The sequence below is a fragment of the Mustelus asterias genome, chromosome 3 (assembly GCF_964213995.1).
Source record: "Mustelus asterias chromosome 3, sMusAst1.hap1.1, whole genome shotgun sequence".
In the NCBI taxonomy this organism is placed as follows: Eukaryota; Metazoa; Chordata; class Chondrichthyes; order Carcharhiniformes; family Triakidae; genus Mustelus; species Mustelus asterias.
In genome coordinates this window covers 126,808,199-126,922,747 of record NC_135803.1, presented here as the reverse complement: position 1 = coordinate 126,922,747, position 114,549 = coordinate 126,808,199, and the positions used below count along the sequence as shown (strand labels likewise).

At 41.3% G+C, this 114,549-nt stretch overlaps 4 protein-coding genes across 6 annotated transcripts; 3 read left to right on the top strand and 1 right to left on the bottom strand.

Moving 5' to 3' along the window:
• Positions 1 to 10,601: 10,601 nt before the first annotated feature.
• On the top strand, positions 10,602 to 23,954 carry rpp14 (ribonuclease P/MRP 14 subunit). The gene is made up of 5 exons (XM_078209552.1): positions 10,602 to 10,767; positions 10,868 to 10,958; positions 16,618 to 16,694; positions 20,874 to 20,952; positions 23,104 to 23,954. Exons 1-5 carry the CDS (start codon positions 10,685 to 10,687, stop codon positions 23,158 to 23,160), a joined length of 387 nt encoding a protein of 128 aa, XP_078065678.1. The 5' UTR covers positions 10,602 to 10,684; the 3' UTR covers positions 23,161 to 23,954.
• LOC144491568 (hydroxyacyl-thioester dehydratase type 2, mitochondrial-like) lies at positions 23,236 to 23,954 on the top strand. The gene has a single exon (XM_078209551.1). It carries the CDS (start codon positions 23,236 to 23,238, stop codon positions 23,752 to 23,754), a length of 519 nt encoding a protein of 172 aa, XP_078065677.1. The 3' UTR covers positions 23,755 to 23,954.
• A 15,998-nt stretch (positions 23,955 to 39,952) lies between these two features.
• pxk (PX domain containing serine/threonine kinase) lies at positions 39,953 to 100,383 on the top strand. 3 transcript variants are annotated; one of them, XR_013497470.1, is made up of 19 exons: positions 39,953 to 40,323; positions 49,662 to 49,712; positions 51,972 to 52,019; positions 54,341 to 54,527; positions 55,540 to 55,617; positions 57,306 to 57,379; positions 59,797 to 59,871; positions 62,112 to 62,216; positions 63,352 to 63,453; positions 63,591 to 63,752; positions 64,899 to 65,016; positions 66,440 to 66,518; positions 74,805 to 74,853; positions 78,036 to 78,113; positions 80,646 to 80,732; positions 81,262 to 81,337; positions 84,620 to 84,676; positions 93,124 to 93,208; positions 99,632 to 100,383. XR_013497470.1 is itself a non-coding variant. In XM_078209549.1 (19 exons), exons 1-18 carry the CDS (start codon positions 40,222 to 40,224, stop codon positions 93,138 to 93,140), a joined length of 1,545 nt encoding a protein of 514 aa, XP_078065675.1. In that variant the 5' UTR covers positions 39,953 to 40,221; the 3' UTR covers positions 93,141 to 93,153; positions 99,632 to 100,383. The 3 variants fall into 3 exon arrangements, 2 of the variants coding, with proteins under 2 accessions (XP_078065675.1, XP_078065674.1); XM_078209549.1 differs by having other exon boundaries at positions 93,124 to 93,153; XM_078209548.1 differs by lacking the exon at positions 93,124 to 93,208.
• On the bottom strand, positions 100,350 to 113,061 carry pdhb (pyruvate dehydrogenase E1 subunit beta). Its single transcript, XM_078209550.1, has 10 exons — positions 112,939 to 113,061; positions 112,783 to 112,842; positions 110,684 to 110,791; positions 109,712 to 109,774; positions 109,594 to 109,629; positions 108,962 to 109,247; positions 108,069 to 108,179; positions 104,231 to 104,322; positions 102,989 to 103,130; positions 100,350 to 102,813 (listed from the first exon to the last, which is right to left on the bottom strand). Exons 1-10 carry the CDS (start codon positions 112,972 to 112,974, stop codon positions 102,668 to 102,670), a joined length of 1,080 nt encoding a protein of 359 aa, XP_078065676.1. The 5' UTR covers positions 112,975 to 113,061; the 3' UTR covers positions 100,350 to 102,667.
• Between the last annotated feature and the right edge of the window lie 1,488 nt (positions 113,062 to 114,549).

Sequence of the window (114,549 nt, the reverse complement as noted above, 5' to 3'; positions counted from 1 at the left end):
TCTCTCCAATGCTTCCACATCCTTCTTATAGTGAGGTGACCAGAACTGCACACAATATTCCAAATGTGGTCTCACCAAGGTCCTGTACAGTTGCAGCATAACCCCACGGCACTTAAACTCAAACCCCCTGTTAATAAACGCTAACACACTATAGGCCTTCTTCACGGCTCTATCCACTTGAGTGGCAACCTTCAGAGATCTGTGGATATGAACCCCAAGATCTCGCTGTTCCTCCACATTCCTCAGAACCCTGCCATTGACCCTGTAATCCACATTCAAATTTGTCCTACCAAAATGAATCACCTCGCACTGATCAGTGTTAAACTCCATCTGCCATTTTTCGTCCCAGCTCTGCATCCTATCAATGTCTCTTTGCAGCCTACAACAGCCCTCCACCTCATCCACTACTCCCCCAATCTTGGTGTCATCAGCAAATTTACTGACCCATCCCTTCAGCCCCCTCCTCCAAGTCATTGATAAAAATCACAAATAGCAGAGGACCCAGCACCGATCCCTGTGGTACACCGCTGGTAACTGGTCTCCAGTCTGAAAATTTTCCATCCACCACCACCACCCTCTGTCTTCTATGAGATACAGTAAGAAGTTTAACAACACCAGGTTAAAGTCCAACAGGTTTATTTGGTAGCAAAAGCCACACAAGCTTTCGGAGCTGCAAGCCCCTTCTTCAGGTGAGTGGGAATTCTGTTCACAAACAGAGCATATAAAGACACAAACTCAATTTACATGAATAATGGTTGGAATGCGAATACTTACAACTAATCAAGTCTTTAAGAAACAAAACAATGTGAGTGGAGAGAGCATCAAGACAGGCTAAAAAGATGTGTATTGTCTCCAGACAAGACAGCCAGTGAAACTCTGTGGGGGTTACAAATAGTGCCATGATGAATTCCTCTGTGTCTGCTGCGAGACTGATGGGATCTATTTTGGTGGTGGGGCAAAAATTAAGTCCTCGGCTGAGAACTTCGATTTCATCTGGTTGAAGTGTGTAGTCCGATAAGTTGACAATGGACTTCCCTGCAGTGGTACTGTTTTCTACTGTGGTACCAGGGGAGGCTTGGTTGCTGCTGGTGGTGATGCCGAGTTTCTCAAGTTTCCTGTTCTTGGTGTGCATGTAGATGGTGTAGTTCCTTTGTCTCGTCTATGAGATAGCCAGTTACTTATCCAATCGGCCAAATTTCCCTCTATCCCACACCTCCTTACTTTCTTCATGAGCCTACCATGGGGAACCTTGTCAAACGCCTTACTAAAATCCATGTATACGACATCAACTGCTCTACCTTCATCTACACACTTAGTTACCTCCTCAAAGAATTCAATCAAATTTGTGAGACAAGACTTACCCTTCACAAATCCGTGCTGACTATCATGGATTAAGCTGCATCTTTCCAAATGGTCATAAATCCTATCCCTCAGGACCTTTTCCATTAACTTACCGACCACCGAAGTAAGACTAACTGGCCTATAATTACCAGGGTCATTCCTATTTCCTTTCTTGAACAGAGGAACAACATTCACCACTCTCCAGTCCTCTGGCACTATCCCCGTGGACAGTGAGGACCCAAAGATCAAAGCCAAAGGCTCTGCAATCTCATCCCTTGCCTCCCAAAGAGTCCTAGGAGATATCCCATCTGGCCCAGGGGACTTATCGACCCTCAGGTTTTTCAAAATTGCTAATACACCTTCCCTCAGAACATCTACCTCCTCCAGCCTATCAGCCTGTATCCCATTCTTACCCTCAAAAACATGGTCCCTCTCCTTGGTGAACACTGAAGAAAAGTATTCATTCATCGCCTCTCCTATCTCTTCTGACTCCATGCACAAGTTCCCATTACTATCCTTGACCGGACCTAACCTCACCCTGGTCATTCTTTTATTTCTTATATAAGAGTAAAAAGCCTTGGGGTTTTCCTTGATCCGACCCACCAAGGACTTCTCATGCCCCCTCCTAGCTCTCCTAAGCCCTTTTTTTAGCTCATTCCTTGCTACCTTGTAACCCTCAAGCGACCCAACTGAACCTTGTTTTCTCACCCTTACATATGCTTCCTTTTTCCTCTTGACAAGACATTCAACCTCTTTTGTGAACCATGGTTCCCTCACTCGGCCATTTCCTCCCTGCCTGACAGGGACATACCTATCAAGGACACTCAGTATTTGTTCCTTGAACAAGCTCCACTTTTCATTTGTGCCTTTCCCTGACAGTTTCTGTTCCCATCTTATGCTCCCTAATTCTTGCCTAATCGCATCATAATTACCCCTCCCCCAATTATAAACCTTGCCCTGCCGTAAGGCCCTATCCCTCTCCATTGCAATAATGAAAGACACCGAATTATGGTCACTATCTCCAAAGCACTCTCCCACAACCAAATCTAACACTTGGCCTGGTTCATTACCCAGTACCAAGTCCAATGTGGCCTCACCTCTTGTCGGCCTATCCACATATTGTGTCAGGAAACCCTCCTGCACACACTGTACAAAAACTGCCCCATCCAAACTATTCGACCTATAAAGGTTCCAATCAATGTTTGGAAAGTTAAAGTCACCCATGACAACTACCCTGTGACCTCCACACCTATCCATAATCTGCTTTGCAATTTCTTCCTCCACATCTCTATTACTATTTGGGGGCCTATAGAAAACCCCCAACAATGTGACCGCTCCTTTCCTATTTCTAACTTCAGCCCATATTACCTCAGTAGGCAGATCCCCCTCGAACTGCCTTTCAGCAGCCGTTAAACTATCCTTGATTAACAATGCTACTCCTCCACCTCTTTTACCACCTTCCCTACTCTTACTGAAACATCTATACTCCGGAACTTCCAACAACCATTCCTGTCCCTGTTCTAACCATGTCTCCGTAATGGCCACAACATCGTAGTCCCAAGTACCAATCCACGCTCCAAGTTCACCTACCTTATTCCGGATGCTCCTTGCATTGAAGTAGACACACTTCAACCCACCTTCCTGTCTGCTGGTACACTCCTGCGACCTTGATATCCTCCTCAGTACCTCACTACACTAGACTACAGCTCGTTTTCCCAACCCCCTGACAAATTAGTTTAAACCCCCCCGAAGAGCCGAAGCAAATTTCCCTCCCAGGATATTGGTGCCCCTCTGGTTCAGGTGCAAACCGTCCAGTTTGTACAGGTCCCACCTTCCCCAGAATGTGCTCCAATTATCCATGAAACTGAAACCCTCCCTCCTACACCATCCCTGCAGCCACGTGTTTATCTGCACTCTCTCCCTGTTCCTCAACTCGCAAGCACGTGGCACCGGCAACAAACCAGAGATGACAGCATGGTTTGTCCTGGCTCTCAGCTTCCACTCTAGCTCCTTAAATTCCTGTTTTAAATCCCCGTCCCTTCTCTTACCTATGTCATTGGTACCGATGTGTACCACGACTTGTGACTGTTCCCCCTCCCCCTTAAGGATCCTGAAAACACGGTCCGAGACGTCACGGACCCTGGCACCCGGGAGGCAACATACCATCCGTGAGTCTCTTTCGCTGCCACAGAACCTCCTATCTGTCCCTCTAACTGTCGAGTCCCCAATGACTATTGCTCTCCTGTTCTCCCCCTTCCCTTCTGAGCCACAGGGACGGACTCAGTGCTGGAGATCCAGTCACCGTGGCTTACCACTGGTAGGTCCCCCCCCCCCAACAGTATCCAAAGCGGTATATTTGTTGCCGAGTGGAACGAACACAGGGGATCCCTGCACTGACTGCTTCCTCCCAGCCCCTCTCACCGTCACCCATCTATCTTCATTCTTCGGAGTAACAACATCCCTGAAGCTTCTATCTATGACCACCTCTGCCTCCCGAATGATCCGAAGTTCATCCAGCTCCAGATCCCTAACACGGTCTTCAAGGAGCTGGAATTGGATGCACTTCCTGCAGGTGTACTCAGCTGGGACACTACTGGTGTCCCTCACCTCAAACATCCCACAGGAGGAACATTGCACTGCTTGCACTGACATCCCTGCTAACTTCCCTTAATAAGAAACGAAAGAGAGAAAAAAAAAGCTTACCTGCTTTAATTGCAGGTAACAATCTGAATGTTTGTTTTCTCCAGGCATATAAATAATAAAAAGGGGGGGGAAGGTAGGTACATAGTGACCAAAAAGGAGAATGCACTAAGGAAGAAGATGCTGTCGAAGGCTTAGTGAAAGAGGTGTTAGTTGAGATATGGCATGGGTTAATTTATGAAGAGAAGGTTTTGGAAAGGTTGGCTGTATTTAAATTCGGTAAGTACGAGGACCAGATCAGATGTATCCCAGGAGACAGAGGGAAGTGGGAGAGGAAATTGCTGAGGCACGGGCCATAATCTTTCAATCCTTAGAGGTGGTGCCAGAGAACCTCAGAGTTGCAAATGTTACTCTTATTCCAAAAAGGATGCAAGGTGACTACAGGGCAGTCAATTTAATCTTAGAAGTGGTAATGTTTTGTAAACAATAATCCGGGACAAAATTAACAGTCGCTTGGACAAATGTTGATTGATTTAAGGAAACCCAACACAGATTTGTTAAGGGTAAATTTTGTTTAACTAATTTGGTTGAGTTTTTTGTTGATGAGGTTACAGAGAAGGTTGACGAGGGTAATGCTGTTGATGTGATATGCATGGACTTCCAAAAGGCATTTGACAAAGTGACACATAGTAGGCTTGTGAGAAAAGTTATAGCTCAAGGAATAAAAGGGACAGTAGCAGCATGGATATGAAATAAAAACAGAAAATGCTAGAAATATTCGGATCAAGAGGCGATTGTGGAGAGACACGATAACATTACCCAGAAATAACCACTTCTGGGAACTGCACCTAAGGAAGAATGTGAAGACGTTGGAGAGGGTGTGGAAAAGATTTATGAAAATGGTTCTGGGGATATTTGACTTTAATTCTGTGAATTAATTGAGTTTATTCTCCTTAGAGAACAGAAAATTAAGGGGTTTGGTAGAGGTGTTCAAAATCATGAGGAGTCTAGAAGTATATAGGGAGAAACTTCCCATTGGTGGAATGGTCATGAACAAGATGACATGGATTTAAAATGATTGACAAATAAAAACAGGTGATATGATGAAAAACCTTTTTACAGAGTGGTTAGAATCTGGAATGGATTGCCTAATGGAGGCAGATTCAATCATGAGCTTTCAAAAGGAAATCAGATAATTATCTGAAGAAAAAATATTAGCAGGTCCAGTGGGAAATGGCAGGGGAGTGCGACTGAGTTGCTCTCTCAGAGCAACCTCTCTGCTGTGAATTTCACCTTTCCCAACTTTAGTTTAATTCTGGTGCCAAAGTGATGTCATCAAGTAGGACAACCCGTCAATTACATTAAAAACTTTTCACAGACACCAAACCAAGTACAAAACATTGATTATGCTTCACTTTTTGATCATTTTGCAGAGTAAAATCTAGATTGGGACACATGAGTTAAGGTAGAAGTTGAAATATAAACTATTAAAATGTTTTAATTATTTTAAAAATATCTGGAATTTTAATAATGGAGAAATCTGATATTCCACCATATAAAATTAATTTTTCAGGACCAGAGAAGTTATTCGAAGATAATTGTAACTTAGTACATTGCTTATGACCCACTTTAACCTCATACAATACTGCGTAACCATTTCAAGGGTTTTTACAGAGACCTATAGCATATGCAGAGGGGAGGTTAATGACAATTTAAGCGATTTCCACCTGTGAAGACTTGAACTGCACACTCTGCAAGAACCAAAAAAAGTGATGATAGCAACTCCTGGATTTCTGTGTTTACCTGTGCATATGCAGATGTCAGAATTTGTCAAGTTTCATGATGTAATGATAGTGAATGTGGAGTTTTTTGAACTTTGTTTTTATTTTCTCAGCATACAGATATAAATGAGTTAGAATTGGACATCACATTAATCGTCAGTGCTGTTGACAGCAATATAAAAGACAATATGACAAGGGCAATTTTAGTTTAGAGAATCAAGTTATGTGTACAGACAAGTATTGATATAGTAGATAAACAAGAATTTGATTATGATAACTGGTCTAAGTTTCTTCCTTACATAGGGTACCAGTGGAAAAATATAGAAAATATATGAGAAAGATATGTTGGTAAAAAAATTGATATTGAATAAATAAATACAAATGAAAGATAACAGTAAACAAGCATAGTAAAGAGATGAAGAAAAAAGAACAAATAAAATGAGTGGTGTTGGGTTGGAGCACTGTCTTTGGTTTAGTTCATGTGAACAATATTCCCATTAATGGGATCCACCTTTGAAATAATTTTTCGTTCTGCAAGTGTAATGCTTGCATGATTCTTTCCATCTCAAATTGCTCTCTTGACTTTAGATAACCAAGATTCATAGGTTGGGTGTGTGGGTTTCAGCCAGTTAAGGGTGGTGCCTTTAATGGCAGCTTTTTAAAAATTGTAAAAGATAATTATGTGAGCATGGAGTTTTGACTGAATTACAACCACAAAGTCCAGGCCACTATGTTTCTGAATAAAAATAAATACAAGCTTTAGCCTTTTCTCAGCTTGTTTTTATCCTCTTTATTGTCGATAGCTAAATTTGATTTGCTTCAGGTCTTTTTGTTTTAAAGACCACAAACAAAAGGTACTCAAGAAATAGGAGATGAAAGTATTTGCTTTTTCTTTCACATGTATAATTCCTCCTTTTTTGATCTTTCCACACAACAATGGTATTACTGTTTCAAACATTAGGGGGTGCCCAGAGTAACCCAATTACTTACTGTGTTCCCCATTTCAATGTGAAGCATCTTGTCCATTGTCACTCAATACCTTCCCCAATAGTGTAGTGAGATCTTGGTATTGTTAGGGCCTTGGACCAGAATCCCAAATTACATTATGAAGCTAGACTAGACCCCAACATTTTTTTTAAAATGCTGGTATAAATTTGAGGATAGGATGCTTCACTCCAGGAGTAATTACACTGACAAATCAGGGATCTTTTATGGTAAATCAAACTTTACTTAATACCACAGTTTAACTACAATGCTAACAAATGAAGCAGCTTAACTATTACCCTTTGAATGATATTTAAACATTAAAACAAACAACTCCAATTTCTAACTTAGCATGATTTCAGTTCCAAATAAGCAACATTATTCACACACACTCAAAAACCACTCTCAATGCAGTTAGCAACCATAAATATACTTGCTATGCTGAGTGCAAACAGCCTTAAAGCTTCCTGAGATTTTGTGTTTCAGAGCAGCCTGTTTTTCAGACCTGCCTTTAAACAAACCTCAGCTAGAATTGAAAGCTGTTTTGCCTCTCCTACATACCTAGCTCCTCCCATTAACCAGATTATCACATGACCCTGCACAGCTAAACCCACCTTCCATTCCTTTAATCAAAACCCCAGGGGCCCTTTTCTCTTTGTAAACAAAAGTTCATTAGCTCTCACCTAAGTAAACACCACTAAAATGAGTAATTAACCTGCTCTCCCAGAATCTGCGCTGTATTCCTACCATACTGACTGCCTAAAGAAAAAACTGAACTTTAAAACTGCTCCCTTAAACATAATCACAGTATGAAGAGAATTACAGGTGTGAAGAGGCATGCTGTATTACCTTACACGAGCTAATATTGGATCATTCATCCCATATTTTAAAGTTCATTTAAATTTGCATTCTATTACATCTTTGAAGGACCACCTGTTGTGCATTATTTCAGAAGTCTGTTATGCTAAGCATCCTTGTATATGTTGTTTGCGCTGAAACTTGATGAATGAGGCAGGTTCCTGGTTTGAGAAGGCGGGGTGGTATTCTATTTTGACTAAGTTCTTCAACTAAAGTCTTTCTAAAACAGATGTGCTTTTGCTAGTTCAATAATTCCCTTCTCAAAATAGATTCAATAATGACTTCCAGTCTACACTTCATGTGGCTCTATTCCCACACTACAGATTTAACTCTTAATGACTTCAGGACAACTAAGTATGGGGAATAAATAATGTCAAAGTAATTTAGTAAAGCTGCAGATATGAATTGTAAAGGCAAAACAGATGAGAAAGTTCAGTAGGAAGGAATGCTTTGACCTGTAGCCTCTCATTGCTCAGACCCAGAATCGTACTTTTCTGAAATGTATTTATGGGATATCGGTGTTCCTGGCAAAGCCAGTATTCATTGCCCATCCCTAGTTGCCCTACAGAAGGTGGTGGTCAGCATCCTTCTTGAACTGCTGCAGTGATGTAGGTACACCCACAGTACTGTTAGGAAGGGAGTTCCAGAATTTTGACTCAGTGACAGTGAAGGAACAGTGATATATTTCCAAGTCAGGATGACTTGGAGGGGAACCTTCAGGTAGTGTGTTGCCTGGTATTTGCTGCTCTTGTCCTTGTAGATGGTAATGGTCATGGATTTGGAAGGTGCTGCTTAAGGAAGCTTGGCGAGTTCCTGTAGCGCATCTTGTAAATGGTGCACATGGCTGCCACTGTTCATCGGTGGTGGAGGAATTGAATTGTTTGTGGAAGGGGTCGCAATCAAGTGGGCTGCTTTGTCCTAGATGGTGTCGAACGTCTTGGGTGTTCTTGGAGCCTCACTCATCCAGGCAAGTATTCCATTATACTCCCGATTTGTGCCTTATGGATGGTGGAGAGGCTACAACAACTATCTTCCTTTGTGCCAGGTATGACTCCAACCAATGGAGGGTTTTCCCCAATACTAATATTTCCTAAATATTCTTGGCCAGTTTCTCTGACAGAATACATGTTAAACATTAGATATTACCAACAATGTATTTTGTTATTTATATTTCAGATATTCAAAGGATTTAACAAATGTCAGAAAATGCCTAAAGTTCTATATATTTAATCATTGGCCCTTGTCATTTTTAATCACAGAATCCCTACAGTGCAGAATGCAGCCATTTGGCCCATCAAGCCTGCACCAACAAAACTCCCACCCAGACCCTATCCCTGTAACCCCCACCCCCCATATTTACCTTGATAATCTCCTGACACTAAGGGTCAATTTAACATGGCCAATCAACCTAACCTGCACATCTTTGGACTGTGGGAGGAAACCTTAGCACCCAGAGAAAACCCACGCAGACACGGGGAGAATGTGCAAACTCCACAAAGTCACCTGAGATCGGAATTGAACCCGTGTCCCTGGCGCTATGAGACAACAGTGCTAACCACTGTCCAACCGTGCTGCCCCAGTTGGAACTGGTTAGGTTGAATGGCCATTGCCCATTAGTGTCCCAAGATATATAGGTATGGGGGATTAGCAGGGTAAATCCGTGGAGTTATAAGGTAAGCCTGGGTAAGAGTCAGTGCAGACTACATGGGCCAAATGGCTTCCCTCTGCAGTGTAGGGACTCTATATTTAGTTTATTAGTGTCACAAGTAGGCTTACATTAACACTGCAATGAAGTTACTGTGAAAATCCCCGAGTTGTCACACTCTGGCGCCTGTTCAGGTACATTGAGGGAGAATTTAGTATGGCCATTACAGCTAACCAGCACGTCTTTCAGACTGTGGGAGGAAACCAGAGCACCCGGAGAAAACTCATGCAGACACATGGAGAACGTGCAAACTCCACACAATGACCCAAGTTGGGAATCAAACCCGGGTCCCTAGCGCTGTGCTAACCACTGTGCCGCCCATTTGGAACTGGTTAGGTTGATTGGCCATTGCCCATTGGTGGTCACGTTTGTCGCACCCTAACCCAAGTAACTCTCAGCAAAACATCTGCTCATCACTTGCTTTTTCCGTTCTGATGTTAGAAGCTGCTGGTTTAACCGGTTGAAACCAGCCACCCCCCCCCCCCCCAAAGTGGCAGATTAACTACCACCCGGACACCAAGGCTGAGCTTTAGTAAGGCCCCCTGACCCACCCTTCGATGAATAGAATAAAGTGACGTTAGATAACATATTGTTGTACTATGTATAATGTACTACATGTATAATATAAAGTTATATGAATCAATTACAGCCCTTTTATTCATTTATTTTTCATTTTCTTTACATTTGTACTTTAAAAAGCTTGTGCTTTTTGGTTTACAAAAGTGTCGATAACAGCATGTAAATCAACAGATCGAAGCGTGTCTGATTCAATGTGCATGAGTGCCAGATGACTAAGTTTCTCATCGCTCATTGTTGAGCGCAAATAGATTTTGATCCTCTTCAGTGCCGAAAATGAACGCTCACCTGAACAGTTAGTGATTTTTTTGCTCTCAGGGCCCCCCTCCTGTCCGGGCCCCTAGGCCTAAGCCTACTCAGCCTAATGGTTAATCCGCCACTACACCGACACCGCCATCATACACCTGCCCCTGGGCCCCCTCGTGGCACTCCACTTTCAACTATCCCCCCCCCCCCCAATCCCATCCAGAGTGCTGCCCCTCTGTAAAACATTCGGTTAATAAATGAAGGTGATTACATCCAGCAACGTTGATACTAGAATCATTTCCGCTTCACACCCCCCACTCACACCGGAAACAAATACTTCCCATGCGCTTGGCCATCAGCGTTTCCCAAGAGGACAACCCCGCAGAGGGACAGCGCATGCGCCGTTGACGCCGGGCTGCGCATGTGACGGCCAACGGGGGTCGGAAGTGATGGTCACATGGCCTGCGGTTGCCTGGTGACGGTGACCGGAAGTGAGCCGCCCGCCGTTGGTCGAGGCCTCGAGCTGCCTGTCAGCGAGTCGCCGCTTACCGGCATGATCCACCCGGGCGAGGACGCGGCCTATGAACGGCTCGTTTCCAGAAACCCCTGCGACTATCACTACCTGAAGGTCGGCCTGTGAGTGTAAAGCAGATTCCCGGTGCCGAGCGGTTCTGTCGAGTCCCTCCTGCTCCGCTCACTCACTCACTCCAGGCTCTCTTTTCTCTTTTTTAAACAGTGAATTTGAGGAAAGGAGGCCTGGGCTCAGGCTGAACGCCGCCCACTTTAAACAGCTGATCGTTTCGGCGCTGAAGGATCTGCACGGAGAGGTAAGAGTGCAGTAACTCGGGGTGGCGCTGACAGGTGCTGCCGCTTCCCTTCCAGGCCGTTCCCGCTATCCGAGCACCGTGCTCTCGGCAGCTGATACTGTAAGGGGGGAACTTGCACAGCGCGCAGAATGCAGCAGCCGTTTAACAACAAGAGGGATAAATTATTCCATTTAAAATTCGAATGGGAAAGATGATTTTGAAGTGACACAAAAAATGAACTCACTGAAAACTTGATTTGCTGAACACATGACAACACTGGCATTGTGGTTGGATTAGTTAGGAATTTCTCCTTGATGGTAAAACGGGGCAGGCACCCAAACGTTTTCAATAAGTTAACTCGGAGTTAGTGAAATGCTATATATATCCCCAGTTTTGTCCAAATGCATGCAATCTAGCAATTTACACCAATATTCCTTGGGAACATTATTAGCCCTGATGTGGAGATGCCGGCGTTGGACTGGGGTAAACACAGTAAGAAGTCTCACAACACCAGGGTTCAACAACGCAGAGTCGCTGAGCAGAGACTGATAGCCACGTTCTGCACACATGAGGACAGCCTCAACCGGGATCTTGGGTTCATGTCACACTATCTGTAAGCCCCACGACTTGCCTGGGCTTGCAAAATCTCACTAACTGTCCTGTCTGGAGACAATACACATCTCTTTAACCTGTGCTTAACGTGCACTCCACTCACATTGTCTGTACCTTTAAGACTTGATTACCTATAAAGACTCGCATTCCAACCATTATTTTGTAAATTGAGTTTGTCTTTATATACCCTGTCTGTGAACAGAACTCCCACGTACCTGACGAAGGAGCAGCGCTCCAGAAGCTAGTGGCTTTTGCTACCGAATAAACCTGTTGGACTTTAACCTGGTGTTGTGAGATTTCTTACAATATTATTAGCCTCATTTGGATTATTGTGCCCAATTCTGGACTCCAAACTTCAAGAGTAATGTGAAAGCTTGAGAGATGGTGCAGAAAAGATCTATGAGAAAAAGTCGCCATAGTCTCCCAGATGACCATAGGCTGTTCTCCCCTTTTGAGGGGGAGAGCTGACTGGTGGTATTTAACCTGAGCATCAGCACACCTCAGGTGAGAGGCAAGGTTGAGAAGGTGGGCCTTCATGAAAACCTCAGCTGGTACGGGAATTGAACCGGCACTGATGGCGTTGCTCTGTGGCAATGGCTGAGAATGGCTCTAGTGGTGAAGGACTTCATTTATACAGATGTATTTGAGAACTAGGAGTTATTTTCCTTCGAGAAGAGTTAGTTGAAGTGTTCAAAATTATGAGACATTTGGACAAAGTAGATAGAAACTACATTGACAGAAGAATAATCAACCAGGGGATCCTAAATTTAAAATGATTGGCAAAAGAACCAATATTGAGTGACATAAGGAGAATCTGTTTTACACAGCAAATAGTAGGATCTGGAATACAGTGCCTGTGGCAGAGGCAGATTCAATCAACTTTCAAAAGAAAATTGGATAAGGCTCAGTAGGGGAAAAAATACAGCTTGATGGGAAAAGGCAGAGGAGTAAGGCTAACTGAGTTGCTCTTGCAGAGAACTGAAAGGGCATTTTGGGCCAAATGATCTGCACCATGACTATTCTATGATTCAATGGTATGTTAGGATGTAAAAACCAATGGAAACGAGTGCAAATCAGCATAAATAATCAAGAGGAGAACATTGTGATCTGTTCATAATTTCCATACATACAAAGTGACTGAAAGTTTGAACAATTAAGCACAGCAGGTGAAGAAAATGCAGTAGCAGAAGCTTTTTCATTTTTAATGTCACTCTGTATTCTCATACATGAGATACAGTGGTCATAGTGAAGAGAACTTAAGTGACTGGCGAAAGGAGGGGTAGAAATCACCAAGATACTAAGAATTATGAGGCTTTGAGTCAGTCTGCATCAAAAGCCTGTTAAGAAATTGCATGAATGTGTTTTCTGTTTTTTGAATTGTAGGAGTGGCCTCGAAGCCACTCCCAAGACTTTAAGTCTCTGCTTCATTGCTGTCATTATGGCCTCAGAGCTCATAACCTCCTAAGGGGTGTGACCCACAGTTTGGGTACCCCTGTTCTAGAGGTCTTCAGTGAAATTAACACGAAAGGTGGTGTGTTGAATGCCCATAAGGCATGGCCAGTCTTTAACAAATTTCAGAAACTGGAAGCAAAATACTGCGGATGCTGGAATCTGAAACAAAAACCAAGTGCTGGAAAAACTCAGCAGATCTGACAGCTTCTGTGGTGAGAGAATAGAGCCAGTGTTTCAAATCAGGACGATCCTTCGTCAGAGCTAAAGACAAATACTGAGGGTGCGAGGAGGGGGTCTGTAATTGGACAAAAGGATGTAAATAGTGATGATAAAGGCTGAGAAAGATGCGACGAGTGTCCATTAAGAGATGGGGGGCCCTATTTTATCATTTTGATTCGAAGTGCTGGGCGGACTTGAAACTGGGAGTGTTTCAGATCCGACTTTTAGACCCGTTCTCAAGTGCCCCCATACACACTCTGTCTACAAAAATATCAGCGATTCCGAATCGTGCTGCACAAGCCTGTGAGTGGGGCTTAACGCGCCTGTAACCCTGCAGCTCCAATTGGCGCCTCCAACTGCACATGCGAAGAAAGAAAAATGATAGTTATTCCCCTGCCACATCTCTCTCGGGCCTATAATGCCTCCCCCTGGTCCCCACAGACATTTCTCCACCCAACAACATTACTTTATCCCCCCACGTCCCTGCCAGCCAGACCAATCACGGGCCCCTCCCCAGATTGGCAGCGGAGCCCACCCTTCCCCTCCACCGACCGCGGGCAGAGTGGCAGCGGAGCCCACCCTCCCCCCTCCACCGACCGTGGGCAGAGTGGCAGCGGAGCCCCCCTCCCCCTCCACCGACCGTGGGCAGAGTGGCAGCGGAGCCCCCCTCCCCCTCCACCGACCGTGGGCAGAGTGGCAGCGGAGCCCCCCTCCCCCTCCACCGACCGTGGGCAGAGTGGCAGCGGAGCCCCCCTCCCCCTCCACCGACCGTGGGCAGAGTGGCAGCGGAGCCCCCCTCCCCCTCCACCGACCGTGGGCAGAGTGGCAGCGGAGCCCCCCTCCCCCTCCACCGACCGTGGGCAGAGTGGCAGCGGAGCCCCCCTCCCCCTCCACCGACCGTGGGCAGAGTGGCAGCGGAGCCCCCCTCCCCCTCCACCGACCGTGGGCAGAGTGGCAGCGGAGCCCCCCTCCCCCTCCACCGACCGTGGGCAGAGTGGCAGCGGAGCCCCCCTCCCCCTCCACCGACCGTGGGCAGAGTGGCAGCGGAGCCCCCCTCCACCGACCGTGGGCAGAGTGGCAGCGGAGCCCCCCTCCACCGACCGTGGGCAGAGTGGCAGCGGAGCCCCCCTCCACCGACCGTGGGCAGAGTGGCAGCGGAGCCCCCCTCCACCGACCGTGGGCAGAGTGGCAGCGGAGCCCCCCTCCACCGACCGTGGGCAGAGTGGCAGCGGAGCCCCCCTCCACCGACCGTGGGCAGAGTGGCAGCGGAGCCCCCCTCCCCCTCCACCGACCGTGGGCAGAGTGGCAGCGGAGCCCCCCTCCACCGACCGCGGGCAGAGTGGCAGCGGAGCCCCCCTCTCCCTCCACCCCCCCCCCCCAAACCAATCTCAAGCAGAGTGGCAGTGGACCCCCCCCCCTAAAAAAGGTACGGTTGGGCGTGCAGGCCATTAAGTCAATTTAAATGCATGACGTCGCGCCTGTTTCGGACACAGTCCCTAACCCATCCATTTTCGTGCCTTGATAAAGGGGGAACCAGCGCAGAGGCAATGTGGATCGTGCTACTCGCTTCATATCCGACTTTACCAAGTTTTCGTGGCCGAAAACCTGAGGAATGTGGCAGTTGGCCCTGGAGGGGGAGTTGGGAAGGCAAGATGGAAGCGAGATTTCAGAAGTGGAGAAATAAAAATAAGAATATAAAGTAATAAAAATGGAAGAATAAGATGAGAAGAAATAAAATAAAAATGGGGTGAAGGTGTAGTTCATGCTCTGAAGTTGAAGTCAGAAACTTAAGGTCATTCTATGAAGAGTTATATCATAGACTTCAACAGATTATATAAAAGATGACAATTTAATTTGAGAATCCCTGGATTAACGTTTAAATTGCTGCATTGTGCCAATATGTTTCATTTTGGTCAGGTTCCTGGTTCTAACTGGTATTTCCTTCTCTGAGAAGGAGAGCCAGTTGATTAAAAATCCTGCTAAAAGATACAGCTGGCTGACGATTAATATGTACGCCGAATGGAAGAGATTAGTGCGAAGTGTGAAATGTGTAAAATTAATTGGAAAATGCCACCAGGTTTGATAGTAAACCTTCCATTAACACATGGCTTTAATGAAGTAGTTGCCATGGCTCTAAAGGGACAATGACAATTATTTTCATTCTATATTTTGTAGACTTGGCAGCCAGGTAAAGCTTTCCTCAGTAATACGCAGCAAGGACAAAAGGTTTATCATAGACAAAATCATGGAGCAATGTATAAGAGCTTGGGGCACCAGCAAATGTTTGACTAATAATAGAAGGGAATTAGCCAATATTGAGTTCAGAGACGTATGAAAAGATGAACGCTGTGTTCATACCGCAGTTGAAAGTCCTTTCAGCAGTGGGCTTTGTGAAGGAATCGTGGTAATCCACGAAATAGTGCATAAAACTATAGCTGATAAAACAGACTGCAAGTTGATAACCACACTGACATGGGCATTTCTTTCAAATTGTGCTTTACAAGCAGGGAGATAGACTTTCATCAAAGCTAAGGCCATGGAGAAAACTTAGAAACTCTGTCTCAGTCCATCAGAGACAAAAATTTAATTGAACCAATGGCAAGATAAAGAAGTTTAGTTTGTCTGCACCACCATAGGATAAGCACAGGATTTCTTAGACCCGGAATAACTAACAAAAAACAAAGAAAAGCACAACACCGATGGTCCCAATGGGGGCTTTCCTCACCTAACATGCGGAAATAAGGCCATAGCAATCACCTCTACATCTATCCATCCACGCTACTGTGGTACTACTCATAAAATCCCTACAGTGCTGAAGGAGGCCATTTGGCCCATTAAGCCTGCACCAACAAGAATCTCACTCAGGCCCTATCCCCATATTTACCCTGTTAGTCCCCCTGACACTAAGGAGCAATTTAACATAGTCAGTCAACCTAACCCGCACATCTTTGGAGTGTGGGAGGAAACTGGAGGAAACCCACACAGACACGGGGAGAACATGCAAACTCCACACAGACAGTCACCCGAGGCAGGAATTCAACCCGGGTCCCTGGAGCTGTCCGACAGCAGCATTAGCCACTGTGTCACTGTGCAAGCGGTGGTAATTTGCCTGCTGTTTCAAAAAATGCAAGCAAAAGTCAAATTGTATGTTTTAAAACGTCTTGAGGTTGGAGGACGAACAATCAACCTCTATTTGTACTATATCATCTGTCCAGTGCTTATTTATTGCATTTTCAGTACATAGCACAAAGAAGTCTAATGTGGAATTTATCAATCACTTTGAGGGCAAGTAGCCATTTTTACTCTTTCACCTTTGGAAAATGTGTTTGAATATACCTTTGAAATTCCAACCTGACATACTCTAAAGGTTAACGTTCTGACAATGTTGATTTTGCAGATTGGAGCTGCCTTGCCTGTTGATGTATTGAAATTTGAAGAAGAAACATTGACAGCGATACTGAGAATACAAAGCAGGTGAGTGCATCGTAACCATTTGAAAGCACTTTATAATACAGTATGGTGATTTAAACAATTAAAAAACAATGGCAGTACCTTTTAGAACATAGAACAGTACAGCACAGAACAGGCCCTTCAGCCCACGATGTTGTGCCGAGCTTTATCTGAAACCAAGATCAAGCTATCCCACTCCCAATCATCCTGGTGTGCTCCATGTGCCTATCCAATAACCGCTTAAATGTTCCTAAAGTGTCTGACTCCACTATCACTGCAGGCAGTCCATTCCACACCCCAACCACTCTCTGCGTAAAGAACCTACCTCTGATATCCTTCCTATATCTCCCACCATGAACCCTATAGTTATGCCCCCTTGTAATAGCTCCATCCACCCGAGGAAATAGTCTTTGAACGTTCACTCTATCTATCCCCTTCATCATTTTATAAACCTCTATTAAGTCTCCCCTCAGCCTCCTCTGCTCCAGAGAGAACAGCCCTAGCTCCCTCAACCTTTCCTCATAAGACCTACCCTCCAAACCAGGCAGCATCCTGGTAAATCTCCTCTGCACTCTTTCCAGCGCTTCCACATCCTTCTTATAGTGAGATGACCAGAACTGCACACAATATTCCAAATGTGGTCTCACCAAGGTCCTGTACAGTTGCAGCATAACCCCACGGCTCTTAAACTCCAACCCCCTGTTAATAAAAGCTAACGCACTATAGGCCGCCTTCACAGATCTATCCACTTGAGTGGCAACCTTTAGAGATCTGTGCATATGGACCCCAAGATCTCTCTGTTCCTCCACAGTCTTCAGAACCCTACCTTTGACCCTGTAATTCACATTTAAATTAGTCCTACCAAAATGAATCACCTCACATTTATCAGGGTTAAACTCCATTTGCCATTTTTCAGCCCAGCTTTGCATCCGATCTATGTCTCTTTGCAGCCTACAACAGCCCTCCACCTCATCCACTACTCCACCAATCTTGGTGTCATCAGCAAATTTACTGATCCACCCTTCAGCCCCCTCCTCTAAGTCATTAATAAAAATCACAAAGAGCAGAGGACCAAGCACTGATCCCTGTGGCACTCCGCTAGCAACCTGCCTCCAGTCCAAAAATTTTCCATCCACCACCACCCTCTGTATTCGATCAGATAGCCAGTTACCTATCCAATCGGCCAACTTTCCTTCTATCCCACACCTCCTTACTTTCATCATAAGCCGACCATGGGGGACCTTGCCTTACTAAAATCCATGTATATGACATCAACTGCCCTACCTTCATCAACACACGTAGTTACCTCCTCAAAAAATTCAATCAAATTTGTGAGGCACGACTTGTCCTTCACGAATCCGTGCTGACTATCCTGGATTAATCCGCATCTTTCTAAATGGTCGTAAATCCCATCCCTAAGGACCTTTTCCATCAATTTACCAACCACCAAAGTAAGACTAACCGGTCTATAATTACCAGGGTCATTTCTATTCCCTTTCTTAAACAGAGGAACAACATTCGCCACTCTCCAGTCCTCTGACACCATCCCCGTGGACAGTGAGGACCCAAAGATCAAAGCCAAAGGCTCTGCAATCTCATCCCTTGCCTCCCAAAGAATCCTAGGATACATTTCATCAGGCCCAGGGGACTTATCGACCTTCAGTTTATTCAAAACTGCCAGGACATCCTCCCTCCAAACATCTATTTCCTCCAGCCTATTAGCCTGTAACACCTCCTCTTCCTCAAAAACATGGCCCCTCTCCTTGGTGAACACTGAAGAAAAGTATTCATTCATCACCTCGCCTATCTCTACTGACTCCATACACAAGTTCCCACTACTGTCCTTGACCGGCCCTAACCTCACCCTGGTCATTCTTTTATTCCTCACATAAGAGTAAAATGCCTTGGGGGTTTTCCTTGATCCGACCCGCCAAGGACTTCTCATGCCCCCTCCTAGCTCTCCTAAGCCCCTTTTTCCGCTCATTCCTTGCTAACTTGTAACCCTCAATCGAGCCATCTGAACCTTGTTTCCTCATCCCTACATAAGCTTCCCTCTTCCTTTTCACAAGACATTCCACCTCTTTCGTGAACCATGGTTCCCTCACTCGGCCATTTCCTCCCTGCCTGACAGGGACATACCTATCAAGGACACGCAGTATTTGTTCCTTGAAAAAGTTCCACTTTTCATTAGTGCCTTTCCCTGACAGTTTCTGTTCCCATCTTATGCCCCCTAATTCTTGCCTAATCGCATCATAATTACCTCTTCCCCCAATTGTAAACCTTGCCCTGCCGTACGGCCCTATCCCTCTCCATTGCAATAACAAAAGACACCGAATTGTGGTCACTATCTCCAAAGTGCTCTCCCACAACCAAATCTAACACTTGGTCTGGTTCATTCCCCAGTACGAAATCCAATGTGGCCTCACCTCTTGTCGGCCTATCCACATATTGTGTCAGGAAACCCTCCTGCACACACTGCACAAAAACTGCCCCATCCGAACTGTTTGACCTACAAAGGTTCCAATCAATATTTGGAAAGTTAAAGTCCCCCATGACAACTACCCTGTGACCCCCACACATATCCATAATCTGCTTAGCAATTTCTTCCTCCACATCTCTATTACTATTTGGGGGCCTATAGTAAACTCCTAACAACGTGACCGCTCCTTTCCTATTTCTCACTTCAGCCCATATTACCTTTTACTTTTTATAATGTATTTATCAAAAATATAAACCATATATTAAAAAAAAAGAGCCATTTAAATATTACAGGGCCATAATACAGAAAGTAAGTTCCTGGAGCTAAACTGCATCAACATCCCTGGGGCCCGCTGCGGCCTGGCCCTCTTCATTGGCACCCCATCCTGCACCTTAAACATTTACCCCCTCCACCATTGATGTACAATGGCAGCAGTGTGTACCATCTATAAGATACATTGCAGCAACTTACCAAGGCCCCTCAACAGCACCTTCCAAACCCACAACATCTGCCACCTAGAAGGATAAGGGCAGTGGATGCATGCAAGCACCACCACCTACAAATCCCCTCCAAACCACACACTACCCTGACTTGGAACTATATTGATGTTCCTTCGCTGTTGCTGGGTCAAAATCTTGGAACTCCCTTCCTAACAGCACGGTGGTTGTACCGACACCATATTGCCCGCTGCAGTTTAAGAAGGCAGCTCATCATCACCTTCTCAAAGGCAATTAAGTATCGGTATAAATGCTGGCCTAGCCAGTGACAACCCCATCCCATGAGCGAAGAAAAATGGTGTCTCCATCATAAAAACCAACTAATCTCTCTCTCTGCTGCCTCCCACTTCTGTCCCCGTCTCAACTCATCTGCTGATTTTTTTTGAAATATAATCTTGGGTTGTGGATGTTGCTGGCAAGGCTAGCATTCAATGCCCATCCCTAATTGCCCTTGAGAAGTTGGTAGTGATCTGTCATCTTGTACAGTTGTAGTCCATGTGGTTAATGTTGACCAGGACAAGGAATAGCTCCCTTCCTCCTCTTCAACATAGTATCATGGAATCTTTTGCACCCACGTGAGCAGGCGGATGAGGTCTTGATTTAATGTCTAATCCAAAAGACAAAAGCCTTGATCTATCCCTTTGTCACCTCCAGCCTCAATTATTCCAATGCTCCATTCTCTATCCACAGCAAAGTTCAGCTCAGCCAAAACTGCCGCCAGTATCCTTTCCAGCACCCAGCTGTGCTCAAACATATTCCATGTCTTCCACAACCTAAATTGACTCCTGGTCACCAAACGTCCCAAAATTTAAAATTATTATCCTTCTGTTTAAATTCTGTTGTGACTTTTCCCTTCTCTGTAACTTTCTTTAGCCTTTTGTCCAGACTGCATGAACTGTCTGATCCTATGACTCCTGCCTCTTTTGCATTCTCCACCCACCCCAATCCTGGCCTATGCTCTAGAATTCCCTTGCTAAATCTCCCAACTTTACACCTCCCTCTCTTTAAGTCCTTTGTTAAAACTCAACTCTTTAGCAAAATTTCAGGTCGTTGCTGAAAATAGCTCCTGTTTTGCATTTTTGCTTGATTCTGTCTCTGAAGTACTTGGGAATAATGTTCTGTTTTTAAAGTTGCTACGTATATTCAAGATGTTATAAACTAGCAACACTAACATAAATGTCAAAGCATAACTCTTAAAAGGTTTGTTGACAATATTTCTGTTTACAGTGGCCTTGTGAAGCTGTGGAGTGCATTGACCCTTCTGGGATCATATCAAAATCAGAAGTGTGCTTTCAGAGTGACACAGGTATTGTATGTGTTTGCTATAAAATGATAGTTCATCTTTTCAAGTTACTCTTCAATCACAAAGTTGAAGACTGCAGTATTTCTTGTTATCTAATGGTTGAGCGACCTCATTAGAGTGTGAGTTTGGTGAGCTGATATATTTCTAAAAGTCTTAAACTGTTTTTAACATTTAACTGCAAGTACTAAGTCTCATCCTGGGGCCTAAGCAGGGAGATGGAAGTTATCCATTGGGAGCTGAGGGCTGGAGGGGGAGGATCCAGTCCATGTATGTCTGCATGATATTGGCATGAAAAGACTGGTGTTGGAGAGGTAGGTTCGGTTTCATGGGGCACTGGCAGGAATATTGGGGAAAGTAGAATCTGTACCATTGGGACGGTCTATAGCTGAGCCATGCTGGGGCTGGTGATATAGTGAGTCGCATAACTAGGGAAGTAGAGAGGGTTTGAACAAAATGGTGGGGGAAAGGGATCAAATTCGGGAAGATGTGGTAAACCAAAGTGTAGAGACAAGATGAGAGAATTGTACTAATATGGGAAATGATTAACAGACCATGAGAGGAAGTGACAGAGTTCAAATCTAAGATTAAATCAACAGATAAGGCCAGATAGTACAAAAATAATAAAAGGAGAAAATTTGAGACTTTGTATCTAAATGCACGTAGCGTTCAAAACAAAAGAAATTAACTGATTGCGCAAATAGAAATTAATAAGTACGATCTGACGCCCATTAGAGACATGGCTACAGGGTGACAGAGATTGGGGACCTGAATATTGAAGTGTGCATTACATTTAGGAAGGACAGGAAGTTGGAAAAGGTGGAGTGGTGGCTCTGTTAATTGATAGTATTAGCGCGTTCGAGAGGAATTCGGAAACCAGGATGCAGAAGCAGTTTGAGTTGAGATGAGGAATAATCAAGGCAAGAAGTCACTTGGGGAAGTGGTGTATGTGATTCCTAATTGTAACTACACAGTAGGACAGAATATAAAGAATAATTGGAGCTTGTCAAAAAGGTGGGGCGATAATCATGAGGGATTTTAATCTATATGTAGACTGGAAAAATCAGATGGGGAAAGTTAGCGTTGGTGATTTCAAACAATGTTTTTGTGATAGTTTCTTAGAATAGCACATTCTGGAGCCAAGCAGAGAGCAGACTGTATTAGACCTGGTATTGTGCAATGAGATCGGATTAATTGATGATCTCATAATGAAGGCATCCCTAGATAAAGCAAGCTCGAAGGGGCACGTGGCCTACTCCTAATTCATATGTTCATATTTGTATGATAGTTTGTCTTTAGTGATTACTGAAACAGAACCTTATTGAGCACTACAGAATCATTTCACTAAACAAAACAAGAACCCAACTTTTTCAGCATTTCAAACAATCATGAATTAAAATATCCAATGTCTCTCATTTTTATTTCAAAGTCGTCATGGGAAGTAATTTTTAGTAGGTGTAAAATCTGAAATATATCTGGGCTCCTTGGATTGTTTTTTCACTTGTTCTATGGCTTCTGTCTCTTCATTCATTTCATTTGTTTGCCGCCATCCTGGACCCTCGGATTCTTCCATTTGAAATTTAATTCATCTACCTATAATTTTCCCTGTTCTATGATAGTTGATATTATTTGCTTTAGCTCTCTCATCTCCATGTCTCTCTCTCTCTGACCAGGCCTACCTCGACAAATCGATCTTATTGCTCTCAAAGCAATGACCTAGACTTTCCCCGCTGCTCTTCTTAGTACATTGTACTGTAGAGAATAAACTGGTTTCTAGGTTGAGGTAAGATTGTGACAGCCCACCCAGCAGCATCCTGTGATTCACAGATAACAGGACCAAGCACCATGTCTGTGAACTGAACAGGAGGAAATTGAGGGAACACTTTTGTTGGGAGGTACATCTGTTTGGATCAAACACTGGTGCAGTTCTGGCAGAAAGGTGCATTAATATGGAAGCCCTTAGATGTTGATTTTAACTTTGTGCCTCCCAGTTCTGTAATTTGGGTCAAAACCCATTAAACTGTAATCCTAGATGGGAACAAGGAAGCTAATTTTTGGCTGTATTCTTGATCTTCAAATGTGTCAAACTGATTCTGAAGTAGCCAGCTTGCTTGTTTCATTAGTAAAATTAATTACATTTTTATCTCTATTGTATAGGTCTCCCCATTTCTTCTTGCACTATCGGGCAACAGTAGAGAACTTGTGTTGAACTGAGATATCTGACAATTCAGGTGTTTGAAGTGACATAATCTACTCTTCTTGGAAAACTGGACTGTAAAATTTGAGGAAATGCCTTTTGGTGCTCAAAGCGTTATTCTTCGTGTCTTTCAAAACCCATTAAAAATGAGACAGCGGCGCACAGGCAGCATCATGATGCTACAAAATGCCTTTCTTCGGTCTGTCCATCTTCAGGTTGGCGAGAGAGCTGAACTTACCAAAGCTTTTACCCAAGGTGATGTATTTGCCTTTTCAGAGTTAACAGGTGATACGAACCCACTACATCTCAGTGAAGATTTTGCCAAAGCCAGCAAGTTTGGAAAGCCGATTGTGCACGGTGTACTGGTTTGTGGATTAATGTCTGCTGTTCTGGGAACCAAAATGCCTGGATGTGCTCTTCTGTCTCAGGAACTCCATTTTCTAGCACCTTTGTATATTGGAGAGCAGGTTTCAGCAATTGCGGATGTTATTAAAATAAGGAGGTCCATAGCTTGGATTGCTGTTTCATGTGTTGTCAAAGAAACTACGAAGGTTATAATGAAAGGGGAAGTGAAGGTCATGCTGCCAGACGATAGAGATCAAAATGTATGACTCTTAACATTGAAACTGGAAAATAACTTGGAAACCGTTTTCATTGGATACTTATGTTCTTAAATGTGAGTTTTATGGAAACTACTGAAAACTCTCAAAATAATTTGAAAATGAATGCTATATTTTCAAACCACATTGTTTGGCTAGTATATTTGCAATAACAGATGTCAGTGATTATAAAGTCTGTCTTGTAACTATGATGATGCAGAATTTTATTTGATAACCTTTTGTTTCAAAGGATTGCTGCTGCTTTTGTTATTCAAAAATATTTTTCTTTTACTTGTTGCTCATCAAGATTAATGATGGGTTATGAAACATTTCCCACTTTTACCATCCAGTTGTTATGGGAAAATTGCCACTTCGGAGTCAGACTTGAAGGTTTCAACAATACAGTTTTATTTAACGAAGCTTCGTGAAGAAAAGGCACTGGCACTCCTCAGTACACTAGGCAGCTCCCTTCTCTCAATGATACAATAGGAGTGGCTCATTTTTATACTTTTCAGACAATGGATAGCCCGGACATTAGCCATTTAACACATTGTTATAACTGAGTAGGATTGATAGTTTAACACATCGTTACAGCCAGACATATACAGACATTGGCTTTTAACATCGCATTGTTTCATGGAATGGGTACATTTTCCCTATCAATTACTTAGTTTCGGTCTATTCATACAGTAATTGGTTTTCCTGCATTTATGTATTCCCGTTCCCGTTTGTGGCTAACCTCTATCAGTCCTTATTGTCCTAGATCGGTCCTTATCCTAAAAACTGCCTCAAGCCCTGGCTGGCCTCCTGCAGGATCTGATTCCTGCATCTTTAACTTTAAATAACTGTCCTTCATGTTTTAATGTCACGTAGCTGTCTGCACTAAAAGTCAGTGCCTGTTTAATGTCTCTTTCCTAGGTGACTGTTTATGTGCCAGGCAGCCATTTTATGTGTTATGTACCCATCTTTATGTTTTTCCCACTTCACAGTGTACTGGAAAGGACCTTGCATTTGTATCATACCTTTCATAGCCTCAGGATGTCCAAAAGTTCTTTACTGCCAATGAAATACTGAAATAGAAGTGCAGTCACTGTTGGAATATAGGAATGTATTGTAGCTCATTTGCACCAATTAAAGCTCCTTGCAAACATTAGTAATCAGATTATCTGTTTTTAGTTTTGCAGGTTGTGGGATATATATATATATATAGTCCAGAATATCAGGAGAACTCCCCTGCCAATTCTTAAAGAATGCAATGGGGTCTGTTGTGTCATTTGAGAGAACCTTAGTTTTAACACCTTATCCAGAAGACAGAACCCTTAATGGTGCATCACAGTGATCACATTGCTGGAATGGTACTTGAACCTTTGACTCTGAGGCAAGAAAAATGAGGTATAGCATTGTGAGATACAATGATATTTCATGTACTTTTGCTGAAGAAAGTTCCTCCATGCCATCCTTAAGGGAGCCCCTCCAACTATAAAGTTTAAAGTTTATTTATTAGTGTCACAAGTAGGCTTACATTAACACCGTGTGAAATTACTGTGAAAATCCCCGAGTCGTCACAGTCCGGCACCTGTTCAGATACACTGAGGGAGAATTTAGCATGGCCAATGCACCTAACCAGCACGTCTTTCAGACTCAGAAAACTGGAGCACCTGGAGGAAACCTGGGGACAACATGCAGACTCCACACAGACAGTGACCTAAGCTGGGAATCAAACCCAGGTCCCTGGCGCTATGAGGCAGCAGTACTAAAGACTGTGCTACCGTGCCGCCACTTGTGACATTTTTCTATTTTCCACATCAGCTATTTTGTGACTGGTATCGGGATATCTTAATAGGGGGGCATTTCTTGTATTCTCCTTTGCATACTAAAAGTTTGAGTGAGATGGCCCAATTTATTTAACAAAATACCTTTTCAGAAATACTTCTTAGAAATCGGAAGTGATTTTGAACCGAGTTCCCAGAGTTGTAAATCCAAAATACATTATACTACACTTTCCACATTAATTTCAACTTTTCGGAGTTGAAATTATTTAGTGAAATTTTGTTCCAAATGCTTTTTACAGTCTATCAAGAGTTCTTATGAAATTTGATTCTGCTCTTTTTTTAGGTTTCAGTACTCCTAGTCTATAATGTGAAATGGAAAAGTATAAAAGAGGCAATAATAGCATTATTTTCAATGGCTTTTAAATAGAAAATGTACATTTTGGTCATTGTAATACATCAACAGTACACATGATGGCACTAAGGATCACTGAAGTTTCAGATTACGTATGTTATAAATGGAACAAACTGCTGGCTAGGTTTCAAATGAAACGTAGCCTACATTGCAAGAATTCAAATGATTTTTTTGCCCTTGTAATTTGGAGTGTATATATGAAAGACGGGTTGGACTTCACAGAAGCTTTCAACACTAGATCATCACTTCAAAATGTTTAGCTTGACAATAAAGAACTGCATTTTCTCATTAAATTTCAATTGTTTAACATTTCACAAATCCATTATCATCAATATCAAAGAAGGTTCACAACCAGAAATTGAAAATAGAAATCCTAATTAACTGCAGAGGGAGAGTTGTGTATTGTTCGTGTGCACCTGGATGCTGATTCCGTATCTACTGATGGTTGGGATGTTCTGACTAAGATTAGACAGCTAAATGAGGCCAATTCCACTGAGCTGTAAACCAAAGGAAATGCATTGGAGACTGATCTTGTGTGTCAAAGACTGGAGAGGGAAAGAGGAGAAGGGATAATACATTACTGTCAAGCTACAGAAAATGTTTGTGATTTTGATTTGCTGTGGCACAGAAGAAACCTGATTGGAAAGACGAAACATTGAAGTGTGGGAAAAATCGACACAGATAGGGGAAGTGACAACCTTCAAAAACTATAAAGAGTGCCAGAAGGGTCCGTGTTTGGGCCTCAACTATTTGTAATCTGTACCAGTAACTTGGATAAAGGGGCCGAACATAAGGTACTAAGTTTGCCAATGATACCAAAATAGGTAGGAAGGTTGTCAAGAAGAGGTTAAAACTTACAAAGGGATATTAATAGGTTTAGTGAGTGGTCAAAAATTGGCAACTGTAGTATAATGTGGAAAAATATGAACTTGTCCACTTCGGCAGGAAGAATAGAAAAGCAATATACTATAATGTCGAGAGATTGCAAAACCTGCAAGTACAAAGGGACCTCAGTGCCCTGGTACGTGAATCTCAAAAATTTAATGAGCAGTTATTACAAATGGATTTGGTATTTATTACAAGGGGAATGGAATATAACAGGGAAGTTCTGCTGCAGCTGTACAGGGCCTTGGTGAGACTACATCTGGAGTACTATGTACTCATTTGGTCTCCTTATTTGACAAAGGATATAACTGTTAGAAGCAGTTTGGTCAAGGTTCATGTGCCTCATTCCTGGGATGAAGGCCTTCTGAAGAAAGGTTAAACAGTTTGGAACTATATCCATTGGAGTTTAGAAAAATGAGAGATGATATTGAAACATAACATCCCGAGGGGACTTAACAGAATAGATGTTGAGAGGACATCCCTCTTGTGTGGGGAGTCTAGAACTAGGGGCTACAGTTTAAAAATAAGAGGTCTCCCTTTTAAGTTGGAGATGAGAAGAAATCTTTTCTGAGAGTCATTAGGCTGTGGAATTATCTTACCCAGAAAGCAGAGCGGGCTGGGTCATCGAATTTATTCAAGCCTGAGTTAGATTTTTGATAAGTGAGTTGTGTTATAGGGGAATACAGGAAAGTGGAGTTCAGAGCATAGTCTTGTCAAACGGTAGAGCAGGTTTGAAGGACCGAATATCCTGCTCCTCAGTCCTTTGTTCTAATGCTGGTATTGAATGGGTGAATGTTTAGGCTGGTTAATGAAATACCCAGCAGTTGGAGAGCTATGGCTGAATGACATTTAGTTTCTTGACTGTTGTTGCAGCTGCACCCATTCAGGGAGGTGAAAAGTAATGCATCACAGACCAGGTTTGTTGCTCCTAGGTGATGACTGAGGAATCAGCTAGTTAAACATTCACCAAAGAAAGAATACAGGCCTTTGACCTGCTCTAGTACCTAAGCATTTATGTTGCTAAAAGCAGTTGAATTTTCGATTAGGAATGTTCCATGTATGCTGCAAATAGCTAGGGACCCATGTGAATGTCCATAGCAACGCCTTTTATTTGAAGAAAGTGAGTGGGCTTGAAGGAGTAGTTATTCAATGCAAGAACAAATCCAGCCAGGTGGAGGAGTGTGGTAGTGAATGGAGACTGTTTGGATCTCTGTTCAAGGGTGGCACGTTGGCACTACTACCTCACAGCGCCAGGGACCTGGGTTTGATTCCGGCTTGAGTCACTGTCTGAGGACTTTGCACATTCTCTCTGTGTCTGTGTGTGTTTCCCGTGGGTGCTCTGATTTCCTCCCACAGTCCAAAGATGTGCAAGTTAGATGGATTGGCCATGCTAAATTGCCTCTAGTTACAGTAAATGCATGGGGTTATGGGGATAGGGCCTGGGTGGGATTGTGGTTGGTGCAGACTTGATGGGCTGAATGGCCTCCTTCTGCACTGTAGGATTCTGTGATTCTAAGAAGAAGAGAGCCTCCAGCCTGTCCCCATAGGGGATGGAGGTGTAGAGAGCTTGGTCATGCACTGTGCAGAGGAGATGATCCTCAGGTTAAATCACCACCAGTCAGTATTCCCCCTCAAAGGGGAGAGCCCAGTCTATGGTCATCTGGGACTACGGCGAACTCTCAGATAGATGACATTCAAGTTCTGCTGGGATATATGGCACCCAGGCCAACACTGAAAGGGTGGCGTCTGCAGTGGAAAGCCTGGGGCTTGAGGTCAGATCCATGGTAGTGGGTCGGATCTCAAACAATGACGAGGCAGAGTACAGGAATGAGAAAGAGAATCTGGTGAACTGGTGCGGTGGCAATAATCTCTCAATGTCAACAAAACAAAGGAGATTTTCATCGACTTCAGGAAGCGTAGAGGAGAACATGCCCCTGTGTACATCAATGGGGATGAAGTGGAAAGGGTTGAGAGCTTCAAGTTTTTAGGTGTCCAGATCACCAACCACCTGTCCTGGTCCTCCCATGCTGACACTCCCAAAGCCCACCAACGTCTCTACTGTCTCAGAAGACTAAGGAAATTTAGCATGTCAGTTACAACTCTCACCAACATTTACAGATGCATTATAGAAAGCATTCTTTCTGGTTGTATCACAGCTTGGTATGGCTCCTGCTCTGCCCAAGACCGCAAGGAACTACAAAAGGTTGTGAATGTAGCCCAATCCATCATGCAAACCAGCCTCCCATCCATTGACTCTGTCTACACTTCCCACTGCCTCGGCAAAGCATCCAGCATAATTAAAGAGCCCACGCACCCCGGACATTTTCTCTTCCACCTTCCGTCGGGAAAAAGATACTAAAGTCTAAGGTCACATACCAACCGCCTCAAGAACAGCTTCTTCCCTGCTGCCGTCAGACTTTTGAATGGACCTACCTTGCATTAAGTTGATCTTCCTCTACACCCTCGCTATGACTGTAACACTACATTCTGCACTCTTTCGTTTCCTTCTCTATGAGCGGTATGCTCTGTATAGCGCACAAGAAATAATACTTTTCACTGTATGCTAATACATGTGACAATAATAAATCAAATCAAAATGGTGGGAGAACTCCACCTCCAGATGCATGGCACAGTCCCTGAGGACCATGGTTGAGGGCTTCAACTGCAGTTTTCAGACAATGGAGGGCATCTAGGACTGGCAGTGCAAGATAAAACTGAAGCTTGTGGAACTCACTCCAGCTGCCCCTCCATTCCAAGGAGTAACTCGGGGCCCAAGAACACCAGAGCGAGGCCTAGGGCCTTCCCTCCAGGAGACGTGGGAAGCGCCGAGCCCTGAAATCGGCACAGCTCGAGCACAGGGCAGAATGGTGATGCTAAAACACTAGTTCCACCTGAAAGTCGGCTGGGGCCCTCTAGGACTCGGTCTACCAAAGAACACCTGCCAAGGCAACCCAGGCAGGCTGCTTCCAGCTCTGATTGCATCCTGTGGACACACCTAGATGTAGGGGGCGGGTTTGCAAGGCTAAGGAATTGTAGGGGCACAGTGTGGGCACGGATGAAGTACAGGTTAAAGACAACCTCTTTAACCTGTGCTTAACCCTCTCTCCACTCACATTGTCTGTACCTTTAAGACTTGATTACCTGTAAAGACTCGCATTCCAACCATTATCTTGTAAATTGAGTTTGTGTCTTTATATACCCCGTTTGTGGACACAACTACCACTCACCTGATGAAGGAGCAGCGCTTCAAAAGCTTGTGGCTTGTGCTACCAAATAAACTTGTTGGACTTTAACCTGATGTTGTGAGACTTCTTACTGTGAATGTTTCATTCACAGTGATAGGACTCAGCTTGATTCACTGAACCCTAGACCCTCGCCCCTAATCCCCCTTTAGAGCCAAGGGACAAAGGAATGTAGCACTGAACCTCACTCAGGCATGAGTCGGGCCCTGGCACTGTGAGGCAGCAATGCTAACCACTGTGCCATTGTGCCATCCTAGAGTTTGCATGTTCTCCCCATGTCTGCATAACTTTCCTCCGGGTGCTCTTACATTCACACTGTTTTAGCCATTTTTTCAAGCTGACAAAAACACACACCCAGTCATATTTTGGTCATTGAGATAGCTTCAGCTCAACTCAAATGAGCTCCATCATAAAACATAAAACAAGCTTGTTTCTTCACAAACATCCGCTTTTCCTGTTTTCCCGACCATCTTGATTGCTAATTGGCAAACAACAAGTCAGACCTGAACCGCTTAATGTTAAACTGCTTACAGGATAAAATCCATAGATGTTACAAATTACAAAAATTAGTAGAATTCTCAAAATCTTACACAGGTAATTACCATCTCCAGCGAATGAAAATCTAACCATCACCGTTTGACATTAAAGGGCCTTACTAATGCTGAGTCTGCCAACATCAATATCCTGTGGCGGGGTGGTGCGGAGGGGGTGGTTTATGCAGTGTTGTGTGGTGGTGATAGTGGTCATCATTCCAGAAACTTAACTGGGCCAGTTACACAGATACTATGGCTACAAGAGGAAACCAGAGGTTCAGTGTTCCATGGTGAATGTTGCCTCCTTTCCATCACCTACAAGGCACAAGTCAGAGTTTCATGAAATACTCTCCATTCACCTAGATGAATGCAGGTCATCAACACTCAAGAACCAACATCACTCAAAAAGCTCAACACTATTTACAACAAAACAATCCACTTGATTGGCAACCTATCCACCACCAGCACACTGTGGCTGCAGTGTATACCATCTACAAGATGCACAAGTGCAACTCAGCAAGAATCCTTCAACAACACCTCTCAAACTCATGACCCCCAACACCTAGAACAACTAGAGCAACAGACACAAGGGAATCCACTACCTCTAAAGTCCCATCCAAGTCACACACCATCCGAATGAGGAATTGGTCCTTCATCATTGTTGGTTCAAAACTCTGTCGAACAGCATGAAGGGGAGACCTTCAACACATGATTTGCATTATTTCAAGCTCAATGCTCACTGTACATCTGAAGGACAACTAGGGATGGGCATTGTATGCTGATCTTGTAAGTGACACCCTCAACCTGCAAATGAATAAATGAAGGATAAAGATTATTTATAGGTACAAAATTGCACAGTCAGCTGTCATTCTGTACTAGTATCAGTGGAACATTATTTCACTGACAATTCTACAATGACCATCTGACTGAATAGGAATTTAATTCTTTGCTCAAGCCCCTATAAAAATATTGCATTTCCCAATTAGATAAGCCAGTTCCAAGCTTGACAATCTGCTTCAATGATTGAGACATGTAAACCTACATGCATTGAGAAAACTAATCCAAATCGAGGAATTTCATCATTTAGAAATTTTGGAATATTTTAAAAATCAAAACCTAAGGAAATGAGACTCCATATTTATAACAGTTAATTTTCAATGTCAGTTCTTTCAATGATGAGACTGAGTACAGGAAAGAGATAGAGAATCTGGTGAACTGGTGTGACAACAATAATCTCTCCCTCAATGTCAGGAAAATAAAGGAGATAGTCATCGACTTCAAGAAATGTAGTGGAGGATATGCCCCTGTCTATATTAATGGGGATGAAATAGAAAGGGTCGAGAGCTTCAGGTTTCTCGGTGCCCAGATCACCAACAACCTGTTCTGGTCCCTCCACACTGACGCTATAGTTTAAAAAGCCCACCAACACCTCTACTTTCTCAGGAGGCTCAGGAAATTTGGCATGTCCACTACGACTCTCACCAACTTTTACAGGTGCACCATAGAAAGTGTCCTTTCTGGTTGTATCACAGCTTAGTCTGACTCCTGCTCTGCCCAAGACCACAAGAAACTACAAAGGATCATGAATGAAGCCCAGTCCATCACGCAAACCAGCCTCCATTCCATTGGCTATGTTTACACCTCCTGCTACCTCGGAAAAGCAACCAGCATAATCAAGGACCTCACGTACCCCAGACACACTCTCTTCCACCTTCTTCCGTCGGGAAAAAGGTACATAAGTCTGAGGTAATGTACAAACTGACTCAAGAATAGCTACTTCCCTGCTGTCATCAGACCTTTGAATGGACCTACCTCATAATAAGTTGATCTTTCACCCTCTCCTTTCTTTCTCTATGAACGGTATACTTTGTCTAGCGCACGAGAAACAATACTTTTCACTGTATTGATGTGACATGGTTGCAGAGTGGTTAGCATTGCTGCCTCACAGCACCAGGGACCCGGGTTCGATTCTGGCCTCGGATCACTGTCTGTGTGGAGTTTACATGTTCTCCCCATGTCTGCATGGGTTTCCTCCGGGTGCTCTGGTTTCTTCCTACACTCCAAAGATGTGCGGATTAGGTGCATTGGCCATGATAAATTGACCCTTAATGTCAGGGGGACTGGGAGGGCAAATATGTGGGGTTACGGGGATAGGACTTGGGTGGGATTGTTGTCGGTGTTGGTTTGATGGGCCAAATGGCCTCCTTCTGCACTGTAGGTATTCTATGATTCTATGAAATCAAATTCATGATAATTTCTACTCAGCACATTGTTGAAAGAATCTCTGTCAACTAATCCAGGCTTAATTAAGAATGGTTAAATATACTTAATTAAGCTATTATTGTTGTTGGCCAGTAGTAATTAGCATCTATTGCACAGTTTAAGAAATTAAATTGGCTGAAATGGACATGAAAATCTGTGGAAAGTTTAGTTTGTATCTATCATGCAAATACAGCAACTTCACATCATTCAATGTATTTCAATGATGAGACAGAAAAGGAAGTGCCATCTTTGTAAAGCTAATGGCAGAGTGGCTCATCTAGGACTGTAGCTACCAGATGTTTGAGTTTAGTCATGAACCTGCCCTTGCTTGAAGTCACTGTATATTTGTGCATAAATAATGACAAGTGTCATTATTATATTGACAGCAAATTAAGGCCCATTATAATTTACTTGTACCTTTGCAATAAGGGTTTCAATAAAATGGCACAAATAGGTCAGAAAATGTTGGTGTGTTAAATCTTGAAAAATTCATGAGTCATAATTTCATAGTACTTCTGCATTAGAATAATAGTGTACATAGCATTATATAGCACAGACAAAACAGAAATAAAAGGCCAACCACTCTGCTGGTGTTTATGCTCCACATAAGTCTCCTATTCGTCCTGCTTCATCTCAGCCTTTCAGCACATCTTTCTATTCCCTTCTCCCTTGTGCACTCATTTAATATTCATCTGAAAGCATCCAGGCTATTTGCCTTAACCACATTCTGTAGTTGCAAGTTCCGTATTCTAACCATCCTCTGAGTAAAGATGTTTCTTCTCATCTCCCTATTGGATTTATTCATTGTGAATTGTACCTTAATGTAAAATGCACCAGACAGAACATGGCCAGTATTCTTCAGTCAGTGATGAAGGAACAGTGTTTGCCACTGATCTTGAGGAAGCTGCCCACAAAGATTTTGTGGAATTGAGAGCATTGCTTCCCTTTACTGCAATGTCGTTTTGAATTTGATGTCTTCTACAGGGAATCTGTGCCATCGAGCGACAGGGCAGACAGCAGGCAGGCTGATCAGCCAATCAGATTGAAGAATTCTTACAGATAGCATGCAAGAAGTAAAAAGCAAAGAATATAAACCCCATTTAAATTACTCTGCTGAAAGTAAAATACAAATTGGAACATACGCATGAGGTTAAAGGAGAAATATAAATATCTGAGCGCAAACTTAAAAATATAAAACAAAACTTCAATAATGCTACATACTTGTAAAAATAGATGTTCGGGACCAGGGAGTTTGTTCAGCAATAGTTATGACTCTGTTCCTCCCAATTGAACAAGGCTAAACATTTTAATTAATCCTTGCTGTGGGAATAGTGACAAACCAACAATTTCTATTTTAATTTCAACATTGTTGTTGGGCTTAAAGGACCATCTACCTATTTTGCTCTATGTTTTCGCGTTCCAGTTATAAAGTACTAAACACATGAATTCCACTCCAGTAACATTGCACTTACTCCCTATCTAAGTACTGTTTAGTACTCTATACTTAATAGTCTTGTTTCGGTTCTCAAATTTTATATTGATGGTTCTCTGCTGGCCAGTGATTCGTCATTGATTTTTCTGATGCTTTCTAAATGGATGATACTTGGTAGCAGAAAATTGCAAATCAATAATCCAAATCAAGAGATTTAAAGCAATTGGCAAAAGAAGCAAAAGCGACACAGGGAAAAACCTTTTCTCACAGCAAATGGGTAAGGACTGGAATGCACTGCCTTAGGTGTTTGTTCCAAGCTATAAAACCCTTCTAATTAAAAGATCTAAGGTCCAAATTTGTAATTTCTAACATTAGGGACCACAGTTGTGAATTAAACAGAATTTATTAAATAAAATGTAAACGTACTTAACAAGAAGCAGTGAAGACAGCTTGAAAATACTTTACCCTCAAGGGTCTAAGATGCCTTGAATGCTGACAGCACAGCAGTCTGTCTTCTTCTGTCTCAGAATAATGATGAACTATGTCTCAGAAGAAGTGCACCATTGAAGCGATGGTACAAACTATGCCAACAAGGAAAGTAATTCTCCAACTTTTATCCCCACCTTTCATTATTCTGGACTACCCCATTTGGAAATCATCCAAATTCACCTCTTACATAGAGTGCAAGCCATCTTGTGTCACCCCGCCTTTGCAGCCCTTTAGTTAAGGGTCGTAAGCAACTTTTTTTTATCCATTTGTGGGACATGGCATTGCTGGCTGGCCAGCAGCTATTGCCCATCCCTAGTTGCCCTTGAACTGAATGGCTTGCTAGGCCATTTTAGAGGCCGTTTGAGAGTCAACCACATTGCTGTGGCTCTGGAGTCACATGTAGACCAGATCAGGTTTGGACGGCAGATTTCCTTCCCTAAAGGGCATTAGTCAACCAGATGGGTTTTCCGACAATCGACTATGGTTTCATGGTCATCAGTGGATTCTTAATTCCAGATTTTTTTTATTGAATTCAAGTTCCACCATCTGCCATGGTGGGATTCGAACCCAGGTTCCTAGAACGTTAGCTGAGTTTCTGATTTAATAGTCTAGCAATAATTGCCTCCCCGATCTCTTACTTCCTTATGCCTCAGAACTTTACATTTAATTGCAATCACATTTTATGCATTTCCTTCAGGCACAGAGCAGTCATATTCACGTTCTCTTGTCAACATATCTCCACATCACAACAGATTTTAATCCAAGGCCTGCAGAAACTAAAGCCATTAAGTTCAAAAGTTAAGAACACTTCCTATCATAATATCAGAAAATAAAGACTTCGTTCTGAACTAGGTCAAGTAAAGTAATAGATGGTTTGTTAAACATAAGGTGTCATCCTAAATTCAATCCATTGAACTCAATACTGTTAACTATTCTTCCAAAGCAGAAAACTCCTTGAATTCAGACTTAGCAGCACCATTGAGGTTGTAAATTCATTAAGTATAGTTTCTCATAAGCAATTGCCTTCCTGTGCCCCAAGTACCTTGATTGTAGAAATTCAAACGAACGTATTTTAATAGTGGCTAACTTAAACATTCATAAACATTAGTCTACTCTAGACTCAACCTCTAGAAATATAATACTATTATGAAAATCTTACAGGCGGCATGTTCAATCGAGGCATTCAATGTTATCTGAAAAGGAAGAATATACAGGATTGTAGGGAGAAGGCTAGGGAATAGCATTGGATGAATAGAGAACCCGTGCAAATGTGATGTACCAAATTATGTGACTCTGTACAGAACTGAAAGCAGTTCAAAACAAGTGTAAAATTACATCCAGAGTTTTCGGTGCAGGAGGAAACAAAATAATTTTCAGGTATTTTATTGTTAATTTTAAACTGCTAATTATATTTTTCATCATTGAGACCTGCATTGTTGCATGGGATTATATTACATAGGATATATGGCATAGAAATGGGGCAATTGGTCTGAGCAGTCCACTCTGGTATGTTTGCTCCACTTGTCTCCTCCCATCTTTCCTTGTCTAAATCTATCACTATAACCATCTATTCTCTTCTCCCTCAAGGGCTTGCTAGCTTCCCCCTAAATGCATTTAGACTATTCGCTTCAACTGCTCCCACTTTCCGGGTAAAGAAATTTATTCTGAATTCCCTATTGAATTTCTTAGTGACTATCTTTTGTTGATGTCCTCTAGTTGTGTTCTTCCCCATCAAGAGAAAATATTTTCTTTATATCCACTCAATCAAAACTTTTCATCATTTTAAAGACCTCTATTAGGTTACCCCCTCAGTCTTCTTTTTTCGAGAGAAACGAGACCCAGCCTGTGAATCCTGATATGTATACCCACACATTTCTCATTTAATCCATGTGAATCTTCTCCGCACCCTCTTCATTGCTTCTTTTTTATAATATGATGAGCAGAAATGCTGCAGTACTCTAAGTGTGTTTATCATAATTTCCCCACGTTTCAGTTCTGTCCCCCTAGAAATAAAACGTCGTGCTTGGTTTGCTGTTTTATGGCCTTGCTAACCTATGTCACAACTTTCAGTGATTGATAAGGTAAGAATGGTAGATTTCATTCCCTCAAAGACATTAGTGAACTAGATGGGTTATTATAACAATGGACGATAGTTTCATGATCACCATTACTGAAACTAGGTTTCAATTCCAGATTTTTAAAAAAATGATTGTATTGAAATTCTACCAGCTGCCACGGTAGGATTTGTACCCATGCCCTCAAAGTTTATGTGTTATTATTCTAATGACATTACCATGACACCACTGTCTCACCCAGCTTGCTACAGTTCTCCTAAATATTAAGTATTCTGCCCCTCCAAGTTGATGCCATCTGCAAATTTAGAAGTTGCATTTTTGATTCCAAATTGTTAATGTAAATTGTGAAAGGCACTGGTCCCAATATTGATCCCTGTGGAATACCATTTCCAATCTTCTGCCACTCTGAATAACTACCCTTTACTTCCACTTTCTGCTTTCTGTCTTGAAGTCAGAAAACAATCCATTCTACCACTTGTCTGGAACTCCACATTCTCTAACTTTATTCATTAGTCTATTATGGACCACCTTATCGAAGGCCTTTTGAAAATCTAGATAAAGCACATCTACAGCATTACCACCATCTATGCTCTCTGTTATAAGACCATAAGACATAGGAGCGGAAGTAAGGCCATTCGGCCCATCGAGTCCACTCCACCATTCAATCATGGTTGATTTCAACTCCATTTACCCGCTCTCTCCCCATAGCCCTTAATTCCTCGAGAAATCAAGAATTTATCAATTTCTGTCTTGAAGACGCTCAACGTCTCGGCCTCCACAGCCCTCTGTGGCAATGAATTCCACAGACCCACCACTCTCTGGCTGAAGAAATTTCTCCTCATCTCTGTTCTAAAGTGACTCCCTTTTATTCTAAGGCTGTGCCCCCGCGTCCTAGTCTCCCCTGTTAATGGAAACAACTTCCCTACGTCCATCCTATCTAAGCCGTTCATTATCTTGTAAGTTTCTATCAGATCTCCCCTCAACCTCCTAAACTCCAATGAATATAATCCCACGATCCTCAGACGTTCATCGTATGTCAGGCCTACCATTCCTGGGATCATCCGTGTGAATCTCTGCTGGACCCGCTCCAGTGCCAGTATGTCCTTCCTGAGGTGTGGGGCCCAAAATTGCTCACAGTACTCCAAATGGGGCCTAACCAGTGCTTTATAAAGCCTCAGAAGTACATCCCTGCTTTTGTATTCCAAGCCTCTTGAGATAAATGACAACATTACATTTGCTTTCCTAATTACGGACTCAACCTGCAAGTTTACCTTTAGAGAATCCTGGACTAGGACTCCCAAGTCCCTTTGCACTTTAGCATTATGAATTTTGTCACCGTTTAGAAAATAGTCCATGCCTCTATTCTTTTTTCCAAAGTGTACGACCTCGCACTTGCCCACGTTGAATTTCATCTTCAAAATATTCAATAAAGTTGGTCAAGCAAGACTTTCCTATTCAAAATCCATGATGACTAATCATTATTATGTTCATAATTTCTAAATGTTCTTCTATGCTTTCCTACAGTAAAGATTCAATTATTTTTCCTACCTGTCACTGTCTGGGCGGAGTCTACACATTCTCCCTGTGGCTGCAATTGTTTCCTCCGGGTGCTCTGGTTTCCTCCCACAGTCCGAAAGACGTGCTGGTTAGGTTCATTGGCCATGCTAAACTTGCCCTCAGTATACCCGAACAGGTGCCCGAGTGTGGCTTTTCACAGTAACTTCATTGCAATGTTAATGTAAGCCTACTTGTGACACTAATAAATAAACTTTAAAATGTCATCCTCTTTGAGTTTGTTTAGTTTATGATACATCTTTTTAATTTTAAATGCATTTATCGCATTGTTCATCTCATTGGTCAATGTTATGTCTACCTGTTCTATCTTCCTGGTAAATACTAAAATGAAATAATTATTTCATAATTCTGCCATCTCTCTATTGCTCCCTGAAGTATTATCCAGTCTTTCCGAAATGGTCCTACTCCCATCACAGCTTTCCTTTTTTATCGATGTGCCTACAAAATATTTTATATGTCATGGTGGCTCAGTGGTTAGCACTGCTGCCTCACAGTGCCAGAGACCTGGGTTCAATTCCCAGCTTGGGTCACTGTCTGTAAGGAGTTTGCACCTTCTCCCTGTGTCTGTGTGGGTTTACTCAGGTGCTCCGGTTTCCTCTCTGGTTAGGTGCATTGACCCGAACAGGTGCCGAAGTGTGGTGACTAGGTGAATTTCACAGTAATTTCATTGTAGTGTTAATGTAAGCCTACTTATGACTAATAAATAAACTTTATTTATTGTTTTATGTTCCTTGATAATCTAATTTTGTGGTTCCTCTTTTCTTTCCTGATCGTTTTTTTTTACTTCTGATTGGCTTGTATTCTCTCCTATCATGCTCTTCTCCTGTTGTCTTTGTACTAAATGTATGCTTTTTCCTCATCTTTAGTTGCTCCCTTAAGTCTTGATTCATCCATGGAGTCTCCCTAGTGTATTTGTCATTTTATTTTGTTGTCGCTTTAGAATATACATTTTGTAACCAGGATGAGTTACTTTAAGCATTGAAAAGATTTTTAAAAAACACATTCTCATATTCTTAAATATGCTGTGCTGTACTTAATCTGCTTGAATGATAGTTCGGTGTATGGGAAGATCAATTTTCAAATTTATTGTAAGATTGTATGGTGTGCTTTGTTTGGTTCTGATTATTTAACTGATTTATGCTTGTTTTAAAAAGTTTATTAGTGTCACAAGTAGGCTTACATCAACACTGCAATAAAGTTACTGTGAAGATCTCCCAGTTGCCACACTCGGGCGTCTGTTCGGGTACACTGAGTGAGAATTTAACATGACCAATGCACCTAACCAACACGTCTTTCGGACGTTTGCATTTATTACTGATTGACAGTACACTGACAGCACATTGACAGTTTAGCAAAATGGGCACATGATCGGATCGGGGCGTAATTTCAGGTGTAACTTTTAGTTATCTACACAGAGTTGACCCTGGGGGTCACTGCTGCAGTTCAGCATCGTGACTTGGCAACTTGCCAGTGTGCATGTGTCAGTTTCACCAGGCTCCAGCAGTGGCTGGAAGGTGTCAGCAACGCTCCGGCAGTGGCTGGAAGGTGTCAGCAGCGCTCCGGCAGTGGCTGGAAGGTGCCAGCAGCGCTCCGGCAGTGGCTGGAAGGTGCCAGCAGCGCTCCGGCAGTGGCTGGAAGGTGCCAGCAGCGCTCTCTGGGTGGCAGTCGGTGGAGTGTAGGACCCCGCGGACTCTGTGCGTGCCGGCCGGCCGGGCTGCCCGGCTTGAGGCTCCGGTTGAAGCAGCTCCGAGGCGGCGGTCGCTCTGCCCCTCACACATGCCCGCCGAGCCCCCGGCCTCGCAATGGCGTTCATGGAGAAGAAGAGCCCGGGCAAAGTGCTGTTGGACGACACGGTGCAGCTTTCGTGTGTGATCGAAGCCAGCCAAAACCTACAGTCGCACACGGTGAGTGCGGAGAGCCGCCCCCGGCCCCGGGGAGAGGAGGAGGAGGAGGCGGCTAGGCCGCGGCCCCTGCCCCGCTCTGGGAGCCCGGGGTGATGCCGGTTGGGAGGTGCGGTGGCGCAGGGCCGGGCTGGCTGGTTACGGAGCGCGGTCCCAGTCCCTCAGCTGGAAATGCAGTCAGTCAGGGAGCAGCCGGAGGCAGAGCCTGCCTTTAGTCAACTGGAGGATTGTGAAATCCTCTCCGTCTCTCTGATCACTAACTGCTGATAACCGTGTTACACAACCCCTGCATTGTTAAAGTTTATATATTAGTGTCACAAGTAGGCTTATATTAACACTGCAATGAAGTTACTGTGAAAATCCCCTAGTCGCCACACTCCGGCGCCTGTTCGGGTAACACTGAGGGAGAATTTAGTACGGCCAATGCACCCTAAGCAGCATGTCTTTCGAACTGTGGGAGGAAACCCATGCAGACACGGGGAGAACGTGCAGACTCCACACAGACAGTGACCCAAGCCGGGTCTTTAGCACTGTGAGGCAGCAGTGCTAACCACTCTGCTGCTGCCAAAGGGCTGACAACATCCAACGCCCCCCCCCCCCCAAACTGGTACCATTTAACTCACTTCCTTCATTACTATATCCATGCCAAAAGAAATGTGTTTATTCATACATTTGTACTTTTGTCATCTGTTTCTTGTTGGCTAAAACAGATGTAAAATGCCGTTGAGTAGTCATAGTTAACTTAGTTTGTATAAAGAGTGTATAATTTCAGTGTATTGCACACACTAAAAACACCACTGCTGAAGTACAGGGGTGCTTGGGGGTTTTAAATCTTGACTCCACCAGGTTTCTGCCACAGCTCTAATCAAAGTTAAAATGACAAATGTTGTGACTGTGTTGCACTATTGCTCTTCATTCCCTTTGACAGCCTTGCAATCTTTGATACTGTTAATCACAACCATATTCCTAAAACGCTTCTCCTTCGTTGTCCAGCTCATTGGGGCGCTGACCTCTTTTGGCTCCAATCGTTTTGCTTTTCCTGCCCTGAAATCATTACCTTTGGAGCCCGGAAACATCTTTCCTCGGCCCCTTTCTTCTTATCTACGTTTCCCCTGACAACGCTTCCAAAGACATGGGATCGGGTTTCACATGTGTGCTGAGAACAGTAGGAGTGGTTTGTGTGGTTTGGAGACTTAGCCAAAGTCAATGCGGGGTGCTAAGAGTACTGAAATACCTTAAAAATTCACTATAAGGTTGATGTACAGAATTAACTGTCACTGTTGTGTTGCATTATTTTGCAGTGAACATTCAGTTTCTTATGCCTTTCTTAAACCACAAAAATGGAGCATTAAGCACTGCATCACATGATTCATGGTATCATTGCTCAATGCATTTCCTTTCTGTTCTGTTTCAACGTGCAATTCTGATGCAAAAATGAAAGTTAAACAGGCATTTATCAATCAGATTGAATGAAAAACATCAAATAAAGGTCATGACGATTTTTTTTCCATTTAAATGTGGAGAATTATTCTGAAACTTGAACTTTACTAACCTGAATACTAAACTGCCTTTTCAAAAAATTGTTTCTGTTTATCAGTAAATTTATGTTCTGTACACTTGTTTAAGAAAACGAAACCATGATACGGCTTCAGGTATTTGATTTCTCCTCCCCCACCCCTGCTTTTCTGAACTTTGATTCACCCATGCTCCAATGTACCACACTGCTGGGATGGCCAAATGATCTGCTTTAAGATCTCTCTGTCAGTGTTGCTGTTGTAATGATCTCTGAGAAGTTTGTAAAAATGACCTGGGTGACTTGACAACTGTGTAGATGGTGACCTGTCCCCAATGCTGAGACTATTACCTCACTGAAGTAAATTGCAAACATGAACCTGCGTCTACACTTAAGAAAGTGTGTTGGGTGCTGATATGAAGTTGGTTAAGTGGCAGGAAAAAGTAATGATTGTTTTTACACATTGGAAGACAGTGTATAGTGGGGATACCCATGGGTTGGTATTAGGACCAGTACTTCTCTTGATCTGTATGAAATGACCTAGGCGTTCAATTTCAAAATTTGCAGATGACAAAACTGGGAAGTATTGTGAACTTATGGGGATAACAATAGTCATAATGACATGAGGATGTCATTCAGCCTATCAAGTCAGTACTGGCTCTCTGCAGAGCTTTCCAGGCAGTCCCATTTTTTTCTGATCTACCTGCATAGCCCTGCAATTTATTTTCCTCATCCGTCATAGATTTATAGAGGACATAAGCTCATGAATTGGGCAGACATGTGGCAGATGAAATTTAATGCAGGAAAGTGTGAAGTGGTACATTTTGGTAAGAATAACAAAGAAAAGCAATATAAAATAAAGGATACAATTCTAAAGGAGGTGCAGGAGCATTGTGACTTTTGGGCATATGTACAGAAATTATCGAAGGTGGCAGGGCAGGTTGAGGAAGTGATTATGAGGCATTTGGGATCCTGGGCTTTACAAACAGAAATGTAGAGAACAAAAGCAAGGAAGAAGTTATGGCGAACCTTAATAAGTCACTGGTTCAGCCTCAGCTGGAATAGTGTCTAATTCTGGGAGAAGGCATTGGAGAGGATACAGAAAACATATACAAGAATGAAGTCTCTCATCCCCTGAACCAGTTACGTGGCAAAGCTGGGACTGTTCTCCTTACAGAAGAGAAACTTGAGAAGAGATTAGAAAGAGGAGCTCAAAATCATGAGGATTCTGACAGAATGCTTAAGCAGATGCTGTTCCAACTGGTGAAAGTTCAGGATGTGGAGAAGCCGGCGTTGGACTGGGGTAAACACAGTAAGAAGTCTCACAACACCAGGTTAAAGTCCAACAGGTTTATTTGGTAGCACAAGCCACTAGCTTTCGGAGCGCTCGCTGCTCCTTCGTCAGGGGAGTGGCCACTCACCTGACAAAGGAGCAGCGAACGCTCCGAAAGAAAGTTCAGGAACCAGAGGATATCACTAAAGTGATTGACAAAAGAATCAGAGGCAAAATGAGGAAGGAGATGTTTTTCATCACAAGTGGTTATGATCTAGAATGAACTTCTTGAGAGTACGGTGGAGACAGATTCAATTTCGTTTTAAAAAGGGAATTGGATAATTATCTGAAGGAAAAGGACTTACAGGAGAACAGGCAAAAGGCGGGGGGATTATTAGGATGAGTCGAGTTGCTCTTGTAGGGTCAGCATGTACAATGGCCTCTTATGTTGTAACCATACTGTGATTCTGTGAAATACAGTCCATCTAAGGAGGGATGAGGTTTGAGCCAAAAAATAGAATTGTGGGAGTTTGAGTGACATCAGATAAGCATTTGACTGTAAATCTATTGAGAGTTTAGCCTAACAAGTAGTTAGAGATAGGCATTCATGACTCCCAAAGCTGTTATCCTATTTCAGAGATCCACTTGAATCTTCCATTTACCTGTTCTTGAGCAATTCATTTGAACATTGTTGTTCTTCCTCTCTCTCTTCAGATAGCATGTCCTAAAAAGAGGGTGTTGGCAAACCACAGACTTCCATGTGTTGGTCCATGGTTATGCCTGGCAAGGTACTGCAGTGATTTTTCATTGCCTTTTGCAGGTTCTGGCTGACCAGGAGTCTCCCCAGCTCGTACCACCTGCCAAGGGAAATAAGAAGGTTTTGCACGTTTCTAATCCCATGTTATGAACACACTTTTGATGGCTATCAAGTCCTGGAAAGGGCCTTGAACCCCGAGCTTCTGGCTCATAGGAAGGGACTCTACCACTGCGCCACAAGTCCCCCGTATGTTGCTGTTGTAAGGCTTTTAAGACATAATTTTACAGAAATTGTACTTGAATGGTAAGGGCAAAGAATTACAGCAAACTGAATTATTTTTGGGCCAGACTTTAAATTTTTCTATTACCATATTTGTTGGCTGGATCACTGGAATTCAAAAAGTTGTGAATCATTCTCGGCTTCAAGACACTCATGGCCACATCCATTGAGAAACTTCCTGACTACTTTCAATTATGCTGCTGCAGAACATGCTACATTGCCACCGAATGTTTTTAACCTTTCTGTAAATTAATCAAAGTATTCGTCGTATACATTATTTTGGTTTCGAGATTATTCTGCCAGTAAAAGTTTAAAAATGAACTTCCTCCTTTTAAGAAGTTTTTTATAGCATGGAGAGGAGGAAGAATTCCAGCATGGTTACAACATAGGAAGAGGCCATTGCGTCCTGTTCTTCAACAGACACAGTCATTTTCAGTTTCCTATCTATCTTTGGGTATGCGGCAGAACTAGAGGTTTCTGACTATGAAATATACCCGTTGTTCTCTGAAGTGAAACTGATTGGGTACACAGTTTTTAAGTTTATTTAGTAATCCCTTATGTTCCTTTACCCCACCTGCCAGGTTGCAATTTTGAACCAGCTGGGAGTTTTCTGAAATACTGGTCTCTGAAAACAAATTGATGTATTGGCATCATTACAAAAATATCCTTGGTGGAAATGAAGTTTGAAATTTTTAATAAAAATCAATTCAGTTCTTTTATGTGCACCATGCCACTGCCACAGGAATTCCCCAGGAACTCGGGGCAAGGTTTAGAAGTTCCTGTTTGAAAGTAGTGTTCAAAATCTGAAGCAAGCTAAGGAGTATTTCGCTCCCGAGTTCCAAGTGAAAACTTGTGTTCTTATAGTGCCTTGCACTCTTTTTAATCGTGTTCTGTCTCCCAGTGGTGTATTTTTCACTTCATGTGTTCCTTTGTCGTCTTTGCTTGTGTCCAAATTTTGTGTTAGGTCATAAATTCTGAATTCGCTCCCTTAACCGCTCTGCCTTTCTACCTACTTCTCCTCGTTGAAGACAACTTTCCTAAAACCTACCTCTCAACCAAACCCTGTCCTATTGTTTCCTTATGTGGCTTGATGTCATATTTTGTTGAATGTGCACCCTGTGATGCACATTGGGATGCTTTGTTATGTTAAAGGTGCTTAAAGTATTTGTTCATTGTAGAATAATCTTACCTCCGAGTCATCAGGGGAGTTGTTCCATGTGATTTTGTTGCTGGGCATCATCATCTGTCAAACTGCCAGTTGAATTTTGTTTCCTGTTTACCCAGTTTCTATATTCAGTGAGAGTTTTTCTTTTTCTTTTCTCTTACATTGTTTACTCTCATTCGATTGCTTGTGTTTATGCTAAAATCAAAAAGAATATTGGGAGAAAATGCTACATATAAGAGTAAAAAGGCCTTCTTTTGAAATGTTTCCAGGATGAGCTCTTTGGGGGTTATCGTGTAAAATGATCTGAGTGAGAGAGAACATCACATGCCCTGTTTTATCTTCAGTGAATCTCACTTATCAAACTTAGCAAAGGCTTTTAGCCAGTTATCAAGGCAAAGTTAGCAAAACTGCAACTAAACCAAAATATTTGAATGGTCAGAAATTGCACAAATAATGTTAAAGGTAAATGAAAGTGATTGTAGTTTAAATCTTGTACATTGTAAATATTGTTTCCTCTGGAGTTCAGAAGAATGAAGGGTTTCTCATAGAAACCTATAAAATTCTAACAGGGCTAGTCAGGGTAGATGCAAGAAGGATATTCCCAATGGTGGGGTTGTCTAGAATCAGGGGGTTACAGTCTGAGGATACAGGGTAGGCTGTTTAGGACAGAGATGAGGAGAAATTTCTTCACTCAGAGAGTGATCAGCCTGTGGAATTCACTACCACATAAAGTAGTTGAGGCCAAAACAGTAGCAGTTAAATATAGGCACTTGAGGCGAAGGGGAATAAAGCATAATGGGAGGAAGGTGGGATCAGATTATTGAGTTGGATGATCAGCCATGGTCATAATGAATGGCAGAGCAGGCTCAAAGGGGCGAATGGCCTCCTCCTCCCTATTTTTTACGTTTTTATGTCCCTGGAACCATTCTCGTAAACCATTTCTGCACCTTCTCTACTGCCTTCACTTCCCCCTTAAAGCACAGAGCCCAGAATTGGATCCAGTACTCCAGTTGAATCCAGACCAAAGCCATATAAAGGTTCAAAATTAATTCCTTGTGTTTGTATCCTGTACCGGATCCTTTATGCTTTTTCAACCACATCCTGAACCTGCCCTGACACTTTCAATGAGTTTTGCACTTATGCCCCCAGATCTCTCTCTTCTTGCATCCACTTTAGAATTGTACCCTTTATCGTGTATTTCCTATCTTCATTATTCCTACTGGAATGGATCACATAACATTTCTCCGATTAATTTTTCGTCTGCCACATGTCTGTATTTTCCACCAATCCTCTTGAAGTCTATCACTATCCTCCTCACAGTTCATAATATTTCCAATTTTATGTTATCTGCAAATTTTAAGATTGTATGCTGCTTACCCAAGTCTTATATATATTTTCTTGGTCATATATATATATAAAAATGACTGAGAAAAAAAAAATATATATCAAGAACATAATCTTTGTTACCTCTTTTTGGCTCTGATTTTCTTTCTCACTTCCCTTCTGAACTTTCTATATTCAACATTTGTGTTATCAACCTGACTTCTGTTTTTTTTCTGCTTCATCGCACTCTTAACTCCCTTGTGAACATCAGGCGAGGACAAGAGATATTGGCAAAGAGACAAAAGAAAATCGTGGTATACAGATGAACCACACTAAAGTTGAATATTCTTACCTACTATGTGGGGAGGAGGGACGAATTTGCTCTGATGGAGTGTCCTGTGAAAAGAGTACTGTTGTTGTGATTGTGGCATATTCATTCAGTTTGCTTTCATACGGTGTGTGGAACGGAAATGTAGGAGACAGTAGGAGTCTAATTTTAAAATGTTACAATTTTCAGTGTGTTTTGTAACCACAGCTATTTTTGCTAGCCACATGCTTCATTGTGGGCTTAATTATTATTTTGGGAGTTATAAAGGTAGGGTGTGGAAAGATATCTGAGGCCAGCTGATTGACAGGGTTAGTCTAAAAGTTCCCTCTATCTTTTCAAGTATCTCCCTCACGCGCAAAATAACCTAACTTTCCTATTGGATATGTTCATATTAACATCAGTGCCTCCACTGTATTATTCAACCTTTTTGTTATTTACTTTATCATCCTTCAAGCAGTGGCAGTCTTTTTAGACTTATGCAATATTATTCTTTTATTCGAGATAAATTGATTATTGAAGCATTGTAATAGAACACTCCTTTTTGACTATATTTTCTTAAGGAGTATTGATCCATTTAAGTTCAATTTACTCACTTGGTTTTCTGTGAATGCATTGTAGTCCTCCATTTTGTCTCAGTCTTTTACAAAATGATCTTAATTTGTTAACTCTGACCTTGTTGGCTTACAACGCAACATTGTTCTATGCTTAATTGTCCACCGTGCAGTTGGGAGAGTGAGTTCTTTAGTAAGTTAAGAAAACAGTTACATTTGCTTTGGGACCTGATGCAGGCCAGAGTGATGGAATAAGAGTCTCACATTTCTACTACTGGCAAGGATAATCTCCACCTGCTTCTTAATAGATGCATGCCCACAATACGGATTTCTTTATATGATGAAGCTATAATAGCTGATATGGAAAAATTATAGTGATGCAACGGAAAGGATGATTTATAAAGCTTCTTGTTAAATCAGTGTTAAGGCACAACTATACTTTAAATCTGCTGTTGGTGCCCCTATATTAAGGATGCTCAATGCTGACAAATAATGCATTATTCAATCTTTTCAAAATGGAATGGCCCTGATTTTACAGTGAGCAGTGAAAGACTGGTGCTTGCCTTTTATTATATTTACAGCTTCACACAGATCTTTGTGGATTTTTGAGTGGCAACTTATGATTGTTACAGGAAATCCAGAATCTATTTCAACAAGACATGCAGTAGCAGTGTCTTTGTTCACCCAGTCAGATTGAAGAAGCCTCTAAACGAGGAGGTATAGATTAGAACATTTAATTTAGAGAGAAAACAGACAGACAGGTAAAGAAAACCAGGATTGAGCGAAACAGAAAAGAGACAACTAAAAAGTAAAAACCCATTTTTAAATGTCCAGTAATAATTCTGAAGGAATAAGACCACATTTGTAAAATGATATTTTCAGGGCTAGAAAGAAGGCAGTAATTAAGACACATCATGCTGATAAAAATGAACTTTCCCTGAATGTATTAGCCTTAACTTTTTCTGGCATGCTGAGTGGGTAAGTACCACAACCTTGCATCCTTCATGGATTTTAACCCTGAATCTATTGATAAGATACTGGTGTGATGCAGCTTGAGCAGGGCAAACTGTGCAGCAGCTTCTTAATTTCTTTGTTTGACTGGGTAGGTGCAGATGTTAGAAGCTGATTTGCTTCCTGATGTTGGTGATGCAGCTAGCCTTGTTTCTAATTCCTTCAGCAAAAAACTAGGCCAGTGTCTTGCAGGCAAAATTCAGACCTCATTCTTCCCTCCTTTGTTAAAGAGGCAGATGTTTGCAGAGGTATGGTCCCATGGATGCTCTGGTATTTAACCTAAGTGACCATACTCCCAAGTGAAATTGGATACTGATTGTTGGTAGGTCATTTAATCATGAAGGATAACACAGCCTAGCCTAACCGTGTTTGTGTTTTAATGTCATCAACTTTGTTTCAGCTATGGCTTGAGTCAAAAGATTGTGGGTTCAAGAAACACTCCAAAGACTTGAGCATAAAAATTTAGGCTGACTCTCCACTATAGTACAGAGGGAATGGTGTGCTATCTGAGGTGCTATCTTCTGGATAAGATGGTCTGCCCTCTCTGGTAGCTGGAGAAGATTGCATGGTACTATCTTGAAGAAGAGCAAGGGAGTTATCACCAGTGTCCTGACCAACATTTATCTCAGTAAACACCACAAACACAAATTATCTGAGCACCATCATGTTGCTGTTTGTAGGAACTTGCTGTGCCCAATTTTGGCTTCCCCGTTTCCTGTGTTACAACAGTGATTGCTTTACCAAGTACTTAATTGGCTGTTAAACACTTTGGGATGCCCTGAGCTTGTGAAAGGTGCACTATAAATGCAGGAATTCTTTTCTTTTGATAGTGATGAGGAGCTAAAACTCTGGCTTATTTTTATTCTCTCCTTTTTCCTAGGTCTAAAGGCCAATTGTAATGTCCCAACTGCCAACAAATTAACTCAAAAGACTGGAATTTAAACTTGTAACCTATTTGTAACCTCTTGTTATTATTGCTTAATTACTACATCAGAGAGTACCTTTAATTATTAGGCTGATTTTTAAAAAGTCTATAATTCTCAACTGATATTGTTTCAGGCCATTGTGCTGTATTGGTTAAAATTATGAGGTATTCTGTTCTGACTTTGCTCTTATTTACATGTCTCATTTACTTCTATAGGAATATATTATTCGTGTACACCGTGGAGTTCCAGCAGAAAACAGTTGGCAGGTATACCATTTCAGTGTAATTTTTTTAACCTATTATGTTTTACCAGTTAACTCTGTGCAGGACTTAAAAGGCTACAAATCATCTGTTATCATTTTGTGAAATTAAATTAATTAATTAAAGAATAACATAGCTTGGTCTAATAACACTTTCGCCATTTTAATCCATGCCTTTCTGCCTGCTGCTCTTAACAATCGCTTAAAGAAGGGAAATGGGTAAAAGAGATTGGACTTTTTTCCGTTCACGAAGTGTTGTTGGCAAGCCAGTATTTATTGTACATTCCTGATCGGCCCTGAGATGTTTGTGAGCTGCCATCTTGAGTTGCTGCAGTTTATGTGGTGATTATGCTGTATGGTACAACTGAGTGGCTTGCTGAGCAATTTCAGAAGGGATTTGAGAATTAAGAGAGATATGTGGATCTGGAGCCACATGTAAGCCAAACAGGGTAAGAATGACAGATTTCCTTCCCTCAATGACATTTATGAACCAAATGGGTTTTTATGACACTCCAGTAGTTACGTGGTCACCAAATGCTATGTTTTGTTCAAATAGGCTTTTGCAGATGCACAGAGTTTGAAATAAACAAATGATATTTCTGCATGTGAGAATAATGTTTCATTCCAGGTCCAATTAATTAGATTGCCTTTGCTATTAGTTTTTATGTTTGTTCATGGAATGTAGGCATCATTGACAAGGCCAACATTTGTTGCACTCCTTAATTGTCCTTGAACTGAGTGGATTGCTAGGCCATTTCGGAGAGCAGTTAAGAGTCAACCACATTGCTGTAGGTCTGGAATTGTATGTGGGCCAGACCAGGGAAGTATGGCAGATTTCTTTCCCTAAAGCTCATTAGTGAACTAGATGGGTTTTTAATGACAATGAGTGATAGTTCTATGATTACCATTGAGATTTTTCAATTCCAGATTTTTTAAAAAAATGTATTTAAATTCCACCAGCTACCAGTGTGCGCTTTGAACCACTGTCCCCAAAGGATTAGTCTGAGCCTCTGTGACATTACCACAGTGACATTACCACTATGCCACCATTCCCCCCCCCAAATATAAAATACGCATAAGAAATTAGGCTTATTTGGTCCACAGTTAATAATAAATCGGTTTGTGTTTTAATTGAAGTTATTCAGTTTCTTTCTATGAACAAACAACCCCCTGCTGCAGATACATCCACAAAAAGAATTTCTAGAGACTTTTGTAGAACTCTGCTGGTTTTCATACACTAAACCGTCAGCTTTACATATTACAACTGGAAAGTGGCAACCTAAGTAGTGCCCTTTTCAGAAATCCTTTATACTCCTTGCCTCACTGTAACTCTGAACTCTTAAGAAATTTTACACGCTGACACCATTTTGACGTGCAGGAAAGTTTTGGGAATTTCAAACATACTGCATGATGTAGAATTTGAAATACCATCTGTACTGCATAACATTTCTTCACAATATTTTTTGAATAAAAAGAGGGAAGTTCAACTAAGGAAACCCTTTACTATACTGTGACATTTTCAAAGTAAGAAAGTACATTTCTGATAGTATACGATGGAAATACCCTCAGAAATTCAGAGGACTAGAGTTCCCACTGTGCAAAGTTTGCGCACCAGTCTTGTTCAGAAAGTCAGAGACATGTAACTGTTTTGACACATGTGGATGTCCTTTTAAATATGCCCAGAATATTTTGCATAATAAAACTAATACTGTCAATTAACCATGGATGATTGATTTTTTTTAAAGAAAAATCATGATCAAGGTGAGGGATGTTAAAGCTGGGAATGCAAAACTTCCCATTTAAGGCAATCAGTTTCAGGATCAAACATTGCTCCTGCTCTACTGTAACAATGTGCCTCTGTCTCATGTACACCTATTGTGCCAGTATGGCATTTTCCATTTCCCACACTAGACATACTGTAGTATCTGAATACCAAATGGTGCCAAATTGAGGGCAGTTTTGTGCTGGCATGTTTACTGGTCAGAGATAAGTTTTGCCCTGTCAGTCCACTACTTCACCCATTTCCTCTGCAGATATTACATTTTGGTGATATTTTCACTCCCAGGAATATCATCATTGTTTGTCATTAGGGTTAAATATAGCTTTTCCTTTTTAAAAAAAAAATCAAATGAGCAATCATTTATTGAACCTAACAGTTTTTAAATTAAGTATGAAATATCTCTACAATATTGTTGTAAAACTTTAGAAACTAAAACATACTGACTTATAGTGAAGAGAATATTTTATATTTTGTGATTATTTGCAGATTATCAGAAGATACAGTGACTTTGATGTCCTGAATGCTAGTTTACAGGTATCTCGTCAATTGCTTTTGTCTTTATTTTTAATGTACTGCAGGAGCAAACCAGTTTAGTGGAGTTTGAAAAAATGATGACCTATTAAGAAAATATATTTGCAAACAAATCTTAATACTAGTGAGAATTTGGAAATGATTGTAAAATTTAGAATGTGACATCCAAAAGGTGTTACTACAGTTTATTGGATGGAGATCCAAATTGTTATAAAGCTCGCATTAATTTCATATCTTGAAACTGCAGAATGAATATTATTGTAAAAGCTAATATTTGAAGTCTTATTTTGTCTTAAGGATTTAATTGCTTATGAATATTTTGAACACTAATTTCTGTACAAGATTAGAGGGTGCCATTACTGTTGTGTCAGATCAGCCTTTTGATGTTCAAGCCTTATTTGAAATGTTTAGTTTTCAAATAAATAAGCTACTAGCTGGCTATAATGGATTTAGAAGCTATTTTTAAGAGCTCACAATTTTTCTGATGTTTCACATACATGCTGCAGTTTTCTAACGTTGCTCTCTTTTCAGGATTGGTTCATTTCATTGACCAAATATACGTAATTTATTTTGAAAGTCATAAGGAGGGTAAACCTTAATATAAAACCCTTACGAAAATATAAAGTTGAGAATGTTAATCAATTACAGCAGCGACAGTGGTTAGAAATGACAAGGTTGTAATTAAAATGTAAATGATATGACAATTTGAGGGTTCCAAGGTATAAAATCCTTCTAATTAAAATTCTACGATCTGAATTGTAATTTCTAGCACTTGGGTCCTCAATTGTGCTTGACCTAACAAAGTACAGATGGCTAGTATTTGTAATTAAGCAGAACTTATTAAAAGGTAAATATACTTGACAAGAAGTAGTGAGGCAGCCTGTAAATATCTTGCCTTCAAGGTGCTAGGATTGCTTGAATACTGGCAGCGCAGCAAAGGTCTGTTTTCTTCTGTCTCCGAGGTAATGATGATCTATGTCTCAGAATAAATATGATGTGGAGATGCCGGCGTTGGACTGGGGTAAGCACAGTAAGAAGTCTCACAACACCAGGTTAAAGTCCAACATGTATGTGAAACATCAGAAAAATTGTGAGCTCTTAAAAATAGCTTCTAAATCCATTATAGCCAGCTAGTAGCTTATTTATTTGAAAACTAAACATTTCAAATAAGGCTTGAACACTTGAGCTCTTAAAAATAGCTTCTAAATCCATTATAGCCAGCTAGTAGCTTATTTATTTGAAAACTAAACATTTCAAATAAGGCTTGAACATCAAAAGGCTGATCTGACACAACAGTAATGGCACAGAGACCACTCCATCTGACGAAGGAGCAGCACGCTCCGAAAGCTTATGGTATTTGCTACCAAATAAACCTGTTGGACTTTAACCTGGTGTTGTGAGACTTCTTACTCAGAATAAATATGCCATTGAAGCCATGGTACAAACTGCCAACACGAAAAGTAGTTCTCCAACTTTTATCCCCACAACTTCTTATTCTGGGATCCTATTTTTGGAAATAGTCCAATTTCACCTCTTTTATTGGCAATTGGGTGCTAAGTTGTTCTGTCATCCTACCTTTGCAAACCCTGCTTTATGGGTCATAAACTGAGGCACAACAGTCATAAATAAAGTCACATTCTCTTGTCGACATATTTTAACCCAAGCTCCAACAGATACTGAAGCCACTAAGTTAAAAACACTTCCTTTCATAATATCAAAAAATAAAGATTTCCTTCTGGTACAGATCAATTAAGGTAATACATGGTTTGTTTAAACATAAAGGGTGGGATTTTCTGCTGCACTCGCCCCAAAACCAGAAAATCCCACCTTGAGGGATTCCCCCACCCGCTACAATTCCCGTGGGAAAATTCCCCCCCCAAGGTGTCATCCGAAGGTCAAGCTATTGAACTCAAATGTTGTTAACTATGCGTTCGAAGCAGAAAACCCTTTGAATTCAGACTTAGTGGCACCATTGAGGTCTTAAATTCATTAAGTATAGTTTCTCACAAGAATCTGCCTTCTTGTTTCCCAATTAACTTGATTGTTGGTTGTCTAGCAGAAATTCAAACTGACCTATTTTATAAGTGGCTAACCTAAAAGTTCATAAACATTAGTCCACCCTATGCAAAACTCCATGAAATATAATATTATCAAAATCTTATTAATGTGAGCTTTTAAAGACTATTATGCGATGAGCTGTTGAAAAACATGCAACAAAGTGAAATTAGATTTAAATTTGTTTTACAAATCATAAACATAGAACAAAGTGAACATGTTAAGTAATCAATATGCTTACAGTTACACTAAATTTGAGTTTATTACAGATCTCAGGTCTGATCCTACCTCTACCTCCCAAAAAACTCATTGGAAATATGGATCGTGAGTTCATAGCAGAAAGACAACGAGGACTTCAGAATTATCTGAATTTCATCACAACACAGCATATGCTATCCAACTGTGAACTGGTTAAAAAATTTCTTGATCCCATCAACTACTCATCTAACTACACTGGTCAGTACCACAGAAACAGACTTTTGTGCTTTGCAGATGTTTGGTTCAATGGTGAACTCGGTTATTGTAAATTGCATCTTCTACAAAATAATATGTACTCTAGTTTCTTGTTGTAGCAAAGCTCTCAAAATGTAAATGCCATTTAAAAAATAATAGCAACTAATTAACCCACGCACATTGCCTTTATAAATGTTCATCTTGTTTAAAATTCAGCTGAAAATAGTTAAAGCTTCAACTTTTTTAGTTCTTTTTCCTTATTTCAATTTGAAGTTTTCTCCTCTTGGGCTTCTATAGTTAAGACAATAATTTATTCTGGGCTTTGGTTTTTGCAAATGGCAACAGTCACCAATATTCGTACAAGTGACAATTTTTTGTGTTTGAACTTGAGAGCTTTTATGTCTTACCACTGAGCCTTGGGCAATGCTGTCATATCATCTGCTCACATCTGCCACCAACAGATTTCTCAATAGCAATCAGAAGTTCAAGAACTTTGGCTAGTAACTAGATTGGGGACCTGAGTCCAATTGTAGCCCCATCACTGCTATCCTAGCTGAGATTGGCTAGTTCAGTACACACTAATGATCAAATTTGAAATTATTAAAACATATTCTATCTAGAGCAGTACTGAGATTCCATAAATTATTTTCATCAATCCAATCAAAATTATCCATTCATTGTTGGGCAACCACTGTTTACAGTTGAATGGCATAAACAGAATAGAGGAAAGTATTTCAGGTTCTTGCAGCTGAATCAATGATCCAAGCAAGAGGTTTACAAAAATGTGGCCAAGTCTCCACAAATAGTAACCATTACATCAAAGTTGTTCATTACTGTATGTCCCATATTCCTGTCAGGTCTGGCAGAGTAATTACTGGAAGACATTTTTAAAAGTTATTCTTTGTTGCTAATTTATCTGTTTGATGTTGATTTCTTATTTTTCAATGTTCCGAATTGAACATGTATATGCAAAAGCTTACAGTCTATAATTCCCTCTCTTTAACTTACTAAACAGAAATCGCCTTACAGCAGGTATCTATGTTCTTCCGTTCTGAACCTAACTGGGAGGTGGTAGAACCACTGAAGGAAATTGGTGAGTAAATCTACAGTGTGGTCTGTGCATTTGTTTTGTGAATAGTTCTGATTATTGAGAGATATGTCATAGTTAAGGTTTGGAATATACCTGCTTCTAGTATGTCCAGATAGATTTACAGATTTGGTGTCAGCATCTGTTCTTTCCTGACAATATTCATTTCCCCAGCTGCAATGACATTTTTTTCACTTGTAGCGTCTCTGACTAGGAATGAGTTGTTAAGTTTTTTGATTATAGCTGTGGGTTGAAACTTCCCCAATTTGTTTCACATAGGACCTTAACAGCTGCAAAAAGAAAACTTTTATCTCATCATTTAGGCAGATGAGCCCTGATGATGGTAAACATCCCCATTTATCATTTTTTAACCTTGTTTTTTTGTGCTCATCATACTCCGTGCACCAATTTAATGTTAATTGTGAATTGTATGTCAGTTTTTAGATAAAATCTCTAACTTTTCTTCTCAAATGATTTTCTGCTTTGGTTATTTATCAATACTAAAACTTGCTGCCCAACTTGAATATTCTTTCCAAATTGGATTCCCTCAAAATCAATGCTCTCTAATTGCATTGTAGGGTAAAGCAAGCCAACATGAAGATAATAGTGTTTTGTGAAGTGTACATTGAGGTGAATGGATTATTGTATGCTCTTTGGTATAAAATAGAATAGTGATGACCTGAAAAGATTTGCAACTTATTTACAAACACACCATGTACAGATACTTGGACTTCTACAAGTCTTAGAATTGACTAGTCCACACTCATTACCATTTCTGGTTGCACTCTGCTTCTAAGATCACCTATGCTCCACTCTCAAATTTAATATTATTTAACCAAGTTTTCTTTCTTGTGACAACTTTGCCCATAATATCTGGCCCCATTACCCATAGGCTGCAAATCTCTGCATCATCCATTTTCACCCTAAGTTTCAAACTAACTTTCATTCTGCTAGCCACATGAGATGTGCAACTTAACTTTCAGCTTGTGAACAATGCAAGAGAACCATCGATATTAATATTAAGAAGGTTTTTGAATTCCTGCCAAAGCTGAATAATGAGGGGTATAATTTAAGAATTTATATAAGATTAATAGGAGGTTCTCTTTTTTATTACAATTTCATAATTAACTTTCATTTCAGTTGCTATAAATATCTTAAGAGAATTTTGAACAGGATTGCAAATGTTCCCTGGTTCAGCAGATGGCAACCCTTTCTATGACATGTACAAATGACTTCTAGTATGAACCTTTTGAATGGTATTGACCAATTCTTGGGTGAATACATAAGCATTTATGCTCGGCTTTGAAACTAGTTTTTGCAGGTAATCTCTCCATCATCTGATATCAAAGAGCGTACGTTGATCTCCAGAAATCAATTTTAATAAAGTACACTCGGTTTGAACCTGAATGTTTGTTTTTTTAGGCTTACCATGTCATTTTTTTGTCTGCAATGAGATTGAATGGAATTAATTTTCATGGAATGTAATTCTGGAAAATATTGTATTTCTGAAGAAAGGTTTGGAATTTGATACTTTTGCATTATGACTGACTTTAAAATATATATTGTACTGTGGACAAGATGATAACGCCAATGTTTTCATGAACATTAATGAAATATTTATAGATGATTTATTACAGGTAATGATCAGAGCAAATAGACGAAAATCTAAAGCATTCATTGTTTTCTTTCCCAAGGTTGGAGATTAAGAAAACGGCATTTTTTAATAAAAAGTAAGGATCAGCCCAAAGAACGGCAAGTACTAAGTTGGGTAAGTCTGATTTCAAATGACTGAGACACTGAACTCAAGGTAATTTTATTAATTTCACTCCATTGTAGCCTATTTGGTGTAATGGCGTCTTGAGCACAGCATGCAAAGGAACTGGAGTTTGAACTGAATGTTCATATAGGGTTCATTAGCAAAGCTCCTCTGTTTGAAATATCCTAGAGTGTTGCAAGTTGTGGATTGATATTCCCTGTGTTTTTCACTTTTCAAAGTGTTTCATTGAATAATTAGCCAACAATTCAAAACGCCTCTTCATGCTACACTATACCTGGTATTGTGCAACGAGATGGAAGTGATTAATTATCTCATAGTGAAGGCACTCCTACGTAGCAGTGACCATAATATGATTGAATTTTACATTCAGTTTGAGGGAGAGAGGCGTAGGTCTCAGACTATGTTTCTCAACTTAAATCAGGCAATTATGAGGGTATGAAAGCCGAATTGACTAAAGTGAATTGGCAAGTTTAGTTAAAGGATGGGTCAATAGGAATGCAATTGAGAGGGGAATTGAATACAAAAATATAGAGATTGTGCTTCAGTTGTACAGGAAGTTAAAACACCGGGACTGAAGTCTCTGGGCCCACTAGCCTCTTTCCCCATCCCACCCCGCCAGGAGTGGTTCACTCCAGTGGGGTTTACAGTCGCTCCCCGCTTGCGGGAGCTGGCGGCCCGATCCCGCTGGGGGGGGGGGCAGCAATCGGGGCCCCCCCAGAGTGTCAGATGCCGGAGGGGGTGACTCTGGCCATTGGTACCTTGGCAGTGCCAGCCTGGGCCCTGGCACTGCCCAAGGGGCAAATGCCAATGCCTGGGGGCATCGTGGCACTGTCCACCAGGCATGTTTAGGCGGCATCTTGGCACTGTCCAGAGGGTGGAGCCTAATGGGGTAGGGCCTGATTTGGGGGGGGGGGGCATGGCCTTTGTGAGGATGATAGGTGGGAGTGGGAGGGGTCTCACTGCCATTCTGTAATTGGGTTGAGTAACAGAGGGAGGGAGGCCAGCGATTGGGGCTGGCCATCGGCATGTGGTTTCAGCTTGCTGGGGAGGGGGAAGTTCAGACTGCTGGGTGGGGTGTGGGGAGGGGTGGTAGTGGGGGCGTAATCGAGATGGGGGGGTGCGAGACTGGCTTGGGGGGGCCAGCGATTGGGCCGTGGATGGGGCTGGAGGGCTGGCAAAGCGGTGATCCCGGGGCTGGCCAACATTCAGGAGGCCGGCAGACAGGGGCCACTGCGCGTGTGCCAATCTCGGCGCTGACGTATCGGCGCATGTGCAGTGGCCCCCTCAGCGCTATGCTGCCGGCCTCTCCTGCAGGAATAGGCCCCGCCCTCAGCTTTTCAACGGGATTTACATTGAGAAATTCTGCAGTGCCACGAGTGTGGGAGATTCTTTTTTAAGACTCCTACTGAAAAAAAAACAGTGATTTACTCCAGTTTTTACATGAATTCGACACTTGGGAGAATCGTACCCATACAACCCCCAGGGATCTTGACCGGGTGGTTGTGGATAGAATGTTTCCTCTTGTGAGAGAATCTAGAATGTAGAACATTGTTTAAAAATAAGGCGTCGCCCATTTGAAACTGAGATCAGGTGGAATGTTTTCACACAGAGAGCCGAGAGTCTTTGGAACTCTTCTGGAAACGGTTATGGAAGGAGAATATTTTTAAGTCAGAACCAGATAGATTCTTAGTAAGCAAGGGGGTGATAGGTTATCGAGAGTAAATAGATTACAGATTTGAGCTTACTATCAGATCAGTCATGATCTTATTGAATGGTGGAGCAGGTTTGAAGGCTGAATGGTCTACTCCTGCTCCTTGCTCGTGTGTTTGTATGCAAGTTCACCTGATTAGAACACACAATAAAAAGGGCTGAGTGTGAAAATTGCACTGCTGAGCTTAACTGTTGTCTCATCAAGAATTGATGTGCAATGGTAAAGATTTATTTTATGATTTAAAAATTGCTCAGACATGACACTGTTTTATTGACAATTCTGCATGGTCTTTAAAAATTCTTAAACAACAATTGGAATTAATTTTCGACAGTTTAAATGCAGCATGACATGTTGGCATAGTCAGTTTCTAATGAAAATATGTACATGAGAATTTATAATGGAAATGTTAACAATTGAAGTGCACTCAGACATATGGTTTTCCATGTTAATACATATGAACATATTGACATACTTATTCATCTGTTCAATAAAATGATTTTTATGTGAAAATTCTGACTTTAATATACTTTATTCAAGTTTGAACTTATTGGTTATGATTGGAGGAATAATGGAAACATTTGAAAACCAGTTGGACACTATGGCTAATCACGAGGGTCCCTTTGGGTCTTTCTGGATATGTGAACTAGGGTAGATTCAATGGTCTTCACCTTTATTTGTTTTGTGATCTGTTTTACAGGCTGACCTTGGCCCTGATAGGTTTCTGTCTGATAAAGATCTTCAATCAGCAATGAAGCTTTTACCTTCTTGGTCTGTAAGTAATCGTTCAGAATGAATTCAGTGCAAAACAGAGTCTGCAAAGTTCTTGAGATATTCTGGACATTTGCAGTTAATTTATGAAAGTATGACTACTGTTGTACTTGACCAGTAAACATTACAATTCAACTGTCATACATGCGTGTCCTCAGTTAAGAGGTAATTTGTTTACTGCCTTCAGTGGTTAAATTTCAGCACATCTTGACTGCAGTGCGAAATGGAGGACTCTTTTCTGAATTTTAAGTGGGATACTTCATTGTTACCAAACTGGATAGATGGGCAAATAAAGAAAAACCATGAGAGGCTTGAGGACAAATTGTCACTAGAAGATTTTGCTAATTCAAACAAAATCCACCTGTTGCTTCAGAGAAATTGATGGAGAAGTGAAAGAAAGATGGCAGGAAGACCAAAATTCTTCCGGCTAAGGAAGATTTATTCTGCGGAAGAGAATCCCCTGTGGTTTATAAGATAGTAAGAAGTCTTACAACACCAGGTTAAAGTCCAACAGGTTTATTTGGTAGCAAAAGCCACTCATGCTTTGCTACCAAATAAATCTGTTGGACTTTAACCTGGTGTTATAAGACTTCTTACTGTGTTTACCCCAGTCCAACGCCGGCATCTCCACATCATGTTTATAAGATAAACAATCGGAATATGGCCTGGGTGGGATTGTTGTCAGTGCAGGCTCGATGAGCTGAATGGCCTCTTTCTGCACTGTAGCAATTCTATGAAAAGTTTTTCATTGTTTTATTAATGTTTTTCGCTGAATAATTTGATCAATTAACACCACAAGTTGCAATGTTTAAAATTATGCAGTTCCTTTCGGCAAGTGAGATATAGATAAAGATACACATTTACAAAATTAATGCTGTTCCCAGTGGCCCTTCAATGCCAAATTGGTAATTTAGATGAAAAGTTGCTTCTCTGAAGATGAAAGTTGCATTCTTAAAGCTATTAGGTTTTATATTTTTACATTTTAAAAGCTGTTGGCTTCTATCTCTCCTGATCTCGGCTGCCCATGTTATTACCAAATTAAAATAATGCCGTTCTGAGCCATGTTTCCTCACACCTTAAGGGAATGCTGTTTCATCTATGCTGAAGAACCTGGATGTGAATGGTCACCACCTTTATTCTCACACCACGGATTGGCTTTTACGGCCTCGCTCGTCCCAAAACTGTAAAATCCCGCCCGAGGCCAACGGATTGTTGCATGTTCCACCCCTCTCCCCCTCCGCTTCTCGTGACGGGCGGGCCGGTAAGATTCCGGCCCACACCTTTTTAGACTCTCTGTTTGTTTTGTATACACGTGGTACTGAATTTGATTAGTGTCTCATTTCAGATTGTCATTTTTGAAACTCTTTGCATAAACTATTTGTGAGACCAAAAAGTTTAACTTCCTTAAACCCAAAAAGTGAAGTTCTAATTTAAATATTTCTAAATTCTCCTAAGTTATTTTCTCCTGGTCAGGGATGAATCTAGGTTGAATATCCATTTGTAGAATATTCAATCTCGAGGAATTCAGAGTGAAGGGGCGGCACGGTAGCACAGTGGCTAGCACTGCTGCTTCACAGCTCCAGGGTCCCGGGTTCGATTCCCGGCTCGGGTCACTGTCTGTGTGGAGTTTGCACATTCTCCTCGTGTCTGCGTGGGTTTCCTCCGGGTGCTCCGGTTTCCTCCCACAGTCCAAAGATGTGCGGGTTAGGTTGATTGGCCAGGTTAAAAATTGTCCCTTAGAGTCCTGAGATACGTAGGTTAGAGGGATTAGCGGGTAAAAATATGTGTGGGGGTAGGGCCTGGGTGGGATTGTGGTCGGTGCAGACTCGATAGGCCGAATGGCCTCCTTCTGCACTGTAGGGTTTCTATGATTCTATTTCTATGATTCTCATCAGGCATCCATCAGTTTGTGCTTCCCAGGGTTGCTAGATAAGTGATGAAAACTCTGGTGGATTCCACTAATCCTAACGCTTCCACGAGAGAACAATTTTGTGCCTCTTGCTGTAATAATTCTCTCCCGCCCCTGATCCTTTTTCTGGCACTTTAGTTGCTAAGGTAGATTGTAAGATAAGGGAAGATCAGATTGGAAACATCCATTCTGTATGGTTAATCACTACTTTGATCCTTAAACCACTGAGGGCAGCAATCAATTGTGGCTATTTTTAGTACTGCAAAGCTGTTGATAAACTTTAAGTGAGAGTTGAATTCTTGTCTGAGGAAAAACTGTTTTATTTTAATCCCTAGCACCCGTATATCTATCCTGTCACCTTTGCCACAGCTAGTGAATCTTCAGGACTTGTGATCCGAATGTATAATGAAAAAGGAACACTAAGAGATTATATCTGCAAGGTATGGCCCATCAAATACAAATATTAAATTAAACTAAGCTATTTTACAGTTTCTAAGATCTTTCCTGGCAGAGCTTTCAAACAGGATTTGATTAGGTATCAAATATTGCAGCGCAGTGGCATAGAAATTGCTTTCAGCTATTTTATTTCTTCAGAAAACTATGACCATGCTTTCATTTGAAGCTCTGCTCAGCTGTGAAGACAATCAATAGCAGAGCTAATGTGTCAACCAGAAATTCTCATATTAATCCACTACGTGTAGTTGAAAATGAAGCTATACTAATCCATTAATTTCTGGGGAGCCACCTTCAAGTTATAAGAACTAGGAGCAGGAGTAGGCCATTTAGCCCCTTGAGCCTGCTCCGCCATTCAATAACATCATGGCTGATCTTTTCGTGGACCTGGCTTCACTTACCTGCTTGCTCACCATAACCCCTAATTCCTTTACTGTTCAAAAATCTATCTATCTTTGCATTAAAACATTCAACGAGGTAGCCTCAACTGCAGGAAGTTTGATAAGGACACCTTCAGAAACAAGAAATGGCATACTGAAAATAATTTAATGTGTAGAAGAATTATGTAGATAATTAGCTAGTCAAAGTTGAGGACCTCACTGAACACATTTCCATGTTGCAGTTGATTTGGATTGTATTGTGAGCAGTATTTATCACGCATTCATTATTTTCTGGTGAAACTGAGAATTGGTGATTCAGTCAGATTAGTGAAAGCTTACTGTTTTTCAAATGTTACTGACTGGTTTATAGGTATCTGAATGTTCTCAAGTAATCTTGTAATAATTTATTTGGAAATGTATTGCGCAAAAATATTTAATCTGGATTTTAGATCATTATGAATATAGAATAAAGCTTTTTTTTTGCATCTTCAATCCTGCCAGATCAAACGTTTTGAAGTAGCTGCAATCTAATTCCATTTCTAATTGGTTACAAAGAATATCCAGTATTAACTGGCCCTTGTGGCGGATCAGTTCTTAAGTTGCTATCTTGCTAAGACTACTGTCAAATACATACCAATAATGTGTCCGTTCTTTGGATCACTTATAGAACATTTCAAAATGTGATAATTAACCACCAAGAAATAGTAATTTTGCTAAAAGTAGTAATTTATTTTGCATAAAGGCTAAACCAAAAGATCCTTTTATGAAGAAATACTGCAGCCCGAAGAAAATTCAAGGACTTGACCTTCAACAGATTAAAACTTTTGGAAGACAAATACTTGAGGTAAATCGCTTTTGCTCTTGTTCTCTCTCAAAATTGTTGGTTATTAACTCTATTTAGTGTTCCTTGACTTTTGTGCAGATATTTTATTCTGTTTTGGTAAGTGCACACTATAATGATCAGTTTGATTTTAATTCCAGGCATTGAAGTTTCTTCACGAGAAAAAAATCCCATACGGCCATCTTCACCCTTCAAATGTGATGCTTGATGGAGATGCATGTAAATTACTGGATTTAGAGAATTCATTGCTAGGATTGCCCAGCTATTATAGACCGTACTATACGCAGTCCAGGAAAATCAATGTAAATAATGTTTCCATTCTTTCAAAGCTGTAACCTTTTATTGCTTTTGTTTCATGTCATTCTTCCCTACTATTGGTTTGTATTGTATTGCATCGCTTTTGCTTACAGTTGAAGTGCTGCGATAATCCACTTAATGCTACTTAGATTATCTAAATAAGGCACTTTTATAGCCTTAGCTTTATCTCTCTTAGGAAAGGAAGTACCTTAACTAGCAGTCTGTAATTAGAACTGGTGCGGTTCACTCAGGCTGGCTGAATTGAATGCCAGTTAAGGCTGAGATTAGTTTTTTTTACCCTTTGGTCTGTCTACAAAAAAATTATTATGTTGTGGATTATAAATTGGAATAAATTTAAAGTTCAATGTTGCTCACAATAATAGGTTACACCTAAAAATACTATTATTGCTGTAAAGACTGGATTCTTTATTTTCACACGCACAACTGTCCTACCCAAGCTCACAACTGCAATATCAGTGAACTATTTTGAGACTGATAGTTTCACAATTATGGCCTCTGTAGGATATGAGGTGAAATTCAACTTCAGGAACTGCGTAAGGAGGTGTAAGCAAGTCAGCTGCCTGTTACACACCCCATCATTCCATCAATGGGTGGATGTGTAATAGGTGGCTGATTTGCTACCATTCATTTTGCATTTCCATCAAGGTGGAATTTTGTCCCTGTAATTTGTCATATTGAATAAAAATTGTGAATGATTGAGTTAGTTTCACAGCTGATGTTTGAAAAGGCAAAGTAATCACTTTATCTTTCACGCTGATACTTGAGGAAATATTTCTCAAATTTATCTTTAAAAATTCCTGTGTGCAGGTGGTCTGAAGCTGGCTTCCCATAGAGCTGAGGGATTTGTGTTCAGGTTTTAGTTCCCTGCATTAGAAGCTCTTGTTTTCTGGTGAAGATGTCAGTCCAGAGGAGCAGTGATGGGTGCAGTTTTGGGCAGGGTAGAGAGGTGAACTTGCTACCCTAGAAATAAGGAAAAAGGGGGAATAGAAGGGGTCAGCCGACTGTATAATGTATCTTTGTTGTTTTGTCCTTGACAAAAATCTTTCAAAGTAAAAAATGTTTAATTTTCATATTGCAATGTTGGATGATCATAGTGCTATAATTTTGTTCTATATATGTGTACTTTATAGACTACAGAAGCTATTGATGTATATTCCTTTGGCCATTTACTGTATGAAATTACGTATGGGAGGCCGCCAGATTCTGTGCCAGTGGACAGCTTTCTACCTGCTCCCTCACCAGATATAGGTTAGAATTTTAAAATATCTCACCTTTATTGACTGTTGTTACTAGCATACTTTACAGCCCTGGTTTACATGGTTTAGTTGATGTGCCTGTGCGTATTTTTCCCTTACAATCTTGAATTTTGATTCTTTCCAAGTTCAATTAAACCCTGAGCTTTTGTGATACTTAGACCGTATCAATATTCCCAGACATATGCACGTGAAGAAGGATGACACTGCTCAAGGTTCTGCATCCATTTGTCTTGCTTCCATTATTCTCGTATGAGGGGTCTTTTGACCACCTTAACAGGATGCTGATCATTTTTGCTTTAATTAATAAAATAATTTGAAGTATTGTTTTATGTTGATAACAGTGGGATTAATTAATTTAATTTAATTCTTAATTTGCAAAATTTACAAACTGATGAGGTTGTAACATGAGTAGTTCAAGATTTGTGCTGTTTATATTTTATAAGACTATTGCCACCAGGCAACCCTCACTCTGGTCATCTATCCAGTTGTAAACTATTCAGTTGTAAATTCCACGCCTTTAACCATTAGTGTACCATGATTGCTATGTGTACTATCTACAGGGTGCATTTTGGTAACTTGTCAATGCTTCTTTGGCAACTTTTCCAATCCTGTAGCCTCCATTGCCTAGGCAGACCAGGGCAACAGATCTTGGGAAATTCCCTCCAAGTATAGACCTTCATGACTTGAGCATTTTTGCTATTCCTTTATAATTGCTAGGTCAAAATCAAATTTTGCTGTTACAGAACTGAGTACATTTTGTATTTACATAGGATGCCAGATTCCTGCCCACAGTGTTTGTTTGAGTGGATGTGGCAATTGGAACAACTTCTTATTCTAAATGTTATTCACTTGTTATTGTCTGAGTATAAAACTAAATGAGGTATAGTTTTGGAACAGTTCGCATTTGTTTTCTGCCGCGATATCTTGATTTAGTTCAGTTTATGTAAGGGTGTTATAAATTTGGGTCTGCTGCTGATACCAAGTTGTGCTCGGTTGTGTCATTCTAATTAATGGATCTTCTAATGCATGCCAGCATAGACTTTTATTATCCAATAGCTGCTTATGCCCCTTGAGCTGGATATTCAAGTCTTTCTAGCAAGTCTCTCTAATCTTTTTGAAGGCAAGATGAGAAAACATCATTTGAAGAATGAGCACTAGCACAGATGTGATGGGTTAATTGGCTTTTTTCTGTACTGTCATTTCTACATTTCTGTACTATTTAGATACAAGTTACTGAACTATCTGTTTCGCTGATTATTTCCGTTATCAATGTCTATCGATTTGTGTGAAATACAGTTTTTCAGTTGCTTGTTTTTTAAATATAGGTTTTGTTGATTGCTTTGATTAAATAAAAGGTGCGCAAGAAGCAGGATGATTCTTAGGAATGGAACCTGAATTTTCTTTTTTTTTTACAGTATCTGTGTTGCAGTCTATCCTTTCTGCAGATGCCTGGAAAACAAGCATGCCAACAATTGCCCAGCTGCTGGAAACACCGTAAGTGAAAAACCACTTGATTTAGTCTTCTTGCTTCAGGAAATTTGCATAGTAAGGCAGTAATTATTTTTATATACTTGCATGCTAAAATGAGAGTTATTTGGACCAGGATTTGTTTCGTTGGCTAATGTTATAAGATTTATGCAAATTTGCTTAAGAATTACTGGGGCGGCACGGTAGCACAGTGGTTAGCACTGCTGCTTCACAGCTCCAGGGACCTGGGTTCGATTCCTGGCTTGGGTCACTGTCTGTATGGAGTTTGCACATTTTCCTCGTGTCTGCGTGGGTTTCCTCCGGGTGCTCCGGTTTCCTCCCACAGTCCAAAGATGTGCGGGTTGGGTTGATTGGCCATGCTAAAAAATTGCCACTTAGTGTCCTGGGATGCGTAGGTTAGAGGGATTAGTGGGTAAGATGTGGGGGTAGGGCCTGGGTGGGATTGTGGTCGGTGCAGACTCGATGGGCCGAACGGCCTCTTTCTGTACTGTAGGGTTTCTATGATTTCTATGAATTGTCTGTATATTTACAAAAGAAGCGAGTATAAACCACGTGTCGACCAGTTTGATAATCTCAGCACAAATTGCTAACAGATGTAAATGCTGTGCTGCTTTTAAAACGAAATGCGCACACTCAAACTAACACCGAAATGCACAATCTATTGCATCAATATGATCTGGTCACCACTGTCTTTGACAAACTAACCAATATGTCCATTGACCTCAATTCATAGCCTTCCAGCTGTCGAGTTGAAAGTCAGTATTGCTGCCCAGCTGAATTCAGAGGACTGTAGTGAAGTGGTAGCGCATGATCAAAATGAGGAGCTCACAATATGAGAAATTATGGACATGCACCTACCCTCTACTGCTGAGAGTTTAAGTATTCTGAAAGTTGGCCCTGGGCCAAACTTTACTTGGGATTAATTGCAAGTGTTTTTAAATTCATCCATGGGATGTGGATGTTGTTGGCAAGGTGGGTGTTTGTTGCCCATCTCGAATTGCCTTTGAAAAGGTGGTGGTGAGCTGCCTTCTTGAATTTCTGCAGTCCATGTAATGAAGGAACACCCACAGTGTTGTTGGGAAGGTAGTTCCAGGATTTTGACCCAAGGACTGCAAAGGAACAGCAATATAGTCCCATGTCAAAATAGTGTCTGGCTTGGAGGGGAACTTGCAGCTGGTGGTGTTCCCATGCATAAGCTGCCTTTGTCCTCCTAGGTGATAAGAGGTCACAGGTTTGGAAGGTGTGTTGAAGGAGCTTTGGTGAGTTGCTGCAGAGCATCTTGTAGATGGTATACACTGCTGCTACTGTACTTTGATGGGATTTGATGGGGGTGGAGGTGTGAAATGTTTGTGGATGGGATGCCAATCAAGCAGGCTGCTTTGCCTTAATGGTATTGAGCTTCTTGAGTGTGGCTGGAGCTGCACTCATCCAGCCAAGTGAGGGGTATTCCATCACACTGCAGACTTGTGCCTTGTTGATGGTGAGCATGCTTTGGAGAGTCAGGATATGAGTTAGTCTCTGCAGAATTCCCAGCCTCTGATCTGCTCATGTAATCACTGTATTTATATGGCTAGTCCAGTTCATTTTCTGGTCAATGATAACCCCCAGGATGTTGTTAGTGGGGAAATTCAGCAGTGTTAATGCCACTGAATGTGAAGGGGTGATGGTTAGATTCCCTCGTGTTGGAGATGTTCATTGCCTAGCGCAAATGTCACTTGTCAGCCCAAGCCTGGATATTGTCCAGGTCTTGCTGCATTTGGACTTGGACTGCTTCGGTAACTGAGGAGTTGCGAATGGTGCTGAAACTTTGTGCAGCTATCTGCGAATATTCCCACTTCTGACCGTATGATGGAGGGAACTTCATTGATGAGCAGTTGAAGATGGTTGGGTCTAGGACACTACCATGAGGAACTGCTGCAGCAATGTCTTGGGACTATCTCATTTAACACGGTGATAGTGCCACACAACATGATGGAGGGTATGCTCAATGTGAAGACGGGATTTGGTCACCATAAGGTCTGAGGGGTGCTGTTTCCTTCCAGTGTTCCCTCTCTTTCTTAGGAGTACACAGGGAATATCTTTGTGTGCTGGTCCCTTTAATTTTTTTTTTGTGTAGCAAGTAACTTGTACATGGTCTTTGGGTTGTTGTGCTGTTGTATAGTTTAATGGGGGGACATTGTTGCTACTATTAATGTAATAGTGCATGCACTTTCCAAAACTCAGGAAGCTTCTGAGCAGCATTGTATTTTACAGAAAACCTGGTGTATTGAACTTTAAGATGCAATTCATTTTAATTGACATAGAACATAGAACAGTACAGAACAGGCCCTTCGGCCCACAATGTTGTGCCGAGCTTTATCTGAAACCAAGATCAAGCTATCCCACTCCCAATCATCCTGGTGTGCTCCATGTGCCTATCCAATAACCGCTTAAATGTTCCTAAAGTGTCTGACTCCACTATCACTGCAGGCAGTCCATTCCACACCCCAACCACTCTCTGCGTAAAGAACCTACCTCTGATGTCCTTCCTATATCTCCCACCATGAACCCTATAGTTATGCCCCCTTGTAATAGCTCCATCCACCCGAGGAAATAGTCTTTGAACGTTCACTCTATCTATCCCCTTTATCATTTTATAAACCTCTATTAAGTCTCCCCTCAGCCTCCTCCGCTCCAGAGAGAACAGCCCTAGCTCCCTCAACCTTTCCTCATAAGACCTACCCTCCAAACCAGGCAGCATCCTGGTAAATCTCCTCTGCACTCTTTCCAGCGCTTCCACATCCTTCTTATAGTGAGGTGACCAGAACTGCACACAATATTCCAAATGTGGTCTCACCAAGGTCCTGTACAGTTGCAGCATAACCTCACGGTTCTTAAACTCTTAAGCCGTTGACGTTTTATATTATTTGACATACAGTTTAAAGAAAAGCAATAAAACAATGTAATTAGAAAAGAAACAAATTTGGAATTATCTCTTCTATTTAATTATAAAGTTGCACTAATTATGTGGCTTCTTTATATTTTACTCTGTTTCTTTTGATTTTAATATGGGGTTAGTGGAGCTGATTTCAAACAAAAATTAGTATGTGAATTACTATTTGTGCGCTACCAAGATACTTAACTGCAATAATTCTGGCTTCTGTGTGATGCTGAGCATGTGTCTGAACTCGTGATCTTCCTATTTTAGCAGTACTTGATAGTCAGTGCACTTCAGTGCCGTGTGCAGCCTGTGCTTTATCATCATTTCAAGAGCCTTGCTGAGCTTTGACATAGTTGAAAACACATACAAAAGCAGCGAGTGATTGGAGCCAGTATTTTCAGAATGGATACTGAGCGTAAAAAGCAGTGGCAGAGCAGCTGGCTCGGCACTGGTTCAGAGAGGAAGAGAGAGAACAAAACCATATATAGCTGAGAGGGTACCATCCCTGTCCCAGAATTGATTAGTTTTCTGAGAATGGGGAAACATTTTTCATGATGAAGTGAGTTTCCAGAAATTGCAGAATATGAACGGGTGTGAGAAGGAAAATGACAGCTTTGAAGAGATCAACCAAGGCTTGCCTAAGGGATTGCTAGCTATGCTCAGCATTGGTCACAAATGAGCATGAGTAAAAATGAGCCAGACCAACCTCTTGCCTCTTATTGCTATGTCATGCAGTAGACTATATTGGCATTAACCATTGCAATGCTGATATCAACATACTGGGACGCTGCTAGAATTCCTTGAAAGAGTGCAATTTCAGAAAGAAGCCAGCAATTTGTATGTACGTGTGAAACACTCTGAATGTAGCAAGGCATTTTCTAGTTAGATACTTTATTCAGCATTATATTGGCCATACAAACACTCCAATAGTGACCGTGGTTCAAGTCAAACCATTACCCACATACTGAACTCTGCCCTGAGAGATTGATTGCTGGTGGCAAAGCAACCATTCATACTTTCGTCAGTTAAAGTCTTGAATGGATTGTTAACCTTGACATTGAACTGTAACTGCTTCCCCAGCCAAATGAAGAAACGCCACACAAAATAATGCAGCTCTCTGAAATTGTGAATTATTTATGTTCTTTGAACCCTCTCTTGAATGTCATCTTATCAGACATGTAGGAAAAACATCCGGTAGAAGGAAATATACCTTCACATGGGTCTGCCCAACAGAATATCAACCCCTTAATCCATTCAAGGAGTTTATTGTAAACAAGAATATGTAAGGAATGATGAAATTGGAGGCTGCTGAAGAGTTGATGGCTAGGACCTTTACACTTTATTTATGTAAGGTAATGTAGCACAGTGACAGACTAACCTGTTATATGACTACAAACACTGTGCAATGACTCCTGTATGCTACCATAATTTTAAATACTGATACTTCCCTGCACAAATAAAGAAAAGGGGAAAGCCATTGCCATTGCCTCCTGGACTACCACAGTGCAGGAACAACACAGTGATAGCTAGATAAGGATAACAGAGATAGTGAATTAGATGAAGAAGTACAGGCTGATAATATGCATAAGGACAGAAGAGCAAGTAATATATGCCAGGCAGAGGTTCAACATTAAAACCTTCCTACAGGACCTATGAATTCAGACTCTGAGGGTGCGATCTTACCAAAAGAATTCTAACTGCCGAACGAGCGTGAAAACATGAGCGAATCATTTTTTTTGGGCAAGTTAAAAATCAAATCTTGCCTCACTTCGAAGAAAAAATGAAGCAGAATCTGTTTCCCATCATTAGGGGGAAGGGGGTTGTGCTAAGCTCACCAAAAGCCAACAGCTTGCAGCAAAGAGTGCCATTGCGCATGTGCAGATCTGTTATTACTGTCTGTCCCCAACTATAGTTGGCCTCTATGGCAAATCACCCGCCCCCCCCACCATCGGCAGTGAACCGAGATGGTAAGATAGCCTCCTGAGGCTTCTCTTTTAAGTTACGTCAATAAGACATGAAAGAAATCCATGCTGTGTACATAAGACTTTTTACTATTGTTAAAATGGACTTTCTGCTGAACCCAACAGGATGGCTGCAACAAGTCACATGACAACATGATTTGTCCTTTGTTCTGAAGCTACCAACAGGAGTTACAGGAACAAAAGAATTCTCCTCTCATCATCATGGAATCTTGCACTCAGTTGTAAAGACATTATAATCACAAAGCCAGGGCGCACTCACACATCGCGGGCGATTCTCCCAAAAGTACTAAATTGGCGAGAAAACTGGTCTAAATCCCGACTTCTTTTTCAGTTTAACTTCAGACCTGAATCTCCACACTCTGCGCAATGCAGAAGTCACAATCGTGAACATCATTAAACGCTCGGGGGGTGGGGCAGGGCCTATTCACGCCTGAGTCTGATAGTTCCGGGCCTCTGCGCGTGCACAGTGCCCCCAATCTGTCAGTCTCCCCAACACAGCCCGATCATGGCCTCCCCAAACAGTCCCGGGACAGCCCCGACCCGTCCCCCCAGAGTGGTGATTTTCCCCCCACCCCCGGCAGACCCCCAACCCTGTTGACCCACCCGCCCCGATCACTGGCCTCCCACCAGCCATGACCAATCCCCATGCAGAGTGGCAACAAGACCCCCAGGCCCTGCCCCTTTGGCACTGCCTGATGCCTGGTGGGCAGTGCCAAGGTGCCCCTTGGGCAGTGCTGGGGGCGGAAGCTGGCACTGCCAGGGTGCCCATGCCCAGGGGGAACCACCCCCCGCTGCCCACCCCCGGGGGCCCCTGATTGCCCCCCCCTTCACTCCAGCAGGGTCTCCCGCTAATTCCCTGCAAGTGGGGAGCTACTCTAAACCCCACCGGAGTGGAATACTCCTGGCGGGGTGGGAAATGCTATCGGGTTTGGAAAATTCCATGCGGGCCCGATAATCACATTTTAAAATACATTTTAAAAAGATTTAAATTACTTACCTCTTTCCCCACTGGTTTCCAGCGCGGTCCCGACTGCGCCTGTTCTCCGGCTCTGGGAGACGTATATGATCAGAAATGCATCCCGATGGGCCAAAAACATGCGCATTGGGATGGGAGACTCATCCCCATTGTTTCTGCAGAGGTCTTCACAGACCCATCTTGCACTTGGGACTTCCAGGTCTATTTCAAAAGGGAACAATTGCGGGGACATTGGATGTCATTTGCATCTTGATAAGCTTACCCCTCTAGCGTAGTCACAGGATCTAAGTAGACAATGGCATCCTGACAAGATCCTCAACTCTTTTCATTCCTGAAACCAAAGCCAGACTAGATAAACGCCCCTTTAAAATCATTGTGGAGAAAGAAGGTCACGTGACACGAGTGACCATTTTGAAATCTCTATATTCCTTTAAGAACTGGAAAACCCTCAGTCTGCTGAATTACAACTAATCAAACAGAGCAGGACTCCCAGCTAATCAAGCAACTGGACATCGAGCCCTATTTCACCATTTTGATTCCATGTGCTGGGCGGACTTGAAACTGGGAGTGTTTCAGATTCGACTTTTAGACCTGTTCTCAGGCACCCACATACGCACTCTGCCTAAAAAAATCAGCGATTCCAAATCACACTGCAGAAGCTTGTGGGTGGGGCTTAACGTGCCCGAAACCCTGCAGCTCCGATCGGAGCCTCCAACTGCGCATGCGCAGAAAGAAAAGATAGAATGCTGCTCCTCTGCCACATCCCTCCTGGGCCCCCACAGACATTGCCCTACCCCCACAACATTACTGACCCCTTTATCCCCCTACCCTCCCGGCACTCAGACCGATTGTTGGCCCCTTATCCACACGCTCCCCCCCCCCCCCCCCCCCCCCCCGCCCTCTCAAGCAGAAAGCCATTGGATGCTGGCACCTACCTCCTCACTAACTGGAGCGCCCGAATCAGACTTCTATTGAGCATGTCTGTTTTGCGCCGATTCTGTATGGGCGAAGGGTAAAGGGTGAAGTACCGGTCAAGTTAGGCGTGCAGCCCATTAAATCAATTTAAACGCATGCAAATGCATTTAAATGGCCGTAGCGCCCGTTTTGGACGCGGTCCCGATCATGGCCACTTTCCGGCCTTGACAAAGGGGGAACCAGCATGGAGGCAGGCGCGGATTGCGCTATTCGCCTCACGCCAGACTTTACCAAGTTTTCACGCCCGAAAACGGGTGCAACACGATGGTAAAATTGGGCCTTCTGTCTCAACGCCTCAAAACCTTGTTTGATTTTAAAAGTTGCTGGCCATCGCCTGCCAAGTGGTCTGAACACAGAACTCCTGTCGTGTTGCATTGCATTCATATCAAGGATTTTCATGTTGGTGCCTCCAATCAGAAACTCATCTGGACTAAACTCCGCCATGAAGGAAACCCTCTCTGGACTTTGACTTTTTGGACTGTGGAAATCACATGAATTAATAATTTATGAGGCTTTTCTACTGTTGTATAAGATTTCCTATTTTCTGTCCCCCTTTTTGTATGTGTGGGTGAGTGGGCAGGCTTCTGCATGTCTGTCTGCATGCAGTTTGTGAGCAGATAAAGAAGTGCTGTGTGCCTCTATCCTGTCCATAACATACCAAGTGCCATCTGAGGAGGATTTCTGTTTGCAAAAACACACTACAGATTTAAGGTTTTGCCAGTGTGTCTACTGCCATTGTTGAAACCATGGAAGAAAGATTGTTGGCTGAAGTCTAACATATGACACATGGGAGCATCTGCCATGAATGCTAAAACTGTTGCTTTGGAGGTTTCAGCACCAATCTCCAAATTATCTTTTTATATAACTTCAGCATATTCAGGGAGAGTTTTGAACAAGGATTTCCTGACTTACCACTGCCCACTTTAATTTTCTCAGTGTGCAATTGGAAGGGATGCTCCCCAACTAGAGTATGCATGTCCTTGCCATGGATAAGGCTCTCCCCATCAGCATCGCCTGCAGGGCATCAATCTTTGGGTGTTGGACAGTTGAAGCAAAGGCACAGCAGCTGGCAATGTTGCTGCATCATATTGAATGCTCTCCGTGCCCATAAGCATCAGAGCCTTGTATGTTTACAGTAAACTCTGCAGCCAACCAGTGTGTGTAACTGCCCCTCCTATTAGGAAAATCATAAAGGAGTACTAGGTGTTTAGGGTTAGACATGAATTGGAAATAAGTAACATTATGCTTACTCATTTACATTTTAAAGGAAACCATTGCAATATTTTTCTTTAAATACTTGCACACACTGGGTTTGTTTGGTCTTTTGAGCCAAGGAATAGCAGCAGTCACTTAATGCAGAACTGATGCAAATCCTCATAATGATGCTTATTACCTATTTGTTAGTTGTTTAATAACTGATGTTATTCCCAATCTTTTAGGTTATTTGTTGACGTTTTGCTGCTTAATACTGAGAAGCCCCAATTTAAGGTAAGGCTATTATGCACTTTACTGAAGAGAAGTTTACTGTTCGAGAGTGTAGGAAAAAAATCAATACAAGGTCAAAAGAAACTGTTTTGTCAATGTTGTTAAATGCTATAATGTGACAGCATTTGCTGAGTGCAACATTTTTCGGTGGAATTGAATCAAATCTAAGTGCCCCTTCTTAAAACTATGATAGGTTGTTTTCTAATCAGTTTTGACAAGTTACATTAAGTCTGCAGTACATAAATAGGCCTTTTGGCCCAACTGCTCTATCCCAATTCTCATGCTTCACACAAGGCTTCTCTGGTCCCTCTTCTTCAAATCCTGTCATCACTACCTTCTATTCCTTTTCCCCTCATGCTTAACTCCTTTCCTTTAAATGTATTTATACTATTTGACTCAGCTATTCCTTGTGGTAGTTTGTTCCACTTTCTGTATTCTATACATTCTAGGTTCTTTACAGGTTTAAATGATCTGCTAGGACATGGGGAAGGCATGCTAGCTATGTTTTTTAATATAATTGTAACAATCCCAATGACAGATTTAGTGTTAAGGCAATAGAAATCTTTATCACTTCCTTCCTTAGCCAAGCCATTATGAAAATAACAAGTGAACTGTGTGAATTTAAAAAATCAATGGTGCCTCCCAACACTTGCATTTTAGTTCAAAAACGTAATAGTGCGGTCGGTGGAAATCTGTGGAGAAAAACAGAGTTAATGTTTCAGATTGAGATGAACTTTCATCAAACAGAAGGACAGAGATGTAAGGGTTTTTAACCCGGTGGAAGGATTTTAATCCGGTGGAAGGAATGAGGTGGCAGGAAGAATAAAATGGAAGGTCTGTGATAAGATGGAGGGCAGGGGAGATGATGTAACGCGAGATTTCAAGATGAAAAAGCCAAGAGTGTGGTAATAAGGAAAAAAAGAATGCATTGAAATGAGTGCAGAGCGGTCACCCAATCATTGGAGGGATCAAACACAGACTGAGTGACTACATCATACCTCCGTTAAGTCTGCAACTTGACTCTGATCTCTGGTTGCTTGTAGTTTTAATTCTCCACCTAGCTTCTACTCTGACGTTTCTGTCCATGGCCTGCTTTGGTACTCCAATGAATCCAACACAAGCTTGAGGAACACCATCTTCTTTTTTGACTCGGCACTCAGCACCTTCTGAACTCAACACATTCAACAACCCTAGATAGTACAGCTCGGCCTCCATCTTGTTCTGTATGTTTCTATTTCTCTGTTTTGCTGAGATTGGTCTTATCTTGTTTCTTTTATCCCTTCCCACTGTATTCAATGGTTATATAGCCATTCTTGCCTCATTTGGGCACAATCTTTGTTTCTTCACTATATCTGCTACTACTCTCTTTGGCTATTTTATCATGAAATCTTTTGTTAATCTCTCTTGCCCTCCACCCTATCACAGACCTTCTCTTTTGTTTTTCTGTTCTCACTCCCCTTCCACTGCCCTAAAAATTCTTATATTAGAACTGGAGAAAAATAGAAATGCAAGGTCAGCTCGAGGTGAAATGTTAACACTTGTTCTCTCCACAGGTGCTGTCTGACCTGCTGAGTATTTCCAGCATTTTTGTTTTAATTTTTTCCATTTTAGCTCCCTTGTTCTCTCCATAGAAATAAAGGCAGGTTACAATTTATTAAGGAGGTAAATGCATCGGTGGTGAATTCTGTGTCACTCTTACTGTGGTGTTACCTACTACTGAAATAGTTTCCCAAGTTGAAAGTACAAATGTCAGCTGTATAAGTGATTGAAGATGAGCCTGTAAGTTTCAGGCATCATTACTTTTAATAATTGCTAGCTATTGTTTTGTTTGAATCATTTCTGTGTTGTTAAATGTGTTGCTTTAAATTCTCTAATGCATCAAAGCCATAACATAACAGATTTTAATATGTTTCTGGTACATTCTAGTGAAATATTTTAACTTGAAGGCAATTTGAGCTCTCACTATATTCTAGGAATGCAATTTCTTAGCTATTGCTCGTATTTTGCAAAAACTATGTTCAGTGGATCTCCTCTAATCATGAAGAAAAATACTTTACATAGAAATCATAGAAACCCTACAGTACAGAAAGAGGCCATTCGGCCCATCGAGTCTGCACCGACCACAATCCCACCCAGGCTCTACCCCCACATATTTACCCACTAATCCCTCTAACCTACGCATCTCAGGACTCTAATGGACAATTTTTAACCTGGCTAATCAACCTAACCCGCACATCTTTGGACTGTGGGAGGAAACCGGAGCACCCGGAGGAAACCCACGCAGACACGAGGAGAATGTGCAAACTCCACACAGACAGTGACTCGAGCCGGGAATCGAACCCGGGACCCTGGAGCTGTGAAGCAGCAGTGCTAACCACTGCGCGACCGTGCTGCCCGTTCTAAAAATTCTAAAAACTTTCAGTCTAAAAATACTTTACGGTAAATTGAAGCACTATTTTTGAATGACTATCCATATAGTATATTGTATTCAATGATTACTTTTTCCAATAATATTTCCTTGCGTGCAGTAAAACCTATCGAATAGTTATCTTTTTTTAACATTGCTCCATCTCAATTATTGCAGGGGGTTCATTGTTCTTGTTGGTCGCAGGGTTCTGTATAAATCTTATGAAGCTGCCACCAAGCATTCAGTTTGCATTATAATGAATCATATCATCAAATCCAAGATGGTTCTCCACAACGCACAGAAAGTTCATTTCCATCTGCTAAGGAAGTACTTTTACTTTACATGTGGTGGTGAAAATCTGGAACTCACTTGGCCCCAAAAGGCTTTAAATGCAGAATCAATTGAAATTTTCATGACTAAGGCGGATACATTTTTGTAAGATGAGGGTATCAGGAGATATGGAACAAAGGTTGAAGTACAGAATAACCATTTCTTATTTGAAGCCCATGGGAATTAATGGTATGTTCCTGTTCCTATGCTTTTAACTTTGAAAAAGCATGTCAGTCAAATGTAAGTAGAAATATGGATGTAAAAAAATTTCAGTTTCAGTTGTTGATGATTTACAAAAATGACAAAGTGGAACTTAATTTTCATTTTTAGGGAAATTGGTATTTCTTTCCAAGGAAAGCAGTTTAAATAAATGCCATTTATATGTGTAAAGGCTGAAAAAGGAAATCGACGATGTGTTTAGTGTTTGAAATTTTATTTTTTGTAACAGATGCCGACTAAGCTGAAGGAAGCTTTAAAAACAGCAAAGGAGTGCATGGAGGAAAGGCTAAATGAAGAACAGAAAGCTGTGAGTTAAATGATTACTTTGAAGAAAGTAACACAGACTATAGTGTTACAAGTCAATAATATGTCTGGGGAGGAGGGGGGCGATTCTCCCATCCTGCTGCGCTATATTTTTAGCGCAGCAGGTAGGGAGATTCTTGTGTCGACTGATTCATGGGGTTCGCGCATGCGTCCGTGCCCCGCTGGCAGCAGCTCCGCGCTGGAAATCAGTGGGAAGGCGCAAAGACCATCTAAACAGTCATTTTAATACAATTTAAAGTGATTAGTGGGCCTGGGACTAAAATCTCCGGGACTCCAGCAGGGATTACAATAGCTACCCACTAACGAAGAACTAGCGGCCTGACCTTGCTGGAGTGAAGGGGGGGGGGGGGAGAGAGAGACAATCAGGCCCCCCCCCCCCCCCCCCCCAAAAGAGGGTCGGGTGCCCCTGGGCATTGGAATCTTTGCAGTGCCAGCCTGGTCCCCTGGCACTGCCCAAGGAGCAAAGTGTCAATGCTCAGGGGGCACATTGGCACTGTCCATCAGGCATGGGGCAGTGCCAAGGGGGAGGGCTTATAGGGGCAGGGCCTGATGGTCGGGGGGGGGGGTGCAGCAATAAGGCTGTGGGTGGGGGGGTTGCGGGGCTGGCCAGCAGTCGAGTTGGCGGGCAATCGGGAGGCCAGCAGTGTAGAGCTACTGCGCATGCGGCGATTTCGGCACTGACAAATCAGCGCATGCGCCGTGGCCTTCTCAGTGCCATGTTGCCGGCCTTGTCAGCGGGAATAGGCCTCGTCCCCTGAAATTTAATGATACACACACTAGTGACCTCTGCAGTGCACAAAATGTGGGAGATTCTTCTCTGAACTCCCACTTTAAAAAAAGTGTGAATTACTCCAGTTTTCACATGAATTCGACGCTTAGAATTCTTTGGGGAGAATTTGGCGTTGAAATTATGCCATGACTGCAAGAGCAAATGTCATTTCAAACCTAAAGTGCATATCTCCCTTGCAACCTATTGTCGAAATTTATTCACAATATATAGAAATATAATTTTGATTGCATCTGCACTTTTTTTTAAAGGTGTTTTCAGATTCTGTTTTGGGGATTCGTGTCAAAGGACATCAGGTTGATGGTGATGTGCTTGGTCTCTGCCTGAGTATCACCTGACTGGGTCAAATTTTATTGCGTGGTTAGACTGCAAGTGACATCAGGTTTTGTTTCTGGCTGATTTGGTCTCTGTGCCAAGAGTAACGTGGACAAGACTGTCTTTTCCAGAATTGTAGCTAATGTGATATTTGCATCACGCTGTATATAACAACCTCATATAAATCTCTGATTTTACAATCCATATCTAAAGTGATAAAAGTATCAAGACAAGCATTCCTTTATTTCAAACATCTCTGGTGTGGGATTGAAGTAGAAAATATTCCTGATTATACCAGGTACTTTGAAGTAGGTTTTGGTTGTAAATTGCAGCTGCAGCATACACGATTTCTGTGGGTTAATTTTTTATGTTAATAGGTTTCTAATAGTTTTAATCTATTTAATAAAAGACCACTTTCCGCATGAGCATGTGAAAATTTCTGAAACTTGCTAATATGTTATGAAACAGTAGCACCCACACTCAAGATTGTTAATCAGTAGTCGGATGTATCTTTCAGATCTTCATTTTCATGTAGGAATACTGCAGCAATGCTCAGAAACTCACTATTTCTCGGAAATTTCTAATTTGATTTAAATGTCCATTTTTATACGTGCAATTATTGCTGAGTAAGTAGGGAATATTTATAAATCAGCTTGGCAAAACTAGATGTAAAAGTGCTTAAACTGGTCTTTATGCCCTTGGACCAGGAAGGGGAGCAATCAGCTAGGGTTCCTCATCTTAAATGTTATTGTTAGAAAGTGCATGTTGGTAAATTGCGGTCAGGATTAGGCTTGCTTCATCATCATTGAAAAGCCTGCCACCTTTCTTTATCTAAATTCATACAAAATGAATGGCTGGCCAGCACCCATAGCACCGTGAACCAGCCCGAGTCACTGTCTTTAGAAAAGGAGACGTAAAGGAAAGAATTGAGTGAAGAGGAAAATGTTAGACTCCCATTTGTTTGCATTGTAAATGATTTTACAAATACCTCTGCATGTTTTGAAGGATAACTAAACGGTCCAAGTGCAATAGGAAAGAAGTCAATTATCAGTTGGCCGGCTGACAAAGCGAACATTTTGCTGAGAGGCCTGATGTATATTGAGGGCTGAATTTTGCTAGCGTATGTGTGCGTGCGGCCACCCAGCAGAAGGGCCGATGTAGTGGCTGTGCAGCAGTATGTAATGTAGATGTCACTTCAGCTATCACCCTGGTATAGCAGGGCAAAGGTTGTTAAAATATTTCCTACCATCTCATTTGATTAGAGGAAGTGTTGATAGGAGAAAAACACAAAGTTCTAATACCTTAGTTTTGCATCTGCCAGTAGGTCAGACACACTGGTATGATGATTGGAACACTATCGACATATTATTTGCTACCAAGAGCTAAATTTTCCATTTGTCTTTATTCCAAAAGATTCACCGGCATAAAAGGCTGGCACGGGCACAGTCTCATCATGCCTCAGAGGAAGAGAAGAAGAGGAGGAAGATTTTAGCACGGAAGGTAAATTAATTAAAAAAAAATTTTGATTATTGTCCCAGTTACAGAATTTTAAAATAATGTTTTGGTAAAAATATGATTTGAACTGAACACCTTGTAAAGAGAAATTATAGAATTTATACTGTTTACTAGAATTATAAATAAGGCAATAATGTCATTATTTAGTTATGGTTATATTTAATATTTTGATATAAATATTTTGTAATTTTTGTTCTAAAAGTCTATAAAGCTGTGGCTTTGTTTCTTAAATAATGAAACTTCTTTGTCCTTTTATTGTAGCAAGCCAAGGTAACAAAAATTGGTTCAATAGAGGTCTAGTTACATCGTTTTACTTGTTCTTTAAAAGCTTTTTGAATTAATTTGCAGCTATCTGTACTTTATATTTTCATCTGCTTTACTGCATGTTCATTTTTAATGAGCATTGCACGATACATTGAAGTTTGCTGTTTCTCTGGTTGCATGATGTCTGGTATAGTTGTACTGCATAAGTGTTTTGCATTCTTTTTAAATACATGCTTTTTCTCACAAGCAGAAGTCAAAACAGTCCGTAACTGAAAATGAAGTGGATGTCTCAGCTAAAAGCAGCAACTCAAACAATGTAAACTCTGGTAGGCATTTTTAAAATTGAAATTACATCTGGTAATCAGTTCAAGTTCAGTAAAGGAAGATCTGTCTTCAGGAGTTATTTTCAACAGTTAAAACACTGGAGAATTCTTTGATTAACCTCTTAGGATAATTTTCAAATGGAGCTACTGACCATCGTGGCATTAATTAAATCATAGAATCCCTACAGTGTAGAAGGAGGCCGTTTGGCCCATCGAGCCTGCACCGACCACAATCCCACCGCGGCCCTATCCCTGTAACCCCACACATTTACCCTGCTAATCCCCCTGACACTAATGGACAATTTAGCATGGCCAATCCGCCTAACCCGCACATCTTTGGACTGTGGAAGAAAACTGGAGCACCCGGAGGAAACCCACACAGACACGGGGAGAACGTGCAGACTCCACACAGACAGTGACCCGAGGCCGGAATCGGACCCGGGTCCCTAGTGCTGTGAGGCAGCAGTGCTAACCACTGTGCCTGCAAAAGCATTTTACAAAACAGTTCATTCTCAATGCCTACTGTCTACTTACCCAAATGAGAATCCTTTCTCAAAAGATAGAGATTGGCAATGCAATGTAATATCTAGAAGTGAAATAATATGCCAGAATTCTACTGAATGGTGAAATTATATGCACCAAAAGAAGAAATAAGTTTTTCCAGACTGGTGGACTTGTTGAATAGAGTTAAGGAGTATGATGCCAAGTTATATGGACCAAGCAGATAAGGGTTTGGGGTTTGTTTGAGAAGCACCAGTATATTCACTGTATGGAATGTGGCAATTGTCAGATGGCACCTTTGGTACTGTGGGCAGTATAGGTAAATTTAACATTAACATAATTGCCCCTTAGTATGTAGGTTAGATGGATTAGCCATGGAAAATGTGTGGGGGGATGGGGGTGGGCCTGAGTAAGATTCTATGTCAGAGAGTCAGTGCAGAGTTGATGGGCCGAATGGCCTCTTCTGCACTGTAAGGATTCTATAATCCTATAAAGTTATGCACAAAGCAGCCCGAAGTTACTAGTGAAGATGAACTTAGATGATTGCAGCATCAGATGATTTCAGTTAACTTCTGTGTGAGGTAGGGAGGTCGGTAGAGAATTTTCTTGGGCATCAACTTAAAGAAAGTCTTCATGTCATCAATCTGAACTAGATTACAACTTGGATCATAGAGTTGCAGGGATTTGAATGATAGGTCAATGTAGTGGACACATCACTCATTGTTGCTGATTTGGACTAGTCTGTTGTGACTGAGTAGATTTTTACATTTTTGTCATGGCTTTTGATGATGCAATGTCCCATCCCAGGTAAGAGAAAATATTGTTAGTGCCGGTCCTGACCTATTGTCAACCATTTATGAATGGAAAGGTGAAATCTGATGTGAGCCAATTTGTCCCACTTTGTAAAGCAAAGGTTCACTAAATTAGTCCCTGAGGGATTGTCCTATGACCAGAGGCTGGGTAAATTGGGCTTATTTTCTCTGGTGTTTAGAAGAATGAGAGGTGGTCCCACTGAAACGTGCAGAGTTCTGAAGGGGCTTGACAGGGTGGACACTGAGAGATTATTTCTATTAGTTAGGACACCTAAAACACAGGGGCACTGTCTCAGCTTAAGTGGCCAATCATTTAGGATTTGGATGCAGAGAAATTATTTCACTCAAGGCGATGTGAATCCGAAGAATTGTCTACCTCAGGAGTGTTGTGGATTCTCCATTGATTAATACATTTTAAGGCACAGAGTTTTGGGGTCTCGGAATTAAGGGATCTGGAGAACGGGCAGGAAAATGAGTTGAGGCCCAAGATTAGCCATGAATGGCAGGCTCGATGGGCTATGTGGTCCACTCCTCTCCTTATTTCTTATGCTAATAGTTGTTAACACTCCTTTATTAATCAACTTGAGCGAATAGTACCGAGGTTTAATTCAGTAATATTTAAGGAAGTATTTCAAAGGCTTCATTAATTTAAAGAAGGATTTGGAGTTCTATACTGCCTTTCATGACCCTAGAGTGTCCAGAGTGATTTTCAGCGAGTGAAGTACTTTTGACGTGTAGTCACTGGTGTGAATGTAGGAGCAGCCAATTTATACGCACACCAAACCCCCCTGGAACAGAAATGTGATCATGGGCAAATAAATCTACGTTAGTGATTTTGATTGAGGGCTGGGTAGTGCCCTGGGTACGGGGATGCACTCTGCCCGTCAAAATAGCTCTGAGGGATCTTTTATGTTAATATCTAATCTGAAAGCTGGCGGCCGGAATTCTCCAGCCATTCACACCGGCGAGATTCTCCGGTCCCGCCGGCAATGCACCTCCCCCCAAAGATTTCCTGGCGGACGTCAGTGGGAATTCCCATTGACTGCGGCAGGACCAGAGATCCCACCGCTAGCAAACAACGCACCACCTCCTACTGGCGGGAAACACGTGGCTGGGAGGCCGGGGAATCTCACTCGGCATCTCTGTCAGTTCAGTACTCCCTCGGTACAGCCTTTATTTTTGTGCTCAAACCCCAGAGAATCTTCTGAGATGTGTGTGTGTTACCAAGGGACTCACAGCTGGCTCTCGAGGTGTTGACATTTAAGGTATTCATTGAGGGCTTGTTCATGCTTCTTTTCTTCAGTACGCCTTTAAAAATGATTTATTTTAAGGGGGAGCAAGACTATAAAATTAAAACTCTCTGGGAATTAGTTTTAGTTCTAATTCAGATTCTAATTCTATAATTTTACTTATTAAGCCAAGAGTTTGACAATAAATATATTTGTGAAAGGCAAAGAGAAAAGATGAAGAAAAACAGTTACTGTTCATCTTTATTTTTGTGAATTACTGCCCAGAGGTTAACTTGGTAGCACATGGTTACATAGGAAGGGTGCATGATGCTGATCCAAAGAAAGTCATTTGATGACAATATTGAATCAAGTTTTTGTTCTATTTGTTGCTGGTAATGAATTTAACTTTTTATTAGACGTTTTTCATTACCGATTTTGCAGGTATTTCATTTGTGTGACCTGTACAGAATTCAGCCTTGTACACACTATAAACATGACACAGATGAACTGCAACAGGCACAACATGGAAACGAGTGCCTTCTCTCAGACAGAATTAACCATTATACAGATTTGTAGCAATGTGAAGCATGGGGAGAAATGTTTCTGAAAATTAAGGAAAAGCTAGATTGCTGACCCCTTTGGTAGTTCCTTCAGCATATTGTAAACCTATTATGCATCAAAATATTCATTTTATCAATGTGCTCTGTAAACAGTTTCATTCATCCCTATAATTTTCCCTCCAGGCTCTGGCGCTAGCTCTCCTCTAACATCACCATCTTCACCTACTCCTCCATCAACCGGTAGGTAAAAGTGTTTCTTAACATGAAAGTGACAAGTATAACCATGGTACTAATAATTACTGTATGTTAGCATATTATCTTTAGCAATATATAAACTTTTTTATTCAAAATTGAAACTCGATATCATCAGTTCAACTAAGGGTATTATGACTCAAAAGACATTAAATTGTTGTTTCAGCGTTTTGTAATTACAAAAGTTAGAGTAGAGTTTCCCCACCTAGAACGTTAACATGTTACTTAACTTTATTTGTGAGTAATCAGTATAGTATCTGAAATATTTTTGCGGATGTTTTAATATTGACATTACTAAAGAAGATAGGAACTTGTATTTCAATCATAATTGCCTTCAAGGGTAAGTAGGAAGCATCTGCCAATTTACCGTACCACTTTATAGAATGCATCCCTTCTAAGTAATGAACTTATGTTGCAGCTCAATCTATAATGCAATGATTGTCTCACTGGACACCAAGCAGCGTTTATTGGAAGGTGAACCACTGGAATTGGTTCTGGTACTCATTCATGCTCTTTTTTGCTCCCTCTCTTTCTTGTTTTTGTGTATATAGAACATAGAAAAAATACAGCACAAACAGGCCCTTCGGCCCACAAGTTGCGTCGGTCATGTCCCTACCTACCCAGGCTTATATATAGGCTTACCTATAACCCTCAATCCTATTAAGTCCCATGTATTCATCCAGAAGTCTCTTAAAAGACCCTATCGAGTTTGCCTCCACCACCACTGACGGCAGCCGATTCCACTCACCCACCACCCTCTGAGTGAAAAACTTACCTCTGACATCTCCTCTGTACCTATATAAGGTTTTATTCAGGATTATTCAGTATTGAATAGAAACTGGTACAGTTCAGATTCACCAGGATGAAACCGGGACTTAAAGGATTAAATCGTGGGAACAGGTTGTTTAAAATTGCTTTGCACGCTCTTTAGTTTAGAAGGTTTGAGGAGTGATCTAATCAAAGTTTTTTAAAATGGTAACGGTATTCTGGTGAGGATTCTGGAACAAAAGGAGTGAATTTAGGAATGAAGTCATGTAGCTTTTACTCACACACACAAAGGGAATGAAAATCTGGAACTCCTTCCCCAAAATGCAGTAGAGGCTGGGTAAATTGAATTTTTCAGGATTGAGATTGATTTTTTTCGTTCGGTAAATATATTAAGGGAGATGTGACAAAGATGGATAAATGCAGTTAAGGTATTAATCAGCCATGATCTAATTGAATAACAATTGAATAGCCTACTTCTGTCCCTATATTTGGTGGGAAGGGCAGCTTTTCTGAAAGGCCTACTTTCAGCAATACTTTCTCATTGGTGAACTTAGGATATATCCACCAATGAGTGAATTATTTTAAGGGCACCACTTCTGCCAAATTCAAACACACCAATTTTGCAGATGTGATTTTTCAGCACTTAGTTGAGTAAAACAGTGTAATTGGTTTTCTGTTGACAAGCTTTTAACTAAACTGGAGCTGTTCAGACTGTGGAAGCAGTTTGAAACTAGAAAAAATGAGGTAAAAGAAATTATAAAGATAACGCTGAAGGAAAAACAAATGTTCATGTGCAACTCTTTTATAAATATACACAATAGCAATGTCAAGGTTTGAAAATTTATTGCAAGTTTATTAACTTATGATTTTTTTTCAAACTGAGGTAAAAGCTTCTATTTATCTATGAGCCACCTTCTTGAACTGCTGCAGTCCATTTAGTGTTTGTACAGCCACAATGCTGTTAGTGTTCCAGGGTTCAGTGACAGTGGAAAAAATGGCAATATAGTTTTGAGTCAGGACAATGTGTGATTTGCAGGGCAACTTGCAAGTGGTGATATTCCCATTTGCCTGTCGCCATTCTTCATGTAGATGGCAGAAGTGGGTTTGGAGGGTGCCATTGCAGGGCCTTGGCAAGTTGCTGCAGTGCATCTTGTAGATAGTACACACTGCTGCCACTTTGCATCAGTGGGAAGGGACTAAATGTTTAAGGTGGTGGATGAGGCTGCTTTATTGTGGATGGTGTCAAGCTTCTTGAGTGTGTTGGAACCACACTCATTCAGGCAAATGAAGAGCATTCCATCACACTCCTAAAAGTTTAAAGTTTTAACTCCTGACTTGTGCCTTGTAAATAGTGTTCAGGCTTTGGGGAGTTGAGAGAAAAGTTACTTGCCACAGAATTCCCAGCCTCTCACTTGCTTTTGTAATCACTGTAAGGCTGGTCCAGTTCAGTTTATGGTCAATTTACTTTGCTAATTTGACTATTACACAAGATAATTGTTTCTTAACTGCAATATTCACTCTACTGAGCCAGAACTACACACTTACGTCAGGAACACAGAAGCTGCTATTTTTCCTCTACTAATGGAAGATCAACAATATTTTGCACTTCTTCTCCCAACTCTAAAACTTCAGCCCCTTAGACACACAGGTGATGCAGCGTTAACTAGTCACTGAATTAGTTATTACAACATGGATTCTATCATATGCTATTGACTTCCAAAAGGCCTTTGACAAGGTGCCTCACGGGAGACTGCTGAGTAAAATAAGGGCCCATGGTATTCGAGGCAAGGTACTAACATGGATTGACGATTGGCTGTCAGACAGAAGGCAGAGAGTTGGGATAAAAGGTTCTTTCTCAGAATGGCAACCGGTGACAAGTGGTGTCCCGCAGGGTTCAGTGTTGGGGCCACAGCTGTTCTCTTTATATATTAATGATCTAGATGACGGGACTGGGGGCATTCTGGCCAAGTTTGCCGATGATACAAAGATAGGTGGAGGGGCAGGTAGTATTGAGGAGGTGGGGAGGCTGCAGAAAGATTTAGACAGTTTAGGAGAGTGGTCCAAGAAGTGGCTGATGAAATTCAACGTGGGCAAGTGCGAGGTCTTGCACTTTGGAAAAAAGAATAGAGGCATGGACTATTTTCTAAACGGTGACAAAATTCATAATGCTAAAGTGCAAAGGGACTTGGGAGTCCTAGTCCAGGATTCTCTAAAGGTAAACTTGCAGGTTGAGTCCGTAATTAAGAAAGCAAATGTAATGTTGTCATTTATCTCAAGAGGCTTGGAATACAAAAGCAGGGATGTACTTCTGAGGCTTTATAAAGCACTGGTTAGGTCCCATTTGGAGTACTGTGAGCAATTTTGGGCCCCACACCTCAGGAAGGACATACTGGCACTGGAGCGGGTCCAGCGGAGATTCACACGGATGATCCCAGGAATGGTAGGCCTGACATACGATGAACGTCTGAGGATCGTGGGATTATATTCATTGGAGTTTAGGAGGTTGAGGGGAGATCTAATAGAAACTTACAAGATAATGAACGGCTTAGATAGGATGGACGTAGGGAAGTTGTTTCCATTAGCAGGGGAGACTAGGACGCGGGGGCACAGCCTTAGAATAAAAGGGAGTCACTTTAGAACAGAGATGAGGAGAAATTTCTTCAGCCAGAGAGTGGTAGGTCTGTGGAATTCATTGCCACAGAGGGCTGTGGAGGCCGAGACGTTGAGCGTCTTCAAGACAGAAATTGATAAATTCTTGATTTCTCGAGGAATTAAGGACTATGGGGAGAGAGCGGGTAAATGGAGTTGAAATCAACCATGATTGAATGGTGGAGTGGACTCGATGGGCCGAATGGCCTTACTTCCGCTCCTATGTCTTATGGTCTTATAAAGAATCACTATCCCTGCTGGGAACCTAATACAAATTCTCCAAGTCATCATGAATTTGCAGTAGTCACTAGAGATCAGTTTTGTTATAATTGCACATAATCATATCTACTTGTGAGGCCCTCCAGCGTACAAATATAAAACAATACAACTTTGACAATATCAAGACCTCTGAACTTTAAAATAAACTGAAATTACTTAATTGACAACAAACCTTCTGCCATTACAGTGGCAGTCAGATGAGTAACTGTCATTGTTTTTTTTGGACTGACAAAGCTAAGTATGAGAATATTTTTAAAGGAGCTCAGTAACTGTTTCTCCAAGCTCCCTTTTCTTCCAAGTCCTTAAACTTGTGGCACCTTCCAAATCTGTGTTCATTTTTCACACATTATGTTTGAATCTCTCCTATTAGGTTTCTGTATCTTGTTATTACGCGGAAATGGTCCTATCAAAATTCACAAATTACATGCTGTCTGACAGTGGTACATTATCTTTGACCTCTGCAACCTAAGATATGATTAAACATGATCCTGCAATGGTTGTTCTCCACTGAACAGCTCATTTGGTCCATCTTTGCTTGGTTTCAATGTTAATGGCTGCTTATCTCAATTCCATCTCTTTTACTTTTAAACTTCTCTTAACCTTGGATCACTCATTTTCTAATTGGCATTCTACCCCTAGTGACATCATCTGAAAACCTGAGTCAGCTTACCTTTCCACCACCTCTCTCTACCCCTTCAGTGCCTCTACGCTGTAAGATTGATTGTTTGATGTTCAATATTGGATGAACTACGACTTTCCCAAATATTGGGAAGACCGAAGCCATAGTCTTCAGCTCTTGCCTTGGACACTGTATCCTTGGCACTGATTTCACCCCCTCCCCACCTACCTTTGAACCAGGCTTTTCACAATCTTGACATCCTATTCGACCTTGAATACCTCCACCTCCCACTCTTTTTTAAAATCCATCTTTTTGACTAAGCTTTTTTCATGTAGTCCTCTGGTTTGCCATCTATTTTTATGACTACACCCTCTTGAAGCATCTTGGGATGTTTATCTATAATAAAGAGTATAGCCGTTGAGAATAGCCCAGGATGTGCAATCTTGTGTCTCTTGATTAGGGAATATGTTGTGTGCAGAATATAGTGTGAACATATGCATTATCCCATTATTTCACAAAACATGTTACAGCACGAATCTACCATACGTTGTCCCACTGAAAACACAATTTATCAATTATTTACTTTCATTGCTGATAGGTTACTTGAAACCAAAGTGTCAGGAACACATTGCCAATTTTAATGTTGTGTCATGAATTTTGTTTAGGTGTTCAAACAGTTAAGTTTAATAGTCACTCTTCCATAATACTAGTGTTAAAGCACTGATATAATCCTTGGGGGTTTATTGTAATTTTCAAAGTCATGTTGAAATCACCATTATTGTAATTACTGCAGTTGCATTTTCTGTCCTTCATTCTTAATGGTGGAAGATAAGATTTGGCTTCATGTAAAGCTAATGGCACAAATCTTTCAGCAAGCATGTAACTTCCTAAAATCTGACTCGCAAATTTTAAACAATGCATTTGCTTCCTTTTTCCCCTCTTCTAATTGCTTTTCCTTTCTAGTGGCTATTTGATCACTTTGGCTTTACAGGAATCTCTGCATGCAGAGATGAGAAAAAATGGGAAAACTAAAGTGTTCTATAATCTAATGTCAGGTGACTACCATGTAATTTATTTTTCTTCAGTATCAGACAGTTTAGTAATAGGTCACGTTCCATTCCACCGGTCTGTGTGTTTCTTCAGTCTAATTATATTTTATGTTAGTTCTGCATTGTGTAAATTGAATATGAATAGAGAATGAGGAATCAAGGAGATTTATATTGGAGAAGGCTGTACTGGAGAAATTAACGGAACTAAAGGTTCCTAAGTCCCCAGGACCTGATGGCCGACATCTCAATGTGTTGAAAGAGATCGATGTGGAGATAGTGGATGCATCAGTGATCATCTTCCAAAATTCTATAGATTCTGGAATGGTTACTGCAGATTGGAAGTTGGTAAATGTCACTCCATTATTTAAGAAGGGAGGGAGAAAACATGGAACTACAGACCTGTTAGCCTTATATCAGTATTAGGGGAAATAAAGAATGCGATTAAATGGGCACTTGGATGGGCATAGTCAACTTGGATTGATGAATGGGAAATCATGTTGGGGTTTTCTGAGGATGTTACTAACAGAATTGATAAAGGGAAGTCAGTGGATGGCGTATACTTGGATTTTCAGCATGAAAGCACATGGGATAGGAGGTAATACACTAGCATGGATTAAGAATTGGTTAACAGGCAGAAAACAGAATAGGCATAAAGGGGTCATTCTCATATTGGCAGGCTGTGACTAGTAGAGTACCACAGGGAGCAGTATTCAGGCCACAGCTAACACCATTAACTTTTAATATATAGTAATGATTTGGATGTGGGGACCAAATGCAATTTTTCCAAGCTTGTGGATGGCACAAAGCTAAGTGGGATTGTGTGTTATGAGGAAGATGTAAAGCGGCTTCAAGAGGATTTACACAGACTTAGTGAGTGGGCAAAAACATGGCAGATGGAATATAATGTGGAAAAGTGAGGTTATCCACTTTGGTAGGAGGAGCAGATGTGCAGAGTATTTCTTAAATGATAGGAGATTAGAAAGTGTAGATGTACAAAAGGACCTGGGTGTCCTTGTCAATAAGTCACTGAAAGTTAACATGCAGGTGTAGCAAGCTGTTCGGAAGGCTAATATGTTGGCCTTTATCGCAAGACGATTTGAACACAGGAATAATCATGGAATCCCTACTGTGCAGAAAGAGGCCATTCGGCCCATACAGCCTACACTGACAACAATGCCACCCAGGCTCTATCCCCGTAACCCCACATATTTAACCTGCTAATCCCCTTGATACTAAATGGCAATTGAACATGGCCATTGCACCTAACCTGCATATCTTTGGAGTGTGGGAGGAAATCGGAGCACCTGGAGGAAACCCACACAGACACGGGGAGAATGTGCAACTCCACACAGACAGTCACCCAAGGCTGGAATTGAACTTGTTTCCCTGGCGCTGTGAGGCAGTAGTGCTAACCACCGTGCTACCATGCCACTTCAGTTCCTTCAATTATATAGAAGCTTGGTTAGACTGCACCTGGAGGACTGTGTGCAGCTTTGGTGGTCTTACCTTAGGCAAATGTCACTCCACTATTTAAGAAGGGAGGGAGAAAACATGGAACTACAGACCTGTTAGCCTTATATCCGTATTAAGGAAAATAAAGGATGCGATAAATGGGCACTTGGATAATAATCATCTCTTTGGGCATAGTCAACGTGGATTGATGAATGGGAAATTATGTTGGAGAGAGTGTAACAAAGATTCACTAGACTTGTTCCCAGGACTGTCCTATGAAAAGAGATTGGGGAAACTGGGCCTGTATTCATAGTTTTGAAGAATAAGAGGTGACCTCGCTGAAACCTACAAAATGCTTAAAAGGACAGACAGGGTAATCGCAGGTAAGATGTTTCCCTTGACTGAGAATCTAGAACCAGGGGGAACAATTTCAAAGTAAGGGGGAAACCACTTGGGAGACATTTTATTACTCGGAGGGTTGTGAAGCTTTGGAATTCTCTAACCCAGAGGGCTGTGGAAGCTCAGTCATTGTGTATATTTAAGGTCGAGAGTGACCAATTTCTAAATGCCATTGACTAAAGAGATTTGTGGATGGCGTGGGGGAAAAAGCATTGAAATGGATAATCTGCCATACTCGTATTGAATGGTGGAGCAGGCTCAATAGCATGAATAGCCTACTCCTGCTCCTAGGTTCCTGTTCTAGTTGATGCAATTTTTATGTAACTGTTGAACTCAAACATAATGAATGGTTGACAGTAGGGCAAGGTGTTCTATATCCAAGCCCATTGCGTTTTGAGGGAAGCATTTTCAATATCCATTGTCACCAACTTTTTGGGAGTAAAGAGATTAAAATGGCCAGAAGACCTTAGTGACTCTTTATTATCCAGTGGATTTTTGCAGGGAAGTGGCAGTTTCACCTTTTGTGAATCTAGAGTTATATATGAAGGATCATAGCACAGAGATACTGGAGCCATTGGAGCTGGGGAGAGCAATTTTGTTTAACTAGGAAGAGAGCGTATTCTCAGCTGTTAATTTTGATGCTCTGGAGTTGGGATTATGGTAGTGTTGCGAGGAATTGTATTTGACAACATATTGCTTCATTATGTTTGTTTGTGTATGTGAAAATGTTTTGCATGTCCTTTTTCTTCTGATTTTCTGCATTTCTTTCCTGAAAGTGGCATTACTGGCTGGGATAAAAACAAAGTACTGGTAATACTCAGCAGGTCAGATAGATTTGTGGAGAGAGAAATAGCATTAATGTTTCAGGTTAAAACCAATCTTTAATCAGAACTAAACGTTATCAACCTTAAATCGACAATCTGAGTGGTTCCAGTATCCTCTGTTTTTATTTCAGATTTCCAGCATCCATAGTATTCTGCTTGTGTTTTAAATTATATTGTCTGCCTTTAAGTACACTTTGTTTTTAATGTAATGGTAAAATGTGATAGGAAGAGACCTCAGAACTGTGTGACACTTCATGTAATAAGTAGTTGTGTATCTTTTATCTTTAATGTGTCTATCAGTTGTCTGAAAGTCATGATTTGTATTTTGTATATTGTCCAGAATGCCTTTTGGTATTGACTTATTGCTTCTTTCTTTCTATGCTGTCTTTGCTGTAGAGCACACACCATTTTGAACCTGACTTTGGGGTAATGTAAACCACCCTAAAACTTAAGGTTGCAGAAAGAGGTCACAGTCGTCAAGGTGAATCAATTTGCTCTTAACAATTCCAATCACTCTTGGTTGGGGGAAAAGGGTTGTGTGGGGGACTGGGGAAGCGGGGGTAATTCTTTTCTAAGCAGATGATTTATATCTGTTCTATTTTTCCTGTTGATTTTCTTGCCTTTACCCACTGTTGTGAAAGCAATATTTCGTGCTCGGATACAGTTCCAGGGGTCTCATAACCTTCCTGCGGCCCTTCCTGTGCAGCAGTTCTTTGTTTGAGGTTATACAGTGAATACAAATAACAGCAACTTGCAATAATATGGTAGCTTTGAGTTAAGAGAAAATGTCCCAGGGTGCTTCAGATGTGTAAGGAAAAAATGGATGCCTTGCCTAAAAAGGATCGGAGTGGTGACCTGAAGATGGGGTTTATGGAAGGTGTTAGAGGAAGTGTGTGTGGTGTAGAGAAATGGGTGGGGTATAGAGAGGGAATTCCATAATGTGATGAGTGGGTGTCTGAAATCATAGTCACAGTGCTGTGATGGGGGAAAGGAAGTTGCATAGGAGGCTGGATTCAAAGGAACAGTGTTTGGAGAGGTTTGTAGGGCTGGGGGCAATTATAGAGATAGGAAGGAGTTAGGCCATGGAAAGATTTAAACATAAGATTAAAACTTTGTGGGTCAGGGGTCAATGTAAATCAGCAGGAACAGAGAAGAGCAGATTTGTGTGGAATAGGAGCTTTGGATGGAAGTTTCCAGAGTGGGGGCTAAAGTATGACCAGAACATTGATTACTGAGATAACAAAGACCTGCAAGAAGACTTCAGCAGTAAATGGCTGAGGCGCAAGCAGAAGTGGGTGATATTACAGAGGTATAAATTGCTGGTGGAGAGGATATGGTTGGAAGCTCAGTTCAAGGCTGACCACTAAGCAGTATCACTCATGATTTTCATTAGGATTGGTTTGGTGCTGTGCCGAGGGATGCAAAGCTGATTGCATGTCTCCACATGGGAGTTGCAGGGAGGAGTGAGTACAACCTAGATTGCAGCAAGAGAGAAAGGCTGACGATGGTTAATTACGTCAATGGAGAGATGAGGGTTTATGGTTGAAGGGGATGGACGATGACAATAGTTTTGAAAGGATGAAGGACCATGTGAAAGAACTATTAAGAATGGTACAACTAGTATGGGGCCAAGAAGAGAATTTGAATTTTAAAGTTAAAGTTTATTTATTATTCACAAGTAAGGCTTACATTAACATTGCAATGAAGCCACTGTGAAATTCCCCTAGTCGCCACAGTCCGGCGCCTGTTCGGGTCAACGCACCTAACCAGCCGTCTTTCAGAATGTAGGGGAGGAAACCGGAGCTTATTGGGAATGGGGTTGAGGGAGTAGGAGCTAGTCCCAAGCACAATACGGGCTTCGAGAAAGCATGAGCAAAGAGTACTAGAAAGATGGTCTTCAGCACTAGGTTGGATGGATTGGAGCAGGTTGGCAAGAGAAAGAAGAAACCAATGAAAAAAGCTGAATGGATGACCTGTTTTGGTAGCAATTAAATCTACGAGCTCCTGGTGTTTGGCAGAGGGGACAGGGAAGTGGGATTTTAAAAAGCCGTTGGCAGTCAAGAAGTGGAACCCGAGGTTAACTTTACATTCCAGCATAATTTTTGAGTAATGTGTGATCTTTTGGCAGGAAAAATCTAGCTTGGTAAAGATTGATGTGGTCCAAGCAATCTAAAGATGGATGATACCATTACTCATGAAGGGAAGTAGGGAAAAAACAGGAAATTACACGCCAATTAGTCTAACTTTAGTGATAGGGAAACTATCGGAAAAGTTTCTGAGGGACAAAATTCATCTCCACTTGGGGAGGCAAGGGTAGTCAGTATGGTTTTGTCAAAGGGAGATTATGTCTTGCAAATTTGATTTTTTTCAAAGAGGTAACTAGATGACAATAGTGCAGTTGATGCAGTCTACATGGACTTCAGTAAGGCTTTTGACAAGACCCCACATGGGAACCCAAGGGATCCAAGGCAATTTGGCAAACTAGATTCAAAATTGGCTTAGTGGTAGGAGGCAAAGGGTGACGGTCAAAGTTTGTTTTTGTGACTGGAAACCTGTGTCCAGTGGTATTTATGGTGTACATTAATCTGACGTGAATGTAGGTGGTATGATAATTAAGTTTGCAGATGACATAAAAATTGGTGGTGTGGTAAATAGGAGCAAAGTCTAGAATAAAGGATGACATAGACAGGTTGGTTAGATGGGCAAAACAGTGGCAAATGGAATTTAACCCTGGAAATGTGAGGTAATGTATTTTTGGAGGGCTAACAAGGCAAGGGAATACACAATGGTCGAACCTTAGGAACTACAGAGGATCAGAGGGACCTTGGTGCGCATGTTCCTAGATCTCTGAAGGCAGCAGGGCAGTTAGATTAGGTGGTTAAGAAGGCATGTGGGATACTTGTCTTCAATAACTCTTTTTAATAAAAGAGAAGGAAGGTTATGATGGAGCAGCATAAAACGTTGGTTAGGCCACAGCTGGAGGACTGTGTACAATTCTGGCCGGCACACTGTAGGAGGATGTGATTGCACTAAAGAAGGTGCAGAGGAGATTCATGAGGAGGTTACCTGGGCTGGAGCGTTTCAGCTATCAAGAGACTGGATATGCTGGGGTTGTTTTCCTTGGATCAGAGGAGGTTGAGAGGGTCCTGATTGAGGTGTTTAAATTATGAGGGGCATAGATAATGTGGATAGGAAGGAACTTTTTCCCCTTAGCAGAGGGGTCAGTAACCAGGGGGCATCGATTTAAGTTAAGGGGCAGAAGGTTTATAGGAGATGTGAGGGAAAATTATTTACATCCAGAGGGTGGTGGGAATCTGGAATTCGCTGCCTGAAAGAAGTGGCAGGAACCCTCACGACATTTAATAAATATTTAGATGAGCACTTGAAATACCATAGCATACAAAGCTACAGGCCAAGTGTTGGAAAATGGGATTAGAATAGATAGGTGCTTGATGGCTGGCATGGACATCATGGGCCAAAGGGCCTCTTTCTGTGCTGTAAAACTCTATGATTGTGTGCCTTGGACTGAGGGTCAGGATCATACCAAGGAAACAACTGGGATGCGAAGTAAAGATTTTGCTGGGGATTTAGATGGTGAAGCTGCAGCAGTGATTGAGAAAACCAAAAGCTGCAGCAGTATTGTACTGAAGGCCAAAAGCAGTTGATAGTTAAGTGAATTGGAGTAAAATGTTTTTCAATAGGCAGATGCAAAGTAGGTTTGAGATAGGGTGGGAGATGTGAAGAATATAAGGAAGTGATCTGATATGGTCTTGTTGTTGATTGGGATCATAGGAGTTGAAAGAACGTAACTAATTTGAACTTCAAGGTGGTAGCTGTGAATATGGGTAGGAGAATTTTTAGGGAGGACAGGATACTGATGACTTGGAGAGAGGGCAAGGAGAGCTGAGATGAAGACTAAAGTCCTCAAAGATGAGTTTTTGCAGTTGATGGAGGAGAGGAAGAATATCTTGAATAAATTTGGGAATGGTGCAATAGATAACAAGAATTTTAAAGGCATGATGAGAGGATGGAATAGGGTGAATATTCAAAGAAAGGTGCCAAGTGGTCAGAGCTGCATCGCCATTGCAGCAATTTGGTTTGTTGGGGAATGGCAAAATGGGAACTCTTGAATTAACCATGGGTACTCCATACAAGTGTGGGGAAAGCTGCTGCAGAGAAGGAACGCAGAGAAACAATGAAAAATATGTTTGGGTGGCAGTTGAGGGAGGAAAGATAAAATGTGGAGAAAAAAAAGGAATGAACTTGGGTCAGAACCTGATCTTATTTTCAGCTAACATCCACTTGGGTACGTCCAGCAGTACTGACTGAATGGTGGCAATTTATTTCTGGCTTTAGTCAGAATCATTGTAACACCCTACAATGGCTAATTCAGCACAGACCCTACTTCAGACTTGGGACTTCTGCCTACTTGGCTGAATGCTACATTACAGTATGTTTGCTCACTGGTCCATCATTAGAAGATAGATAAGGAGGACACTTTGTCCAGAAAGACACTGTCACAGCATTCAACTGACGGGTGTTATACATTCTGTTTTTCTGTATGGTTTCTGTTCAATGGTTTTTCCTTGAACACTTCAAACATTGTTTGCACAATGGATCACATATTGTCTAAAGAAAATCTACATTATTGCTAATTGCATGTCTCGTACCTGAACACACAGCTCCTAGATCGCTGAAAGAATTGTCAATTGTTAGGATTTCCATGAGAATAGACCAGAGTGAATTCTGGAATGGTTATTTCTCTGGGAGAAATACCAAGATTGTTTCTTCTCGCTGTTCTGACCATGATCAGGACTTCTGTGATGTATTCTGCAAGAACCAGATTGAGCCCTTCTAATTCAGTTCACACTTGAAACGCCTCTTTCACGTTGTTCACGAACTCAGATTTTCATACAGTTGTATTATTAGCAGCTGTATCTTACTGTTGAGTTGATAAACCTGTTTCTACAAGCTATAGCTGGGATTTTCTGGACCTGCCATGGGGGATGCGGCGACCCGGCTGAAGGTCCACTGACTTTTGGAAGGACCAGCTGATCCTGGTGGTGGGCGGGGCTGGAAAACCCCACCCCATGTTTTAATTATGATCTGTTTGCATCTTGCTTTCATTAACCTTTGCAAATGTGAGTGTTCCTCGTTGACCATTGTGCAAACAGTAATACCACTTATCAAAATAGGTGTAAAAGTCTCAGCACTATTGCTGTGATTAGGATAATCTCTTTTTTTTCTGAAATGACTATTTTAAATGCTGTGATTAAATTGTAAATATACAGTGAAATATCTCTAAGTCCTGTAAGATGAAAATCAGTGATTTTAAAAAACCCTTTAGAATTCTGTGAAACTTGAGGTGTGTTGCTACAGCAGACTTGTACTACAGTTTTATTTTAACTTGATATTAAAATACCAGCATCAAGTATTCTCATCAGGTTATCTCTTGCTACTTCATAAAATTTTGATACCAATCTTAAAACTAAAATTTTCCTGGTATGTGGGGATAGAGTTTCTTATTTACCTTGTTCAGGCTGTGACCCCTCAATCTGTTTTCCTGTATGGTAATTGTGCATGAATGAACACAGTCATATGTTTTAATGTGAAATCTGTTTTGGGCTGTAACATAACATTCTTTTATTGGTTACTATGATGGTTGTTAAACACACAAACAGCCATGATTGGTATCATGCCTTTGCGATCAAAGATTACACTTTTTCTTCAAGGCTGCTTCTGGTTGTATCTGACACTCACTTTCTGCATAGACCAATTAAAATGATTTATAATCACCAAAATTGAAAAAGGCAGCTATGAGAACTGGCTTTGTTTTATGAATTTTCATTACTGTTCTATGCCACTAATAGGGAATGGAACTTTCCCACTTTTGCAACCAGTATATTATTCTGAGGTTCCATATCGCACTGTGTCAGTAAGTTATCCTAAGCAAAACCTCTGAAGAACAACCTGTTGCATTATTTCATTTCTTGCACTATCCACATCTTCTGACTGAAATTGGTAGTTAGTGTGGTTTTATACTGCAGGCCCATACAGGAGTTCAAAGAGCAATGTCTTTAAATGAATTAAAGTTCACCAAGACAAAAAATGTAATTGGAATTCTTGTCCAGCTCCACTTGTCTGGCTTGTAAACCAAATTACATTTTTTAAAATCCAATTCAATCAAATCAAGTCCAATTCAGAGTCTCAACAAGTGAGACATTCCTGATCCAAGCTGACAAGACAGGGCTCTCATCGCCTGTCTTGGGCTTGATCCACATGATCCAAGCTGATTGGAGTAGGCATTGTACCTCCTCCAAGGCTTGATCTCATTTGCATCTTGGCCAAAAGGCCGAGATGCCGCTTTTAAAAATTGCTTCAAATGAGGCTAAAATGTAACCTAATGACTTCAACCAAGTACAGCATGTCGATACTACGCCAAAAGGCTGAGAAAGGAAATTACATATTCTCCACTATAAATTAGAATACCAAATAGCACTAACTTCTGTCAGAGTGGTATGGGACTTAATATGATTATGAATGCCCATCAAGCTTGGCCTTGTAAAATTGAAGTTATAACGCTATTAAACTTGAAATATAGTTACTTATTAGGCATACCAATGGGTTGGGGGAGGGCAGTAATCCGTTTAATGGTGTTAGGTTGGAGTGTGTGTAAAAATGCTTTCTGATCAATTGAATATGTTGGAGCAGAGAGTAGTTAGTAAAATGTGAAAATTGAAATATGGGGGTAAATATTTTGTGAACCAAAAATACAAAATGCTGCAAAAGAAAATCAGCTGTACTTCATAGAGTTCTGGTGGAGAGTGACACCCAGCATGTTAACTCTTTGTAGATGCTTAAAAAGAACTCTCTGTTGCATTAAAGTTTTTTTTCTTTCTTGCAGGGGTTTCACCAGTTCCTCCACCACCTGTCCCCCCACCTCCAAAGCCCGAGATTGATGTTCCATCAGAATCCATCGCTACTGCCAATGGGGCAGGTAGAGGAGCCTTCCTCAGCTCAATTCAAAGCTTTAAAAAAGGACACTTGAAGCCTACACTTACAAATGACTGCAGCACCCCTACAATCAAATAATATAAAATGTTTACTGGACAGTTTTGAATACCAAACATTAAATACTGATGAGTAAAGAAAATTGTACGTCACCTGTGTATGTGAAGCAAGACTTTATTTTTTTGTGGAGCTCTTGTACAGGACAATCATTCCTTTTTTGAAGCATTTGCTTTTTGCAAATCTACTGTGTTGCAGTCATGTGTATAGATTTTCTTATGGGCCTGCTGTGCCCCCTTAAGGACATGGCTGATTCTAAAGTAGATTTGTTTTCATTTAGCACTTGTCTGTAAACTTACCTGTGGAGCCAATGTTCTGCAATAATTTTATATTTGAGGCAGTGCAAACATGGCAAATGTCTGTTTTGCAATAATGTATCTTAAAAGAACTAGCTATAGTTTGACCATAATCCCCTAATAATCTTGAAATTCTGAAGAAAGTGCACTTTAAAAATACCATTGTGTTTTACCTTAAAGAAACAGCTGTTTCTATGCAGAAAAAATTTCATGGTGTAATATCTGTACAAATTTTCTTGTAAACAATGACTAGATATTGTTTTAATATTTTTATTAAAATAATTGTTCTGTTCACCATTTTTGGGCATCTCTGCTGTGAAAATGCAGATTCAAGTACAGCTTTATACATTTCTCAACAGATAAAGGAACAGTTTACAGGAGTGGAAGCCTTGAACTATTCCTGTCAAAGACACTGATCTATTATTTCAGAAATATATAGGCCTTGCATTTAGTGAAATGGCAGTTTGCCATTCAAAATCTGAAGTTAAAGAATATTGAACAATGCCCAAGAAGTTTCACTTATCCGTTAGACTATATTTATTTTTACTGTGAATGCATGAGATCTGACTGTTGCACATGCTCATTTCAACTTTCAATGATTCTAAAAGTTCCTATTCCTCCCAACTCGAAGCAAATTTTGAGGTTTATTCTTCTGGAGTATCACAATCCTTGATGCAGCGTAAGAAATGACAGTCTGGGTTTCACCACAGATACTAGTATGGTGCATGGGGAAACTTCAGTAGTTCTCCAACCTCTATCACTCAAAGCTTTTTAGTGAGAGCAAAATTGGAATGTCAGACAAATTGAACTTTGCCATATATGAGCTTTGTGGAGTGATTTGTTTAAAACTTACATTTATAGCACTGAACCACTACAGTTAATTTTTAAACATGAAAACACTTCATGTGACTTGGTATCTTAAACCTTGTTCTCCAGGCTCTCCAATGCTGCTACAACCCATTTCTGATACTTAAACCCACAATTTGATTTCTGCCCAGTGACTGTAGCTCTTATGCCACCTCTAATTAAAATGCACATGACTTAAAATGTATATCCATCACAGCACTAATCTAGCAACAGTGCCTGTTCCCTATGAATATCTGTCCCTTGTACTGAATCAATAACTAAGCAACAAAAATAATGTTTAAACCCATTACTTGGGTATAACAATTTACTGAAGTATAAGGAGATCATGTTGAACTTGTGTAAGACCTCATCTGGAGTACAGCATCCAGCTCTGAACACCATGCTCGAAGGCATTGGCAAGTACAGAGGAGATTCACAAAAATGATTCCAGGGATAAACAATTATAGCTATGAGGAGATGCCAAAGAAAAGATGGCTGAGAGGACAGAGTATTCAAGATCCTGAGGGGTATGGCCTGGGCAAATAGTGAAAAACTACTCCCTTCAAAAGTAGAAGGCACAACTTAACATCATGGGCAAAAGGAAAAGTGATGCAAGGAAAATCTTTCACCGAGAGGGTGGTGGAGACAGTTTTGAGCAAAGATATTCAGAAGGGAATTGAATTGCTATCTGAAAAGTGTGCAAGGTTATAGGGATATGGCAGGGGGAGTGGGACTAGATAGAATCAAAGTGCCAGTGCAGACTCAAGTGGACCAAAGAGCCTCCTACACTGAAGACTATGCAACTTAAACCAGCTTTGTTTCAAGTCAAACTGCTTGTCCTTTACATTTATGTACTGCTTTCCTGGGCAAGAGGAACTGTGTTCAACAGTAACATTTGGAGTTATTAAAAGGATTTTGGGAGGAAGAGTCACTTTCCCAAGTAGACTTGGTCTGGTTAAACTTTAATTTCATTCAACTAGTTTCACTAGAGTTATACACATAACTAATCAGCCCACATAATCTTTAGAAGAATGCCACAAAGAATGTTTACAATACTTGTAACTGACACTGGCATACAGAACAAAAAAACATAGCAAGAGATTAATCTATTTGTAAAACTAACTAGGTGCGCGTTTTCAAAATAAGTTTATAAATAGTTGAGTATTAATGCTGCAACATTTTCATAAAACTCCAAGTGACCAGTTACAGAAATTTGAATGTTTTAAATAGTAGGACCTGTCAATCAAATAATATACAAGTTTAAATTTAAATAGAGCTTCCCAAACTTTTTTAAAAACAATTTCTTTACTGATGGGCAGTAAAGGGGCAAAAGCTTTCCTAGCTAGACCTACTCATCAGGAAATAGTGCAGCCGATTTGGAATAACAGAAAATAGGGATATGAAAGCATGATCTAATTTTGTACTACATCTCCGGCATCCGAATTATGTTTTACACTTGAACATGGCACCAAGTGAGATTCTTATTATCTTGCAGCACTGTCTCCTGTTGAGCAGTAAAAATGCACCAACTAGGGAATGAGGAATTTCCAACCAAAAATAAGCTTCCCCATGAGATTATTTTGACTGTAGCACAATTTCCCGACAACTTTTGTGGTACAAAATCTTTCGGATTTTCCACCCTTCCTGCAGGATGATGCAGCAATTATTGAGCTTACATCAGTGAAAGGAGTTGGGGATTGGGGGTGGTGGGAAAACAGCAGAAAGTGCAATTACACATTGAGCACCTTCTTGACTGAAAATATTACATCTTTAATCTGAGGTACGGAGTTGTCTTCCAAGATCTTTGCATAAGGCATAGGAATATCAGCACCAGTGACACGCACAGCAGGGGCATCCAGGTAGTTAAATGCAGGTCCTGCAAAGAAATCATAATTTAGCAAGACTGCAAACAAGTATTTTAATACTACATAATTCACAAAATGTTCTTCACAATTTCAAAAGTCTACAAAAATAAATTTTAATGCATATGAAATTAGTAACAAAGTTAGAAAACTAATATCTCGCAGATTATTACTTATCCAATGCTTTACCTTCCATAATTCTGGCACAGATTTCAGCACCCACTCCAAACTGCGGCCAACCACCCTCAACTGTTACCAGATGATTGGTCTTCATCACACTATTTTCAATTGTTTCAATATCCAGGGGTCGGATGGTACGCATATTAATGACCTGAAATTATACAAATTATGACATTAATATTCTTCTGAAAACAAGCAGCAAAATTACTCAAAGTGCAACTTACTACCATCCCTGGGTGAAAGGTCAAGACAAAGCTATAAAAATTGAATTATTGCAATTCAATTTAAAATAAAGCTGTGCAAACTTCAAGGAATAAACAAAATTTAGTAAAATAGGATTCTCTCAAAGACTAGGGCAGTTGTTTGGTGGAACTGCTATTGCCAGCCATGAAGCTGAACTAATAAATTTGCACCAGTAATCAAGTTCAAACTGTTACTGGAATCAGTTTTCTGTATTTGAAGAACACGCTTCAAACAATTTTTAATCTGCAATTTCTAAAAGTATACCAGGTCCTGTTGAGTAAATTTGTCGAGTCAAAAGTCTTGGGTTTATTTTTTAAAATCAAATGATAGAACCTTTAGTGAAATTCTTCACTATTTGTAAAACATCTTCCAAAGAATATCTCTTCCCCTTATCACCCTCATTTTTGATTTGCTGAATACTTGTAAACCCACATTTTAATTATTGGCGGCACCAAGGTAAACACTTAGAGGGAGCTGATCATTAATATAGGCAATCACTTGATTAGGATGTCCCAGCTACAATGCATCGCAGCTCTTCACATTGCCACACCATGATTCCCAAGTTAGTTCATCCATCTGCACAAAAGTGATTAGTATTCAGTTTAGGTTATTTGAAACAAAATGCTTAAAAAGAAAAAAAATCAAATGCTTTCCTTGAAAGGTATTTCACTACTGTTGTTCTTCCAGATTTGTAACTAGAGGTTTAGAGGCTGATGTGTAATTTAATAAAATGCCCAATACTCGAGACAAAAATATCTCAAGTATTGTTACAGAAGGAAAGTACAAGGATTGGTTGGGCAGAGGAATTTTTTAAAAAAAACTGTACAGACTAGTCTTGGTGTAAATTATATATTAACTACTGAAGAGGCTAAAATCCAGCTAAAAAACATGTTTGATTGATTACCCAATGTTTTAATAATTTGCATTCACAATTTCTACTTGTTATAAATACTTCCTTCCATTTCAGTTTTTCTATACTATAGTCTTACTGTCTCACAAGTCACCTACCTCACAGTCAATGCCTTCCTTTGCAAGAGCAACAGCTGCATCCAGGCAATGCCCCACACTTTTGGAGTGTGCAACTAAAGTAATATTAGTTCCTACAAAAGTAAAATTAACTGATTATTCTACAAAATCAACACTGATCAAGTTAGTTTCAAAAATCAGGCTCAATAAATAGCATACAAGCCAAATAAGAGAGGAAGTTAACATCTAAAATTACAAAGATTCTGTCGTCAGCTAGTCTCATAAGTGAGCAGCAAGGGATGATATAAACAAGCTGCTGAGTTTTAATCAAAGTTATTCCAATGTACTTGCGTATTCCAATTAAATTTAGTAGCACATTACCAAACACGTCAACTGGTTTATTTGAATTCATACGCAATTACAGAAAGAGATCATGAGTCACTCTGCATGTTCAAATGAATCCAACACTTCCTGGTAGGATTGAAGTAGTTTTTAAAAAAAAATCAGAGCAATTGGAGACATGGTGGTGTAACGGGAGGGGGGGGAGAAAGAGAATAAAAAAGGTATTTGCCAATTTTCCCAAAATGCCAATTGGGAATTATGTTCAGATTATCCATTCTATCGCCCATTTCTCGTTACTGCTTGAAAACAGTGCCAAAAACAGATAAGTAATTCTGATCCAGCTCCCATTTTAAATGTGTGATAGTTGGCACGGAAATTATTCACAGGTTTATCTAGCTGAAAAATTCCACTCATCACCTGTTGTACCTGCTCAATGCTGCCAGGCATCTGGTGTACTCCTGCTCAAATACCATTTCTTTTATAATTTTGATCAGTTGGACTTTCTTCACTTGCTTCTCCCAAACTTCCCAAAATCCATCTTGCTTCATGTTCTTTAAGCTCCCTGTATCCTTACCGTGCTGATGTCATGTTGCACTACTGGCCTCGAAACAGTGGAATTCTGTAGCTCTGAAATGGGTTATTTGGTAAATGCACCATATAGGTATGCCACACAACAATTCTGGTTTATGCCGAGTTAATTTAGTATAGGTGGCAGTAGAAGCACTATAACAGATCTCAACAAGGGGAAATGCTAATTGTGATCATTGCTGGGGAGCAAAATGAGCGGATTCAGGGACAAGATCAGACTCAGCTATAATACCGCAGTCAAAAGGCCTTTAACCAGGCACCAGAAAGCAACTAGCACTAAAAGTTTAATTCCAACACGTGAATCAAGAAATAGGAGCATGCCATTCAGCCCCTCAAGCCTGCTCTGCCATTTAGTGAGATAATGGCTGCTCTTCTACTGCAATGCCATTTTCTTGCACTATTCCTATATCCCGTAATGGTTTAAATTTGCAGAAATCTATTAATTTCAATGACTGAGCCTCCATTGCCCTCAAGGTAGAGAATTCCAAATATTTCTCCCCCCCCACAAAGAAATTCCTCCTAATTTTAGTCCTAACCGGCCCATCCCTTATTCTGAGACTGCGTCTATAGACGCTGCACAGCCAGTATAAACCTTTCCTATGTCTACCCTGTCAATCCCTCTAAAAATATGTTTGAATCTAGAGAATAAAGGACCAGTCTATTTAATATTTCCCCCATTGGGCAATCCCTCCAAACCAGGAATTATTTGATAAGTATATCTTTCTTCGGGTAAGGAGAATAAAGAATATCCTCACAACACTCCAGGTGTGGTATCAAGGCTCTATATAAATTGCAGTAAGACATCTTTATTCCTGTATGCAATTCCTCTTGGAGGTAATGGTCGATAGACTATTTGCTTTCTTAATTGCTTGTTGTACCCACATTTTAGCTTTTAGTGACTCACACAGGACATCAAAGTCCCTTTGAACTTCCAGACTTAAGAAATACTTTGTATTTCTGATTTTCCTACTGAAGAAGTGATAACCTCATATTTCTCCACATTGTATTCCATCTGCCAGATTTTTTGCCCACTCACTAAGTCTCTCCAAATCTTGTCAAGCGTCATTGCATTCTCCTCACACTTGCATCCAGTTTTGGAAATTACTGCAAGAGTGTATATAGAGCCCTGTTCTTTGCAGACAGAATTGCACCAGTTCCAGCCAAACAAAATAAGTGGTAGCCATTCGCTGTTTATTCCTCAGAGCAATGTCTCGCTCAGAGTCAAGCTGCCTGGTTTAAATTTTTAAACAATGCTTGGCAGTTAAATGTCTGTCTCCGTTAACTGGTGCCTTCTCCATGGCAACGCCTCCACGAGTTCACTTGCCAACCAACACACTTCTCAAACAGTACAAGTTTGTTGTTTCACCCTGACATTAGTATTCTTGTGATTATCCTGATGGCATGCAAGATGAAAAACTTAAAAACTTAGAAATATTGCATTGAACCCCTACATCCAAATCATTGATATATAGATTGTGCATAGCTGGAGCCCCAACCACTCACTGATCCTTGAAGGATCCTACTAGTCAGTCCGAAAGTGACTCATTTATTCTGCTTTCTGTCAGTTAACCAGTTCTCAATCCATGCAAATTTTATTTACTAACCCATGTGGGACCTTACCAAAAACTTTCAAAAAATCTAAACATATCACATTCACTGGTTCCCTTATCAATTCTGCTAGCTACATCCTCAAAAAAATTCCAACAGGTTTGTTAAACATGATTTCTCTTTTATCAATCCATGTCAACTCTGCTCAATCCTAAATTAATCATCGCAGAAATAAACATCACCTCTTAAACATTTACATGAACCATGCAGTAGATATTTGTCAGATGACTGATGGCATGGTTAGGAAATTATTTTGAAAGGAGAGAGAGAGAGAGAGAGAGATATTAAACCAGAAGCATTTTGAAAGAGTATCAAGAGTAAATGCTGAAGGAAAGGGCAGGATTCTATCTTGCAGAAAGAGAAAGCTTTCATTGCTGAAATACAAAGTATTGAAGTGATTTAGAATGAAAGGGGCGATTTTCCCATTGTGACCCGCAAATTTTCTGACAGGTCCGGTCAGGAGAATCACGTGTCAGCCATTTTGCGGGATTCGCGCATGTGCTCCCAACGCATGCACGTCTCCCAGAGCCGGAGAACAGGCACAGTTGAGACCGCGCTCAAAACCAGCGGGAAGAGGGGCAAGTAATTTAAATCTGTTTTTAATACATTTTAAATGTAGTTCAAATGTGATTATCCGCATATGCGATAGCATCTCTCACCCCGCCAGGAGTACTTCATTCCGGCGAGGTTTAGAGTAGCTCGGGGAACTAGCGGGAGATCCCGCCGGAATAAGAGGGGGGGGGGGCGTGTGCAATCGGGGCACCCCAGGGAGGGGTCAGGTGTGGTGCCACCTGGGCATCCTGACAGTGGCAGCTTGTGCCCCCTGGCACTGCCCATGTCCAAGGGGCACCGCCCATTGGGCAGTGCCAAGGGGTGGGGCCTTGTGGGTTGGGGGGGGGGGGGGGGAGAGAAGGGGTCCCGCTGCCACTCTGCATGGGGATCGGTCTGGGCTGAAGGGAGAGGTCTGCGGGCTGGACACTGGGGTGCTCTGGGGGAGAAATTAAAAAAAACTGAGCTGGCCAGCAAACGGGGAGACTGACAGATCGGGACCACTGTGCATGCGCAGAGTTCTGGAGCTGTCAGACTCCGCTGTGAATAGGCCCCGCACCCCGCTCCAGGTTTTTAAAAAGAGATTCACGATCGTGACCTCTGCATTGCACGGGGTGGGGGGGGGGGGGGGGGGGGAGGGGAGATTCAGGTCTGAAGTTGCACTGAAAAAACAGTCGTGATCTAGACCTGTTTTCCCACCAATTCAGCACTTTTGGAGAATCGCCCCCGAAAATATAAAAGTGAGTTTATATTTATTTTAACATTCAAAGTGCAGCTTTTTGTAATTTCTTACCTTCTTTTTCTACTTTGGCTTTTCCTATTGGGATAACAAAGTCCTTTGACTGGATTTCCTCAGAGACTTCAAAAGGCACACCGTACATCAGTTCATTTTCCAAAAATACAACTGCAGGAGTAATGGATGTTGTGAGTATAGGGTTTCTTTAAACATACAAATAAAATGGTGTGCCTTCAACTGACTTGCAACATGTTTACAGGTTAAAAACCATTTTTATCAAATTCCAAAGGGGGGGGTGTTGAGAAATCTTTTAGAAGTTTGATAGAAAAAAATCAAATTACAAAGCTCTTGGCTAAAAAGAAAATGAAACATATCCATTAACTACTTGCAGGCTTCCATGGAGTAAAAGAACGAATTAGTTCCACAATGACCACTGTTGTGTATTAAGTCAGTATTGATCGGAAAGTGTGCAGCCTTGGACTAATCAACATTCTGAGCATAACAAATCTGCAGCTGCTTATCTAACAGGTCAGATAGTGGAGGAGATCAGCTAAAAGTTTCTACCCCCATTTTTAATTTCCTTTTTAACATTCAAAGTATTTGCATCTAATATTTCCATTAATAAAAACTAAATAAAAGGAAGTAAAATCAGTTTAAATTGTGCCTCATTAGAAGCATTTGTTTATCGATCAACTGAATGGCAATTGCAGGTATTTTGATCCAAGCCAACAATATATATCTGAAACATAGAAAATAGATGCAGGAGCAGGCCATTCGGCCCTTGAAGCTTGCTCTGCCATTCATTTTGATCATCATCAAATTCAATATCCTGATGCTGCGTTCTTCCCAAATTCCTTGGTCCCTTTAGCCCCAAGAGCTCTACATCAAATTTCTTCTTGAAATTACAATGTTTTAAGTGGTATCTATTTTAAAAATAAAAGAAAACTTACCAGGGTTATCATCTCGGATGGCAGATTTCAGCAACCCTTTAGCATCTTCAGCACTCCAAGGACTAATTACTTTTAGCCCAGGACAGTGGCTATACCATGCTGCAAAGCACTGGGAATGCTGAGCTGCCACTCCAGCTGAACAACCATTTGGACCTCTGAAGACAATAGGAACAGGAACTGCACCTGCCGACATGTAGAACGTCTTGGCAGCAGAATTTATAACTTGATCAATGGCTTGCAGTGAGAAATTGAAGGTCATGAATTCACAGATGGGCCTCAAGCCAGCCTGAAAAGTTAGTAAGAATCTGACCTTATTTTCCCAAAGACATATTGCAACAGGACATGTTTACATGCACTAGTTTTGGCATCTATACAGCATGCAATATTTTGAATTTCTATTCTTATACTTCTATACTTAAAGTCTACAGAACTATTTTGTTGATGAGTAATTAATATTTTTCCTTTGTCGTAACAACGAAGCTTTATTAACTTTCCTGATGAGAGAATGAATGCATGTGTGATAATTTTAATGGTAAACAAACAAGTCCACTTCAGAAGAAGATTCAATGTTCCATGTATTAATTCCATGCACTTGGCACAGCAAGTCATGCAAAATAATCCAAGGTACATACCATGGCAGCACCAACTGCAATTCCTGCAAATCCGATCTGAAAGATAGTGAAAAGATTTTAATATTTTGAAGTTATTAAACAAAAATTAGAAATGCAAAAGTTTGTTAATGAAACGTACCTCTGAAATCGGAGTGTCTATGATTCTCTTGTCTCCCCATTTCTTCCACAATCCACGGCTCACCTACAAAAATAAAACCATGAATATATACAACTAATTTCAATACTAAAACTTTGAAGAGTTATAAATCATCAGCTATGGTAAGTGGTGAGGATGACACAAAGAATCTACAGAGGGGTACAGACAGGTTAAGTGAGTGGACAAAAACATGCAAATGGCAAAGTAGCAAAATATGAAGTTATGCACTTTTGATGGGAAGAATAAAGGAGGTGATTTTTATTTAAATGGAGAAAGATTGCAAAAGGCTGCAGCACAGAGGAATTGGAGGGTCCTTGTGAAGGCAAATGGAACGTTGGCCTTTATTTCAAAGAGAATGGAGAATAAAAATAGGAAACCTTGTTCAAACCATACAAGGCATTAATTAGACCACACCTGGGATACTGTGAACAATATTTGGGGACTTATCCAAGATATATTGGTGTTGGAAGCAGTCCAGAGAAGCCCCACCAGTTTGCTCCCAGATATGGAGGAATTTTCTTGTGTAGGTTGGGTCTGTACTCTTTGGAGTTGAGAATAATCAGACACAACCTTATTGAGATATATAGGGTTCTCAAGGGGTTTGACAGGGTAGATGCTGAGAGATTGATTCTCCTTGAGAGAATCAAGGACCAGAGGCCATAACATCTGAGTAAGGAGTCACCCATTTAAAGAGAAAAGGAGTTTCTTTGAGAAGGTAGTGAACTTGTGGAATTCTTTATTGATAGAGTGCTGTAGAAGCTGGGTCGATCAGTACGTTCGGGGCTGAGATAGATAGATATTTAATCAGTCAGAGAATCAAGGGTTATGGGGATAAAGTGGGAGAGTGGAATTGAGGATCATACCAGATCAGTCATGATTTAATTGAATGGCAAAGCAGACACAATGGGCAAAATGGCCTACTTGTGCTCCTATGTCTTGTGGTCTGTGACTCACCTTGTATGCACCATCATATTGTGCTACCTCTTCTCCCAGCAGAAATACAGTTTCATCTCTTTCAATCTCCTCGTCCATGGCCTGGTTCAGAGCATCTCGATAGGTTAGCTAGAACGTATGAAATCAATTATTCTTTCTGGCTATAGAGGCTAGAATTTTGAACTTGTTTATCAATGGATGGAGTACCCAGTCTAAAAAATGTAGTAACACAAGATTGGAAAAGAGAGCTGCTGTTTATCTGCCCTGTGTCAGTGACTAGGAAATACATCTCATATTTGTTCAAATTTTGCATCAAATACTCAAAATGAATCATTATGCTTTTCAGCTAGTTTCCACGTCCACTTTAAATATCTTCTATCCATTTCCAAATGTTATTATGTGTTTTCTGGAGAGTACATAGAAAGTCAGCCTCTCTCACACAAGGAGTGCAACGGTTTCGTGAAACTTTGCAGACTGAAATACAATTCAGCAGCATTGGACAAACAGGCCATCTCGTCAGGCTAGAAATAGCACAGGAAGATTCACATTTCTAGACATTGCCATTAATCTTTGCATTTCTGAACTCCTGCCCACTCACAGGAAATTGGAATTGAATGCAAACAAACAATATGGAGCAAGAATGCAAGGAAATCAAATTGGCACAGGCACCTGAGACAAACTGTTTATATGTGCCAAATCCCACACCAAAAAACCTATGGGCTCCGACATGATGAAGGCTTCACAAAACCTAGAGTGGCAAGATATGCTTCACACCAAAACAAACTTCCCATTTTTTAATAAGATTTAAATAATTGTGTTACAAAGTTGGTGTTTGTAAAATTGTCTGTTAACATGGTGGGGTTTTTTTCTAAAGAAGTCTCACAACACCAGGTTAAAGTCCAACAGGTTTATTTGGTAGCAAACACCACTAGCTTTCAGAGCGCTGCTCCTTCATCAGATGAGTGGGAGAGAACCCAAAGTGAAACATTGTATCAAAGGCCAGTCATGTTGCCAAGACAACTGGCTGTTTTGAATTTTAGCCAGTTTAAATTAGGCACTTAGATACCAGCAACCTATCAGATTTGAAATTGATGTTTTGGTAACCCGAGAACCAATTCTATTGTGGGAAATATTGAGATGTCATCAGGGGTATAAGAGACAGGGGGCAGTGAGACAAATGGGAGAGCACCTGTCACATGACAGTTTAGTTCAGCTCTCAGAGATCATAGCTGCATTTGTGTCTTAAAAGAAAGCTTCATCAATAGTGAAGATAGCTAAAGACAGAAGCAAGAAGATTCTGAAAGATGACAAACCTGGTTGTAATTTAGAGTGACTAAAAAATTTTTTTTGTTCAGTGGGAATTGTATTTATCTAAATAGCATTCCATTAGAATACTGTTTTATTTGATTTGTTAATAGTTTAGTTAACCTGTTCACTGTTAGACAAATAAATTGTTACTTCTTGAATTTGCACAAAGTCTCAGGTAGTTATTTTGATTTAACCACAAAGTTGAAGAAGAGCAGTTCAAACTACTTCTCACACACTTAACAGATGAGGCATTGGGCTCTGTGTGGTTAGATGTTAGCTCTCAGAGGGGATCAACCTCTGCTTCACAACAATTGGCAGTTTTTAAACATGGACTAGCCCCACATTCACCACAAGGCTACTTCAGGCAGGGAGGTATTTAAGTTAGCCTCAAATGGGAGTCAGTGGAACTTATCCACACCGAGTCCTACAAAGGACAAACGCTTTCAGGTTCCTTGCCAAAAGGATGTCCTTGGGCAATGTTTGCAGATTTCCGCTGATGTCATTTCAGTCGTGGCTTTTGTAGAGGCCGAGATTATAATCAATAAAACTAAAAGAGTAACAAAACCCTGAGAGTTCTCGTTCCAGTTAACATGATACTACTTTTCCATCAGGACAGAGCTGGGTTGCAGAGGGGAAAAGAGCAGTCACAAAACTACAACACATTGTTGTCAATTCCAATTTACCGGGCAAGAGTGCAGACACTGACGGCAGCGTCTATAAACTTGTGAATAAAGTTCTCTGATTCGGGGCTGGATGAGCAGCGGAGATCACTGTCTCCGGGACTACAATGAGCGAAGGTGACCCTGTTTTACCTGGGCAGCAGCAGGAGCTGATCCATGGAACTGTCTCCGTGACAACAGGCCAAAGACAATCTGTAGGAACAAAAACAACCCGGAGTCACTGCGTGAACAAACTACCGCCCTGCACCAACACTGTCTCCCCCTCAGATGCGGAGATTCTCCTCCTACCTTCTCGCCGCGAAGCAGACTCCTCAGCGCCGCCATTTTCTCGCTACCCTTCAAGGAGAGCCGCTTATTATAATTCTTACCCAATCAGCGGCTGCGGCACTAACGGTGCTCCGTCCGTCCCCATTTCTATCCAATAGAGGCGCGCCTTATAGAGCCGGTGCCAGCCGTCATTGGAGTGGGCGGGATCATTGTGTAACCACGCCCCCCGGCCCAGCCAGGCCCCGCCTCCTGACCCCAGGCCCCATCCATCACCCCCAAGCCACGCCCCCTGTCATTGATTTCCCACCCCCGCTGCTCCAGGCCACGCCCCCTGCTGTAGGCTCCGCCCCCTGTGTGAGGAATTTAAGGACGGCCTAAACCGGGGTGTTGGGTTTATGTCACACTATCAGTAACTCCCACAGCTGCCTCCTGGGCTGCCAGAATCTCACTGGCTGTTCTGTCTGGAGACAATACACATCTCTTTAACCTGTGTTTAATGCTCCCTCCACCCACATTGTCTGTATCTTTAAGACCTGATATGGAGATGCCGGCGTTGGACTGGGGTAAACACAGTAAGAGTTTTAACAACACCAGGTTAAAGTCCAACAGGTTTATGGCATTTGCTACCAAATAAACCTGTTGGACTTTAACCTGGTGTTGTTAAAACTCTTACTGTCTTTAAGACCTGATCAGCTGTAAAGATTCGCATTCTAATCAGTATTCAGTAACTTGATTTTGTGTCTCTGTGCCTTGTTTGAGAGCAGATATCCACTCCATCTGACGAAGGAGCAGCGCTCCAAAAGTTAATGGCATTTGCTACCAAATAAACCTGTTGGACTTTAACCTGGTGTTGTTAAAACTCTTACTGAGGAATTTAAATCCATATTCAGACCACAGGCGGATTTACACTTCATGGGGCCTGAGTTCAGCTTCATTTTCCTTCATACCTGAGATCTGAAGGCCGAAGCTCACCCCACTCTTCCCTCCATCCCTCACAGCACACACTCTTCCCCCCACCCCTCACAGCACACACTCACCCCCCACCCCTCACAGCACACACTCACCCCCCACCTCTCACAGTACACACTCTCTCCCCCCACTCCTCACAGCACACTCTCACCCCCCCACTCCTCACAGTACACACTCTCCCCCCATCCCTCACAGTACACACTTTCCCCCACCCCTCACAGCACACTCTCATCCCCCATCCCTCACAGCACACTCTCACCCCCCCATCTCTCAGAGTACACACTCTCCCCCACCCCTCACAGCACACTCTCACCCCCCCATCCCTCACAGTACACACTCACCCCCCCCCATCTCTCACAGTACACACTCTCCCCCACCCCTCACAGCACACACTCTCCACCCCTCACAGCACACATTCTCCCCCACTCCTCACAGAACATACTCAACCCCACCCCTCACAGCACACACCCCTCTTCCCCACATACTCTCCCACTCCCCCCAAATGCTTCCCCCACCCCTCACAACACACTCTCCCCCCACCCCTCACAGTACACACTCTTCCCCCACCCCTCACAGTACACTCTCCCACACCTCACAGCACACACTCTCCCACCCCTCACAGCACACATTCTCCCCCACTCCTCACAGAACATATTCACCCCC

Bases quoted from the DNA above. Each gene is read 5' to 3' on its own strand.
- pxk (XM_078209548.1), top strand. From the start codon at position 40,222: ATGGCGTTCATGGAGAAGAAGAGCCCGGGCAAAGTGCTGTTGGACGAC. The intron at 55,618-57,305 runs GTGAGTAAATCT...TTCTTTCCCAAG, and splicing joins AGAACCACTGAAGGAAATTG to GTTGGAGATTAAGAAAACGG. The intron at 63,753-64,898 runs GTAAATAATGTT...TGTACTTTATAG, and splicing joins CGCAGTCCAGGAAAATCAAT to ACTACAGAAGCTATTGATGT.
- rpp14 (XM_078209552.1), top strand. From the start codon at position 10,685: ATGATCCACCCGGGCGAGGACGCGGCCTATGAACGGCTCGTTTCCAGA. The intron at 16,695-20,873 runs GTGAGTGCATCG...TTCTGTTTACAG, and splicing joins ATACTGAGAATACAAAGCAG to TGGCCTTGTGAAGCTGTGGA. The intron at 20,953-23,103 runs GTATTGTATGTG...TCTATTGTATAG, and splicing joins GTGCTTTCAGAGTGACACAG to GTCTCCCCATTTCTTCTTGC.
- LOC144491568 (XM_078209551.1), top strand. From the start codon at position 23,236: ATGCCTTTTGGTGCTCAAAGCGTTATTCTTCGTGTCTTTCAAAACCCA.
- pdhb (XM_078209550.1), bottom strand. From the start codon at position 112,974: ATGGCGGCGCTGAGGAGTCTGCTTCGCGGCGAGAAG. The intron at 112,843-112,938 runs GTAGGAGGAGAA...TTGTTCCTACAG, and splicing joins GTCTGCTTCGCGGCGAGAAG to ATTGTCTTTGGCCTGTTGTC. The intron at 109,775-110,683 runs GTGAGTCACAGA...TTATTTTTGTAG, and splicing joins AATATGATGGTGCATACAAG to GTGAGCCGTGGATTGTGGAA.